Source organism: Lytechinus pictus, chromosome 7, assembly GCF_037042905.1.
Source record: "Lytechinus pictus isolate F3 Inbred chromosome 7, Lp3.0, whole genome shotgun sequence".
Lineage (NCBI taxonomy): Eukaryota > Metazoa > Echinodermata > Echinoidea > Temnopleuroida > Toxopneustidae > Lytechinus > Lytechinus pictus.
The window spans coordinates 23,796,137-23,940,315 of NC_087251.1; the positions used below are offsets into that span (position 1 = coordinate 23,796,137).

Below are 144,179 nucleotides of genomic sequence, written 5' to 3' on the forward strand. Positions count from 1 at the left end.
CTGTACGACTGACAAAATAATAGAATTTTATCAAAGACTACACCTCTTAATGTTCTGAACACAATTCATATGGATATAAAGTAATTTCTAATGTCCTTTGGCAGTTCATCAACATGGTGCTATGACTCAAGTCCTTGTGCTTGCAAGGTTGCAGGTTTGAATCCCAAAATGGGCATGGATTTTAATTTGCAAATTTTGATTTTTCTTGTTTGAAATAAAATTGAGGCAATACGTTGGTATAGAGTACCGAAGTGATGATGTCACAAAAAACTTTTTTTTTAGAATTTCAGTGTTTTTGATACCATATTTTGGTAGAGCATGATGAAGAACCCCCACTACCAATATTTGGTGGGAATCCGTCCATGGGGCCTGAAGATATGACCTCATGAATACATAATTAGCCCAACTGAAGTCAGTGTATTGTTGGCCTGGTTCTAAAAGTTAGGAACCAGGCCAATTATACATTGACTTCAATGGGGATAATCATGTATTCATGAGGTCATATCTTATGGACCGATTCCCACCAAATTTTGGTTGAGGGTTTTGTTTTATCGTGCTCTACCAAAATATGGTATAAAAAACGCTGATATGCAAAAAGTAAAATTGATGACGTCACACTTCGGAACTCTATAAAGGCCATAAGTGCAAGACTTGTAGCCTGATTCAGTCTTCAAAACAAATTGGTGATACAGACATTTCTTCCAGCATGTTGTATAATTTAAATGGTGGATACACTAAACAACTTTAAAATTTTCTTTGAATTTTTTACCATAAAATCTTTATAAAATTTTAAAATATATTTGTATATTGTTCCAATAAATCCATAGAATTCAACAAAACCTTTCAGGTATTTATTAAAAAATAACTTTACTTTAAATCGACATCATTGGAACTTTTAAATGATACTGAAATAAAAGTTCAAAGGCATTTTAAATGACCACATGAACACAGAAATACGATTATATTTGCCTAGGCATACTTTGTATATAATTGTATTACAATATGCACTATAAAAATATCAAACTCCTTTTTTAAAGCCTCAATCAATTTTTGTCCTAACATGCATCTCTAAAATACAACCCTTACTTACAAAAGCATTTTGTTCATTATTACACTTTTCATCACAACCCTCTTCTTGTAATTTACAAAAGAACTTTTCTACTGACAGAAAGACATTATTAACTATACAAGCATCGAACAATAAAATGACAGAGTATTCGGTCGATGAATCTACACAATTTTTTATAAACAATATTAACAATTCAAATTCAATTACACTTTACATCAATATGATACATCAACAGCTTAACGAGAGGACCAAATACATTCCAAACGTTTGGCAAGTGCATAATACATAGCAAAAACATGAAGAATGTCATATTTATTCTTTGGTAACAATTTGAATAAAAACTGCTGTTCATTTAAAAGATTTTCAGTGAAATGTCAACTATGAATGGACAAAAAATATATTTGAAAAAAAGAAAATACAAAATGTCAAGAAGTTATCAATTCATCCAGGCATGCAAAAAGTATTATAATTTGGTCATGACAAGAGAGAGGTTTTGGAGGAGAAAGCTCTTCTCAAGAAACAATTTATTAATACAACATTTAGATAACATTCTAAAAGGGAGGTTCACCCTGATGATAACTTGGTTAGGATAAAAGCAGAAAAATTAAATAGAAATATTGAGTTTCTGGAAAACCTATCAAAAAATAAGAAAGTTAGAAATTCTAAAATTTTTAAATATGTTACATGATATGCAAGCAGCTTTCCCATATATCATGTTCTATATATATTCCATAAATTCATTTTTTATATGTAATATGATAAATACGAATATATTTTTCTTATAGAATGGGGTATGAATTGATATTGTGCGTCTGATGATATATTCAACACACATACATGTATAAAACCATTATCAAATGTTTTGGGAAAATGGCAATGGAGAATTTATAACGCACAACAATATCGTCTGTGAGGTCACATTATTTCTCAAAATAATAAAATTTCATAACTTATTTATTTATGGATTTTCTTTAAACCTTCGATCAATATTTTTCTCTAATTTTCTGCTTTCATCAAAACTAACTTATTATCAGGGTGAATTCCCTTTAATGATACATGAAATCATTAGATAAGCATTGACCATCTTCTCAATAATCAGAAGAAAACAGACAACTTCATATCTACAAAGATAAAGCACTCCAACAAGAAGAGTTTACACTTTTAAAGCAACACTTTTTTGGTGCTATACAGTATGTACAACTGGATTAATGTCACAGGGAAGTTCTGTTCATTACTTGTAAGGAAAATGTACATATTCAAGCAAATACAATAAATTTCAAAAGACATAAATACAATTTGTATTTCCATACAATAAATATAAAAATCTGACCAACTGATCACATAAAGCATGCTTATGAAACATAAAAAGAAGGGCACAATTGCACTCCGCACCTGTGTACTGTCTTGTTTTCATTAAAATATACAAGAAAATCTATGATAAATGCACATAAAATACGTACATATTGCAGAGTCAAGAACAGAGTTCACAAAGTGCACTTTTAATATTGAAAATGCACAAGGAACAACCTAAATTTTACAGGGTTTTTTTTTTCGCCAAATCAATTTATCTGAAGATTGTCTCTGCAGTAAACACTTCTGTTATTTCATAGAATGTGGAAATGTTGGTAAGAAGCTTAAAAGTCTAAGTGATATGTTTTTAATTCGATTACATTACAAAAATAATGTTCAGAAAGTTGATTATTATTATGTAAGATAAATCTCAAAGAAAATTGTGACCTTTCAGACTGAAGACAAATTTAGATTGAGATAAGATATGCTCTCTTTATACAACTTGATAAATGACAATGTAAACATTAATTGGCAACTAAAATTTAAGTTACGATTTCATTCTTAAGACTAAATGCTTTTCTTCAATGACAAAAAACAAAATATATTTTTATGCATGGCACTATTCCACCACTTCAGGTACTCTTCAAAGAAATAAACAAAATCTGTTTGTTGACATTCATACATCAAACAATGAAATATTGACTTATTTTATTGCCAAGAAAAAGGAATCCTTGACATTACTGGCAAAGTTTATCAATGGAATTCAGTCCTTATTCCCTGCGTGGTCTTCGTCTCAAGGTGCCATAATCCTCATAATCGTTAGTGGATCGAATTCTCTTGCCGACCTGGACCTGCGATTGGGCCGTCAGCTGAAGGTGGATTGCTGCAGTGTTTAGTTTACCTGTAGAGGTGAGGATACCACGCAGGCCTTTCATCTTTGCACTCCTCAAGAGGATCTTGGGTACAGGTTGCGGTGGCAGGTTGATGCTGTCCTCAAGATCATCTTTGGTGTCATCATCCTCATCAACACACCCTGCATCATTAACTTGTTTACTTTCACTCTGTCCTTGTGCACCAGTAACATCTTGTGAAAGCTGCGACTTGAGACGCCTGTGGAATGCCATTTCTGCAGGACTCTCGGCTTTCATGAGAGATTCCAGGGTCATGCCCGGGAAGGCACTGCCATTCGAACGAGTGCTCAGAAAGTCACTGAATTCCGTCTTGGTGTCCCAAAGTGACCCTACGCCAGTGAAAGGATCAGAGAAGAGTTCTGGATGAATGTTATCCTCATTGCGTTCACCCTCATTCTCCGTCTTACCTTTCTTTCCACAACCATCTGCTTCATCAGGTGCAGAGACCACATTCTTGTTGATATCCTCTTCCTTTTCCTTCCCCGTTTTCTTCGCTTCACCAGCCTCTCCTTCTCCTTCCTCCTCTTTATCCTCTCCCTCATCCTCCTCCTCATTCTCTTCCACTTCTTCCTTTCCATCAGCATCAATTAACCTTACATCTAACCGATCCCTAATGCTGCTATCAAACTTGGTTACCGAGGCTACAAAGTGCTTCGCCCACGTGATGTGCAAGACGGGGGTGGAACTGCCTTCTTCCCACTTACAGATGTTGTCATAGAGACGTAGGTAGAAGCCATAGCATTCAGGGTCTTTTGGGATGTGCCTAGCATCTCTGGAATGGTAAACAGTAGCTTCCTTCAGGATAGTGGGGATTAGTTCATTGGCCACTTCCATGAATTCCTTGTACACCTCCTCATCTTCGCGTTGGTAGTTGTACCTTCATTTTAAAAAAACAAGGAATTTAAAGAAATGAATGAATAAATTTTAGATTATAAAAAAAAATGAAAGTGTATCTTTTGGGGATTAATAATTCTGCAGATTTTATCGATGAGTCATCTTTTGTTAAAGCTTTGCAGTGAATTTTAATACACTGGCAGGGATTAAATATACTTTTAATGGGAATTCTTCTCATGAACAATCATGACGATATGAATTCTGGATGTTTACATAGCAACAATTTAACTCTTAAAAAGAAATGGCAAATCATGGGGAAATGGATTCTTACAGAATTTGGAGAAGGCTTACTGACTTGCACATTACAATCTATCAGTCATGCGAGCCAGTTGGACGAGTGTGATAAAAATTTGGACAATACAAATTCAACTGAACTCAGATTCGTTGTTTACTTCGGGTGTTTGAATCTTCCAATAACCGTAAGTCCTAGACTTAGCCAGGTCTCATAATTTCCATACCAAAACTAACACCCTGACTCACAAAGTCATGTTTCAAAGTAAATTCTGGTTTCTCAGTCTTAAAATTGCTTTGTGAAAGAAAGTGTCTCGAAGTAATTCAATGCACCTATGATGCTTGTTGTATGATATTCGAATCACTACAGCCGAGTCACATTCACTGCACACATAAATATATGTACTGGAATACATGCAAATATGGTTGGTATTGTGTACATTTGGTAACCAATCATTAATAGCAGAGGACTGTTTTTTTTTTTATAATGATAATCTTCCCTGAAAAAGTTTGGAAGATCACAATAATTATTTACATTTTTTTCCAATAACATTTTTTCTTACAAATCTTGACATGTCTTTTATTTCCTTGATCACTTTATATTGAATTCACATTAACAAAACTGCCATACCTAATGCTTAAAAGCTTAGTAGTTCTACAATGCAAAGTCATTTCCAACTGAACATGAAATTCAAGTACCCTGTACAGTAGATGTAAATGGGTATACTCTATGTAAAGACATACATATTTCAATGCAATTTAATAAAGCTGACAGCACTTTAATGGAAGAGCTGCTGCGCAAGAACGTTTATATAAAAGTCTACTCAAGGGCGGATCCAGGATTTTGAATAAAAGGGGCATAAAGAGAAATTTGAAAATGGGAGTACCGAAGTGTGACGTCATCAATTTTCCCTTATTGCGTGTCAGCGTTTTGATACCATAATTTGGTAGAGCATGATGAAAAACCCCCACAACCCAATTTTGGTAGGAATCGGTCCATGGGGCCCTAAGATATGACCTCAGGCTCATGAATACATAATAATTAGCCCTATTGAAGTCAATGTATTATTGGCCTTGTTCTAAATGTTAGGAACCATGCTAATAATACACTGACTTCAATGGGGCTAATTATGTATTCATGAGGTCATATCTAAGGCCCCATGGACCGATTCCCACTAAATTTGGGTTGTGGGGGTTTTTCATCATGCTCTACTGAAATATGGTATCAAAAACGCTGAAATACCCCCCAAAAAGTTTTTGTGAGATCATCACTTCGGTACTCAATAGAGGGGTGCAGATGACAACTTTGTTAGATTATGCTACATTAATCATATAATCAATGAGGGGTTCTAGAAATATATAGGGGCATGCATCTCAACACCAAACTCAGAGTTCAACATCTAATTGATAACTAAAGAGTAAGACCGAGTGTCAACCCCAATCCCATCAGCAGCATTGTTATAAGGTGGGTACTACTGAGACTGGTGTTTGTTATTCCACAAACCAACAACAGAGTCACACATCTTGTGTTATTGACAATTAAATACTGAACGATGTTGACCTCACCAGCTGTGTCTCTGTTCTAGTTTTGTGCAGTGGCTGGTGTTTGTTTATCACAGCACCAGATCAGAGTCTAATACCTTATATTATTGACAAGTCAACACTGAGTGACATCAATATTATCGCAAGCCTCGCTTCAAGTTTGGTGCGAAGGCCAGTAATTTTCAACCCCCCCCCCATGAGGCTGGTGTTTATAAACACCAATTTGCCTGAAGAAAAGGGTTTCATGACATTTGTTCCGGCAACAATTGCTCCGCTGTAAATTCCACACATTAATGGAATGACCAACTTCAACCCTGGATTTAACACTATATCCTACCCTAACGAAGTAAAGCCCGCAGTAATTGTCATGTCACAAAGAAAAGAATATACTTACTGGCTGAGGACTTTTGCTCCTTCTGCCCAGTATTGCATCGCTCTCTTGTACTGCTTCTGCCGATAGAGATGACCTCCTAGATATGTGTAGGGATAGACATGATGGTCAGAATAGAACTCTTTACCAGATTGAATGGCCTCCTCAAACAGTTCAAGGGTCGTGGGTCGATCAGGACTGGGGTCAATGCTTTCAAGGTCACCAAGATTGCTCAAAGCAAGAGGATATCTATAAGATAAGAGAAAATAATATATATAGTTACATTGCTCTAGACTAAAACACTTTACTCTTTCTACATGTATCAACAAAATATGAAATATGACTGCTTTTTTACATTGACTATTCACTAAAGTTAGTTCAAACACATCATATCTACATACCAAGATATGAACATATTTGGTCTGAATCAATCAATCAGTTTGAAGAACATTCATCCAGTTTTTGTAAACAGGCAATTATTGTTAACCCGAGGGGGATTTTTTTTTTAAAACCTTCCCCAAAAATCATTGAAATTTCACATTTCAAATCTTACAGACATGAAATCCAATCTATTGTCCATATTATCTTTGAAAGTATTTTGATTTCGCTGAAAACTACCCAAAAATGAGGACTACTTCGCTTCTTACTTGACTCTGAAATATCAATGTCTGGAAATGTTGGTGTTATTAAGACACGTGTATACAGGATATGAATTCTGGCAAAGCCTACAGAAATCTGTCATTCTTATACGCATTAATCACAGTATATGTCACTGGATAATCATAATAAATTTGAGAATCATTGGTTTTTTAACTGATTTATGCTTTCTTGATTTGGAATAAAATGTATCAGCTCCAACTTGAGGTCATAGATTATTTGGATGAAGAAAATGTGGGCTGACTTGCCCTATGACTCAATCTTGGAGCTTTTGTCAAGTAACATTGAAAGTATTTTACACAAATCAAAACTTCTCATTAACTAGGATGGTCTGGGCTCCGTAACATGAAAATTAGCGATCAATCGCTATAAATGGACTGACCAATCAATATCAATGTTTCACCCGCATTTGGTTTAAAATACTGACCAGGAACCAATCAGAAGTGTTCTTTCATATTTGCTATTCATCGATAAGCTTTGTGTTACAGGTTGGTTGATATTCTCAAACAAGTTACATGAAAATAGGGTGAGTAGTTCTTGTCTAACTAGCAAGGATATGGTCTCCCACTCAACATGAATTCTCAGAAACTGTGTGGTATGGAAGGATTTCTTGGTATTGCACAATCTGGATTTTTAGTATGGCTGCTACAAGAAATTTCATTGTGTAGCAATTTTGTTAAATATAGGACTGTACATTATGTCTATTCCTTAGAGACCAAAACTGTTTTAATTTTAGAATTGTAATTGTTCTCTTCAATACATTCCAAGAAACCTTCACGGGGACTTTATACTACTCACAACCTACTGAACATGATATAATTTCACTAAATACTAGAATTCTTACTTTTTCAGATGACCCATGTCATACAATAACCATAGAAGCTCCTGAAAAGAACAGAAAGATAAAGAAACATTTATATTAAAAGAAAAGAAATGAACATGGTAACTGATTACTGCCTTCTTCCTGACGATTCCCCACAACACCTTTTCCTGAGGGGGTTTTCACTAAATAGTAATAATCAATTCTAAATGCAAAAGAGCAACAATCCTAGGATCTATATCAATCTTTGAAGCCATATTTCTAATATACTAGGATCTGGTTTTGGATAGATTATAGACCTGAGAAAGAGGTCTTGATTCAAATTTTAATGATACATATCTTTGCACTGTTAAATATCAAGGGCCTGTCAGCTTGCCAGTGGGAAACTACATGCACAATAAAATTTACCCAACAGATGGCAATAAAATGGACAAATATTTGAACTCATTTCAAGATAATTATATGACTCAAATCAATTCCCAAGAATAGGAATGATATTGATGTCTGGAAGTGAATCATCTCTAATACCGTCTTCGCACTGGTTTTCAAATTTATCCCGGTGCTGTCAAGGGATGGTGACAATGCTATAAACTCGCTATAAATGCATTCAGGATAGAAAAGTTATCCTGGCACAGTCCCGGGATAAATCTCATGTATCCATTCACACTGCAGCAGGTGATTTTTATGACCTCCGTAACAAAACATGTGTAGGCTTGTGACCCGACTCTGATACACTGGAAATACTTGAGGGCGGGGAATCAAACCCACGTCCTTCAGATTGAAAGACGAGAGTCATAACCACTAGACCACAACTATTACAATGGCTTGCCTAATGATAGTTTGTTGCAGAGTTAGAGTGAGGCGAGGTTATCCCGGGGTAGTTTATTGCGGGTACGAGAATTCACACCGAAGGCAACACCGCTACAGTCTCGGGACAGTCCCGGTACTGTAGCGGGGTTTGTGGCCAGTGTGAAGATGGTATAAGGCTCCTAAAGCCAATGCTTAGTCAAAGACTGTAAAAAGTAAGTATGCTGGGATTAGACAAATCTTCCAGCATTTGCAGTATTATCTGAGAAACCTCCCACTTCCCTGGTATGATGTACTTATTTACATTAGTTTTTATCCAGACCACATTGGTATCATAATTTTTTTTCAAACTGAACAAAACATTTTGCTGATCATTTCAGTGATGTACTTCAGGCAACACTCTACATTTATCTAGAGACAATAACACCAATTTGTACAATTTAATTCAATTTAATTGACATTTTGACTCTGCATGGATCTAAACCAAATTAGCAGGATTTAGTGACACCGAATTGATGCGAAATCCACCCTAATAAATATTCACAGATTACATAAAATTTTATGCAAAATTTTCTTAAACATGATAAAACCCTTTGGTACCGTAATTAAAATGTCGCAGAACTCATTTATCACTCGGTATATGTAGAGCTTGTCATGTAGATGAGATCAAAATGACAATCTTCCCATTACTCTTTATGTACCGAGTGACGAACCACATAGTTGTCATGGCTACAGTACCTAACAGTAACCACCCTATGGCAATATCCAAGCATACGCCCACTCAAAATATATTATTACTTAAGAGAAGCACCACAAACTAAAGTACTTTGTACAGTATCTTATTACATAGTTCTACTAATTATTTATTCCCTAGGAAAAATAGTACATGTAGACTATATCAAACTCTGAGAGTTCCTTTTTTATATAAAGACATGGCTCTGCATAGTTGCCATTGAGCTTTATTTAAAAAAAGAATGACTGTTTGCTCCAATTCCATGATCACAACACTGCTTAAGAAATGCACATATATATACAGTATTTGTCAATCTTTCTATCATCGAAATGTTTAACTATGTTTGCCACTAACACGTTTTTTTTTTTCCTTCTTCTCTCACCATCAAAAAATCAGTTTCTTCAGCGATGTCACATGTGACATTCAAGAATGAGAATAAAAACAAAAGATAGTTCTCATCTATTTTTAGGTGTTTGTTACCATTATTGAATTCTCCCAAGCCAGTCACAGGGAAGATGATGAAGGCATGGGACATCGCTTCACGCTCGGACACAAGGACAATTTGCACACAGAATAAACACATGAAAATGAGTCATTTGGTCTGATCGAAGTCTCATGTACACGTGCACTTCAGGAAGCATTATGGGCAGAGGAGAGTAAAATCAAATCAGAGATGTTAGAGGCACATTTTCATTCTCTCTTGTCTACTTTCATTATTACTTGCTCTGGGCAGATATGCATTAATACAAGTAAGTTTCCCTCTTAATAAAACAAGTCAATGGCCTAGGCAATATATTTGCACCTTCACAAATTCTTAGTGCTAGCTAGCTTCATTGCTACCCTCCACTTGTATTCTCTTTCTCTCTACCCCCCCCCCCCCCACTCTCCATAAAACATAAAACACACATATGCACACAGTCCACACTCATAACAAGAAATTCCCAACACAGAATCAAATCACAAATGTTTGTTTCAGCATTTTTGCATTATTTTTGTGTAAAAAGTAAACATGTAATTCGTGGTGTGATTATACAGTAACTCCCTACACACATGCAGAATATATTTTTTCTTGTGCAGACTTCACTATGACCTGTGAAATTTGAGATAAATCCTTCATATACGCCATCTTCTTTCTTTACCATCAGAAAATAAAATGTAAGGCTATCTTATCACAATTTGTCAATTACATGGTGTGTACACATGTATGCATCAAATTATGAGTGCAATTTTCTCTTAATGACCCATGAAAAATATCAGATTATTACAACCCATTTCCAGAATATAAAAAAATTACAAAAGGATCGGACTAAGATATGGAAATTAAAAAAAATAAACATAATTATGGCTTCTAACCTATCAAAAACGGTTCCCCCAATACATGAGAAGTCTTGACAAACAAGAGATTAGTCCAAGATGCATGAGACAAATAAGAAAATGGTTGCAACTTGTAAGGTGTTCAAATCACAACATTGCATGTACATGAAGCATGCTGTATCCCCAATATTGCATGAATTGTCCTACATACAGCCTACATATAATGTGCTTGAATTTTGAATTTAAAAAAAAAATCATTACTTCATAAAAAAAATACTTATGGGGACTTGGGGAGCACATAACGCATTTATACCATGTCTACCGGTACATGTTCACAATTTTCACAATTACCAAATGAGGAAAAAAAAAGAAATGACAAATGATATCATAAATCTGTAACAATTTGATATTAAACAGTGAGGAGACTGAAGCAAGTAATATCTCTGAAGCTGCACTTGAGTGAATGGTTTTATTGACAAGATATTGCAGTGGACAAGAAATAGCCATTAGTCAGACTTCGATGATTCAGTCAATGAGAGATTTGAGAAATGGCGGATGATTCAGGCAGGAGAGCTGCAACTATGAAGTGCATTAGTTTGTAATTCAGACTGTAGAGAAACATACGCCTGCGATATTTTGAAGGATGAGGACAGCAACACACTTCCAAACCATTATCAAAATTTTCTTCATGAGAAGGCCTAGGCTTTGTGGGGAATTTATAAAAGAAACAATTTTGAGTATGTTTTACATATAATTCAGTTGAAACGATAATCATAATCGTGAATCATTAATAAATACATGTTAATGTACTTGTAGTTATGAATCACATAATGTACACAGATTACTACCAGAGTTAAAATAATGAAAGTTCTTCAAACAAAACATGTCTTTGGAAAACCAAAAGCTTGCCAGACATGAGATTGATTCCAAATATTACAGTTCATTCATTAGATGTCTGACCCTTTTTACTGTAGTAAGGGAAAGTTATATTGGGAGGGGGATTCATGAATGTTCCACTTTGATGAACTCCCCCCCCCCCCCCTTAAAGCCCGTTATTGCCGTTTCTTCATGTAATTTTTTTTAACCCGCCTAAAATCTAATAATTTGTTGTTTTTTTTTTGTTTTTTTGTTCCCATTTTCACCATTTCCCATGCATGTGCCATTCCCTAGCTCTTGGTGCAGATGTAAAGTTCCATTCAGACTCTGAATGATTCAATCCTGCACTACCGGGGGGGGGGGGGGGGGGGGGGGGGGGGCTGGGGGCGCTCAGGGGTGTGCCTCAAGAAACCGTGAAATGCGGGTGTAAGGAACTGACCACAAAGGTAAAATACGAGGTCTTGGGAACCAAAAATATATTGTGAATAACAGAGTCTACTGTGAAAAACGGTCTACGGAACGAGATCGCGGTACAGTAAACGGTGCACGCTAGCGCTGTGCAAGTATCTGCTGGCGCTAGCGGTGCATGGAGCTGCTAGCTGAGGGAGTTGTGAAGCCGTGCGTGCAGCTCTCGCATGCGGTACTCACGCTGGACAAATTTGGCAGGGCTAGGGAACTGAGATGTTTCGTAACGGGGGTCTTGCGAGCGGGGCGGGAGGCTTCTGAACTGAACTTTTGTCGTTCGGAGTACAGATCTAGAGAACTGAAAATTAGGTCTGAAAAAGGGGGCCATCAAAGCGGCACGTCCCCACACCACCAATATATATGAGTGCCCCCCCCCCTGGGGTCCTAGACCCCATTTTTCATTTGCTTCATAGTATAAAAGATTTCTAACACCCGTTTACAGTGCAGGCCCTGGCCAAGGACAGTCTGGATTGCAGCTTCCCATATCCCTATTCTGTGTGCTTATACTCAGTGTGGGGCTTGGACCAGCCTAAACTTTTTAATCTTTCTATATTTTGTTACAGTGGCGCTTGACATGCAGGCGTAACAAACAATTATTTGGTGGCGCATCGGGGGACACAGTGCAGCGTCATGGGCCGGTCGCATTAAGTTGGTACCACATTTGGGTCTGCATGTGTTTACAAATTACAATGAACAAAGGCAAGGCCTAGACAACTTCCAGAGCTGGGCCAAATGCCTGGCTGCTTTGGTACTGTAATTGGCCTTTTGAGCATTTACAGATTTTTAGGCCCGTCTTTCTTTCCTATGTAAACAGTGTCTTAGAACCCCATTTCGGAGTTGGCTGCAGCATACCTACTTTATCTTTATAATAAAAGTTGAAAGCACCCCAGGATTTATGCATCTACATGTACTAAAAGCCTCTGCTGTATGCATATTTCCCTGTATTCATTCAAAGCCCTACCATTGTTCAATTTGATGATCCAAAATACAGACAAAGTACAGCATCAGATACAGCGCACATTGTATATTGACAGCCACTTAGAATAGGCCTATCTAATAATTACAAGGATGAAGCAGTAGAGGTGTGCACAAAATGAAGTTATGATATTGCTTGGCGAGGGGTGAGTGGCCGGGAAACACGATCATCACCTAAGTTAATTTCAATTATGCTCCTGGCATTTGTTGCTGATGATACATGGAAAGGTTAATAACCATAGCTAATAACCACACCATTCACACAATGCTATGAGTAATGCCAAGACTCTACAGACATGACAATCACCACTCATCTTTTATTGTGTGTGTGTTGTAGACATGTTTGTTTGTAATACCATAATTCTTGATAATCTGGCTTGGAGTATTTATCCATTTCAAACTCTCCCTGTGACTGTGCAATATGTAGAAAACAGGCTTGATCTGGAATGACCTTTAACCTTGACCTTTAACTTGGTAACATGTTATTCGCATCATGTGATATTTCATCCAATTGTTTTTACACTGTACATCATGCATGAAATTTTGTCAAATAAATTTTAAAGTTTATTTACCTTGTTCCAGTGACCTGATATTTTTCTCAAATAATTTATGATACTTGATGACCATCCACATTTTTTTAAAAGTTTTTAAATGATACCACAATGCAGTCAATATCTGATAACCTGCAATGACCTTAGATATTGATTTTGTAACCCGACTTTTGTCAAATGATTACCGGTAGTGATACTTCAAATTCTACTTTCAATTTTATAGCATTTCTTGAAAAAATTTTATCAGGTCAAGATGTAGAAGCCACTGCCGTTCTTGCTTCGGATGCTTCCGCTATGCAGGCAAGGCAACAATTAATGTCTGCATTGTGCAATCAATCCTTAAAGAAGATATATTGCATTATAATATGTATATCAACTGAATTTGGTAAACCTCTCATGACCCTATGGCCCGTATTCTGAAGTCAGGTTTAACTAAGACCATGGTCTAACTCTGTGCTAAAATTATGGGAAGCCAAAAGTGTCAAAATTTTTATTAAGTTGCATGTTTCTTATACCATGGACCTATGAAAAGATGGACGATTAACGCGAGCATTTCTTTGACCCAATGATAGTCACCGTCACCTGGTTATGCGCATCTTAATGAGAACATACAGGTGTTGTAACAATAGCAATTACCATGACTACCAAGGGTATCTGATCACTCAAAGACGGAACAGTTTCCCGGTCTTGACTTTTGTTGGCTGATCCCCTGTTTCAGTATGTGCCTTTCAGTCAATTTGCTTCATATATGGATCAGCAAACTTGAGAAGCAGACGATTTTTATGATATAAAATATGATATTATTCGATCCGCTAACTACCGCTCACACATAAGGACCTCAATAACATTGAAAGATACACGATCTACACATGTTATGTGCCACGTATATCTGGAATATTATGGAGAAACTTGGGAAAATTGAATTTTAAATGGTAAACAATCAATCACAATATTGCCTCTATATTAAAATATGCAGACATTTCCCCAAATAAAACACATGGAACTAAGATTAACAAAGGTAAACAAAAACTGCACATCGATTATCCATTATTTCATTGATTTTCTATCAACTGCGCATATAATTTGTGAAATATAAATGTCCAATAACGAACTAATTCAGTCCCTTCTCACGGTGACGATCATAGGACCAAAGAAGACTAGTATGAAGAGAATGTTATTCAGATGACAATTACCGTCACCTGTTTGTGAATTCATTATCTAAGCGATGAATGTCCATCTCTTCATAGGTCCATGCTTATACTAACTGTGCTCTTTCCTGATTCATCGATGGTGAAGGCAATAATCTATTTATACTTCCTAGACAATTACGAATGATTTGAGAGCCAAATGAGCTGAAATAGTATATCTCTACTGTTAGTGATTTATGTAACAATTGGCTGTCCATATTTAAACCACAACTTTAAACCTGGGTTTAAGTTAAACCCGACTTCAGAATACGGGCCTATGACATTTTAAGGGTGCACATCCACGATCATGTCTAGACAATCTTTTTGTGTTGCTTGCAGATGAGAAATTGTTATTTCATACTCTCTCCCTAGCACTATGCAGAGCAACCCTGTTCATACCGGCTAGCTACATGTACATGTACCTTATCCAAGGATGTGAGGTTTGGATCGAAACATTGCACGTACACAGACCTGCCAACCTCTGGGAATGAAAAAGTGTTTTCTGTGATAAAAAAAAGGTGTATTTTTCCCCAAAAAGGTGTATTTCATAATAAAATGCGTGGCACACTGGCTCATCGCGGCGCTCAAGCTGCATGCAAGCTAAAATGCGCACTGCTCTTGCAGATGAAAAAAAACAATTTGAACATTGTATATCTCAACCTGGTTTTAACAAAATGATTGAAAAAAAAAAAAGTTACCTGAAATAACATTAATCTAATAACCATATTTGTGTAAGTCTTATGAAATAGAGACATATAGAGATTATTTTTTTTAAATTAATTATGATTTTGTAAAAAAAAAAAAAACGTACTAAATACACCAAAAACGTACTGGTTGGCAGGTCTGCGTACATACACCACTAAATGCCTACTCCTCAAATGGACACAACCCTGTTCACACTTGATACCTTATCCGATGGTGTAAGGTTTGGATCAGAACATTGCTTAATCGATCTTCATACATACACATACACCACCTTCATAATGTACGCTTATACTCCTTCCCAAGCGGATAAAACCCTGTTCACACTTGATACCTTATCCGAGGTTGTAAGGTTTGGATCAGAACATTGCAAAATTGATCTTCATCAGGGGTGTGAGTGGTCACAAATAAAAAGATCTGAAAAAAGCTGAAGAGTGTTGAAAAAGTCTGAAGTAGAAAGAGCTCCCATACTTTTTGTACAGAGGAAGGCCAAAAATAAGCTGAAATTAAGCTGAAAATCAAAACAAAAAAAATCTTAAATCAGATAAAAATCTGAACTCTCACACCCCTGATTCATATACCACCTTCATAGTGTTTGCCTACTCCTTCTCAAGCAGCTACAACCCTGTTTAATACTTGATAACTTATCCATGGTTGTGAGGTTTGGAACTTTTGAACATTGCATAATAGATCTACATAATGCATACATGTACATCGCATTCATAATGTACTCCTTCCCTAGCAGAAACGACCCTTATCATACTTTATCAAGCCAAATATAATTAAATTATTAATAACCATTGTGACATCATAAAGTCTAAGCAAAATAAGGCACAATCAACAGCATGTAGGTCAATGACTGCACATAAGTGTATACACTGAGATTTAAGTAAAATACTAACCCCTCCCCCCCAACAAAAAAAAAAAAAAAAAATAACTAAATAAATAAATAAATAATAAACAAATAACTCAATCAATCAATAAAACAAATAAATCAATCAATCAATAAAAATAAATAAAAAGTAGATAAATAATAATTAAAATAAATAAATTATACTAATAAAATACCAAAAAAATTATGATAAATATGGTTATCATTTAATTTAAACAAAATACTGAGTAAAATATCAAACATTCAGATAATATTCCCTCTTTTGAGAAAAGTGGCCTTTCCCAAAAAACATTGAAATTCAAGGCCTGCCTCATATTTAATGGCATTTAAATGAGGGCCTTTCTGCTCTGCACATATGTTCTTTTATATAATCATGGTTTGTCTAGATAAAGTATGTAAGGATATTTCTGCATTTCAGTTGAGATGTGTACGAATCCAGGATTTGAGAAGGATGAACTGCTACTTGCAAGTGAAATTTCAAATATAGAAACCTGTACCTGATATCAAACCGAAAGAGGATGTTGCTGCTTGCAAATGGTCACCTAATTATAATATAATACTAACTATCGGTGCGATGGCACTTATCAAGCAAAGAGCTGCAATCACACAATATTTCCCAATTTCAACAGATAATAAGCAACATATTCTAATAAATGTCAAGTCTTTTTTTTCATGAATTTCTACCAGAACTATATAAAGAAAAGCATGTTTTGAGATTCTGATGAAATTGAATATAATCTGTCCCCTCATACCCAACAGTGATAAACTTTATGTCTCACTCCACTGGAGCAGTGGATAAATTTTGTATAAAAATTACACAAGAGCCTCCTTAAAACTCCTTATTCATATATGTAGTTGGTGTAAGAAATATACAAACATGTACATCTAGGCATTCCAAACTAATTGCATTGACGCCCACTGGCGACAATGCATTGTTCTTGTTCCGTATTCCTATTCCGTCGTCTTCTTCTTCTTCTTCTTCTGCTTCTTCCACAAAATCCCATTTGTTTAACACATGGTGTTTGTTAGCTCTGCCCTGGCTCCGTCCCTCATCCAAATTCATCCAAACTTGGTAGACATGTTGTCCAGCATCCCTAGTTGTGCCCCTCGTCTTCCTTTTTTCAAAATAACTCATGCATGACCATCTAGGCGCCATTTTGTAAATTTCAAGTCCATTTGCATACCATTACTAATCTCGTCCTAACTCCCGCATCCTGCATTCTACAGACTTTTAACAAATTGCTATAGATAGTCAAAGAGTTGTTCCATCATTTGCGACGTATAACCTGACCTTCAAAATGCCATCTTCATGCCCTAAATTCAAATCCGAAATAGCCTTCCTTCAAAAACGTCATATTTATTGAAATGTAAAGTCAAAAAATCGTAAAATGGCCATAACTTTCTTGTTTTTATTCATTTCGAGCTCATATTTTCAGGAATTGATACTGGTACCATATCATACATAGGAATTAGTTTTCACGCATCACTAAATTTCCGTTACTGAAATAGCGCCCTCTAAAGTTTCAAAAACGCTTATCTTTGAATGCTCCTCATTGCGTCATGCATGGCCAAACCCGTACCCTTTTTTAGATTTAGGGTGTTCAAGATATGCCCTTTCATGCCATTTAGAAAAAAATATACCTTACCACTGACGAAATATCTGAAAAATGCTCCCGAAAATCAGCAAAATTCGCAAAAATGCACTATAATGCCAGCACAACTTGAACTTGTTCTTATTTCGAAGCGAAACTTTGAAATGTCATAACTTTCTCTTTTTACATCCGAATTTGATGAAATTTTCAGCATTGTGCTTGTCTGATTTTTCCCTATTGATTCCAATCACATTTTTATGAGGTGGACTTGACCTTTCAATCAGACGCGTCAATGCATGCACATCGTTCTGAAACGATTGCAGTTCTAGTTGTTAATTTGCCATTCAAATAAAGACAGGTGCAACCCTTATAAAGGCATGCCTCTAATCCAGGATAGCCACAGAAATATCTAAACAAATATTGGGGGGAAAATATCATAGCAAAATCCAATTTTTAAGCACAGAAAATTACAATTTTTAAGCACAGAAAATTACAATTTTTCTTCCCATTTTGTTTATCAACTTGTCCCCATTATAACATCTTACCATGATATTAATAAACTACCCTTTTAAATATTTATTTTTTGTGGACAGCAATATACTCACACCCTACAATTAAAAATGTACCCACCTGTTGTAAAGATGCTAGTTCTATGCTGTCTAATGACGAGCTGATAGTTGGATTGATAGCTGATACCAAAGCTGCTACCTCCATGTGTCTTGTACACACCACAGGAAAACCATTCAAATATAACCAACTCTTCTCTGTGATACCTGTACAGAATTTGATACAAAAATTGAAGAAGAAAAAAAGCACAGACAAGTGATACATGAAATATTTCTAAAACATATTCTAGACAAAACCTGATGGTAAAAACAAAATTAAACAAAAAAGAATAAGAAAAGGCAATGGGAATAAACTCAAATTCAATGTACAAGGGACACATTTTTTTTAAAAGGGATATGAACATCCATGTCAAATATTTTGGAGCAATAGTTTTGCATTCATACAAATTTTGCTCAGTTTTAGACTTGATTTTTTCAAAATCATGCTTTGCATGATAAATACTACAATGATTGTTTTTACAATACAGGCTAAGTATAAGTCTAACTTGAGTTTAAGTGCTGGTACATGTAGGATGGTGATTGTTTGTTACACACATTACCTGGAGAGTAGATCATGAATAGAAAGAGGCCGACACAATTAGGACTATGGCAGAAAACACCCTCTAATTACATGTATACTCTTGTGAAAAACAAAAACCTATAACAGGGCATAAAATAGCAGACAACTTTTCTTCAAACATTCTTGTACGTTCAATCAGTGTTAAAGATAAATACCAGTTGTGGTAACAATCTCAAAATGAGTTCAAAACAGAATCCAATAAATTTACCACCCAAGTGTTTGTATGTATATATGTATAAATACAAAATATGTGCCAAGTGGCTCCGGAGTCTGGAAGAAAATGCGTAATTGCTGAGAAATTAGCAAAATAAGCACGGAATTCCATAAAATGTTGGGTATTTTTCCAAGCAGTATTAATACACTGTCCCACATATGCTCTTCTGTGTTATTGATCATCAGAATCATCAGTTTTGAGCTAAGATTTCATGATTTCACAACGATAAGTTTACATTAATGTACCAGATCTATATATATAATATGGTGACAACTAACCTTGATTTAAAAGACTTTCTCATGAAATAATTGTTTGCTGCAACTACTATCTTTTACCTTGAAACAAATTAACAAAATATGATTCATAATTCGTGCAAAGTAAGCTTTACATGTTGGCATATTCTGATGTGTCTCTGATGTTACTGATGTTTTCCCCGCCTGAAAAATTGTATAAAGTCACTTTATTCCTATAAATGAAAGACCATCTATTCAGGGGAACTGTGATTACAAATAATTCAAGAGCAGGATGTGGGGAAGCAGAGCTACATGTATCCTGAATACGATGACTATCTTTCCCATGAAAATGTTTTATGTAGGCGTTGCCTCCGGACTCCTCGAGCACCATTGAACTGGGCTGAGGGGGTGGAGTGCGGAGGATGTACTCTCATCACATCCATAATGATAAGATGCGTTAAGAAAAATAAGAAATAATCTTTTATCTAGGTTTGTCTGCACAAGTAAGTCAGATGAGGAATACAGGCTCTCAAAGTGTCCACATCATTTATGTAGAGGAACAAGTTGGTTTTCCATCCACTTTAAAGGTCAAGTTCACCTTAACACCAAGTTGATTTTAATTGAGATAAATCAAACAAGCATAGCACATACAGTACATTCATCCAAATTTTATGTCAAATATGAAAGTTGAATACATTTTCAAATTTGGCTGAATTTCACTAAACATATCAACTTGCATGCATGAAACAGGTGATATGCAAATCATCCCTCGCTTTTTGTATCTTATGAAAAATACACTTTTTCATTTTATCTAGGTCTTAGAAATTCTTAAGAAGTTGTTGACTGAATCACAATACATCTATAGGTAACATGACAGTGCTATATTTACACAAATTATAATAAAACAAATGCTTTTAATTAAACTAAGGAACCCTATGTCACAATTCATTTTTATTATTAACAAACAAGAAAAGAGTGAGTGCTTAATGTCATAGGTTAATTCACACATTTGGTATATTGGGAATAACTGTTTATAGAAATTGTTTGTTTTGCTTAATTGATATTTCCCTTAATGGGTTGACTTGGCCTTGAAAGTCTGTATATTCAAATCACATTTTTTTTTCTTTTAAAAATCAAACTATGCATAGGAAATCTGGTATTTAGCTAACTTACAAAACAAGCAAACGTGCATATTGTACAAGTTTTGGTCAACCTACATACTACTCGGAAACCTCGTCAATGTAAATGCAGCACTGTTTTGCTCTAAATGGTAGGAAAGTTCCAGTAAAATGTATGGTCTTAATACAAATGTAAAGCCCACAAACATTTTAATGTATAGTGTTATAGTATTGAGTTCTGTTGAAATGTTACAATTTTTGCCCAACTTCATTGAAAGACCCACATTCTTGAATGGGACAGGATCAAATTCTGATGAAGCTAACAAAATATTACAATTTATGTAGACAAATACACTTTATTCCATTCAATAATTCAAGAATATTCGATAGAATCATTGATTTTGAGATTTATTTCTTTAGGGCTCATTTTATTCACCTGGAAGATAAGTCAGATCTAAAATGTAAGATGGAGTTGTAGCCTTGTAGAGCAGGTTAATGAATTCTTCCTTTCCAACAATGCTTAAAGACTCCATCCATCCTGGATAGATTTCCCTTTTTTCCCCCAAGTCATAAAAAGGAGCCGAGAACATTAAATAAGGCAAACATCAATGATTCTAAAACTTATACTTGGGTTATAATTGACATAGAATGTATTTTTCTGCTTATAATAATGGCAATAATTTCTTTCCTTTGCCATAATGAGACTCTGTATATATGTTCTAACATTGACTGAAATTTGAAGAAATCAATCTTTCAGACTCAAGAAGAGGGTAGCATTAGTCATTTTCTTAGAGATTTCAAACTAAATCCAACCTCACACAACCTGTGAAATGATAAAGATAGATTCCTGTTAAAAATACCCTACTCTAAAACCAAAGCAACTCTTTTAGCTATGCAGCTCCGAAACTGTGGAACCAACTTTGCCTTAGAATTAGAACGGCCAAATCTATACCTGTTTTCAAAACATTATTGAAGACACATTTGTGTAGGGAAGCGTTTAAGTATTTCATCATTTTTAGTAAGTGTAGGGACAGTGATTTTCCGCGATCGCGGAAAACGGACGGAATTCACGGAAAGGGCCTTTTGAAACGGAAAGTGGCATTTCAAACGGAAAATCACGGAAAACGTATTTTCCCTCAAAATACACAGAATAGCAACAGAAATTACTCCAAAATCACAACAAAATGAGAATATTAAATGGCCACAAAACCCCAGAAAACACGATCTCACTTCGATACTATCATGACAATTCACACATCGTGACTGCACTCGACATCACCACACTCGATTGTACCCCGCACTCGTACCGTACCGGTACCCGCGCGGCCGGCCGGGTTGGGCTTCACATATGCACACATATCGTTCAACTACACGGTCGTGTGTTGCTGCCCTCTACGTTTTAAGATGTAACAGCACTATATCGTGGTCTTAAAATCCAAGATGGCGGATTTGCAAAAGCCGTTTACTGATGCTAACGATGTCCAAAAAAACCCAAAATTATCGATGAAATATCATTTCACCGTGAAATAATGCTAATAATGTGAAAGGTGAGGATGTATGCATGCTAAATAGGTTTGTAAAAATATTTTATGCACCCGCATAGATCCGATTAGAACGGATTATATTGTGTTGTTGGTACAGTAGCAGATACAAATTTTGACCAGTGCGAGTGTACCGTACGTGTTGTGATTTTGATATTCATGTGTAAACGGAATTGTCACTTTTCCGTGTGTACAAAGTCTATGGGGAAACGGAATTTCCGTTTTCTGACATGCTGAAACGGAATTTGAGATTTTCTGAAACGGAAAAGGCAATTTTTTGAAACGGAAAATCACTGTCCCTATAAGTGTATGAGCGATAGGAGTAACCAAAGCGCAGTAGAGTATAGTGGCTGCGCTATATAAATTTATCATATTATTATTATGATTATTATTATAAGTACCGGTAATTTGAAGGAAATAAATAAGGTCAATGTGCAATTCATGGATGTAAAGATATCAAATGTAAATTTTCAGCAACTTTAGTGGAAGATTTGTTTTTCTTTCCATATTTTGGAAACAGTCAAAAGGTTGACAAAATGGCAAACAGTTACCAGTCTACTTTTAATGGTCGTTTTGACTCCACCCTACTTTCATCTTACCCATGCTGATAGGCTGCCCTCTTTTGTCCTCATTCCCTTTTCCATGCCAAGTGACCTCAGCAGTCCCTTCTCCTTTCTCTCCAAACACAACCCATGCATGGTCTTCAGATAGGGCTAGATGTACATCTTTGAAGTTCAGGATCTGACACGCAGCAACCACAGCTAAAGCAACACCAAAACAGTCTAGCTGGTTTCCTAGCAAGTGAGGAGTTTAAGAAATTGAAATGACATTTAACATTTTGGTTTTAAAAGCAATCCAATTTAATTGGGGGGAAAGAATGAGGAATATAGCCTACCTAAGTTATGATTGACCAACTGTATTTGAAGAGATTAGTTGAATCTTTGATCTACCATCATACTGCAAGACTAGAAATACAAGCATCAGTATAGTTTCACATCGACATTGATTTCTCAATGAAAAATTTTGCACTTGTCGATTAAAGGGGTGTCAAACCAATTAAGAGATGAGACTTAAATCTACATAATTCAGGATTTTAGAAATTTTTAAAAATTGAATTTTGTCAGCCTTTACAGTCTAGTCCAGATTACATGATAAACTTATACTTTGGGTGAGTGGCCTTGTCTGTGTTATAAGACTCACTTATAGCAGCATTGTTGACTTTGTAAAAATTCAAATATTATCAAAAAATCTTTTATTTTCATTTAACCTTTTACATTTTACCATCAAATTTGGATGTGAATCAGTCTATTTTAAAGCTTCAATGAATTTTAATGCAATTTACATGTACATGCTTTTGTAAAAATATGAACATGGTAAGTGTCTGTGTGTACATGTATTTCACTCAGCCACACACAGAAAACAATGTGTTCGGATTATCTCCCACATACCGAGACATCCCAGGGAATCTGTGTGTGGATATGGGATTGTTCCAGTCATTCAAAAATTTTGATTTTCAACTTCCTGTAGCTTCTTTGTGATCAAGCCAATCACTAAAACATTCCTGTGAAGGACATGTGTAATAAACTGGGAAGTTCTCATTTTCATTGGTCTTTCTTTGGCCATTTCATTCATGACTTTGGATTCTGAAACCAATTAATGTGAGGGGCTATAGCCTCTCTGTGATTGAACCACAGAACCACAAATCTCTTAATTATTGACATGTGCTTAGAAAAAATCACTGAAGATAGCCTGTGTAAAAATATTGTTCATATTTGTTCATTTTAAGTGGAATTTGTGCAGAGCCCTTATAAAGTTTGATCAGTTTCTTTTGGAACCAAGTTTATTTTTCAAACTTTGTAATATATCCCTTGATTGCTTGGTTTGAATTAACAAGAAACTTTACTTAAGAATAAATGGCTTAAGAATAAATGGCTGAAAAAAACATTCAACAGCCACAACACTTTGGTAAGACTGGAATTATACTAAAGATAATTCACAAGGCTTCAGACAGGCTTTGAAATACTTTTATCACACATCAATTATTTTCAATGTTAATTGACCTGAAATCACCTTTTGCCTTGACCAAGTGTCTTAAAACTATACTCACATATTCACTGATAATTGATAACTAGGCCTGGATCTATATGATTTTTGCTGAATACATTAAAATTCAAAGTATGAAAAGAACATACTTTAACATTTGGATATTTAACACAAAGTTCATTAAATTGATGCAACATTTGACCTTGAATTTTTGACCAGAAATACAGGCTAAACACTCAGTTCTACTTTATTACCAGAAATAGTCTCAATGCACATTTAAGTCAGTTTAGACATTTCTAAAACTTTGCCGGCTGTTGAAGCTGCTGCGGCTGACAAATAAGCAGTGCCCATGCTCAGCTTCTGCAGGCGAGATTTATTTACTTTCTGACTTTTGACCCAATAGTAATCATGGTAATACTCAATTGTAATATCTGTTAAAAACTTTCTGATTTAACACTATTTTGCCAAAAGAAATTTGGAAATAGAATTGAATTGCAGAAGATGGATACTCTCTTTATGTTTGATAGTTTGAATTGTCTGATCACAAGCTTATTCAAAGACAATAGTTATCCGTGAGTGATTGCCAAGACTTTTCAAACATAACACATCTTCCAAAACTGAAATGCACTTTGAAAATGTTGATTGTGAAATGTGAATCAAACAGAAACAGTGACCAAGTTTAATCATGGACCTATAGGACCTAGGTCCATGTTTAATCAACATCTCGCTGGGACGCACTTGCCCCGCCCACTTCGCCCAATCACGTGGAATCGAATTCATATTTTGTCCAAAATTAAAGTAAATTTCGAACCGTCTCAGACTCATGATAGTGCATTTCCTTACCAGTCAAGTAACTGAAAAGAGATTGCAAGTGGGCCTTGTCTTTGTAGTATGCGCGAGAAAGGGAACTCCAGATAATGTCCGACACCTTTTTCACCATTTCTCGGTTAGCAAATTCTGATTTGTAGTCGCTCAAGTCGACAGATCCCTTCACTTGTGCCTCGAATTTCGCGCACAATGCCTCAACGTTCGGTAACTCAATGACTGGGAAGATGGGTTCAATGCACATGCGGTTCTCATCAGCAGCTTGACCCTGGGACGAAGCACGATTGCTCGTTAAAATGTTTTCCACCATCCCAATAACAACCGAAAGAATCGTCAAATTCGGTTCATGATCTCCATCCAATTCTGAACGGAATATCTCCAAGATAGCCCGAACACTATCAACGGGGAAGAGCTTCCTCGTTTCATCACGGATACCCGCCATTGCGAAAAAGTTGATTTACCTGCCTTACGCATGCGCATTACAGGATGTCGAGAGATGCGGAATGAAAATTATCATGCGCAGTGCAGTGTCACTTTACTTGAATAATATGACGACGTTCATATCCCGTGTTTACATCGTTCTCTCACCATTCGAATCGCAAAAAAGGGTGACCAAGCTCTCTAATAAATGTTTAACAAATGCAAAATATAGTGGAATAAAAGACAAATTATCATCTTAGTGGCCTTATCCTGGGTCGTAATATGGGTCCTTGGGGCCTGGGAGGCCCTTCGGGAGGCACTACTTGGAGGTAATGTGCATCCAGCAAGGGGTCCAATTCTCGACTCACAATTTTCGCACCCAAATCCGCATCACCAATATGCGAGATAGCTAGGCGCCACTACGGCACAAGTGGTAGTATGAGACACAGTATTTTAGCTTGATATTGGTGTGCGTAAATCTTGTGTAGATCAATGAAAGACTTTTAACCTTGTTACAGAAAGACAGCGAAAAATGATCCCTGAATTTGTCGCGAAGCCTAAGGAAAATGATCACACAACTATTCGCATTGCCTGATAAACTAGATAATGAGCCCGGGATAATGAGATACTGCTCGATGACACATTCGAGCGCCACAATTTAGCCATACTCAGACTAAGATGTGACTCAGGCTTCGAGAAAGTTATAATTGTGAGTCATGTAGACCTATACAGTCCTACATTGGGATAAAATAATAATCATCGGTCTTTGTAAAGGTCACATTCTGTTGAGGTAGCCGATAGCAGCTAGGCTGGCTGAATCATATCATTGTCAGCTATTTGGGTATCTGGAAAGTGAGTGGGCGGGAATGGCCTTTTATTTTCCATATATTTTAAATATTAGTCATATGAATGCAGATGCATAATAAAGCAGGTAAACAAAGCCTAATTGCTATGAGTCAATATAAGGCATGATAGTTATCTTGTCGAGCGGTTGACTATCCATGCGGAGCTCCATGGGCTTTCATTAAACAACTGGATCACAAAATAATGAACAGGGATTACATGTATATTGGCATTACATATAATTCGTAATTTTCTTCATCATGCATCATCAACATCGTTGGGTATTATTATCAGCATTTTTATTATCACTCAATATAATATCATAATTATCTTAATTATTATTATTACAGTATAATTATAATTATCATCAGGTGCGGAGAGAAGAACTTTAAAACGGGGGCGAACTTGTCTGGAAAAAAAATGACAATTTACCTCCCCCCTGAAAAAAGGTCATCCCTCATTTTACGGGATGCTTCATGCTGCATTATGTAGATTTTCAATTTATGGGATGCACCAACATACTCATATCCCCCCATGTAGGTTCTAAAATTCGATCCGTGGAGGATCTACGGGGGGTGGGGAGGTTAGGGCCGGGGGTTACCCCCCCCCCCCCCCGGGTTGCCAAATAAATAAAAGTAATGACCTACATTTTGTAGCCAACCATAAATGACCTTCATTTTATGGTGAATCTTTTTTTTTGTTGCTTATATAAAAACAATTCTCGGTACCAAAATGCCCTTTATTTTGTTTACCAAAAAACTTTCAGAACCTATTCTTTTTTTATCTACACCTTACTTCACTATTTCTCAGCGCTAAAAGTAAAGTTATTTTTATATATAATATTATCATTATTATTACAATAATAATCATTATTATATCATTATTTTTATTATTAGTAGTATAGTAGTAGTAGTACTACTACTACTACTACCAGCTACTACCAACTACTACTTCTACTACTACTACTACTCCTACTACTACTCCTACTACTACTACTACTTCTACTGTACTACTTCTACTACTACTACGATACGACTACTACTACTACTACTATTAATACTACTGCTTATAATTCTACTATATTACTACTCCTACTACTACTACTTCTATACCACTACTACTACTACTACTACACGAATACTACTATACTACTACTAATACTACTACTATACTACTACTGCTACTACTACTACTATCATGACTATACTACTACTAATACTACTCCTGCTACTATCTACCACTACTACTATACTGCTATACTTTTACTTCTACAATTACTAGTACTCATGTTGCTGGTGCTGCTTCTGCTACTACTGTTATTATTATAATGCTCTCACTTTATTAATATTATCACCATCATCATTACTATATCATCTTAACCCTATTTAGGCCAGCCCCCCCCCCCAACGATTCGCGCAATACTTTTGCTGTGCGAAATTTTTTGACCACGCCATTCCATAAGATATTTGTAGGAATCATAGACAAGTCCATTATTGACCCTATAAAGTGGCATATTTCTACATCCCATAATTATGAAGAAGAGCCATCCAATATAATAATTATTATTATCTTTATTACCATCTATTATTATCTATTACTATTCATTAAACCATCCAAAATAAAACAATACTGAACAATAAGTCTCATATATAAGCCTGTTTGGAGAATTCATCAGATTTAGGAGCTTCGTATAATGCTCTGATGTTGCACAATAAAATCTTGCAGACCAAAATATGCATGTTAATGTACGGCTGATAGACCCTAATCATATAGCATACTTTATGATTATTTGATCAACTATTTACAAAAAGATCAAGAGATGACAGTTTAAAAACTACTCAAGAACAAACGAATCAGCATTTACATTTATCTCTTTATTTGCACATTGAACTTAGTTTTTTTTTTATTCCATACATTTTGTGTCATCAATGTATTTGCAAGCATCACACATTTATTACACACATATCAACTAAGATGAGATCCTTCATATACTTTATACAAGTACTCTTAGAACTTTTGAAAGGAAATATCTGTCAATATGTTCAAAGATATGCCTGCTGTATACACATAAGTTACACTGCACAGTCACAATCTATATGATTACAAAGGAATGCAGTCTTTGTTTTGGTTAACCAGTTAGAAAAGGCTAAAAGATAACAAGTTGTAGCAGTGTTCCTGACAACGTCAGGTGTGACATAATGAGCGTCTAATGAGCATCTAATGAGCTGAACAAGGTATTAGAGAGAAAAGTTGAACCAAATGCATATCAGATGGAAAAATAGACCTGTCTAATTCTACTGTCACCACTGAAGAAGATTTAGTAAGAAAATGCTATCTCAAAAGAGACTACTGGCACGGTCTATCACAACACTATCTGACATCCCTTGAAATGTGCATTCAAGTTTTTAGAAATTTTACTGTCAGAATATTTCAAAATTTACTGTTGGAAAGCAAATGATCCCATATTGAATGAATTGTCAATAGATGAAATTACTCATTAATATTCTGTGACAACATTTCTAAGACTCTTTATTCTTACTTTTAGTAAACATATATAGGTGAACTGATATCATAACTTATTAGGTAGTTTTTTTTAACCCAATGTTTGTAATAGGAAATTATTTCTTTGCCCTTCTGCTAACAGATGAATTACTCTTTACAAATGGCACAGATAAAACTACATATATAATGTATGTACATTCTTCTTTTCTAATGTCTAAATAATTAAGCATTTTCATTCCAGGCAAGTTGGAACATCACTCTACATCGAAAGCATAATCGATATCAAGCACATTTATTTGAATTGTGACATCTATCTTTATAGCTCTTTCTTTACATTACCTCATAAATAGGTTCTCTGCACACGATAAAGATTTTCAAGGCACAAAAATAAGAGTATAACACTAGAGCAACAAAATATCTTGAAGCCTTACAAAATACAGATGGACAGTTAATGACGTATATAATACTACCTCGTGTCACAGGAACACGGTCAGATATCCATGATGACCTCGGCCACACAGAAGTTATTATTTTTTCCAAATCACAATCATCAGACTCTTTGATTTTATCAATACACAGGTATGCTTTGCTTAAATTGACTGTAGTAGCAATTTCAGAAGTAATTATACTTTTTTATTAAGTGCACAGCACTGCAATAAATGCAAATCTTAAAACGGTTGGGGGCTCATTTTGCTGAGATCATGCTTAACAAAAGCAGACAGATATACAGATCCTCATTATGACTTCATATCTCTTCATTACTCTGATGTACAACCATGTAAGACCTGAGCATATGCATATTCCCCTTGTCTTTTTATTTTTCATTATCAGCAGAGAAATGTTTGTCTACAAAAGCGATTGCAGAATGTATACCATTAGTAAGTTGTACATTTTGTCCACTCCCTGTGTCATACGGTTTTGAGCGGGAACCACCAAGATGCAAAAGGTTACAAATGAATTCTTTAATGAGACGATGAGCTGTAATCATCTATTTTGTCAGAATGCTGATATTTGATCTAAAAAAAATAGCAACAGTGTGGCCAAGGCTCTTACAAAGCAGACATCACCATGAGTGACAACTGAGCTAATATTCACAAACATGCATTATAATGCCTTTTGACCTTTTCATCTGTGAAAACACATATACCTATATTTCAATCTTGTGAGAGGCAACACAATCATATCATAACATTTTCATGTGAATTTATTGTGTATGAAATTAACATTGACATCAATTCATTTTCAAAAGAGAAAACATGGTATGGTGTATAAGCCATGCGAATTCCTAATGTTTAACAATAATTGGTAAGCCCTAACCATTTAATGGTTATCATTTGAGATAAATCGTTTTCTGGAAAAGATGAATAGGGGTTTCTACTACAAAGCACATGATATCTACATTTGTAACAAGTTCATGAATGTAATGTTACTAAATATTACATCAGAGCACATTTTGAAAAGGATTATGAATGCTGATTCAAGGAACATAAACAGTAATTTACAATTTGTTTCTTTTAAGAGGAAGATAGGGACGCATAAATTGACTATCCGGCAGCATTTAAACCACAAATAAAACTATGAAGAAACCATAATACTGGATAGATGGAGTTCTATTAAGTGAAGAACTTGCTGACAATATCAATATTCAAAGTGCAGCAAAGATCATTACCTTCATATTCTACAATTGATTCTGTTATTGGCAAAGTTCAGAAAAAAAGATTCACCAAGAATTTAATTCAGACACAATTTGAGATGTTGAAATACTAGTATCACAAGTGCAAGAGATAGAGAGTGATCAATAACAAATCTTGATTTGCTTTGTGTATCTGTTTGACAATTAAAAATCACATTCATTTAACAATTGATGATTACAGCCATGCTATGAAGAGTTGACTTACATGAATTTTTACACAATGCAATGCCTGGCTTCAGATTGGATAGCAACTCCGTGTGTGAGAATTATCATACATGCAAGCATTATACGAACGGAGTACATTTCATTTCAATATGTAAATCATACTGCACTTACAATTTAAAATAATTGTCTATTATTGGAATATCAAAGAGCTCTTGGTTTATTCTTGAAGAGGTTCATCAGATTGGCTGGACATTGGGGATGAAATGAATTCTTTAATAGGCTGCCACATCCTATATTATGAAAACATTGTATGGGACAAATACAATTTATCAGCAATTTATCCTATTTTCTTGCAGTGTTGCAACATCTCTGGCCAAAGAGAGACGTCGGCTAAACCTACATAGTAGACAAAAGCTTCACTAAGTGATTGCCAAATCATTTTGATTGTGTAAAAAAGTTATCTTATTTCTAGTTCTTGGTACAGCTTGATTATAGATCGATTCCAAATGAAGAGATACATGTATGATATATAATTATTGATAAGGACTAAGGTTAAATTCACGATCTTTCGTTTATTTTGACACTTTTTGTGCGTAAGTATGCAGTAGATTTGTGTTCAATAACATACATATAGGAATGCAACCACACCATAAGACCACACTGCCTCCTTTTATGACAGATTTTATAACATACAAACACAAGTTTTTGATTCATATAACATCATTATAGTCAGGGCAGAGTTTTCCAACATCTTATGATTGCATAACCAATTCACAATTAAATACTTATTACTTGCTTTGTAAAATATTGATTTGGATTCCTGCTAAACTGTGCACTGTAACTGCTTCAGGAGAACACCAATATAATAAAATTTTCATATGATTTTTTTATATATGACGTGTAAAAGATTATTAGACCATTCTTTATATAAAGCCATACACTGACAATGCAAAGTTTGAAAATGCCAGTACCTTTCAAAATAAATTTCATTAAAATTTTAAAATTCATCTTTTCAACAATTTTGGGAAATCATACTTTTAAAACAATAACAGACATTGATTGAAGTCACAAACGCCACAGACAGCATACCGGTACTCTTTTAGAGACTGCTTTAACTACTAACACGGAAAGATTTCTTTTCAGTTTTATTCATTTGATACATTCTGTACACTTCAAATCAGTGAATGAGAAAGAGAGTATAAATCTCACAGCTAAAGTTTAGATTCCATCTCTATTTTAAGTAAAATCACACCTAACCTTGTATATCTATCACTATTCATCAATCAAGCTATCTCTTCACCCTACAAGAAATCATTCCAGTTATCAAATTCTTGCAAGTACATGTATGTATCTATCAATTATAATATACAATAAATCAGATAAATTCAATAATGTCTAATTTTCTTCTCTTAGTTTTTCTCGAATTTGTACATGTTCTATATATAGCTACATTCAATTAAATAATGGTCACCATCTAATTGTGTGCCACTTTGGTATGGGGTTTCCACGGAGACAAAACAACAATCAGTCAGTACGTGCACTAGTCATTGCACATCACGCCATATTTTGGTAGTGCTCACTCACGCTTCTTCACAAGATAGAGATTTAAACGTCTTGTCTTTCTTTTGCAAGAGAGAAAGTAATGTTCATATACGTGTGATGTTGGTTGATAATGTGTGCACTACATATTCAGTTCAAACTTATGAGCTTTCAAAGCAGCAACCATGGGGGAAAAACCCCAAAACAAATCAAGCATGTTGTCTCAAATAAATTCATCAGACAATCGACTGGTGAAATGCCCGACACTGCATTCACTGAACAGCAACAAAATCGGTAGATTAATGAATAAAAATTTGCAATATATTTTATCAGATTGTTCATTTGAACCCAATAAAAAAAATGGGCATCTCATTTGCAAAAGAAAAACAAAACCTTTGAAGTCTCCATTCTTTTAGTACATCATGAATAAGTGAGCTAGATATCTACAGTTTGTTTCACTAAGGTCAATCTGATTTGGGAAATTCTAGAAATAGGTCAAACAAGTCAGGAAATCTGATCATCCTCGTGGCGCTACCATTTTAAAAGGGAAACTGATGAATATGATTTTGACAAATTCTGTGGTCAGTTCTGGTGCGAATATATCAAAGAAATGTTCATCAAAATGTTTATCAGCTCCACATGAAAACTGGAAATCCACATGTTGTGTAATTTTCTTCTCCAAATCCAGGGATTTCGTGGCACTTATGATGCTACAAACTTGATGTTAGTGAAAAAACTGAAGCAGCTCAAGTCATTCCATTGTGCCATTGAAAAATAAAAGAGCTATGCTGGACTAATTCTGCTGCCATCTCATCAGGCAGGGATCATCTCAACTCGCTAAAAGTTTGTGCAATGGATGGAGGTACTGATGAAGGGATCGTCTCAGAAGTTTCCAGATTGCCGACGTGAAGAAAGGTTGTCGTGGCTTCCGACGCGACCACGAAGACTGAGTTGAATGGGTGCCGGTGATGACTGTAGGTATATGATCAAGAAGAAAAATTGTGAAATTGAACATCATTTCATTCAGACAAAATTATCCAGAACTCCAGAATAAAAAAATGATTATCTAGGGAGTGTTTCGAGTGTGTTTTATTTGACAGGAAAAACAGAGCTATGCTTCTTAGTCAATCAAAACAAGGGAATTGTTAGATCCAACAACATATCAGACAAAAAATGTTGATGAAACACTTTTGAGATTCAAACAAGATTTGATTTTTTAACATTCAGGGGCTCATGAAGTTAAGAGCAATTTGAATATGGCAACTCATATTACTCACTTAGTCATATTCAATTTATTACATCAAATACATTTTACACTACTACTACAAATCGGACGCATTCCAGAATGAATCAACATTGGCATGCCAAGCTTCGCGATCTGACGTGAGAGATGGTAAATCATGTAACAAATTATTTGTAGCCCTACATACGTAATCAACAAAATTTTAAATTTGATACACTTCATTAGTACTAAGTACATCATTTACCATTTTTGGGATGAGATTTTTAGAAAAACTTCATTAAAAAAAATACAATTTTTTTTTTGCATTTCATATATCATTCATTTATTGATAAAGTCATGCATAACTTGACTTACCTCATCATTCCCTCTACTGGGTAGAACTGACATAGAACTAGCTCTTTTCATGCTGGGAGGAAAAACGAAAAAAAAAATAATATTTAAAAAAATAAAGCACAAGAACAAATTAAATCACATAAAAATGCATATATTACTCAAATCTCAAGGTAACTTTATGTTTGTGACAAGTATTATCCATTATGTACATCTGAAATTATTATAGACTATTAAATGAATACTCCTATTAAGATGATTAGGAAAAATAACCTTCCTTATTTTTACTCTAAATTTCAAATTTTGAAAACTTTTCATTGGGAATATCCCATAGAAATATCCATATGAAAAATATCCACCTAGGTGATAAAAGTAATTTCAGAAAAAAAAATCATGACCTTTGTACATACATGTATACCTATCTGAATCAGGTTTAATCTGCCTATTAATTCTTATGTCGTTTTTTGTAGCTTTAGGGTGACTTTTTTTCATAATAAGTAATATACAAAGAATGATACTAAAGACTTATGATACTGCAAAAGTGGTTATTTTTGTGGCAAAAAATATATTTTACTCTTGAAAACTTTTTTTTGCAGAAAATTTTCATTTCTTCAAATTTTTGAATCAGTTCTTATATGAATATTACAACTTCAGTGGTAGCCTATGTATATTCATGTTTGCAAATTGAAATTGTAAAAGTCTGCTTTCACAAACTATCAACCTGGTAGAAACCTGGTATGCTTTGTGTATTTCAATAAAGGGGTAATCTGAATTTAGAGGGCTACTATTCAGAGATTAATGAATATTGTAACATAGATTGGCCAGAATACAAAAGAGCAACACCTCAATTGTTTTCTATTGATATCTTACTCGCAACCCTGACACCACAAATGTTTCAATAAATTGATGTTGAAGATGAATTTTTAATTCAAATTTTTTTCTGGCAAGAAAAACTGAGCTGAAACCTTCACGGATGCCTCGGCTGAGTAATTTAGATTTGTCACTGAACTGAGGATTATGTTAATGAATGTAACGCTAAAAGGCTTGCTTTTTCTGACTGACTGGTCAGCTCCACACACTTCATCCACTTTACAGAAACATGGGATATTGGAATCTACACCTGTTGGCTTTCACATTAAGCTATTTAGTCATACACTATGTAGTGTTTGAGGTACAAGTATGATATTTATATTGAATATTAAACCAGATAAGGAGTTGCTTCTTTCATATTCTGGTAAATTCGAATTGTTCTATTCAACAATCTGTGAATGTTAGCCCCCTAAATTTGGTTGACCTTTATATGCACTGTAAATGTATATGAAATATATGATGCCCAGTATACTTTAAAGGAAATATAAAATAAACTATGAAAATGAATCAAGACTAAAATGTGTATATCATAAAATCCAGAACTAGACGCCTGATGTGATGGCACCGGAGCAACATTTTGAGATTATTTTTTTGTAAATATTATTGAAATATTCACCAAAGATGGGGATTTTATCATGAAATCTATTTGTACAATGATGTATAAATCGTAATCTTGTGCAAGTAAAAAAAAAAATGTAAAAAAAAAATTGGGAGTTTACTCTTGTGAATACATGTATACATGTATCAATGATGAACTTGCTGTACACAAAACCAGAAAAAATGTAAAGTGTATGGCGCACCAAATTGGATGGGTTAGCATAAATATGTGGGAATAAGCAATTGATCTGTTAAAATGTAAATATTATATGAGGATACAGATGTATATGGTTCCTAATTTCATTTGTAATGTGCATGATGAAATAGATGACGTATTAATGAAAATATTCAAATGATGGACCGTGTGATAAGGAGATAGAGATTATGAAAGGATAACATTAATCCTTTCCTTCTTACAAAAAAAAATACATCATACTGTAGGTATTTCTCTCACAATAATTTTAAAATAAAATGGAAAAACCCCTCTATTAAAATATACTGGACAATTTATTGATGGTTGGTTTGGAAAGAATTATAACAATATATTCATGAATCTAGATTGCAAATATTATCAACATATGCAACAGTCTAAAATTGTTTTACTTAATGAATTAACAAAAAATGAATGAATGAGGTTAAGAACATATAGATACTAAAAAATAAAGGATTCCGTCAAAAAGGAAAAACGACTTCACATGTCATTACATCGTACATTTACATGTATATAAAATACATGGTAAGCAAATAAGGCAATATAAAGGCATGAAAAGGGATATAATTTGTCGATAAGTACTATATCTCATGATAAATAATTTGTCAAGTCATGAAATCATAATGGTGCATGCTATATAACATATGCATCAATAAGCCATACAGGGTTCATATCAGATTTATTGAAATGAATGTGCTATCTCTGGAATATCAATCCCCCTCAAATTTTTAATCTAATTTTTAAGTACATGTGTATCTTTGTAGTGGTACTTCATCACCTATTAATCAAACCAACCTCATCACATCAAATATAAAAATCTTTAATCAAACTTTTTTAAAATCTCATCTGACATAATTTCCTTACGTTTATTCATATAGAACTATATATGTTCCTTTACCGTTCTTAAAGCTCTTCCTAAGAGCCATAGACACAATGCCATACAAGTTTGTTTTTTTCTAGAAAAATAACAGCCTAAGTTTTGTATTAAGCACTCACACTGCTGCATTTTTTTCTACTCTATTTCAGCTTGATATTCGTAATTGGTTTTTAACAGTTAACATGCAAATCTGTTGTAAACCATTACAGACTGCAGAAAGATTATATATCATGTTTGCAATTGTGCTAATGGCAGTGCCACAAGACACGTCAAAGCAGTGATTACACAGCTTTTTGGGGCAGTGTTAACACACCAACAATAATCTGTCACTATAGAATAAGGAATGGGAGGGATATTGGTTTCACTGGCAAAGAGTACAGTTGATCAGCTTTTTAATGGTTACCACAGTGCTTTGTTAATGTCTAATCTTTGATAATAAGGATATGGCAACAAGTTAACAATAAATCTACTAAACGCATGTTCTCTATCATCGCTGGGACCATTTCTTGTACAAACAAAATATCACAATCAAAGTAAAATCACAAAATGCATCAATTGAAATGAGAAGAAAATACAAATATCGACAAGTTCACAAAATCCTCAAGGAAATTCTTCACAACCATGCGGGAACAAGACATAAGACAAGGGTTCATGCACGGTGGAGTGGGGAAGAGATGCGTTGCACAGAGGTAGGCGAGTGTCTTACGTACATATACCTCTACGGGGACGGAGAGACTTCTACACACCTCTATTCCATTACTTCTAAGGAAACTGGCCAACCAACGTGAGGAACAAAGAAGGACAAAGATAAGACAAAGATATCAAGAAGATCAGGAGTGTCAGTGAGGATCATGGCAAACAAGATTCACATCATTAAATAGATTTATTTTCTTTTTAATATTCATCTTTTAAAATCTCCTTTATATACATTCATCCTAGTTCTCCATGTTCCAGCAAGCTTTCATGTTTATAGTGCACATTCCATAGCAATCATCATTTACACATGCAAATTTTGCTAACGTAATTTGATATCCGAAAAGACATAACTCTGAATAATCTGGTTCCAAGATTCAATGTATATTTTGGAGAAAAAAAAATCAACAATCCAATTCATTGCCATGATGCAAGCAATTATATGCAAAGGCTTTATACCTTCAATGTATCTATGAAAAATATTGGGGGAAAAACGGATAAAAAATTCTTTTGAGAGGGGCCAACTGGGAATGTTTTCCAAAATTTCAATAATTAACTCCCTTGAAATTTAATATGTGGTCATATATGCTCAAAATAAACTACAAAATTTGTAATTCAGTATATCTTGCAAGTCTTCAAACTGCCTTAGTTAGACTTATCAACAATTTGAATATTCATAAATATAAGAATGCATTAGAAATCTGGATATTCACCGTCGTCACATTTGTTAGGATAAAACATGTAGTTGAAATTAAGAGATACAATTCCACTCACTTTCATTTCAAATGTTTGAAGAAAAATTTTGCTGAAAAGAATTAAAATGAACCTCTTTTAAAATGCGTTTTCAATCACTTGAAAACAAATGTCGAAGAAGCAAATATAGTAATTGAGCTTAAATCATCAAAAATTTGACAACCTACCTGATTTGCAATTTTACCTCAATAAGGTGTTGTAAAGAAGACCTAAATAGTTATCTACAAAGAAATTCGTAATTTTTACAAAATGAATTATCTTTTCAGATATGTTTTGAAAGTTCATATAAGCCCAAATTTTCTGCTGTCATTGCATTTTAAGAAATGACCTTGTTTATCTCTGAAATTTTGAAGAAATCTCTGGGTAATAAATGAGAATATTTTTTGCATTTCGTTTATTGAAATATATAAACAGTCCAGTTTGGCCCTCTCAAGACATGCGAGATTCAAGGAAATTGAAAAGAATCGAGAAGTGCATAACTGAACATGCAAACGAGCAACACAATAGATGATGCTTTATAACATGAAAATGAAGGTCTGGGGCTCAGGAAAGACAGCAACATCCTATTTCATGCAACATTGCCTCCAACTTGTTGTGGGTAGTCGTCAGTAATTACAGGGTCACATTGGCTGACTCCAACAAAAGTCCTGTAAAACAACAACTAGGGGTGCAACACGGTGGTGAGAAATATCATTAGCTAACGGAGATGTGAATAAAATTACACTAATGATACATAATGTGTTTAGAACCATACGGACATTAAACCGTATCCATTTGGATGTAAGATTAACGCCCTTTTGGCTGTGACTGACAACACAGAAAAGTGATAGACAACAGTAAATTTACAAACATAACATTGACAAGTTATGAGAGTGCTGAAGAGGGTAGAAATTTTGAGTCTCTTGCAATTAAACATAAATTTAGAAGCAAGAATTCCAACACCCACAAAGGCAATTTTTTTGTTCATTGAACGGACGAGGTTAACAACATGATATGAAAACTAAAAAGCAAAGAGAGAACTTAGCACCAAATTGAAGCAACATAGTAAAGACATATAAAGCACTGTGGAACCATTAATGGTGTTATAGAAGCTGATCAAAACGTAATTATAAAAGAACCAATAACATCACAATGGAGTTAAATACAACTGTAATCAAATGAAAACTCTCCATATAAACAATTGTTTTGCTTTGTTTACACAGACTGGCACAACAACTTTATATCTTTAGCTAACCAAAATACATATATATGTAATCAAGCTTATTGGATTACAATGTCATCATGTTCCACTTGAAATTATGTTGGTTAATAAAATTATTGGCAATTAGTATTGTGTAAAAAATATTAGAAGAATTTGAGAAAAAGTGAAGAATCCTGAAAGCATGATGATTCACATCAATTTGTATTTCAAAGGGCCTAAAGATCTGACTGTAATTCATAGAAGTTGTGAAAAATATCTGTTTTAAAACTGTGGACATTTTTTAATCATGAAATAATTTGAATGTTCATTTAAAAGTCTACTAAACCCTGTTCTCTAATGTTAAAATATTCATAATTTTGATATCGCAATGACTTTCCTTTTTGAAAATGTGTAAAATATTGATGTAATTTCTATGTTTAGATGTATAAATATTCTGTATATATCTTAAATCTGTGAAATGTTGGGGTTTTTTAATGTAGTACTACTAGCGACGATTGTATAAAGTAGTTCAAATATCTATCAAACTGATTGCTGATGAACAGGGATATACATCAAACTACTTCAAATATAGAATCAACATCATTGTGTATGTATTTGCCGTGTACAACAAATTCCACAGAAAAATAAACAATTACAAGCTCACGAGGTTGATAATTGAACAATAAAACAAAAAACAGCTATAATCATAGGAAATCAAAGGAAAAGAGTAATGTCACATTTCTTGAAACAAAGCAAAATAATATACAGAAACAGTTTGGGAGCTTGAGTGGAGTTTTAGGAAACAATGATGATCGAAGCATTAATTATGCTAATAAACAATAGTTGATTTGAGAGAGCCAATATAATCAAGCAGAAGAGAGTAAGTATTTGGCCACAAATATCATTATGACAATATACACTGTTCCAAATAGTAGACATATTGGCTTCTTTTGATTTCCCTAGAGTTGTTTCTTTATTTACTTGAAATTATAACTACTGTTTTAAGATCTGCATCCATGAATTCCTTGATGAAATGAGTGAACTTTTTATAATTCCAAGTTTATGTGTATTTTACAATTTATTTTTATTTTAGTTTCAAATACTTTGCCACATAAAAATGGTTTACTTGGCTAAACTTAGTAAAGTTCCTATTCTTATCAAACTTCCCACAACGAGGAATAGATATAGGCCAACAGGTCACAAAATAAATAGTTTCAATAGATATATTTTCAGCACAACAATGAGAACAATGACTGTTTCGATAATAGAATACATGCAATGCTTGTGCTAACAGCAAAGCAAACAAGACCATTGAATGCTAGGTCAGAGTTATTTCAAGACGGCTGGCTAGGTTTCCTTCATATTTCCCAGTAAGTCTATTCCTAGGATACGCATGCCTTACTCAATGATAGAGGGCATCATATTGATCATGGAAAGTTACAAAGATTGTATGCGTCCCCACAGGCGGACAAGGCACTTTACGTCAAAACCAGCTGATAAGACCAGACTCACCCACTTTTCACCATATCCATTAAACCATCAAAAATGTCAGACCTTTGAGGTTTTAAGATTGTAAAAGAGGAACGTAGGGGAAAACGTAATAATGTCTGTATTCAAAGTTAACTACATATATTCCAACAATTTTCTCAGTCTTTTAGGAAAATGTTGATGTAATTACTTTCTTCTGATCTATACTCCAACTTTCTGCACATTACTCATCACAACTCTGAAATGACTCTCTTCTTGTCTTCTTTAATTCTGCATTTTGGTTGTCTATGAGTGTTTAATGATTACATCGATTCTGTTATAAGCTTCTTTCAAAAGTTGTTTTTAATTTCTCTCATTCATGAACACAATTATTGTAGTTTCAGGTGTTGCAATTATATCTATGAAGTAAAAAATATAGGACAGGCTTTTCAGTCAACCACTCTGGAGCTCTTCCCACAAAAAAATGAAATCATTCCCCAGGGACCTACTTCACATTCTCATTTCTAATTTGGAGATCAAAGTTATATTTCAATGGAACATTGAGAGAAGCCTCCATACAAATAAAAAAAATATTCTTGTGATTCAGAACCCCTATAATTCTCCTATTCCCTAATGGTTACAAAAATAAAGAAGTTCTAATTTACCCCTATAAGAAATTCTGTAGGAATAGATCCAAAGTTTAAAAGTATGTTCTACAAAGATTAGTTTTTAAGCATTAAAAAGTAGTTTATCTTTCTATCAATGTACAGTCTGCAATATATATATATATATTTAAAAAAACCACCTCTATGTACCCCCATCTACGGCCATATAGGATATATTTGAGAGTAGATACACACCCTCCATCATCGTCGGACTCTCTTCCTTTGAGCTTGTTGAGAAGTTTAGTGCTGCTACGCCGCACCGATGCCCTGAGTTTTGACAGTGAACCGCTTCTCCTTAACTTGCCATCACCATTCTGACATGATAAGAAGGACATAACATAGGTTTGGGTTCAACATGCAAGCATGCTAAAGGGCCATTTAAACTGCTCTCTTTACCCCCAAATCTCTCTTTCATACCATTAATGTTGCTGGGGAGACAAAATCTTGTATCTCAAAATGCGCAGGAAAGTGAAAAAGACGTGAATGCTGTAAAACTGTATTAAAATGAGATTTCCTTCCATTTGATCCAACATAGTGGATTATTGTTTGTAAAGACTGAGATCTGGGATTTGGATGGAAAATCATTTGATTGTTTGTGTAGTCACCAAACTGAAACAACTTCAGTTCCCTAAAATTTGAGATACAAGATCCCGTCACCCAGCAATGAACTTGCTGCTATGAGATGATCAGAAGTCACATTTAGTTTTTAAGAGGAACTGCAATACAATAACATGGATGGAGACATGAACCCTGTACCACAGAATGAATCATTTTATCAGATCAAGGTTTCCCCATGAAATTATTGCAAAAAATCTTGCTTAAGATGCATAAACTTTTTCACCACAATTATGTTATGAATATGAATATAAACTAAATCTATAGTTAAAAAATGATCTTCTTTATTTCTCCACCTCCAAAAGATATCAACTTGAATACACACACATCTTTGTGGATGAATAATAGAATGGAAATATACAGATGTGTGCGGGAGCTTGAAATTCATTTTCGGTTGTTATTTGTAATATTATTTCTCAGTAGGGAAGATTTGATTATTTCCACCGGCACCCGATAAAACAATTTATCAACTTAAAACTGTTGTGACTTAGATCATGCTTATTTCTTAGCAGCAAATCAGGATGATTAAACAAACTTCTATGCTATTCAGAGAGAAAGAGAGCATTAGACCAAAATACTTGCTGCTTATAGGGAAAATGAGGGATTAAATCATAATGAGACTAAGAAATTACATCTGTCGGGATCAAGGAGAAAATAAAATAATAAGTTTGAAAACATCATTTATGAAAGCATGGACATTTAAATGAGAAACACAAAACAAATGATAAAAATAAAAGGAAACAAAATGTTAAACAGGGTTTTAGAAAGGAATGTGTGTTTAAATAGAAATTAGAGTATAAATGGGGCAGGTAAATTTTGTGTGACTTTATCTCGGGGGGGGGGGGCATCTCAAGGGGCAAGGGGCTTAGTACATCAAGTGCAAAGTGAAAAGTCCAGGGTGGTCGCATTTGCAGAAAGTGTACAGGGAAGTGATTTTATCATAGCTGGGTTGAATTACCAACAATATAATCATGTATAAATCAACATTTTAAATAAATAATTCAAAATTCTTCTTGCCGTTGCATTTCATTTGACAGTACTGGTATTCAAATGAGGTCCAAAAGATGATGATTAGATTTGCTTTAATTTATGTAGATTGCGTACTGAATTTTGTTTACTTTATTTGGGTGTGGCTGTGCAGTGCATATTGCTGTGATGACCATACTCTTTTTTTTTGGTGGACATGCGTCAATATTAAAACTTAAACACACATGTACATGTATATATGACCACACATAATAAACCAGCCTGCAATACTTTTACATTTGTATCAAAACTAGAACACTATATTGCATGCATTATGTTGATTAATTTGAAATAATTGATTTTGAATGAATGAGGTACAGAAAAAAAAAAAACGAGTGAAACAAATGAATACTGGAATGGGTTCAACAAACTATTTCATTGTCAGAAATGGCTGAAGGAAGTTAAAGAAAATTGTATCAAAGATTTCACAAAGGATTTGAGCTTAATTTTGAAGAAGTCATATCAACATAATTAGAGTAATATTTTCTGAGACTAGACTAGAACACTCTAGTTATCTAAATCTGAAAAGAGTCTCTTTGAATTTTCATGCAAATATTTTGTAACAGGAGCTACATGTATCACCTAGCTTGTCATAAAATGGAACGTCATTATTACTACTGACCAACATGAATACACTAAAATTGCGATCTTTGATAAGAAAACTAACTAAATAACTACAATATCAATATAATGGTAATAAACATCTTTTTTTAGGGATTCTATGAATCTATAATTTTCATCAATCTATCAAACTATAAAAATATGCTTGCATTTGTTGTACAGAATTTGCTAATTTTGCTTTCAAGGATGTCAGAGTTTAGGAGGGAAAAAACTTGCAAGAAACATGACATTTTCACAAAAATACTGATTCATAAATTAATTACAGAGTACTTGTTAAGAACCATCTGTTTGATCTGAAATTACTTAAACGGACAATCTACTGAATTACCTCAGCAACAAATCATTTTAACACTGATTAATACTTATATATATGTAACCATTTCAATGCCCTGCACAACAAAAATGATACAAGCAATATTGTCATCAATAAATTATAACTCTAAATCAAATGATCTGCCATATATACATATGATTGATAACAATAATCAATTGCATCATTTTAATTAAAGGGCATGATCAAACATCATGTTTACATCAAAGAACACACTTTTTAAAAATGAATGCTACGCTTATTTATCATTATGACGTGGCATGATTATTTCTTTTATCAAAGTTTTCCAAATTTGAATTTTTCAATCTAAAATTATATCAAACAATTGATGATTTGGATTAAAAGTCTCTTCAAAACAAAATTATGTATTCCATGTCATTGCTCTGATTATTTGATTACACAACATATGACTTTTTTGGGTATGATATTTGCTCCTGCAATAATTGTTTTTGCAATAATTGTCTCGAGTCTGTATTTTTCCCAAATCATTTGGTCTGGGTAATAGCAATTGTTGTGATGAAGAACAGTCTTCAGATTGATGCAATACAGGTGAGGATTACAGTTTGGTAGAGTTCAGTTTTATGTTTGACGTATCATGCACATTTGCATGAGAGCAATTATTGTTGGAACAAATGTCAGAAGCTTTGCATGTCTTCTCGTTTACTTTCACATTCCTGAAACATCTTTAACAATAGGTTATAAATGACCATTTTGCATTTTATAATCTTAAAATCTCAAACAAAAAACAAGAAAATTACTGTTGATCCAAAAACATAGATGTTGCAAGCATTTGAATGATATAGATGAATCATTTTAAGAACATATGAAAGATACCTTGAGCCCGGTAAAACAAAGATCGCAGTTGATTTTTTTTTACCTTTGACTGCACAGAAAGATCAAAGTAATCTTGAGTGCTTTACTGGGCCCTGGTTATATCAAATTCGAAGCTTTTAATATCTTTGATGAATTCCATAATTGTATGAATGCAAAAATGGCCAGAAAGCTCCATTTTCTATTGTACATTTACACAAAATGTGTTTTAAGCCATTCAAACATGGACAAATCTAATGAAACTGAACTATTTCTATTTCTATTTTTATTTTTTTATACCATAAAACTTTTATGACTTAGACCAATACTAGGGCAAACGCCAGGACTAGTGAATGTACCCCCCCCCCCCAACTTCATTCTAGTCAATAAGTGGTGGTTCTTCAAACTCAAGATGAAAAGATTTCCAGGCTCTTGGCATCACTCTCTATAAGCTATTTAAAGGGGAATCCAGCCTTGGCCATAAAATGTTGTGTTGGGAAGGAGAAAAATAAATTAAACAGAATGGTGAAAGTTTGAAAGAAATCGGACAATAAATAAGAAAGTTATAGCTGCTTTAAAATTGAGATCACTAATACAATGTAGATTTCAAATTGGCAACTGGGTAAGTAAATTTTGACAAGGGGCAAGGACAACTTTCCCATAGGCCATGTACTTTATTATCAGGAATTTGTGGTTTTCTCCTAAGTACCCATTCCCCTGGGGAAATAATCTAAATATAACCCAGGTAGTATATTGTTTTATGTCCTCATGAAAGAAAAATATAATTTGAAATAAAACTTTTGGAGAAAATGACATTTTAGCCAAAATATGTAATGGAGTACATGGAAGAGTAGTCCTTTCCTTACATCACTATGACATCCCATATGCGGCCAATTTGAAGTCTCCATGAGTATAATGATTACCAATATTTACAACTTTTAAAAATTCATAACTTTCTTGTTGTTTGTCCAATATTGTTCAAACTTTCACCTATCAACTTGTCTGATTTTTCTTTTCCTTATAAAAACAAGTTTTTATTTGAGTTGGATTCCCCTTTAATCCCTTTCATACAATCATATGCTATTTGATAGGCTTTGGTGAAAGAACCCCTAACAGTGATCCACAATACATTATATAAAACCAGAAACCTTTGGAGCTTTTTGTACAAAAGAGACAACCATTTTCTTGGCAAAAGTATCCATATAGTAAATTTGTTGCAGTGATCAACATGTTGAAGCATGTTCCTTTCACCTGGACCCTTCCTGGAATTGTTTCAGTTTAATACGAACAAAATTTTCTGTTGTAACACTAATAGCATATCTGAATTCCCTAATGGGAGATATAGATATTCTTCATAGATAGGTTTCTTGAAGTGCGCATTAAAACATCCATGCACATGTAACATTACACATGGTCCCATACAAAAAGCATGATCAATAGATGACAAAGACACATATAGAGCAAGGATATCATTGAGAAATAAGAAATGACCTGCAAATAAAGCGACAATACAATGACAAAACATCACAACATTAAATGAATAACACACAGTGTCTATTACCCGACACAAGCCTAAAACACTTTCCAGATTCAAAATATTGCATCCCTTTTATTTTCTCCATTTAGAGAATTATGACTACATATGTCTACATTACCAAAACAAATATACTTGTTATCATTGAAACTATGTAGGTAGCCTAGCTATGTCTTTTTATGCCAACTGTGAAAACCTTTTTATATTCTTTTGACCTGTCCGACTCATTAGTATGCATTAATTTCCGAAAAGATGCTCATGCAAGTGCTTGAAGGTGTTAGGGAAAGTGCAAAAGAGGAAAATGTAGACAAGCTATTAGAAAGAACTCATTGAATACATGCAGGGCTACATGCACAATCACATATTTGTACGTAGGGACTGAGGAACCTGCTAAAAGGGGATCAAGGGAGATAAAATACAGATAAAATATATGAACATTCTGCATATATATTCATTTTAGAGACACGAATAAAGAGGAACATGTTTAATAAATAATCATGACAAGACTGCTACACAGTACCCATGGGCATGCACTCTGCAGAGAAATGAAAATAGGCCAAAGAAGCAAAGTGAAATAAAATTAATATATTGATCAAACATGGATAAGAATCAATTGGAATATATATAAATATAGATCCATATCTATTTGATACAACTCTATTGTGCCTCAGAATAAATCAATATAAGGAGAGGAGCACAAGGGATTTGAAATCATATATATAGTGCAAGACAAATCATTAATTGGTAAGCAGCATGCAAATCAAATATACAGTCCTGCAAGCTTTTGTACCAAATTTCTCAATCAAGTTCCTAAATCAGTTACCTTCCTTTTTACCATATCCTACACATGTTTGCAGTTTGACTTTGCTTGAATAATCAAACAGATTATTCAAGATCTCAGAATATTACAAGAAAAATTTGTAATACTTTCTGTTTATATCCATTCCCAAAATATGCTTGATTTCAATAATTTTCTGTTTTCTCAGTTGACCTTTAAAGCAACAGCAGTAAACAGCAGCACAATTAAAAGACACGTTCATAAAAACCACTTCAATCTCAAATTTTGCTGAAAATCACATCCAAAAGCTTGCAGTTTGTGTAGAAAATTGCACAGAAAGGAGTGCTTTCACTACTACAATCACATAAAATATATAGATAATGAGAATACACATGTTAAGTTCTTTCTCCATATCCCAAATAGACAGGAACGAAGACAGTGAATATAGCAAATAAATAACAGTGTTTGACCCAGTGAAACGTGTAGTGTATATGATCCTCATTCAAAATTACTACAAACAACAGGTTTTGTCAAGAAACTTGACAGCCAAATAAGATTAAAAGAATGAATAGATGGGACACTGGGGAGGGTAGGGTACAAGAAATACAGACAAGAGTCAATTTATCAGTCCTTACAAGCAAAGGAGATAACTTTGAAAATAGAATTATCCAAAATATTGAACAGATATTAACTGATATAAACTGATATCAACATAATCTATAGCTAAACCCAGGAAATGTCTTTGGCTCTGAAAAGTTATTTGGAATGTAATCCTGAACCTTTTCTACCACTGCAAGTGGTCCCTTTCGACAGGTTTTGAACCAAACTTTCAAAATGCTCCTCATGCACCACTACCAAAGCAAAAGCCGATAATGGAATGGGATAGTTGCATTCATTGCATCCCATACCAGGACCCCTTGACACAAAAGTTTGCTATCAATTGCAAAATGTCAATGACTAACCACCATGATCGATATTCAACATACACACCTATCAATCATTGCTTGCAATTTGCAACTGATCACAAATCTTTGCGTTATACGGCCCAAATCTATTCTACGGAAGCATCCATTGCAAGTATTGGCCCTAATCCCCAATAAAACAATTATAAATGCTTGTGAAACAGGAAACAATGTTTGTTTGTATATATGAGCACATATATCAGAGAAATAATTCAAAGACATATTAAGACCGAAGACAAAATCCATAGAATAAATTCCAATTATTCATAAAAATATTCAATAATTCACAAGGGGACAAAGTGGGCATGCAAAATTCTATCATTTTAAAGTAAATTATCAAAAGTGTTTTCTGGATTTATCAATGACAAGAAACAAAAAAAAAATGAGCATTGTTGAAAAACAAAGAAACACAAAGGAATATTGTAAATCAATATTCTTTTTAAAGAGTGGGTTAAATATATTCTCAGTGCAAACTATTTTCTTTAATTATCAAATAATTTTACAGTGCATTAAAGCTTTCTTAAAAATTAAACAAACAGAAAATCCTAGTGAAATAGTATTAAGAAATAAACAAATAAGTGTTTATTACTTTATTTACAGTTAAAGAAGAACATGCTCTAGCATTCCAGTGAAGTCTGTGTAACCAACAACTGGTATACATGTAGGTTACTTACACATGTGCATACAGGAATATTCTGTATAAAGTTTGCTGAATTTATGGGTTTATAAAACTATGAAACAGTGATATCGCTTCCCTAAATGAGTAAAGCATTTTAAAGACAAGGGTTATTTCACCCTGTTTGTGCATATCTGTATATTAATATATTTTAGAACTATCTAATGGTGATGAAAGTTATATTATATTCTTAAGCTTTGTTTTGAATTAGAGTTGTATTTCTTTTTTAATCTAACTTTTCAAAAAAACAAAAAACCTTGTTTGTTACCTTTCAAATCACAATGATCCTTCACAGATACAGTGCAAATATTGGAGTTTTTACACATGGGTGTCATAATGCAATTTAATGAATGTTAGGAAATATGTCAAACAAGTGGGAAAATAAAGTGAAGATGGCTGAATATTATTTTCACACAGATGATTCCATGAAAAATGTCTAGTCAATTATACTACGATGTCATTATATGAGAGTGATATCAGCAAATGATAAACATGCTTGAACTTCAAATGTTAATAAACCATACTAAATCACAATGTTAGGAAAATATTTCAGAGCATATGCAGTAATTTACTTTATTCTATTATGATCTTTTAGACTTTGTAATTCTGGACAAAGAGATTAATTATTAAAGAAAATAGGAATCTTTAAAGCTGCTCGCAGACTATTTGATATTTCTCAAGTATTGATGACAGGAATCTGTTTAAAGAGTTTCTCGGTTTCTTGTATTCTTTTGTCATACCAATATAACTCTATTTCTTAAAACCTTAAATTAACCATCTAGTTTGTCAAGGAAAAACAAACAAAGTTTTATGTACAGAAGTTTTTCTAATTAAGATATTTTCATAGTACTTTGGTTTTGTATATTAGAAACTTTCTGTGAAACAAATACATGTGCTTGGATCAATTATACATCCACATTATTAGTAGCCTGGTCTGTGCATTACAACACAGAATTACATGCTATCTTTCTGTTGACATTGATGACATCTAATAGCTTGAGCAATGTTAATGTCACTGCACCCATAAACAATTCTCTTTCTAATCACAGGAATGATATATGGTTCTAATAATATAAATCAGATTTTTAAAACTAGAAAACAGCGCTCTGATCTACAGAATGCTACATGGGAGATGCACCAAAGGCTATGAAATATATAAATAATGTTTACCTTTCCAAGTTGTGCATTTTCGAACCCTTTCTGCAAAAGATAATGTACCAGTACATTGTTTTGCATTTTGATAGCAAACATAAATTCTTAGATTGGGACTATTAAATGGTTCACCTTTACTACTTATCTCTCAATTACAATAATAATTTAAGTCACAACTATCTGTCAGCATCTTAAATATAGTCAAGTTAATTCTTTTAACCTCCTAATAATACTGCAAATATTGCATTAAATCGCTTGCACCTTTCTGCATTTAAGACTTACAATTTCATCTTGCCAAAATATGCAACGGATAAATTCATTATTCACAGATTTGTTTGAACATATGCTTGTATCTTTTCAAAATAATTCAATTAGTTTCATGTTTCACAATGGGCTGCACAAATGTCCTTCACCAAAGCAGATATATTCTTGGGATATGTAACAATATTTGGTGAAATTGGGAAGATGGTGATGTCGTTTTTAATCTATCGGGGGGGGGGGGAGGAATGGTATAAATACAGTGCATGATGAAATAATGTTAAAATGAAATAACTTATATAGCATGTTGTTGATTTTAAAATAAAAGAAATACTAGTGATATTGCACTCTGGATTGTTAGTAATCTTTAACAAATCATATATTTTGAATCTGATCGAGAGGAGAGCTATATGAGTGGGTTAGTGTAAATGGTGTGGACATCACTGATGGCCAGGGAGTAGATAATGTCTAACCTCGACAAGTACGTGAGGTGGGCTGCGTGGAATCTCTACATAACCTTCGGGGATCGTTCGGGAGCGATCTTTCGGTTTCCGCTTCTAAGGGAGTTTGAGGGATGAAGTAGAAAGTGGTAAGAAACTGCAAAATCTCATGATTTTTATATTGAAAAAAAAAAACATGAATCATTATCGAATATGCAGGTAAGGTAATATCATGACATGGTAAATTTTCATATTCAAAGGACTGTTTAGACTAAGAGCTTTAATTTAATCAAAATAATCATATTAATTAGAGTCTGCAGAGAGTGTTCAAAATGTAAGTTTGCCTTATCTATTTTATACAATGTTTAAATCCTTTACAATCAAGTAAAATCATGCTATTGTTAAAATGCATGAATGAGCTGATGGAATTCTAATCATCAACTTATGGCGCAGTCACATTTCGCCTATAATGGCTGAATGGTGAGTCAAAAACAGCCGTTTTAATAATTTTTGTACCAGCTTCCAGTATATGGTTTGTATAGAAATCTGTAAAACGGCAATTTTCAACTTGCCTTGCGGACATTGTAGGGGAAATGTGACTGCCGCATAAGCTTTTCACCAAGGTACCAAATACATGTATGTAATGCTAAGCATAACCATGAGTAGTATATCCCCTTGATGAGATTCCTCGGACTAAAATCAATATATTCCATTATACAGTGAATAAAAACTGATTAAAGTAAGCAGAGGCAAAACTTTAGAGAAATAAATGTAAAAACTTATTTTCTTATGAGCCGAATTACATGAAATTAATTCATTAAGATGGATCTAAATTCAAATCAACTTATTCAGAGCATCTGTGAGATCGCATTTTTCATTGACTTCATTTATTAAAAAGACTTTTGAGATTTGGGTTCTAGGCATAGAAAGTTATCAAACTAGTTTGATAATCTTTGATTTTTTTACTGTAATTTGAGAAATTGCTGTTTTAGAAAGACGATATTTTGTACTTATGTGCAATGTGCCTTTAAAAAGTTGTTGCTGTGACACACTCATCACACTCACACTTTGTATTCCTTTCTAGAATTAAATAAAACAAGAGATTTAAATCATGCAATGTTTCAGATTTAGCAGGTTGACCTATGTAATTATGTCAAAATATAGGTCACATGAAAGTGGAAAGTAAAAATAGAAATAATAAAACAAACAAAACAATAGAGAGACATTATTCAGAAACTTCAAAACTATTTTGGATAGTGGACACAATTATTACGTCAAAAACATCAAACTTAGAAAGTTACAAACTTAAAAGTGGGATAAAAAACGTAAAAATGGTTTCACTGTAAATATCACATCAAACGGTAGTAAAGGAAAGGAAATGAGTGAGGGGGTACAATTGATACCGGAATGGAATACATGTATGGCCTACCCTCCTCATGTAATTGCTAGCTAGATCTTTAAAAGAAATTGGTCAAACACTGTTGGTATTTATTTGCTATACTCACCCCTTTCCAAGCTACGCCTATACTCACTTCCTCGCCCCCGTCTGCCTTCTCATATGACACACTCTCTGTGCTGCCATGCCTGGGGGTCCCACTACTGCGTCTGTGATGTCTCTCCTTGGCCATGGCCTCGGACCGTGGTACATCGGTCGACAGGTCTTGGCCTAGAAGCTCACGCACCTTGGTCTCACGCACCATATCCAAAGCCTGAAGGGGAAGGAGGGGGGTGGGGTCAAGAGGTAGACAGGGTAGGGACGGAACACATACGGCAATGAGATGAAAGAATGCACTTGCAAGAAATGTATAGTAGAAGATAGTAGAATGCTTTGCTCTTATAAATCTACCATGGTGACATCTATGCCAGAAATGATGAGAAGGATTGGCAGAAAAATGAGTGAAAGTGCGTAGAAGGCCTTGATTTCATCTAAAATATTTATTTTGAAACCCTTCACCAGGTGGCTAAAATCTCTCAACCTTTTTGCACTATATTTTAAGTAACTAATCTCAATGTTACTCCTGCATTATTAAATATATCTTGTTATAAGGTAATTCAATTTGATTGTACTTTTCACAGACCAAACTAAAAAACACCACAAAACACTAGGCCAACATTAAGCAACATCAAAAGGCTTCATGCAAATTGCACCATTTCAAATTAAAGTTCCCCTGATTATTTTGTTTTTTATCAAAGCCATGTGCAATCGATGGAGAATGGATGTTGCAGAACGATTAATTAGCAAATGATACTTGTCAAATTGTTCTGAATTTTAACCATCACCAAACTTTAATGTAATCACAGTTCAATGCAAGTATTTTGTCACACAACTGCAAACACAACTTACCTTTGTCTGTTTAATGGAAAAGAAATTATATTTATTCTCTTTTATTCACATGTAATGAAACATATTTAGTGGAGTCTCAAAGCGTGTATGACTGGTATGGAAATGCTTTTTTACTTGTATATGTCCCTATTCAATAAACGGCATATCATGCCCATCATCATCTGGCTAAATTTGTTGGTTTGTTAAGAAACAATGATGCTGCTATAATCATCACACAACACTGAACAGACATACTACACATACCGGTAATCACTATAACACAGAATAGCTTAATAGCGTTGATGGATGAATATATGTGCATGTATATAAGTCCTGTTGAGCTAAAGTAACATGAAACTGAGCTAACACAAAGATCAGATACAAATAACCACTTTGGATTGATACATGACATGAATAAGGCTCAAGACTTGAGTGATATTGGTATTTCATGAAAAGAATGCATTAAAATGGCAAATCAGATTTGTGAAAGAATTTGTAAGGGGCATAGACATGGTCAAATTCATGATTTAATTACTCTACGGGAATGCCAGATTTACTACTTAAAATAAGTATATTACATTCCATCTTCATCTCCATAAACGAACATCAATGAATTATACACTATATTTTTATCTATTTTATATAAATCATTTACTTGGAAAGATTAGAATTGAATTCTAACAGCGAGATTAATCTTTCCAGCTAAACCACTGCTAAGTATCCTCCAATCCCATGGTGCATGTTAAAGACCAAAATCCGCTCTACCATTCAATATTTGCAAAGCTGAAATATGTAAAGAACTGAAATACTGAATCTATATTATCATGAGCAATATCAGAATATTAACACTTCAAAACTAAAAACACTTGCCTATCTATACTACCTAAAAATCATACTGTATTGTAATATACATAGAAATATACTAAAATCTCAAGCTTCTATCCAACATTCCTTTCCTTTTGGCAGAACTGTCTGGGCAGACCACTCTAAATACTTACATTTCTTCGAGACTTCACGGCACATTCTTCCAGTATCTCTGCAGCCTCATACTTTCCTTGTCTCCTGTAGAGAGCTCCAAGGTTTTTAAGAGTAGTCGTGACCGTAGGGCTACTGCGGGACCGACTGGTACAAAAACAAACATTAAATGTCCATTGGTATCCAGGTTTATAGTCCATGAACAATTAAAAATTAGAATCATAATTGTTGAATTAAATGTTTATACGACTCAATGCCCTTTTCGGTCATTTTTAAAATAAATTTCATAATTTGTATGAGTAATCTTGATGGCGAGTTCAAATTTCCTTTAAAAGGGAGCACAGATTTTTCTTTTTGCTATGATTAAATAGAATAGATATAACTTTATAGTCAATTTTCTCAAATCTGAACTATGTAATTTCTGTGAGAACCATGTTCAAACAATTGCTGATCTATTTCTTAGATGTGAATATGTAATTTCATTTTGGAACGAAGTTCACGAGTGGTTGAAAGCCAAGCATATCAGAAGTACACAATTCAGTGACATTGAAATTTGTTTTGGAGTTATAACCCTCAATAACTTTCATCTTACCAATATTATTGTGTTGTTTGCAAAATATTTCATTTATTCATGTAAATACAGGAATATCAAACCCACTTTTGCTCATTTTATGCTTGGTTTGGAAAGAATAGAAACAACCGAGATAATTATTGCTTTTAAACGTAATTTGATGAACGTGAATAAAAGAATGGAATATTTTGTATACAAAATGAACCATTTATTTGAATTTGTTTGAAATGTATACTATTTTTTCAATTATGATGTATCTATGCATGTGATACTTATGTATGGAATGAGTTAAGAAAAAAAGTTGAAAAAAAAAAAATCTGAATTATAAATGCCATAGAAGTTTATAGAAATGAAGGAAACATGTAATGTACAGGGCCTGTTTAGACATGACCAAACACTAAAGATAATATTCATATGTGAATTCAAATATATAAGAAACTCAACGAGGGGCACATAAGCATATTGCTTTACGTCTCAACATCCAAGTAAATCCAAGTAAGTAAGTAAAGAGCTTTATCCACAGTTGTACGCACAAATTCACATCCTATTTTGCTATACAATTTATTCAAAATTTGATTTGATTGCAGCTTTTTGCTATATTGGTCACAAAAGCTCATCACCTCATATCCCAATAGGTTTACACCACAAATGTTGTGTGGTGATTTGCTCTTCATGTGCCAACTCTGAATGAGCTTTGAGTCTGAAAGCCACGAATTAAAATAACCAAGCTAGCTTTTATAAAGGAAAATTATAAATAAAGACCACTTTCCATAATGTTAACCAATGATTAGTGATTGATCCTTTCATGATAATGGCCCTCATAATGAAAAAGTAAACCAGAGACAAGTTGTCTTGTTATTCCTTTAAGTCCACAAAGAGATGCCAGTCAATTCTGCTGACCGAGTATGACAAAAAGCCAGAACATATTTGCAAAGACCAGCTTGTGTTGTCCGATACGAAGCCTGAAACACCTGAAGTGAGACGTTTCCAGGGATTTGAATCAGGCAAAACCCTGAAGACTGGTTTTTCTGTCTCCACCATTCAGAAGGACCACTATCCAAAAGTCTGATATACATATGCATGACTATGGGTGATTCCATACTAGAAATATCAGCGATTTTCACATTTTCAACCTGCTGTCCTAACAAAGAACTTCAATTTGTTCTGTGGTAATAACAAAGTACTACTGGATAGACATGTGAAAAAATGACAACCAACAAAAACGTGTAGTCCATAGGTGAATTAGGTTAAAATGTTGCATGTTCATACGGGACGTCTCTGAGTCCCATCCAACACAAAACATTTTCACCTTTAATTCACCCATAACCCTATTTTTTTTGTTGGTTATCAGTTTCCACATGACTACCCACAATAGCTTTCAAAATTTTCATTGGTGATTGGTGGGGATTTTTTACCTGATTGCTAAGAAAGCATGAATGCTTGTAAGCAAGCAACCAGAGGACCGACGGCTTAAGGTCCTCTCCGAAGGACCTGGTAATGAGGATTAATGCCTTATCAAAGGGCACTAGCGCACCAAGTGGGAATCGAACCCGGGTCACCGGAATTTGAATCCCCCTCTCAACCGACTGAGCTATCGCTCCTCCCTTCATAAAACTTTCATAAATTTGATTGCTGAAGGATTCAGCAAGGAGACTAGAAATTGTTGTAGAAATGCCCTGTACAGGTCGTACGACACATATGGAATCGCCCTTCTATAAAAGCAGTCTTTTAAAAATATTATTCTTTAATCAATAGTGAGCAGATCCTAATACGTAGGAGCTTTGCTGTAGTTAGAACTCTTACCTGTCAACCTTAGCTGCTTTGTGCCATCCTCCATAGTCACCGTATGGTGCATTATCCTTAAATTTACCCTGAAGATGGAAGACAGAAATAAAGGAAAATATATCATTGCAAAGATTTACTGGAACTTATATTGTTGATACACAGATAGAAGCTGGAAGATTCAGAAAAAAAATAGAGAAATTAAGAAAATAAAGAATTTGTTAAAGGAAACCAAAATACAAAGAGAAAATCTATCTTATCAGAAAGAATAAAATGAGAGGAGCAAACTAACACTTGTTTTATTAAAATTGGCTATAGAATAAGCGAGTTATGGAAGTTTGAAAACTCTTGTACTTTCTACGGGGACCCTCAAATTGGCAAACGTGCTTCAAAATGGCTGATATTGTGGACAACTCTCCATTTGTTTTGTACACAAATTTTCAGATTTTCCCCATTATCTTTCAAAATGCATCTTGCCTCCTGGGCATAACATATGTCATGAGACAATATAATTCACAACACATATGTCAGGGTCAGGAGGAGATCATTTGAAATCAGTAAAATAAAAGGGAAAATCTGAAAATTTGTGTACAAAACAAATCGAGTATTGTCCACAAAATCGGTCATTTTGAAACATGTTTGCCAAATTGATGATCCCCATAGAAAGTACAAGACTTTTTAAACGTCCATAACTTGCTTATTTCATAACCAATTTTGATGAAACTTGTTTTAAATTGTTCTTCTCATTTACTCTTTCCAATAAGATTGCTTCTCTTCTTAAGATTTGGTTTCCTTTAATGGCAAAGAATACCAAAGTTGTCAATCAGTGCCACATGATAAACATAGATTCCAGTTTAATCTAAATCATGATCAAAGTAACTAGTATTTCTTCATACCCTGTCAAGGGTGTTATATGATTTGATTGATGCAGATGGTGATAATACTTTACAGAATTCACAAAAATCGTTTGAAACCACAGATTATCACCCAAAAAACGTGTATTAATTATTTTCGTACATTAAGAAAGGTAAAACAAATAAATGCTTTGGTCGAAAATGCTAAATCAACGTTAGTTGCTATGGTGTGATACCACATTGTCTAAAACTAAAGAAACAAGTTTTTTATCTGTCACGAAAGTACTAATTTATTATGGGACCTTCTTCACAAGATGTGTTAAAATCTACAAAATAGTTACATGAAAATTACTGACACCATGATTTAGATCATAATTTTATATCTATCAGATCTTTGTGAAATCAGGCAAATATTGCTATAGGCCAGTAAGTGTAATGGGTTAGAGTTTGATTCATAATTTGCATGAAAATTTGATTCATCCTGAAATCCGAACTCTGTTCAGATCATTCACAATATTTAATACATTTTTAAAAAGTTTATATTGGAGAAGTAATCTTCCGCATTTATTTATTCATATCGATGTTGACTTGTGATAGACAATACATATTAAAAGAATTATGATGCAACTGGGTATTTTATTGATTGTTTCAATTTGATTTAAAGATTTCCCCAAGTACAAATCCATTTCAGGTATTTTCTTGATCTCATTATTAGATTAGTTAAAATACTGCACATCCTTTGAGAAAATATGGCCAGGGTTTAGTTACAAAACTTTTTCAATCTATCACTAAATAGCAATACCCAATCAAGGTCATTGTTGCATGCATATTTCGTCCTAAACACTGACCTGGAATCAATCAAAAACTGTTCTTTCATATTAGCGATCCACCACAAGCCTGTTTTTAAGGACCATAGAGAATGTTTCATGTACCCGTAGATGTTCACAAAGATTACAGAAGAATTTACAATCAAATTTATGATTGACTTGAATATGACAAGCCAATTGGTGTAATCAGTCATGTTGTATGACTGAAAAATCCTCTATTTTTAATGCAACGCATACCATTTTACAAAACTTGACATTTAAAAAAAAAAATCATCTCAGATTTTAAATATGTACTGTATCTTTGTGATTTGTAATTAATTTTAAAGTTGCCCCCAAATAAGTTAATTTAATTCAATTTAAGTGCAATCTTAAGTTAAACTTAAGTCTTTATGAAACATCCTTCTCGATACACCATGTACTTCTAGTTTGTGGAATAGAACAGAAAATGGATCAAAACATAGTCAAAGAAATTGATTGTAGCTTGAGCTACAGCCAGGGTAATAATATCCAAGTCCTTTGGAAGCGCATAGAGACATTATTTATAATGTGTTATGCGCTATTCAAGAACTGACTATTATTATTATTATTATTATCCTTTCATAAAATAGAATCAGTGACATCGTTTGAATAGACAGAACTGATTGACCAATAAAAAGCTAGAAATGGGTCTTTTTAAGACATTTAAAGTTTGTTCTCTGTACGGTTCTGGAAAATATGACTGATTCAAGCTCTTTAAACTTCTTTCCTTTTTATTAAGCAAATGTTAATCATTTTCATGGGCTCATATATGTATAGTTGAACAAAACACGAATGTCTAGCTGTGTACATTCAACACTCAATATTGATAAGTATCATAATTCCATTGAGTAATTAAATTGATTGATGGTAATTCTTTGACCAGTGTGTATTTGGCTAAGGGAACTGGACATCCAGTCAGTGATTGCATTTTACATTCATAGCCACATTAGAATTTTATCTCTGGCATGTTTCAAGCACAGCTCCCTCTGTTGACAATCTTGTTCAGTGCTGCAGGACAGACAGCAGTGGCTGTGGGACAATTGCTTCAATCCTACATGCAAATATTACTTCTTAGAAATATATCATATGAGCTGGCTTTTTTCCTTCAAATTTTGAATACAAATCATTGTACAGGCCGTTATATTTCCATACATCATACTGGAAAAACAACCTTTCTTGTATGCCTTTGAATATGATTAGGCTAATTGTAACAGTGTGATTGACATCAACTAATATTTGTCCATAAAAACAGAAGCAGAATTTGATTCATGAAGCTAGGCTTCACTGTGTCGCCAAATACCACCATGTCATACCATACTACATATAATTATGCTAACACGTAGACTATCCTTGATTGCTGAAGATCGATCAAGAGGATCAATGGCCCTCTTATTAGCTACACAATAATTGCAGCGTCACTGCATGCCCTAGACCTAAGCACATATAAGGATGCAACATTATTTTATATGCTGGGGCCTGTGGCTTCAGAGGATGCTTCAGAAATGTCTCAAAAACTGCAATAGAGGGCTAAACATACACATCAGCCATAGGATTGGTCTATTGTCCGAATTAAAAAAAAAATTATGGGTTAGATAGCTTTTGAAATTTGTGTTTTGTTCAGCTGTATTTTCACACAGATTAAACTAAATGCACATGCAACAAATTCCACAGAGAACTACAAGAAAATTGGTTTGCAATTGGTCTGTTGAATTTATTGCACATGCACAAGACTAATAATAGTACAACATAACTTGCATGCTACAAAATCATATTACAAGAACATTGTTTCACATACATCAACATTAAAAGTTTACATGCATTTTTTTATAAAGACTAGGAGGCTAATAAACAATAAAAAAAAATGCTATTATTGTTTCTCTTGAAAACTAGTGAAACCTAGTGATTTTTTAATATTTTTCAAATGGTAAATCACTGGTATCGGTAATTTGCTGGTTATATTAATAAGATTTCTATAAGGGGAATGCTACAAATTGATGCAAGGGTTTAAGTACAAACTTAAAAACACTAACTCAAACATGATCACATGCAATGCCATGGAAGAACAGATATTCAAACAATAAGAAAGTCGTACCATCAGATAAACTTAAAGATAAGCAAAATTATACAATCATTCTAGAAGCATTCTGACCGGCATTGGCTGTTCTTTCCATCTTCTATAAATTTTCTTTCATTGTAAACAATATTAGAACATTATTAAGAGCTATGTTCAGAATTTCAAACTTGAAAATATCTGAATAAACATCAAATGGTAAGTTCCTTCTTTGGAAACAAAGAAGCAAAGTCACAAATATTATAATCAAGTATAAATGTATGTTAGCAAGTATTTTCATGCATGTTAATGAGCACAAGCATTCAACAGACCAATTATATATACAATTTAAAATAATAGCAAATGAATGTATTAAAAATCAAATAAAATCATAAATTTAATGATTTAATAATACTTAGAATAGTACTTATTATTAATTTATAGTACTTTGAATGAAAAAAAATACCTAATTGCTATTTTATCACACAACTTAACCCTTACAACATCAGATTGTATCTAAATCACAGTGGCTTCAATCTTTTTAGCACACATCATATAACATGATCTATTACTCACTATGTGATCAGGAAATACTCATTCAGATTAATTAAATCAATGCTTACACACTTCAATACAAACTAAACTTTGTAACTGACTTTAAAAAGTCTATTTCATAGACCTTTCACATGCCCTACACTGAGGACCTTTACATATGGCAGTTTAAAACTATATTATGACAATTTCCTTCATTTGATAATTTGACCTAAAATGAATCAACTGTTGACCAATCCATGCCTTTAAGTAATTCACCTAAGATGTTTCATCCAAAAACAGCAATACTTTTCACCAAAAAAGGATAAGCAAAACAACTCATAAGTATTTATGATAACAAAGTTTGGTCATGTCTCATCTGATTAAATTAATATCTAAACTTTAGATATAGCTAGTGAGTGAAGTACTAGTAGGATATGGTATACCCAATTACTTAGCACTCTACATTAAATTGATTTAAACCTTAAAAGCACTTCCAAAAGTTCCAAGATAAAGTAACAAGTAACCTCTTATGTATTTAACTAAGTGATCCATAAGAAAGATGTAATTAATAATTCATTAATTAAATTCCCCTATGTGACATGCCAATCATCTGAAATAGCATTGGATTATTGATTCCAATGTGGCATGGATTTTATTCCTTATACTTTATAAATATATGTAATCCACACATGATTCGTTCAGTAAATCTAACTGATTCAAGATCTATGAGACAATAGTAGAGATAATCTGGCTTTATGAAAAATTACTTTTTATTGAAAATCATCTTGCATGAATAATAAATCATTGCAAAATAATCTGAATAGTAAATGTTTGTATTTTGTCCCATACACTTAATCTGTTGTGAAGATTTTTACAACTTAAAGCCACAAGAGTATCGTTGAAAAAAATGTGTTCCTTTTCTTTAGGCTCATGCTTTTGTGAGACTGTCATCGTCTATTTTTTTTCTTTAATTTCAATACACCCTGTCGAAAGAACAAAGCATACAGCCCAATGTTTCTATAATAACTGCTATTTATGTTTGTCATTCTTTACTTGATTTTGCTGATGGATCATGCATATTCTTAAAAAAAAAACGGTTTACATCTGTCCTATGTGGAGTTTACACCACCAAAAAGCTATATGGACCCATTTTTAAACCTATCATACCCCACTAGTGTAATCTAGAGGACAGAATTCAAAAAATAAATGTTAAAATTCACTCTCAAGTATGTGGGGTTCATTTTGTTTGTGTGTGTGTGTGTGTGTGAACTTTTAAAAGTTACAATTTGCCTTTAATGAGTGTCCTTTAATGAGTGTCACTCATGCATGACCTGACTTATTAAACTAATTTTTAAACAGAAGGTTATCCATAGGTGTAGGAACAATTTTAACAAGTTAAATTTTGTCAAAATTCGTCACTGAAAATTATGCCATTTCAATTAAGGGGAACTTACTTTTTGTGTTATGTTCAGTAAATGAAACATAATAGTTGCAAGGGTATACTGGTGCATGAGGAGGACAAGCACAAATGTTTTCATGGCATGTCGAAAGCTTATGATCAATAATTTTTTCATAAGAATTTCCTGATATTTTAAGAGATGAATGATAATTCTGAAAGTATACGGTAAACAGCAAAATAATAGTGAAAGCTCATGGTTGAAAGCCTGATTTAGCTCAGGAATGAGTCTGATCATTTGATGCTATATAATGATGTCTCGTTGGTCACACCAAAGTTTGTTCTGTTGATGGTCTTAATATCCTGGAGAATTGCACCCATGCTTCGTCAACGTAATACTTAACTTGCCCTGGCCACAATGAAGACTAGTTAATACAATCACAGAAAAGAAAAAAGGGTCATAACACAAGGGTAAGAAGATTAACTATGTGTTAGATTATTAAATGCCCTGTCAGCTAAAAAATGTTTGTGTACTTGTTTTTGTTTTTATTCATTTTTGCTCGATCTCTCTTGCAAGATAATACTTCTGATCTTTAATAGATTTTTCAATTTTGCAATATTTTCATTTTTGCTGAAAATATATTGTTTTGAATGAAATCACCCTTTCCTTAAAAAGGTATTGAAATTATATCATACAATAATTAAAACCAGAATTATTTATAACACTACTATTTTTTATCTATTTTGCACTTTCTAAAAAAACATAAGAAATCAATTTAAGAAGTGAGAAATAATAAACCTTCAAATTTTAGGGAGGGATGAATACATGATTCTTTTTTTAAAGTGCACCAATCACCAAAAGATATTTAGATCTGTGTTAGAAAGTCCGTCCTATTATGATAGGAAAATGCCAACAGGGTGCCAGATAAAAGTTCATTTCATTCTTTTTAGCAACATGCAAATAATCTTTTGGAGTGGTTAGTTGTACATTTTTATCTGTAATATCAGGGAGCTCATTACTATGTGTTAAGGATGCAAGTTAAGTGTTGAGCATAAGTGTCATGATTATGTAGGTGATGATTAGAAGAGTGGATAGCATGCAATGAAAAGGGGCATATCTCCACTGATGTGCCACATTTTATGACAGCAAGCAGGAGAAAAGTGATACAATGTTCTTGGATCCCTTAAGTTCACTTTGACCAGAATATCTGTTTTTAATAGAGGTATAATTTTAGGTACACTTTGATGAATCTCAAGATTATAATGCAATGATGTATATATATATATGATTATCAGTGTTTATTTATGCTGTGAGTGTATATTGCGAATACAGATTGTCTTAAAAGTTTCAGGAATATTAAAGACAAGATAGGGATATTGAAGATAGGATAGCAGTTATGTGGCAGGGTAAGTTTAATCTTTAATACAATATGATAATGTATGGGTATATTTCAGATGTCAACAGTAACTGATGTTTTATGATTACATTTCATTGCTATATCACAGTTTACAATGAATACAGACAGAAATATCTAGATGGAAATTGACTTAACACATTTTCCCCTCAGGATAAATATTTACAAGTACTTTGGTAGATTAAAAAAATATGTTCTTTTGGATTTGTGTCATGGCCTTTTCCAAGTTTCACTTATTTTCTTTAATAATTCAAATGGCATGATTTCTCACAAATCGACCTTATCTATTTGCATCAAGGACCAACAATCCTCAGAAAAATATTCTGTTAAATAATTTATAAATTGTCAGATATAGAGATAAATTAATTTCATGAAAGACTGACTACAAATTATGAATTACTTGCATTTCCATTTTCGAATACAAACAGTTAGTATATCAACAATTATCCAATCACCATGCTTGTAGTACATAAAAGAATAGGAATACAATCACTGAAAAATGTACACATAATTTCATGCTGTTATACAGAGACAAGACATGATCACAAGAGATTATATAGAGCTATACATAGAAGGCGTAAGGGAGGAGGGGTAGGATCAAATATGCATGATGATTTGGCGAGCTTGTTAAAGTATGCATACAAGGGAAGGATAGTGTTATTATTATATGTATTTCATGATTTGGCTGGCTTGGGTTTTCGTTTCTTCACCTTTTCTTCCCTCTCCTCGGCCTGCATCCAGATAGGCTTGTTGTCCTTGTCGTCAGCGCTTATACCAAACTCTCTCTCGTGGGCCCTAGTTAGGACCTGCTTGTAGAGGGTCTCTGCAGCCTTGTACTTGCCCTGTTTGAGGTAGGCTGCTGCGAGGTTGTTCTTGGTCTTGGCTACGTTAGGATCGTCAGGACCCAGTTTCTTCTCATAGATTTCTAAAGCTCTCTGGTAGTACCACTCAACCTGACGAATGAAAAAAATAAGGTGTCAAGGGGATCAACGGGGGAAAAACATTAATGTCATATCAGAAATTAACTTTTTGAAATTAAATGAAACTTTTATCAATCAGTAATCTAGATAATACAGTCCATCTATGCATAAGATATCATTACAACCAAAATTTTCTTTTCAATGATTTCCAGGCCTTGCCTAAGCATCATTCAACATGGAAATTAAGCAGTTCCCCCTTTTTTTTCTTATTTATTTTTTATTCTATGTTGGTGACCTTATACTTTTCTATTCACTTTTTTTAGGAGGGGGGGCAATTGCTTCTTTGATAACCTTTGACCTCTTGTTTTTTCTTTTGATAGGCAGAATTTTTTTTTTACACCACTGCCCCCATCCCTGACCAATCCTGTTTCTGCCCTGATTCATACATGAGTCATTGTTTATTCCTCCATTATCAGTATTTGATAGATGCTCATGTCACACCAAGGTGGAATAGTAGTAAATCCAGAAAGATATTTCAAGAAAGGCTCTTAGTACAGAAAGCAACGGTGTACAGTAAATATTCAAAATTCCCAACTAACTGGAAAATGCCATTTCAGCTTGAATCAATTCATGAGTTAAAACAAATTTCATGAGTTATACTTCATAAAATTTAATCATCCCCTTTGTAGCCTATGGGCACACATTATTGGGGGGGGGAGGGGCACTCAGCTATATTGCTGTACACATGCATGACCAAAGGTTTTACAAACCCACCCTAAACCAGTTTTATCCATTGGTCAAATTTATACTCTATTCCAAGTATTGTTGTGTGCTTTTTTACAATTTTGTCTCCTGAACAAGTGTAACCCCTAAAACATAACTTTATACAAGTACAACCCCTAATACACCCAAAACAATGTTTAAAACAATTTCTCTCAATTGAACCTCTAAAAATGATAGAAATGTTATAACCACCTTAAAACAATTAACTTTGAGCAAGGTCTACCTTAGATTAGGTCTGGAAAACAAGTTTGGAGAAAAAGATACCCAATAATGCATATTTGTATTAGTCAACAATCATACCCGCTTCGCCTGTTTTTCTTCTTTTTGAGACCCCGAAAGCATGACACACCATGATCAGAAAAAAAGTTCACTTTAACAAATTTTTTCATCGCACGTGTATACAGCAATACCTAGGGTCCCATCTGACAAAGAGTTGCAATAGATTAAAATCCAACTCAAATTGAACTTGATCTAAAATTGTGCAATTAAGAAAGAGATAGCAATTTAGATCTATCTCAGTTTGAGTTAGAATGCAATCAATCACATCTCTATGAAAGACTGTAAGCCAGGATAGCTTCAAAGAAAATTCTTGATTACAGAAAGAACCTAGAACTCATACCTCTTCATATTTTCCTTGATTTTGGCAGAGCAGAGCTAGATTATTTAGTTGCTTAGCTACATCAGGATGATCTTTCCCAAGAACCTGTAAAATGAACAATGAAAAAATATTGTCAAATTATGCACACTGAATGAAAGAAATTATGACATTAAAGCAGATACGAACCAAAAGCGCCATCTTGAGTCCTCAACTACTCATACCTGGCCAGTTTCCTGACCCATAATGCTAGTGTAGTCTAGTAATATAGACCCACTTTAATGATAACATGCCGATTAACTACTCAATACATTTATACTGCAATAATTATGATACCAAGTAGCAAAACAATTACTTTTCCTCTCAAATACAATTTAGTTTCTCAATAAAAATACAATTATAGGTCAATTCATTCTTTTTAGTATTAGTAGATATCTGAAAATGTATATTTTAAGACTATGTATTTATAACACACAGTCAATAAGAGACCACAGACAGTTCACTCCCCCTTTAATATTGGGAATAAATCAATGAACTACATGTAGAAAAACAAAATCAGTTTTGATCCATCTCACAATGGAACTAGCCAATCAAGATTACTGTTACAAGCACATGTATCTACTATGAAGTTGAACCAATCAGAATCATTTTTTTAAATTTGCATTTGATCACAAATTTTGTATAACTGGGCCCAGTACATGATTTTAATATCATCGCAAAAAAATAAAAACAAAAACTAATGAGAGCATACAGCACTAAACCTATGCAGGTGAATTCTGAAAACAATGTTTCTGCGAAATGTGACACCATGTTGCTATGTTGTCATCGTATTACTGGTTGTAATTAATTCAGCACAGTCTGAGTCATCCTAATCAAAATGGCTGCCAGTTGTGAAAGTTGTGTTATATTCTGAGTCAACCACACGACCTGTCTATAGTGAGATCCGGTGACCATGACTATAATACATGTGCAAATGTGACGTCAAGACTATTCATGTTTGCGTCCACTCACATGGTACATACACTAATGGAATCGTACAATACATCAGTCAATTAATATTCCTCTCACAGGTAGTCCTAACCATGGATCCAAATATGCATACCAAAAATAGAATTGAACACCTTAACTCTCAAGTTCACTGTTTATATATATAAGAGTATTCTCCTCAAACACATTCTTTATCATTTTTTTTTGTATGAACAGAATGATAGCTATTGTAACGGGAAGCAAAATGAAGTTCAATATGTGAAGTGAAGTGAGGGTCAATTTAATGAAGACTAGACCACTAAATGCAATGACAAAGAAAAGGCATATTAAAGCATTATATCATAATATTCAAATAATTTACATCGAGCGACGAGATAAGATTGGAGAAAAAAAAACTTTATACGTGTACATTCAAACCTATTCTTTAAGCAAAATGTATAACATTTTACTTTTCTGCAACCAGAATGGCAATGGTATCAAAAACAATTCAGATATTGATTTATCCCCCACCCACAAATAAAACATTAAAAAAAAAATGAAACAAAAGAAGAAAAAAACATAGTAAAAAATAAAGAAAACGGAATTAAGAGAGAAAGAATATAAGCTGCTTTTCACCATGTACATTAAGTTGATATAAATGCTATCTTAATTGTGAATTTTTAACAGATTGCAGCAACAACACCCCCCCCCCCCTTCCCCCCACGTTGATGTACCATTTCCTACATCCATTATCATCATAATGCTACCTAGAATTAACTATAGGAAATTAGTACATTCACTCTTTCTACTTTTACAGCTATCCCTACATACACTAAGTACACTCAAGGTTACAGCGTAATAAACAGGGCATTTGTACAGCCATGCAAATTTAATTATATGATAAAAGCAACATACTGCTAACAATGACATTTCTATTGGCAACAAAATGAAAACATTATTTATAATGGAAAGGGGATGAATGAAACAATTAAGATAAGATTAGTTAACAGTGTGTACTGTACATATGCATGTAGACTAGAATGCATAAATGTATCTAAAAGGGGTGTGTTAAATCTAGATGTATTTTGAATATCAATTCAGTCACCTTTTGGTAATACACAGAAACATATTGTAGACAAGCTCACTATACCATAGATACATTTATATTCAGATGCAAATGTACGTATTCAGATAAAGAGAGCTGAACAAATACAACAATAATTATTACTATGTAATCTAATCAACTTAATTATTCTATTTTCAGATTCATAGGGAATTGTTAGAAATAAGAAATTAATAAAACAATATTTTTCCTGATATACTACAGATCAATTGAATATAAAAGTTATGAATAGTACATTCTAAAATGATAAAACATGTTATGTACATAGGTACAGTCCAGTGTGCTGAGTAATACAGAGTCTCAAACAGACTTATAGCAAGTTATTTGAATATCTATTCTCTATTTAGTATGAGGTTTGTGAGATATGGTGGTGAGACCATTAGTGGCATTATGACAATGAGACTTTAATGAATACTAGATATTATAATACCGGTGCTTCACGTGTGGCCCAGTTTTATAATTTACTTTCTGCTACATGTACAATATGTATAGGAACATTTCAAACTGATGATAGTGAAATAAGAAAGAATGAGATGAAATATTTGAAAATGTAAGAATAATCTCACCTTTTCCCTGATCTCCAGGGCTCTCTTACATAAAGGTTCTGCTTCTTTGTATTTACCTCTCTTACCATACAACACTGCTAAATTATTCAATGTGGCTGCAACCTGTGGAAACACAAAACAAACAACAAACAAATCTTGTTACAATTGGGTCTCGTACAAAATGCTCCATCTGGCTGCCATACTTGGTAACAAAACACAACTTGACAAGTAGATGTTACAATAGTAACCACAATATGATCAATACAAAAAAAAGAAATATAAAATCCAAATATCCAATGCTTGCAATGGGTGAAATGGTAGCTATTCCTACACTGTAAATTACGTTTCATATTTGATTAGAGATATCAAGCATGATAGACATCTGTACTTTGTAACATACCAAACCAAAATTCTTTAAAATATAATTTATTTTTTTTAATTCAAACACTCTCTAATATTTCAATATAATATGGTGATTGTTATTTTCTCACCATTACAAACTGCTCTAAGAGTTTGTTATTACATTTCCATTTCCATGTTTGAAACAGTTTAAACTTTTAATTGAAAAAATATATAATTTTGTTGCAGATCAACTGATCTTAACTCAAGCATAATATCAAATTGGCTTCAAATCTAAACTCATCTTCACCATCTGTTCAAAGATGGATCATATGACATGTTCCAACGTCTTAAAACTTCCACGGCCTCCTACTACTACACATAATTAATATGAGAATTGCAACTCATGAATCAGTGAAATATAACCACTCTTTTGCTATGACAAACCACCATAAAGATGTAAATAAAACATCAATCTCCCATACATAAACATTTAAATCCAAACCCCAATACCCACATACCAGCTGGAGTCATGATGCTGATATTCTCAAGTCTAAACCTGAATGCATCACTGATATATTATGTTTTCTTAGTTTTCTAAATTTCTAGCAATCACAGTGAAAGAAAGAAAACCTACAGAGTATCTTCTGCGAACAATAAATCAATAGTGATGAAAGGAATTTGATAATATTTTATATTTCTATTATAATCTTTAATAATACAGCTGATATTTGATCAACTGACACAGAATTGACAATCTCTTGATGTGTTAGTTGCAAAGCCTGTGAATATTGGAAATCTTTAAAGGGACAAATAACAGAGGATAAGAAGAAGATGAATTTCACCATTATGTTTATACATGCATAATCATTATTATGAAGGGGGGACATCTCACTTATCTGCTTACATGTATAATCCCTGTCCATAATCAAAATTAACAGGCCTTCTCTCACTCAGATATTGATAATTTAACACAATTCAATAAATAAATTGAAAAATGGCCAGCTGAGGACATTAAACAGTCATTTGAGTAGATGTTAATATGTACAGCCCATGTGCTTAGCATAATGCCACATGGAAATTCTAAAAGCTATTTGTACATTGGACATCTTCATGAGTTTAACCTTTTGAGCATATGGATGGAAAGAGGCTAAAAGGTCTTCTGTCCGTCTCCCACACATATCATGATCAGTGATGATTGTTATCACATTTGGTTACAAATCCTCAGCAAACACTTTGGTGGTTTTTTTTTTGCTTTTATTTTAAACCTGTGTTATTTATCACACAGCACCATGGCAGACATTGGCTAAAACTGTCATTATACTTCACAAATATATTCATAATGTTACACTAGCTTGGTACAACATGGGAAATTTACAAGAGATTTTATTAGGACGATTTTATAAAATCAGGGGATATTTATCAAAGTTACACCATCAAATATCCAGTGTAAACAGTACTCGTATACCAGTAACATAAGCAGCTGATGTAAAATGATTCTATCATTGCAAACATTCCTATCACTGTCTCATCATAAACCATGTAATACCACTTAATCATCATATTCATATAGGATTAATAGATGAGATTAGAGGTTGTGATGTTTACTATGTTACCAAATCTACTAAAAGTGGACACTGGTCTCCAATAAAGTTTGGAATAAATTGCATTTTAGAATTGCAAATATTTGCTAAAGTGTACTATGACATCAAAGATTAAAATTTTGATATGACAGAATGGTGATCTGATCTAGCATTCCCCATGCCCTCTCCTTAGATTTATGTACATGTATTACAACATCATGGTCGAAATATTTCTCTTTGCATATTGATCAACCACTTTTCATACATAAATCACCCTACAATATCTTATGGGGTGGGGTCTTTACAATAGAACAATCAGTTTCAAAACCCCACTTTTTCAAGACTTTCTACAAAAGAAAAAATTTAATTCATATGACTCATCAGCCAAAGATAATGTCAAGATTACATAAAAAGACATTGATTTTCTGAAGAACAATGTTGATCCGAGAGCCATGATTGGATGGCCACTTTAAGAGTAATTTGATAAAAATAAGTAATTCATTCTTTAAGATTTTCTAGAATAAACCAACATAACTCTGATTTTCTGCTTCTGGAATTTTCCCTCTTTTTTTTCGAATTCCTATGGCTTGCTCCTGTGGTAATACTTACAGCAGGATGATCTGGTCCAAGTGTTTTTTCCCTGATAGCAAGAGCATCATGCAACAGGTTACCAGCCTCCTTGTATTTGTTTTGATCCCTGAACAAGAAAACAATAATAATATGATTACTTCTTGAAAAATAATTTTCAAATGTAAAATCACAACAGGAATCAATAGGTGGGTGGGTGGATGGGTAGATGAATGGATGAATAGATAGATCAATTGATAGGTTGGTGGATAGATGAGTGGATGGATGGATAAATGGAGAATGGATAGATGGATAGGTAGATGGACGGATGGATGGATGGATAGATCGATAGGTTGGTGGATGGATGGATGGAAGATGGATGGATAGGTAGATGGACGAATGGATGGATAGATCGATAGGTGGGTGGACAGATGGATGGATGGGTGAATGGATGGATTGGATGACGGGAGGATGGATGGAGGATGAATGAATGAATTAATTAATTAATGAAAATATATGACTACATAAAATAATGGGGTAAAAAACATAGACAAAACAGTATAGACCAAAGACCTGCTATACTGACCTGTAGACGAGGGCAAGAATGTTAAGCATAGTGGCTACATCTGGATGATCATGACCTGACGTTTTCTCGAGATCTTCTAAAGCCTGTTTACAGAGTGGTACAGCTACCTCATAGCGACTCTGTGAGGCATACTGTATAACTAGGTTGTGTAATGTACGTAGGCGGGCAGGAATCTCATATCCCCCTGCTGCTGCTGATACTGAACCACTGCCTGATTGTGGCTGGGGGTAACTCTCTATAAATAGAGGAGGTATAATACGAATGTAGAATTAAAATGAGGCAACTATGCATGAAATAAGCATCTGATATAAGCAATATGTTATCCATAGGTATGTGTTCAAGATACCTTATGAATAAATAAGTTATGGTTTTTCAGTTTATCTTTTGATTACAAATCTTATCACAAGATCTACCATAGTTAACACTGTTCATCTGCATAAATTACTATTAAGAAATGATACTTTAAGCTACAATCCTGATTGCATTTCATAAACAAAGTCCAGAAGTATTTCCACCAATAATTAAAATGTATAAACCTAAACAGACTTCACAGATTTCAATGAGAAAACACAAGTAATACATCCATGAACTGCTTTCTTTATGGAAGCCATTACAACAAAATCAAGGTGGGCCCTCCCTCTTGCCCATTCAATATTCATGGTTTTCCAGATGACATCCATTTCTCTTGAAAGATGGCACACACTATATGACAAGTTGATTGATGAGTACTCCTTCTCATACACCTGATGTGTTTTCATTACCATGGTAATCTGTTCACATGACCAAGATCATTTGATTGGTGTGTCTAATTTCATCTGATTTGGTCACAGCATATGTCACAAAAATATAAATTTGAAATAATTCACAAGCTGATATATTGGGGAACCAGATACTGTAAAACTTCTTGCAGGTATTCAGAATTTAGATAGTAACATGTTCTATGGGCAGTGGGAAGTTTGCTAGAATCATCAGTGTATGAGGCTACCATGTGCTAGAATATCTTAGAGATACTGTCCCTACAGAGATCATGATTGTGTGATCATTGTTTTCTAGGAAACCAAGGTCTTAGGACATTAGGTGGTTTCAGAACGCCTCAAGTTCGTAAGTTCCAGGTATTTTCTGATCAGGAAATTTACACCAATCAGAAAATACCAGGTAATATTGGCAATGTGAAAGCAAATTACGTGTATTCTCCCCGAAAGAAAATACTCACTAAATATTATGTACTTGTCAAAATTACGAGAACTTTCGCTGAGATTTTTCCAAGGTCACAAGTATTTTGGCAATGCAAAAGCAATTTACGGGAACTTTAAGCCCAGTGTAGATGGGCGCGGGCGCCTTGGGTGGCTGATGAGCTAGTGATTTTGAATCTCATGCCTCACTTGCTTATCAGACTATACTGCGCATGCTCGTAACTTCAGGAACTTATCCCGAAGGGTATGTTTCAGGGTGGTGTGAATGCAGGAATAATGGATATTTATTAGTCTAAAAAAGTCCTCGTAATTTAACGGGGATTCTTATGATTGAGGCGGTTGTCTTTTGTACAGGCAGGAACAAACTAGTGACGGTAGAGAGGTCACCACAAGGAATATCATATGGAGCGCTAATCATCTCCAAGACTACATTCAGAGGCACTCCCACAATAATGACAGTGGAATGCGTTTGCACGACCTTCATGTTCTAGGAAACCAAGAACTAGGGACACTAACTCTAAACTAACATCAACATCAATAAGGAAAGAGGGTAAGAGACAGAGATAGAGAAAGAGCATGTGGGGAAGGCAACTCAAAGAGACAATCCTACATGAGACAGTCAGTTAGTATTGCATTAAGATCTTACCATCTGCTTGAGACCCATCATCATCTTCTGGGAAACCTAGATCTAAGGGATCTGACGATGTGTCCTCCGCCTGCATCAATTATACAACATAGAATATGATGATAATTCTAGACACCAATAATGTAGATAAACATACACAAATAATTCACAAGCTATCTGGTAACATTTACAAGCACATGGGAATGAGAATATGCATTAAATACCTGATACAATGGATATTATTCAAGTATGTCCTCGTGGTGATAGTTTCATTTCTTGAAAATTCCCTTAGATTTATTCAGTAGCATGTCCTTTTCAAGACTTATCAATTCATTTAATTACCTAAGAAGAATATATTTCAATATGATGGTAGAACATGCTCTATGCAGTGACCATTTATTGTGCCTCAATGACCCTTGAGTCTGAAGATGAACACTGTAGTGATAGGGCTGTAATATGCTCTGGCTCAGAAAAAATAGATAATCAATATGATTAAGGATTATATTTTATGTCACATTCTATGTTTGATGTAATGTGCAATTTTTTTTTCATATGTACCAGGATCAAATGGCATGGAACCTTTGAAATGAATTTTGGTAGCTGAATACAGAGTCTTTGGACTGCATTCAGAAGAATCCATTTAGTAAGTATGTAAATTCTATGATCAGTCAATTGCCAATGTTATGTATGACGGGATCATGGGGAAATGTACTTAATCAGATGAATTGTATGGAGCGATGTATGGAGCCATTAGAGTCACTTTTATTCATAAAATACTAGTCATCGTTTTTTTTGCTGCATTTGTTTCACCTTTCCATTGCCGTTACATTGTCAATAAAGAATAGATATTATCATCTCAAGTAAAGTGGATACTAATCTTATATGTCCAGTATATCATGCAGTAAGATAGCTGGAGTAATTGAGGGTACCATGAGAATGAAGTAAGTGAAAGTGTAAACGTGTGTACAAGTGTAATGCCAAACCCATGCAAACATAGATTTCGTCAGAACTTGGAGGGCAGGATAAATATCTCGCATAAGATCAACGTTTGTACGTGATCGACCGGAAAATTGGGATATTATCCTAGAGACAGAATGCTTACAGAGAAAGGTTTCAAGGTTCAGTACTTCCTCCATTCTAATTTACTTCTTAATCAAAGACTTAAAATTGTAATTTCTTACAAGTTGGCTTTTACAAGATTCATTAAATTAAATTGAAGATAATATTCTGAATTCATGAAAATTAAATCATTAATAGTGATAATCACCAATTGAAAACATTACATTTTATGAGCATAAATCTAAATTTTTTTATTTATTCAAAAAAAAATATAAAGGAAAACAAAATGGTAGGAATAAAATATGTTGTATGTTACAAAACATGTCATTGGGTATGATAGCATAATTAATCAGAGAGATCTCTGTCCAGATTCAATTTACTCCAAAGCCTTGAACACAATCAGAATTCTCTGATGAATTCATAATGATATCAGGCTTGCAACACAGCACACCCAACATCGAAGCTACAATCCAGACCAAGGCAAAACACAGAACCTTGTAAATTATGATAAATGAGGTAAGCAAGAAAACAGAGTAATTTTCTTCTCCATAAATCCACATACACTGTCAGTACTTGAAAATAATTTTCCCTTATTTTTTGTGTCTTTTGCCAGGAAAAAGAAATGGGGGGGGGGGCGGAGCTAATGGCATTTGTATGGGTTAAGTGAATCACTGCTGTCGTGTTCACTTCACTTTCCCCATCAATGTCGCAACAATAGTCTAAAGGATAAACTTCCTCCAATGTCATTTCGCAATCTTTCATGTCCTGAATGGTATTGGTCCATGACATTTCCACATACTTTTTTTTCTTGAAGCATCCATTGGTTGACATTTAAATCCCATATTCCCCTCTCCCTCCAGCTTAATCCAAATCCATATTATGCATTATTCCAATTTCTCATGCAAGGCTGATACTGATCCTTGCAATAATTACATGAATAGAGAATCCAATTATTTCCCAGAATTTCAATTTCATACCATTTGCTTTATCCCTGACATGTTATAATGGAGATAGCAACATGCTCTGCATATAAATTCATCATTTTTTTCTACATGTACATTGAAATTTGAGAGCCTCTGCTGTCGACACATTCTTGATGTAGAAGTTTTAATATACCCTGCATGATTACTACAACCTTATGTATTTGTTAACATGAGAATCTAAATTGAGAAATTCAGGATTGTTGTTGACAAATTTTACGACTGTTTTTTGCCTCACTTTAAACCCTATCCTATTATTAAATAAACATGTAATAACACTACACAAATCAAATGTGAGCATCATCAAATAAAATAATAATTAAAAAAATAATTGTTACACTTGGATTTCTACACAAATTGAAAGCAACCTGTACTTATTTTATTTAGGACATGGATTTGAAATGTTTCCCTTTCATCAGCCATATGAAGACTACCCAATGAGACAATTAATTGCACTTACCATATTTCAGCAAAGAGTACAATTTATATATGATAGTTCTAGGTTTTGTAACTCTCTTTAATGGTAAACAATAAAAACAGCCCTCTCATACATTCTGAAAACTGACAATTTTTACTTAGACTTACAGAGGTCTTCAAAACTACATGTAATTCTGCCCATTCTATTTTTTCACTCTGTTTGGTGCTTAATGCTTAAGTCTTTTTTCGGCCATGACTTGGCTGTTTCGCCACCTTCTTCAAAGATTTCATTTATCCAGCAGTTTTCTTGTGTCCTGTTTTTTGTTTTCGTTTTGTTTTGTGTTTAATTTTGTCTTTGTTCCGTTTTATTTGTTCTTGTTCATTGATATTAGTAATTTTTTGTAGGCAAATACCAGCAATGTTGTCTTTTTTAGTTGGGGGGGTCACATAATACAAGCTATGCTTTGGGGTGAACCCCCCCCCCCCCCATTTCCGCACATACTCACATATTCTTATGGTCTACAACTATATTCTCTCATAGTATTTTTTATAAAATAATTTTCATTTCTATTATTGAATGTAATTATACATGAATTCAGGTGTGTAATTTTTCAAATTGAATTTGAATTTGAAAAAATACAACCATGTAAAGATTATTTCAGGGTTTGAAGAAAATATTTGAATATGACATCACAGTCACAAATACAAACACTTACAGATACAGGTTATTGTGAATAGTACTTTTGTAATACAAGTCTGAGGTTTTTTGTTTTCTCACAATGTTAAGCTCTTGGGCAAATAGAAACCCTGAGAATTGTTCAGACTGATTTGCAATACTATCATTGAATCAGGGAATATTCATATTGACTTAAGTTTTCAGCTTTCACAAAGAACCACAGTTTGGAACAGCAATCAAGCTTTGACTTAATGTAACATTACCACTAAGTTCAAATTATTCAGTGCTCACTCCTGAGACTTAAAAACACATTTGAACTTTTTTAATACCAATCTTGTATCTTTAGAAACAATTTTTTATCAAGATTACAACTAACTTTTACTATGGTACCCTCCTTAGATTATCATCTTCACAAAGAATGTATATAATCTGTGTTAATATGTCATAATATTGTTCTTAGTTTTTAAAATTAGTTATTGTGCTATAACTAATTTTTAAAACTAAGAACAATATTTGTTTTTCTGAAAAACAAAAAATGATCATGTGTTGTTCCTTAAAACTAGTATGGTAAATGTAATGCATTAAAATTTTCATCTTTCTAGCTATTTTGTATTTAGAATGCATCATACTTTTTATTTTCAGGTAAAAAAATATCCAATGCTAAATTTCCACATGTATGTCAAAGGCATGTACATGTAAGTATGAAGAGCATTGAATATTGTAATGAAAACCAAATTCTGTTTATTTCAATTATATCTTGCCCCGAGTACCATCATGCAAACGATTGCAGACAAAACAAAACTTACATCTGGTGTTCGATCCTCGTCAAACTTCTTGATGGAGTTCATGTACTCTAGGTGTTTGTATTTGACCTCCAGGTCAGCCAGGTTCTGTTCGCTGGTCTGTAGTTTCTGTTGCGTGGCAGCAAGCTCATCTCTCAACCACGTATTCTCCTGGACTAACCTCCGAACCTGAGCTCGTAACTTCTGTTTCTCGGCCTCCACCATGTTGAGATGGTGACCTAATGCCATCATAACCTGTATAAAGGAAAGCAGAAAAACAATGTGAAGGAAACAGGCATGACTGAAGGAAACACATGCACAGAGGAAATGACAGTTTGGAATCCCATGTATGCAGAGCTGCCAAGTTTTATTTTGCATTTTCAGTATTCTTATCCCCCAAAATCAGTATTTTGACAAAAAATCAGTATTTTTACCGTGTGAGATAAATATGCAGACCTGCCAACCTCTGGGAATGAAAAACTGTATTCTGTGATTAAAAAAACTGTATTTTTCCCAAAAAATGTGTATTTCATAATAAAATGCTTGGCGCACTCGCTCATCGCGGCGCTCAAGCTGCATGCATGCTAAAATGCGCACTGCTCTTGCAGATGAAAAAAAAAACATTAAAACATGTGTATATCTTCACCCTGGTTTTAACAAAATGATTGAAAAAAAAACAAAGTTACCTGAAATTACATTGATCTAATAACCATATTTGTGTACGTTTTATGAAATAGAGACATATGGAGATTATTTTTCTCAATAAATTACGATTTAGTAAAAAAAAAAAAAAAACAACAACGTAATAAATACGGCTAAAACGTACTGGTTGGCAGGTCTGTGTATGGTATCAATGTGCATATGAGATATTCAATGGGAGAGAATAAATTGAAGATACATTAAAAATATCATTCTTTCGTGTATATCTCTTTGTATATCTCTATTTCTTCTATCCTTCTTCAATATCTTTAAAAACTTATCCGAATCGCAAATTTTATGCAGTTGGTCTGCACGTACATGCAAAGGTCGGCCGACAAATGTACATGAATATTTTACTGATGTACAATATGCTCCTTTCCATGCTCCATCTTTTTCAGTCCTTCTGGCTTTTCCTCTCCCACATGTCTCTCCCACCCTCTCCACTCCCCCCCCCCCCCATCCCCCAACTATCTCAACCCACTCCCTCTCTGCATATCTCCATTACTCCCTTCCTTCTTCAATCTTAAACACTTGTCTGAATCGCACATATTACGCAGTTTCTCTCCATTCTCCATCCCACTTCTCTTCCGTTTCTTCATAAATGCAAACAGGGAATAATAGAAAGGCAAACTCCAGGAGCATGCTGTTTATCCTCTCCAATAGCAAGGGTTACTGCAGAGTTTGTCTTGTACATGATTGCAGCGCCTCAAGATACAGAAAACCCTTCGGGCAAGAGACCATTGGAAGTATGATAGAGAAGCACTAAGACCATCATGATAATGATGTGAATAATTAACCTCATTCACGGAAAAGAAAAACTAGATCCCAAGGAGAGAGAGATTGTAGAGGTTTTTCCTATAGTAATGCCAAGGAGGTAAAGGGTACATCTTTGGGGCAACCTGGCACACCCTGGAGTGTAATTGGTAATCATTCGATCAGCCTGATTACCTCTTCAATTTTAACAGACTTTAATTTTGATTCTTGAATTAATATATTCTTTTAACCATATACTTATATATACAATTTGATTAGATTAATATTTGCTAACTCTCATCCAAAGTTTAGGTACATGGACAACATTTCAACAGGCATACAGGTACATGTAGACCACAGATCCTGTTAACGTCACATACATGTAAATCAAACTTATTTTACATTAAATTATATCAGTTAAATGTCTATTAATGAATATAATTAAAGACATGTGGATGCAGTCAAATCAAGTATTTCAGCATATATCAAAAAATGCATTCAATCCATGAATTATGCATATATCGTGTCATGGTTGCATTCAATCCATGAATTATGCATCAAATCATGTCTGGGAGATCATCAGATCATCTTCTCTGATACAATGCAGTGCATACATGTATATAAATGGGACTTCAACAAAACCAGACAATATGAATTCCTTCTAAAGCAATTACTATATATACAAAGCCCTTTCTTCGATTTCCCTAAGGGCATGAGGCTATTTTAAAGCTCATTAATGATGAGCTTATACTCGTATGACATTCACAGGTATCATTCCCATGCTGCATACTAACCATCTTCAGATATTTGCTTATATTAGATATTCACACCAAGCCAGCCAGCATCCAGCTTAGAAACAGTCTCATGGCAAAAGAGATGTGGTGACATTTAGACACTGTTCTCACTACCTTCCTAAAACTATTTTACTGGAAACTAGTTTAACGTGAAGTGAGAACGGTCGAAGCAATCTTGCAAGCGATCTTCCAAACCGGTTCAGAAAACCACCTCGCGATGTAGTTTTCAAGATCGCTTTGCCTCATTAAACTGGTTTTAGCGTAAGTGAGGACACAACCGTTCTTCGGGAAGCGATCTTCGCACATTTTGAGCGTGCTACTCCACATGACAGGTGTAGAATGCCTATGCTGCAATTTCGAATTTTGCACGAAACGTGTCACCCCACTGAGCTTTTCCATAGCAACAAGATTGCTTTTACGTGAAGTGATTTTGAAAATCACTTTCGTGCGATCAAGTGGGAATGCTAGCAAAGCGATCTTCCAAACTGGTTTCTTGAAAAAGTTTTACAAAGTGTAATGAGAACGGTGTCTTATTCCCAATTACAGTTTACTCAATACAAGAGTGAATATTGCTAAAGGATTTAAGAGAACAGACTGAGTGACGGAGGAGATAGCAGAAAATTAGGAAAGATGAAAAGGAAAAATAATAAATGGTGGTGTACTTGTTGTGACATTGATGAAAGGGGCAGTCCTGAGTTATTTAAAGAAAATTTCAGGTTGTTGGAGCTTCAAAATACTTCAACTTGTAAATTTGGGATGAATTTCATAGGTTAAAGATGCATGTCCACTGCAAAGGAGACTGAGCGATCTTGATAGCTGAAGTCTTCCAGTAATGTCTCTTGTCTCAGAGCACACATGACTCTCTGCAAATATTGCTTTTAAATTCATTTTAATTTTCGATAATTAACAAATTTACAGCAAATATAAAATTTTCAAAGATACATTATTTCATTTACAGTTTTGTATACAATTTATTCTCATGAACTGTAACTAAATGTCATATTTAAAGGTAAAAAGAAGTAGCACAGTTCTCAAAATAGTGGCCAATTCAAGAATCAATCAAATAGAGAGAGGGGAGATATCCATTCCCCAAAGCACAGTTCAATGCAACAGTCACATCAATGATTAAACCAACTTCATACTGACAGATACTACATTATTCAAACTTAAAGGTCAAGTCCATCCCAGAAAAATATTGATTTGAATCAATTGAGAAAAATCAAACAAGAATAACAATGAAAATTTCAGCAGAATCGGATGTAAAATAAGAGAGTTATGACATCTTAAAGTTTCGCTTATTTTTCACAACTCAGTGACATGCAAATGAGACAGTCGATGATGTCCCTCCCTCACTATTTCTTGTTTTGATTGTTTGAATTATACAATATTTCATTCTTTACAAAATTGACAAAACTTGACTGAACCATATAGTATTAAACAATGCTAGTTCCACATGTTCATTGGGGATCATTGTTTCACTTGCCAACGAGCAGAAAATTAGAATATTTTGTATTTCATTTAATAAAATACAAAAGAAATAGTGAGTGGATGACGTCATCAGTCTCCTCATTTGCATACCGACTACATGTAGGATGTGCATATAACTGTTTTGTGAAATTAAGCTACACTTTAAAAAGTCATATCTTTATTTTACATTTGATCATATGTTCAGTGTTATGCTTGTTGGATTTCCCCCTCTTTATTCAAATCAACTTTTTTTGGGGGTGGACTTGTCCTTTAACATACAAGGGCCATTCATTCTGGAGCAGGTTCCACTAGTCTGACTGAGGCATGAATGTACACATCCATGTGAGCTGCGCCATATTGAAAGCTTTTAGTGTAATGAATGTGTCTGGTTTTTCAGTGAGCTATGGTTGACAGTTTCGGGGGTTTTTAGTCAGGGTAACTTATCCTGAAACCAACCGCCTGTCTCCTTGCCAACAGGTTCTCTATGAATGAGTGATGAACATGCTGCACAAGGAGGTTCTAAATGAAGCCTGTTCAGACATCAATACATTTACATTGGAACTTGGCAACGAAACGTCATACAAGACTTTAGCATAGTTTAGGAACCGTTCAGACACATATCAACCGCTTAGATCAATGTCAGATGAGAAGTTTTCCAATGCACATGTTGTAACTGTTGGCTGTTGGACCTTATCAAGATGAATTAATGTTCTATAATCATGTGTTCAAACAACCATGCAAAACTATTCTCTGACAAGTTTATCGTAAGTCTGTGTTCACAGTCAAACCATCCATGTGCAAACACAGGAATCCATTATGAAGCTACCATGTATGTACCATTTGCTTTTAAATAGCGCTTAACATCAGAACGTTTTTAAGTGCTTTATATGGATATGCCTACATTACCATGGTCATTGGATATCACTCTAGAGATGTTTTGTGCACCTGAACATGGGGTTAGAATGAACTTGGTTTGGTATCTCATTACCTGGAAAGCTAACAAGGACTGAGGGGTATTGCTCAAGGTTGTCACATTAAATGAATGAGCTGTCTATAGATCTACCAACCAATCAACCTTCCCACACAGTTGATAGAAAGAACCTGAATTCTGTTTATATTCTGTGACAGAGAATTCAAAATTATATCAAATAATAGAAAATACAATAATAAATATCAACTTGAAACATTTTTAAGGACTTCAAGTCAAGCTTTTATTTCTGAATCCCTGTAAATCTTATATGCTGACTCAATAATTCATTTCAATTTCATTATAAAATATTAAGTCCAAACTTTCAACCATCTTGAACCCCCCCCCCAAAAAAAAAAATAATAATAATAATAATAATAGTAATTAATGAATAAATGAGTAAACTGAGACTTCCAGGTAAAACTCATCCTGGAATAAATATTCTGTTTTTAATTCAGAAAGCAAAATATTGAGGTACAGGACTATGATTTTTTTCAACAAATTTTGATTAAAAACAAGAGAGTTATATATTTTAAAACTTTCATCAATAGGCTTTAGGCCTACATGCTTGAAGCCAAAGAAGAGTAGAGCAAAATCAATCATTGTAAAGTTAATTGAGCGAAACAACAATAATGTTCGGATGTAGGGAGCAAGACATTTTTCTCATTTACTTGCAAATGTGAAAGAGGGCTTGTGGGTATATATAATCCATGTTTCTCAGTCCCCAGGGGCAGGGGCCTCGGTATAAAAGAGGTTCTCAAAGAATAACACACAAAATGTGCATAGACATATTCATAGCTTATGAATGAAAACACATATCTCTCTGAAAATTCACAAATAAAGTTATTTGTAAAACAACGACACACCATAAGCAATTTATTGACCTTACATGTATACATTATGAGCTTGAAATTAAAAATTATACAACAGCTTTGGATAAATTAATTAGATATACATGAATAAACAACTATTTTTTATGATTCTGTATTTGATTCCAACACTGCACTTTATATTTCAAACATGAAATGATAGCTTAGAACAGAACTTTATCAAAGTGAGCATTGCACACTGCCCATTCCATTACACTTTCACACACAGCAGTGGGAAGAGAAATTTTCACTTGCAAATTTCTACGAGTTAGCCAGAGGCATATAGGCCTGATTATGTGGGCACATCTAGAGGGCTGCATGGTAATTTGTGTGGAGCACTACTTGTCTCTTTCAATAGTACTGCCATCTTCATTGAAGAAAGAAGAGCCCTTTCTCTCGACATGTTCACGCAATTTCTCTGGGTGCTTTTTTTTCTCCTAATATTCGATTCTAGCTCACTTTTTGTGAGAGGGAATTACGGAGGGTTGAGGTTGTACTTTCGAGCAGATTTTAAAGGTTACTTGTCTTCAGGGGTAGATGTTACAATAGAGATTGACTCTGAAATAAGTCAAATGTAAGTTGACACCTGATACAAGGATAGGCATATACATGTATATATATATAAACTCATCATCATCACGAAAGATATGTAAATTGCACAATGAATCAAATATGACAACTTCTTAGGGCTTTTCTTTTAGGAAAATATAAACCTGCATGGAAATTACTTGTTATCATAAATGTGCAAGATTTGTATCTATACATAAATACTGTAATCTGTATATTGGTATATTATGTCCAGAATTCCCTTTTCAACAAATAAGCCTACTCTTCCCTTCAATTTGCATCTCTTATCAGTTGACTTAAGTGTTGTCCACATTTAATGAAAATTTGGAAAGATAACTTGTGAGGTTAAACAATGAATCATATTTATTCTTACATTAATTCAACTACTGATGATGTAGACTCATTATACAGTTGGTTTGAGCATGGACCTATTACGAATGGACATTCAACGAATCCCCTCCTTTGACACAGAGACCGTCGCCGCTAATCCTTTTATAAACAGAGCGCTGGCAGCTGACACCCATCAAGCCGGTCGTAAAACATGCTCTCACTGATTGACAGCGGAAATCAATTGTACGCTGCTCCTACCATGGACCTATTACGATGTTGTTCGTTCACTTTATCAAAAGCAACGCACAGCAGCGAACGTTAGCGCTATGAAAATGATAGCAGAAACAAGAAAACAGGCGTGCATAAACGTATTTTTTACGTACATCGCTAACAACCGGAGATGAAATGCATTGACATCACCTTGCAGATCCGTATATCTACGGCAAAAAAGCAGTTGAAATTCGACGAAAAAATCTGCGGAAAAACGTTAAAATCTCAGCTTTTTCGGACAGTATCGATGTCGATAGTAGCGCTTACCTTCGGTCAGAAGTTGATTTTCATTTGGGCATAAAATTCCACAGGATTGATGAAATTTAACGGGATTTTTTTTGATGGACAGACGACAATCGCACATTATAGAGAGCCTAAAATAATGTACTGAAAAACCGGATATGAATTGCGCATTGCATTCTAGGTAATGTAAGGACTTTCCCTATTGGCAATCGGGGCTACAACATGACCGTCTTTGGTCGAAAGAGGGCCAGTGATCGATCGGTGACGATCATCGGGCGAAAGGAGCTTGTGTAAACAATCACCCCGGGCGGTCGTTGTAAAAACCGCGTAAAGAGAAAGTTAAGGGTTAGACAGCAATTTTGACAGCTGGAAACAGGTGGTGGTCATAAAATGCTCTCGTTGAATGTCCATTCGTAATAGGTCCATGGTTTGAGTAGTAGGCAAGTATGACTCACTCACCGGTAGAAAAAAAAATACATTAAACTTTTAAAGAGTGCAAATTCGGTGTTGCTGTACATTTGAAGGTAAAGATCTCCAGTGAATATAACTTGCTCCAACAACTGAAAAAGAATGTTGCTCACTTATTGACACTGCAAAAAATTGGAATACTGAAATGCACATAATCATAGTATTTCAGTTCTTAGAATAAAAATTAATTTCAAGTGTACTGTATAAATACATAAGTTTGGTACAGATAATGTCTAAAATATTTTCCATTAAAAAAAAAGACAATCTGCTAAAAAGCTGATAATGAAAGGCAGTGGTCAGTGAAAGCTCGACAACTGTAAAATATCTCAAGTTAGTCTTGTATTTGTTAGAATGTAAGAATGGATGAAGTGTAAAAGAAGTGTACCATAATGTTATTCATGTCCTTGCTATTTTTTGTTGTAATATTCATACATCTTTGACAGAGTCAATATATGATTCACAGTGCCCACCATGCTTTGCTAGCATGTAATAAAAGATTCAATATTGGAAGCAGCTGGTGCCACGAGGTAAAGACACAGTTTCATGAGATTGTGAGGGAGATGGCAAAGGGTTGATTTGATTTATTTACCAGGTCTACTCTAGATGTGGACATGTTAGAGAGTATCAGGGTCAATATGGCACCGATAGTAATACATGTATAGCTGAAGATAACATATTATTAGAGTAGCCTTTTTTCAATGCAATATCTATTGTTGTTTTGTTTGCAATGAGTGATTATTTATCTAAATAGGGTTGTTATCAAACAGCAACATACATGTAAATGATCAGTCAAAATAAGTGGCTTAAAAGTTACAGCAATCTTCTTAGAAAGATAAATGACTTCTATCTCATTTTATGAAATCTTCCAAAGGACATATCCTTTTCAAATCCTGTTTAGGATATTCTGTAGCACTGAAATATCCTGTAAACCTAATGTAGATTGTTCTTGCCTTCCTGAATCATACAAACTTATATTGAAGAGGGGATCTTTATCACAACAGAATTACAACCCTTTAAAAAATCATAACAGTACCATACTCTTACTCTTACTATCTACACTTAAATCCAACATCCATTTTAATGCTGACATACAAAATACATGTATGATAAACAATTGATATCGCCTCAGTATTCAAATGACTTGCCTAAAAAAAAGGCTATAAACTTGGCATATCATGAACTCTTTATGTACATGTATTTTGTCTTTAAAATATATTATGTTTATTATCGCAGTAAAAATGGGAATACTTGCTACATGTATAACATTCCTAACTCTTTATATACAGATGTTTTGTCTAGTCTTTTATGTTCCTAATGCACATCTTTCTTGATGGACATGAAAAATGTTAACAACTTTACATCAGCATTTAATGGAATTAATTTCTCATTATTACTACCACACTAAATTATGATCGTGCAGTTGCCAAGTTGCCCCCCTTGCCATAAACATGTAAAAGATTGATTGCATTAGTGTTGGCATAGAAACATAGTTTGATTACTCCCACTTTGACTCTGTTGGTATGGTGACCTGGAATAACTGCAAATTTGCAAAGGAAAAAAGCAAGGGATCATTTGCACACCTCTCAGTTTCATCTAGACTGTCAACATCTCCAAGGTCCTCATGACTTTCTTGAGAACATGTAATTCAATTTACAATTAGATTTTTTTTAATGAATGTGTACACTTGTTTTGTGTACATAAGGTGATTATCAACAAAATTGTTGCACGCACTGTACTTCTACATTTACATGTATGTAACACACCTCTTTAATACTACCAAACTCTTAGTATACTTTGCTGGTCCAAGTACTTCTTAAATCATCATTAAAAAAAAGCTTGAAAATATGATCAGACATTTTTTTTCTACATGGAGTCTGAGGTCATTTCAAAACATACATGTACCTTTAAACATGCTTTGTAATTGTATGGATCATGCAAATAGATATTGCAAATTAAGATCTGATCACAACAAGTGGTTTCTTTTGCTGTCCTGAGTATTTTGATAAATTTTGTTTAATCTGCTCGGTGAAAATAGCCAAGCAAAATCAAAAACAAAAAGAAACAGGTAATCAATAACTTCTTGTTGCTTCAACCTGCTTTGACTCCATTATGTCTATCACTTCCAGCTTGCAAATCAAATACATGTAGTAGAAGCAACAGGAATATTTTCCTCATCCTCATGTTTCTAGAACCAGGAGGAGAAATTCAAGAGGATGAAAACACGGAAAGAGAAGGGCCTCATCATCAGCTCCATCTCGTTGAAGTTTTATTTCCATCTCTGGTCGGCCGCATGCCACGGGGCATGCGCATTGGCAGGTGGGCTTACGTTACTCTGACGCAACCGCCTCCCCTCTACTCCACACATCTCGACTAGGAGCATCATCACTGGTGAGATGCGTGTCCTGAGAGAAGCAAGCCGTACCATGACTCATAGAAATGAGGCACAGAGTAGGGGGAATCAAACATCACCGTCAGGGTTTCTTGTTGATTTTAGATGCGACATACATGTACATGTACATGAAAAATCATTTGCTGAATCATGTTATTCGCACATTCAATTTACTACAATCATTAAGATTTATTACTGTTCATCCATTCTTCTGTTTTAAACATGTATTCTTATTTATTACCAAGAGTGAAAAGCAGAAACTATCAATAAATATTGAATTGTAAACTCTAAATGAGTGCAAACTATACATTTACATGTACATGAACAACATGACCATACTGCCTATTAAGTTTTGCCACTATTCCAATTAAATGAAGAGTCAAAATTTAGATGGTAGCCATTAAAACTGACTTTTTAATACCCACACTTATACAACATGACAGCATGTATAAATAAACCCCCAAATACTGCAGAAAGAATGCTATGGCAAGACCAGAAACTGAAGAGAAAAAAAATCAGGCATACATAATTCATCAATCCCATGACCTGCCTATCATTAATATCTTCAGAGCCTCCACTGATGAATACATTATAATGAATCCTAATATGTCGCCATGGATACAATAATCACCCCGTGGAATAGATCTGTGTGCCGGGTAACCACCAGAACTCAGAGTAAAAAAATTCTTTATTTGGCCTTAGCACAGAAAGTTAGATTTTTGCTTCAGTTGGCTGGGGAAAAAAATCACATAACACTATCCAAGCAGCCCCCCCCCCCAAAAAAAAAAAAATAATAATAATAATAAAAAATAAATGAATGAAAACATTATACTGACATACAGTCAATTTGCCATCAATGTGTATGGTTATTTTGTAAATGAGTGATTTGATGTTTTCTTAATAAATCATTCAAAATATTATAGTAGACCTGTGTCGGTCTACATCATATTATGGGGGTATAGGCCTAATTATTCAGAATATATTAATTATTGTTGTGTTTTTAATGAAATGAAATTAAATCTAGATAAAATATTGTATCTACAGTACATGTAGTTTGTGCAGGCCCAAACAATCAATTTTTTTTGTTTATATTCCCCAAATGACTGGACTTTAACATGTGCTATGATCTACATGTAAAAGAATGGAAATATTTAAAGCTTTAATTATTCATTCACAGAGCCCCTTTATAATACTTCCTATTGATAAGGTAGTCAGGAAACTGATGTACCACTTCTCTACTCAGCCATGACATGGAATGCATAGAATGCTATGTGAATTTCACAGTGCATTCTTCAGGGTTGAAGAGGTGTGTTTACAATGTCTGTTTTACATGTACAGTACTGGAGATATTCAATAAGCTCCATGGACTTCTCTTAATCACAGATTAAACAAAATGGACAGTTAATAGGGGTTACAATCCCATCAGTTGATTCCAGTCGAGTAACAACAAGCAAACTTTTTCAAACTTTAATTTTTTTTTGTACAATACTAGAAATAGAGATTTAATTTAATAAATAGTTACTCTATAGAAACCAGCATAACTGGAGTTTCAACAAGCAGACCCATAGTAGGCCTACATTTACTGTATACAAGTAAGCTCTACTGCTCTCATGTAAGTTTCACTGTAAATCACATGCACTGTATTATCTAAAGGACAATGTACAAACAGTCTGCCAACATGCAGGTAGGCCTACATGTATTTGTCAATTATGCAATATTCATTCACGATCAACTGTGAAATATACTATGTTTCCACATTCAATTTCAGCAATGTATAGTCAATGCCTCAAAGAGAAAAATAAATCATTGAATACTGGAAGTCTTTAGCTGGGATTTCCTCCTTCTGTTTTCCTTTGACATGCATGTTTTTCCTGAACAGGGGAAAACTAGTGACACAGATTTACATGTATGTAGTTTAACTACAAACATCTGTGTCAGTACAGTAGAACGAATATTAAAGTATGCACTACAAATGGAACATGTATACTGTTGTGTTGATTTTTAATATTTTAATTAATTTTGATTAATTAATTGTATTAATTTTCTTTCAATTATTGTTATATACATGTAGGCCTTTTACATATTTGAAAATATTGTTTCAGTGGTGTTATAGCTACAGTGGACGGCAGTGGTCGGCCCAACTGGCAGAGAAGAAATAAACCTGTTTGCAAAATCACAAGATTTTTTTTTTTCACTACAATTGTTATATCAAAATGTTTGAAGACTGAAAATGTGAAAGATAAATAGTTTGAAACTCTCAAAGTACGTACAAAAATTACAAAATTTAATTTCTTTGGCAAAAAAATTAAGGTTCAAACTTTTCATATTTATTAGGCCAATCCAAAATGACACCAGTCACTCTGCTTTCATGTACAATGTACATTTGCACCTTTACAGACAAACAAAATGAAGTGGGTGGTTATTGGGCATCCACCCTGGTTAATTTTCTTATTACTCTCATATGATTTGTTCTTTCTCCACATAACACATCATTTTATGTGATTCTTAAAATATCAAATGTAAATATAAAATCCAGATCTTGATCTTCTTGGCCGAGAAGGAAATTCAGAGTTTACAAAGTTTATCTATAGAAGCAGAAGGAACATACTGTACGTGTATAAGGTCAAGAAGTACAGCAATAAATCTTGCTCAGGAGACAAAGCTAACAATCAATGCATGGACTCTGGAACCTGAAACTAATACAATAATGAAAATAAAGCTAATAAAATTAGAAACTGAGCAAATGTACTCATGCATCCCTTGGCTTTAATATTTTGTACTTCATGTGAGCACAGCAGAGCGGCATTCGGTCTACATGTAGATTCATTTCTTCTTAAAACAAAAAGATAATATTACAGTAAAGCCCCTATCAAAAGACCATTTCCACATTTATTCTGTAAGTTGCGCTGTGGCTATATCTTACCAATTCTAAAAAAAAAGAACTCTTACTACTATACATTTATTCTATCAATGAATCACCAAAGAACATTTGGCATCTTTTTTTTTTGTTTCCTTTTTTTTTTTGGGGGGGGGGGGTTATTTTTAAAAGCAAAGGTTGTATAATAGAAACTGCTTCAACTGTGTGAAAGCACACACTATTCTGACACTTGGTTCTTCAATAACCAAGTACACAACATACATGTAGGCCGGCAGCTACAAAGAGTTTTCAATCTGGAACTGGCTCTACCTCTCAAGCTGCAAGTGGAGAAGGTGGTCAGAGTAGGTGTCTGGATGTATGTATACATGTATTAGAAATTCATGGTTTACTGTCACAGCTTTTATTGAATATGGATATTGATTATTGTGTGAAAGGACTGAATACCCCTGTGGTAGGTTCAGTGCCTCTTGGCTATTATCTCAGTCGCCACAATACTGGAGCATGTTGGCACCATATGACACTGTTTATTGGGGTCGCTCCAAATCAATAGGAATATATCTTCTGATTTGATTATACGCTCTTCAAAGCATCCTCAACTTTGAGATCATCCGACACTTTATTAAATATAATTCTAAGCTCAAGAAAGTAGCACAGCAGAAGGGTATAAGATTTACTTTTTTCAGTTTCAACAATATCTAATAACTATTTCTGTTGAGGTTAAGCTAGGTCATCCACGGTTTGATAAACATCACTGGCAAGTGAACTTGCATGTTTTTTATGATTTCCTAGTTTTACAGGCACCAATCTTCATCTTGCATTTGACTTTGTTTTTCAAATCACTAGCATAATGCATGTTCTAATAATAATACCTTTTAGAAATATACCAGTATATCGATCATTCCTGGTTCCAGGAGATTGATTCCACAATGTAGGAATCGGTTCTAGAAACAACTGCCTTACCAAAGGCAACTGCGCAGACTTTATTCCAAACCTCAAAGTTACATGCTAGTACAGCACTACTGAGGTCACTGCACTTAACTCCTCATTTTCAAACTTTAAATGCAATAGAGATCTCCTTTTTAAAGTGCCAATGAAATGTTTATGAAGACTCACCTTAGCCTCACCCAAACCAAGCTCAAGACTCTCAAGGGACTTCTCGATGATATCAGTCTTTTCCTCCACCAGGTTGGAATCACCTGGTTGGTCTTTCTTGAGCATCTTGAGGCTCTGGTAGAGGCTGTTAAGGATGTCATTATGTTCATTCTTGAGCTGTTCCAGACCCTTGATCACCTCCCTGGTGCCTGTGATGATCTGCTCCTGGGACAGGTTCTGCTGACCTCCGCTGCTGTTGTTGGGAGTGGAAGGCTTCGACCCAGACATTGCGGTGATGCTGATGGCGAGACTTGATCAAGAAGGAGCCAGGGGATGGGAGGTGACGGGGGTAAAGCCCCAACTGGTCCGTTTGGTACTACTCCTCTTGTGTCAGAGATTGGTAGTTATAGCCACTTTGAAGATACAAATGAACAGTCTAATGCTAAACAAACAGGCACTAGTGATTTTCTGTAGATTGGAAAGTAAGTTTGAAAAAAAGACAAGAATAAAACATAATGTTGGCAAACATACAATAAATGTTCTATACTGAAAATTAGTCATGAAAATTACATTAAGTCTTCAACACAAAGAAGGGTAGTTAACATTATCTGACAAACATTCCAGATTAGTGTGGCTGACAAAGAGCATAATATCAATTTTGATTGATACTGGTACATTTGATGTTTTGCATTGAATGAGAGATAACAACAATATACATTTGTTTAATGCATTTGACATGTAAAACTAGAATTGCCACACTCTCTACAGTGTAGTTCAAAAATTGTTATATAGCTTGGGAAATTTTTAAGTCAAAGTGGCATCTCTTTCTCCATTTGGATATAAACTGCAAGTAAATAAAATTAGAAAGAACCCCTATCAGTCAATAGCAGACAAAGGTCAGTACTGAACCAGAGATGCAAAGTTCAAAGACCATCAATGTATGAGATTTTAGGCAGGGAGCCATGACTGGAAGTAAGATCACCAGTCGTTGAGTACAATGTGTATGGGGATATGCTGTGATGTAGATATGAGGGAAAAGATTTTGATGGATGAGCAACAACCCTTGATGAGGGAGTCTTCCTATAACAAATACACAATTCTTAATAATATGATAATAATAATAAAAACAACAATAATAATTATGATAAATTGGACTTGTATCATGCCATATCCATTCTGTACAATGCTCAAGAGGCTTAATGTAGTTGGTATAGATCTGCCAACTAAAAATATTTCTAGTTCTCTACGTATCTGGTTTGGAGAACGGCAGTATAAGAGGCAGACTTTGGGAAAGAGCAGCATCAAAACACATCCCTTTTAACAAAATGATTGCTTGATTTGAAGTAATTTGTTTACAAATGTTAAATTTTTTATTTTTTATTTATTGACTGCACTTTTGCAGCCAGCAGGTGATCAAAAAGACAGCATATACCTACACTGTACACTACTACACATGAACCCTCCATGTTGGATTTATTTAGTGTGTTAATACAGACTCCCGGGATACCTCAACAACCTGTCAAACACAGCCATCAAACAATGAACAAATACAGCATATGGCAGAGCGTGGTCAAAGATTAGTGCAATCAACATGCTCCATGATGATCCATTATCTTATTAGAGATTTAATCTATTTTAGCTTGGTACAAGGTCAGACAAGTGCATGCAGATCCCTGTAATACACAAGCCAATATAGAGCATATAGGCCTAATGGCAAACCCATGTACCAAAATCCATACGAGAAAGGATATCTCATGCAGTTAACTCGTACGGATGGGCACAAAAAGAATTTGCCATTACAGTACATGTAAATACATTGTTTAAAACTGAACTTGTAGTTGTAGTATCATCTTTTCAAATTTCTTAGACATCCTTAAAATGCATGTGTACAGGGATGCACTTAAAATTGATTTAAAAAATAAAACAGTTACGTTCAATGGAGCCTATAAAAGGCAGATATTTTTTTAAGCAGTACTGTCTGAAAAATGGCATCCCACTTTACAGCAAAAAGGCAAAAAAGAAAAGAAATGGGGGGGGGGGTCATGAAATGCAAACTTTATCACATTTCTCCAACAGTAAAACCATATCCCAAAGAAAGACACAATTTACAATTTAAATTTCAGGAACCTAGCAACATAATCTTAAAAGGTTTCCTGTCATCTTATGAGGATTCCACTTCCCAGGAGAGCAACCAATGAAATACATGTACATCGATCAAAGATTTGATACAAGAATTTCTTTTTAGTCCTACATACATGGCTAATAATGTTCCATTCCCAAAATGCCAATAGTACGTAAATCCTACTACAAGTTTATTCTTCTAGGTCTAAACTTATGGATGCAGAATACTTGGGATTTCCTGCAATCCAAGAAATATCATAATCACATCTTCATGTATAGTAAGACAATTGTACATGTACATCATGTATGCAATCCATGTATACCTCTTGTCATATTCAACACAGAAATTATTTTTTGTTTTAGCCTTAAAAATCACAAAAGGAACATTATCATCATTATTTGCAATTGTTGCTAATTCATGTTGGTATGATCTGTTTTCAAATAGCAAATAGGCTTCAGAAAATTTATTTTAATCATTAGAGAAAAAAATTGTAAAAAGCATAACATTGAAAATTTCATCAAAATCGGATAAAAAATAAAGTCATGACATTTCTAAGTTTTGTTTATTTTGCACACAAGTTTTATGCACAACTCGGTGACATGTATGAAAATAATAGTCGATTATCACAATTTCTTGTTTTTTATTGCTTGAATTAAAAAAAATATTTCAATTTTTACAGATTTATCATTAATGACCAACTTGACTGAACCATAAAATGCTAAAACAATGGTAGCCCCACCCATTCAGGGAGGAATTAACTAGGCCCGTTTCGAGTACACGCCCGGTCAAGTCAGTGCACGTGTACTAAATTCCATGGCCGTGTACACGGTAGCATCTGTATAAAACTTGCGTGGGAGTTGTAAACAAGTGAACAATTATTTAATTGAACACAATTCTATTACCATGCTCACAGCCTCACATTAATTCTAAGATCTCAGACGCTGCACAAGTTTTAATCACTAAAATTCCACTTTTATACCTGTACCCACCCTTGAAGTTCTGTAAGACTGTATTTTCGCAAGAAGCCACGGCGCTCACATTTTTTAATGAATGAAATCTGTCTTAGGCCGGCCTGGAGCGTTCACTAAGTTTACATACAATGCAGTGACGATATGATTGATAAAACTATCTATGAGCTTTTTGCCGCGCCTTAATAACTACTACTGATTTCTATTGCCCAAAAATGAAACCATGTGTAATTATGATGCCTATTCGCCATTAATTTGAACTTTATTTTGATACTTATTCGAGTCTCACTCGTCTGTTCGTGCTGAGATAATTTATGCACAATGAATTCATGAATGGAATTTATCGTCATTGATCGCGCATGTGCATTGTGCTTTAATCAAACCAGGTCGAAATTGGTCCGAAAGGAAAATCATGACGCGATCAACGTAAAATAAATCTTGCTTTCATTAACAATATTTCTTATTATGACCATAGAACATCATTTAATCGTAATATTTTAGCAATAATTTGCAAATGATAATCATTAATTTTAATTTAGAGCTTGATGTTATTCAATTCAATTCAATTAGTATTTCGTTTCCATTTTTAATGACGGACATCACGAATTCCGTAACGAGTGATGGGTGCACTTGTCTAAAAAAAATTATATCATGTCAGGATTGATTTTCAAACATCGTCGTTGCAGAAACCTTTTTCACGATCGTAATATCACCATAAAATACAATTTTACATGACAAAGCAGAGAAAATTTTGTTTGATATTTTTTTCCATCAATTTGAAGCTTGTTTGTGCCCAACTCCGTATTAGAATTCATGAATGGAAAAATTATGTCATCAATCGCGCATGCGCAATGTGCTTCTTTATCTCGGATACGTCTGGAGTACTTCCATATTCCAACATAACATAACTTTGCTGACATTACCAATATTTTTAGTATGGCCATAGAATTTTATTAAATCGTAATAATTTAACAATAATTCACATACACTAATCATTCATATAAATTTAGAGCTCAATTTGAGACATTCGTATTTATTTCGGTCGAGTCAGTGCTCTGCAATTATCCTGAATCCCACTTGATTCTACCTTCCATATTATTTTATTTCAAACGTGTTGTCATCTGCAAATATCATTGTTTTAGATATTTTGGGAAGAATTCTGCTTGGATATCTTTTTTTAGTTGTTGTTTTGTGATCATAGAAAATACAGACAATCTTTATTGCTCTGCATCCGGCCGTTTGTGCAATGCTTAACCCGGCCCTCAGCGCATTTCAGCGCAGTCATGACGGAGTAAAAAAAAAATTGACTTGATTTTCTCGCCTTCAAATTTCGATGCATCGACGTTCAATCAAATTAAAGCTGTATACAAAATAATCGATATGGCTTAGGCCTAACGCAAGTTATAATGTTATGTAACATAACTGGCTCTCGGTGTTTACTGTACACGACCGAAAAACAGGCCGTGTACACGTGCATCAAAAATGGACTTTCAAAACGGGCCTAGAATTAACCTACATGTATGTTTCACAGGACAATGAGTAAACGAGAATATTTCATATATTATAATGAAATACATATATGCATAATAGTGAGTAGGTACGTCATCAATCCGATGAGAGCCACATGGGGTTTAATTCCTAGGCTTACGACCTTACGTATACAAGATTCCTGTACCGGCTGCACAGAAACGTTGGTAGCTCTAACAGAGTATTAAAAGAAGGCCCAGCGAAATCTTTTGGACTGTGATGTTAAACATTGATCAACGATGTAAATAAGGCATTGTTGTGACATCAGGCATCGCTGCGACATTACTGATTGTAACAGGGGCTCTGTTAGAGCATTGCTATCGCTTACAATGTTTCTGTGCAGCCAGCACTGGTTACTTGATTTAACAGAATAGAAATAAAAATAGAAATGCAATATCAGTCTATGGCATAGTTGTTTTACATAGCTACCGGTACATCAGATATCAGCAATACCAAAATAAAATGACTTTTTTGCGTTTTAACAAGTTTACAGGAGTCATCTCCCAACTGTTTTTGCGAAGGATGACACCAATCTTTCATGATTCGTCTTCATCAGAAAAACGTGAGCAATGTGAGTAATGAAGAAGAAGGAACCTCATCCAAGGCTTAAGAAGACTGAAAGGGGGTAATTCAATGATTATGGAAACACTGCATTCAGTCACTGCAAACAAGTATATTAATTTCTTGCATTATTCATTCTATCAATCAAATCTTGCAGTATTTCCCTGATGGCTCTGGAAAACCCAGCCAGTAATACAACACTTAAAGGAAACCAAAATACAAGGAGAGAACCCATCTTTTCAGAAAGAATAAAATGAGAGGAGCAATCTAAAACTTGTTTCATCAAAATTGGTTGAATAGAATAAGCAAGTTATGGACGTTTAAAATGTCTTGTAATTTCTATGGGGATCCTCAAATTAGCAAACATGCTCCAAATGCCTGATTTTGTGGACAACTCTCCATTTGTTTTGTACACAAATTTTCAAATTTTCCCCTTTATTACATACATGTATCTCACATTATCTCCTGACCTGAGGTGTGAATTATATTTACCCATGACATAGGTGACGCTCAGAAGGCAAGATGCAATGTGAAAGATAATGGGGAAAATATGAAAATTTGTGTACAAAACAAATAGTGTTGTCCACAAAATCTGTGATTCTGAAGCATAGTGGCCAATTTGAGGATCCCCATAGAAAGTACAACAAGATTTTTTTAACGTTCATAATTTGCTTATTTCACACCCGATTTTAATGAAACTTGTTTTAAATTATTCCTCTCATTTTACTCTTTCCAATAAGATTGCTTCTCTTCTTGGGTTTTGGTATCCTTTAACTCATAAAAGCAGCCTGAAAGGGTTGCTGTCCCAATGATAGAAAGGGTTAAGATGAACTATGCATTGTGCTACCTGTAATTCATCAGAGTGGAATCATTTACAATTTATTGAAATTTTCAATTTCTTACATTTGGCATTTCCGCAGGTGAATGGATGTATAAAGCAGAAAGTGTTACAATCACAATGATTAATACACAACTAGTTTGTACTTGTTAATCATCAAAGCAAAGAGTAATTTTGTTACAAAGATTTAAAAAATATCCTTATTTTCATACAAATCTCATAATTTTTCTGTCATGTTGATTGTTCTTTCTTCTTTTAAATGACTTTCTTGTGAAAAAGATTACAGGATATCATCTATCATCAACTCAGCTTCTCAAATAACATTCCCGTTTCAGAAAGTGTAAATTTGTAACAAATTTATATGAATCTTTTAGCATACAAAATGAACATGCAGTTCAAAGTATTAATTCACAAAATTGAGCAACTGCTTTCATAATTATTCAGCAGAAGCTTCAGGTTTGCATAATTATAGATTTCACAAAAAAAAATATGACTGTGCTTGTATTTCTCATGGAACACTGCTTTCAGAGCATGTTACACTACTTACCATTTATTGATACTCCAGTTGTATAAGTCCATTTTACATGTATTTCCAATTACTTGAGTTCCATTTGGTTTTCTCTTTTTATGACATCATTACAAAATATTATAATACTAATAGGTTGACCAAACAAGCCATAGTGCACTCCTCACGAGATATGTGTAGCTGTCACATTCTGAAGGCTTTCTTGAATTAGAATAATTGCAACATATCCATGTTCACCCATGAGCTCAGGGATGCTAAACATCCCAACTTCTGCACGATGATGAGAATAAGTGATGCCTTCCCACCCACCATCTATGCTCCTACTATGACTCGGTGCCAGGAACGGCGCTCACCCTCTCTCTTGCTCTCACAACGTGTGTGCATTAATTGTGTGTGCATGAATTAGATGTATGTGTGGGGATATGATTCTTTGCTGCTGCGTTGGAGCGTTGGTGTTGTGTGTATTCTACCAGTGTGTCTGTGAGCGACAGTGTGTGTGTGTGGGGAGCAATCCTGTCATGAAATCAACCTCTGCGTTTCGTTTCGCATGCTGAATCAGAGTGCCTCTTTGCCGATTCTGAATTTCCAATAACCTGCCTCTCTCTGTCTCTATCTCTGCTCCGAGAGAGAGATGAGAGATGCAAGGAGTAGCTAAGCAGCAGCCAACTTCCTCATCACTTCATGAATATGTAAAGATCTCTCTGGTAATGCTTCAGTTTTACAAGGATATTCGTAAGAAACCCATCAAAATCCCCCACATCATACCCCAGATCAATACAACCTGGAGAAAGAAATTTACAAGGACCGTACAGGCATCATTTTCCTTTAATATTTCCTAAAATATCCATTAATCCTTCTCGAGATTTGGACAGCTGTCATTTTCTTACACCCACCATCCCACAAACACAGATACACACACAAATAAAAAAAAATATGGTAAAATTAATGGGGTCTCCATTTCTACTTTATGCAGAATATAGACTTTGTAACGAATCCAGTAGCAAAGTACTGTACTTGGGGTTTTTTGCACCTTACAAGAGCCATTTTGGGCATTTGGTGGGTAAATTTCCCTATAGGCTCACATACTTTTTTTTGTGGGGGGATGCTATGAAAAATACAAGCCATTGTTAAAGATTAGGGTTTATTTAGTGTTGGACGTTAGATTTTATATTTGGCTTCACGTGCAGATTTTCCATACGTAGGAGCAATTGTCGCTGGAGCAAATGTCATGGAACCGTTTACGGTAGATATTTATTCATGCAAGCCAGAAATGTCTAAAACAATTAAGATATTATAAATAAAAGGTATTTTTATGTGTCATTCAAACCTATACATAACTTCCACTTTACCAAGTACAAGATATCTTGCAAATCAGTTTTGATAAATTTTGCTCTTCTCTCTGCATCTGTTTATTTTTTTGGGGGGGACAAAACTTTTTTGTTGCATTAACCTATTTGTACTACCACCGTCTTTCATTTTACTAAATACAAAGCTTTCAGTAAAATAAAATTATATAATTTATTTCTATTTCCATCCCTTTCCAATCCTGCCCACATTAATGGAATTGATTTCAGCCCCCACCGAAAGACACGATGCATTCTAAGGCGACATGACTCAAATATCAGCCATGCCTTCAGGCTGCGTCCTAAATTAAATTCAAGCTTTCTACTACTTACCCCTACAAAACACAATAAAGCATTCAGTCAGTTCAAAAGTGCATATAATGAATAGGATCTCTGGAGAAAATTCCAGCACTTTCTCTTTCATTACCAGTAATCCATTCATGTTCCTTCTTCTTTACTCAAATCTTTGTCCCTCACTTTCATCCAATCTTCTTCTTGCTATTACAAAGAGACTACAAAAGTATTTTGACATTTTATAAGAACATTACCAAGTTACCCCCCCCCCCCCTTCAGATGTCTTCCCCAATCGATATGGATAGCGCATCATTCTCCAATGGTGATAGATCTCATGTCTGAATGACATATTACTGATCACCATTGCTGGTTATAACTAGGCAGAGTTTAGATCACACATAATGCGCCATTATACAAATAGCGAATAGGCATGAGTGCGATGGTGCGAGATTTTGCTTGAGGAGAAAGAAAGATGCTCTATTCAACGAGGCGTTAGCCGAGTTGAATAGAGCGTCTCTTTCTTTCACCGAATGTGAAATCTCGCACCATTGCACGAATAAGAATATTTGCTATTTGTGTTGTACAACGCCTCGGAATCTAGCGAAAATATGAAAAAAAGAGTTTTCCCCTGCAGCAATCTATGAAAAGGGAGCAAAAATATTGAAAGCGAAAAGCAAAATCCCACAAGCGCACATGATCTTGGGCAGCATTGCGCATTTAGCCAGCAGGCTATACGCGCATTGCACCTTCATTTTTACTGAGCACAATGAATTAAATCGTATTGTGACGTCACCTCCTAAAGCCATGCAACGGTACATTTTGGACGGTACATTTTCGATGGTACGTTGTGTGTGCAACGGTATGAATGTTTGACATTCAGTCTCCCATTTGCTCGCGTACAACAAGCTAAGTAGGCGTTGTACAATATTTGAAACGTGATTTACAATATTGTACGTCACTATAGAAAGTGTGCATTGTGCAGTGTGAAGCATCACAATGGTGCCATGGCCAAGCGGTCTAAGACGCATAACTAAACATGGAAAGTCCGGGGTTCAATCTCCGGCCACGGCACCTAATACCATGAGCAAGGTATTTAATCGGCAATGCTCTTTTATCCTGCATTAAAATATGGATATGCTATCAGCATTCTTGGTAACTAGGAGTGCACTTGTTTAAAAAAAAAAATGTTACGTCACAATGTAACATATTTGGAACATATTTACGTTTTACCCACCGAAGCGCTGATAACGTCTGAGTGACATGCTACTGATAGGCACTTGCAATCTACAGCAAGTAGTGATGTGAACGTCACATTACTGATCACTACTGATGACTTAGTACTGTAAGTAGTTTGGTAGCGAAGTGTGAGAAGTGCAAATACTATCTTGAATACTGACAGGACATGCATGTAGGCATACATGTACATGTAGTAAAGAACATGCCCAATTTTTCTTCAGATCCACCTTCAAGAGAAAAGTACATAAATTTACCCAGGACCAAAAAAGGCTGACAATCATTCATTCCTGTTATCCCTTTTCCGATTTACCAAATTGAAGACCCTCCAATATCTGATCTATTATTAGGTAAGCAAATATCACCCTGAATGATTAGCAATTTAGCAAGCTATTGTATCGGATACAATAGATGGTACATGTATAATGAAGAGACATACAAACTGTGACTATTTTAAGATAAGTATCCCAAAAAGTCAAATCCAGATCTGCAACTTTTCTCTTCTCCACTCTCCAGACTGTATGCATATATATCAACATTGTCCTGGAGGTGCGTGGTATGTGTGTTTGTGATTGAAAGGGGGGTGTAAATAACTTTTAAAAACTTCAACGCACTGTATGTGTATGATAGGTTTAGGGTGTCAAAAATGCCTGGAACAAAGAGGACACATTTTAGGCATTGAAGACCATAAATAAATCAAAATTGGTGTTTATGGAATTTATCCATCATATTGCATACACTGTACATGTATATTGGAAAGTATTTTTGCATGGGATAAGTTTAAAACCATTAGGGTAAAATTAAAAAAAGAAAGCATTTATAGAATAAAGAATGACATGTTTAAACATTTGATAGGGGTTTTAAAGAAATGCCAGTTATTTTATCAGAGTAGATCCTCTAACATTCCAGTCTTTAAAAAAAGTGTTGTACCCATTAAATCTTTTTCATCTATCGACTCCAGATATGAAAATTTGTTGGGATCCCTATCAAATAATTTTCATGTAAAATTGCAAGGTACTACTTTCACAAAAAAAATTACTTACACCAGTTCCAGATCATACAAATTCATACCGGTATTCAAAGTAACGCACTAGTAAAAAAAAAAAAAACAGATACTTTGAGGACATCGCAACTTAATAAAGGGAGGGGGGGTAATGATGGATTGATAGTTTCTGGTCATGCATGTATGTTCAAGTACAGCAATATTCTAATCATGCCCCCCCCTTACATATTGTAATTTAATTCACATTCAAGTGTATATTTGCTATAATCACTGAATAGTCTTCACTGCTATGACCTCCAACTGCATTCCATTTCTATAAAGTATTGTGTAAACTGTGAACGTTAAGTGCCCTTGGTTCAATGAACAAATGGCACACTCCCACAATACCTATTGTTCACCAAGCATGCTACTCTACCATAGGGAATATGCTTGTATTTCTAAAAATACAATTACTCACATATGTATTCATAGTGAATTTCTTTATCATTTTGAGTGGTACAAATTGACTGAAGATAATATGTACAAAGGAATTGCATTATTACATGTATATGCTTAAATTTCAATAAATCAAATAATTGCAGTGACCAGAGAGCAATAATTTTAAAAGAAAGTCTTTAAAATTCATTTCAAATTATTTTTCTCAGTATAAAAACAACAATATAAATAGTACGAACATGAAATAAATCAGACATAGACATAAATAAAGTTTTATACTGAAAGGGTAGCAGCCAAAAAGAAATTAACCTCATGTAAGTGAACTATTACCATACCAATTACCAAACAGGCCTAAAAGTAGAATTAGTAAAGGCTCTGTCAAATCTTTCCGTGCAAGCCTTGTGCGTGATTTGTGGGTTACTATTTTTGCTACCATCAAGTCGCCCCCATTGACAGTATCTCACACGCAGTAGCCCGCAGAAGCACACGCAAGTCGGATTTGCACGCAGAAAAGTTTTCAACACATGCTCAAAAATTTGTTGTGGGTTAGTTGCGGGCAATCGCCCACAATGCAAGGCTTGCACGGAACGATGTGGCAGGGCCTTAAGATTTGACATGGTTTTTATAAGCTAACACTGTAATAGCATGTAACACGAGTATATGTACACTGAAAATCAGTGACAGAGATTTATAAGCAAATGTCATTATTGCTTGGAAAACAAGAATCACTAGTAATGAATACCAGTAGGGGAGACCGGGGTTAGTTGGAACATGGGGTAAGTTGAAACATTGTAATTTTCTTTAACGTCTTAAAATAAATTTTTGCAATACTGCCCGCAATTTATTGTCATTATCAACAGCCATCCACCATATTACAGACAACACATGTGCAACAAGCCTGGTGAAGTTAGAAAGGAATTTTTGTTTTTTGACCTTCTGAGTAATTTTTTTCTCTTTCAGAAATGTTTGATTATCTCAGAGAAGTTTATAGATCAAGTTGGCCAGTTTGGGGGTATAATAGACACTTGTACCAAGCTACAAAATGAGGTTATTAATATGCCATGGTGAAGTCCCTTTTTTGTGCTGTAAGGTTATAAACGTCAAACGGGCCTTCGGGGTTAGTTGGAACAAAATTGAAGGGGCTAGTTGGAACATGTTCCAACTTACCCCAAACATAATTATGAATAAAAACATTGGATATGAGAAAAAAATATATAAAGTATTTCACACTCTTCTGAACATATATTGTAAACCATGCTTGTTTTGTTTATCAGTTAGGTCTGAGTGTGCATTTAAGGCCTATTGTAGGCCCCTAATGCAATATTAACCCTTATCAAAATGGGAGGGGGGTCAATTTGAGCCCCCTCCTCACGAAATTTTGTCACTATGCCATTGCGCAATTTTTTTTTAGTACACTGCCCGCTGACTTTTTACTTTCAAGTCTTGCGCATCATTTGAGACCAAATTTGCGATGCCTGTGTGCACGGTTTCAAAAATATGCAACATTTTGTACGTGCATGTTCGGACCCAAAATTGTTCAAAAACGTGATTCCATGTACAAGGTCAATGCAAATTGTGTTTTTCAACCAAAAGTCATAAATGTATGATTATTTTTTACTTAAGTTGGTTCAAATAGATTTATTTTATGCTATTTATGAACGCAATTCGCAAAAAAGTCCCGACAAAGTTCATCGAAAAAACAAAGGCAAAAAAATACAAAAAAAAATAATACATAAGAAATTATATATTTTTTGCAATTTTTGGTGGATATTTGTTATAAAATGGGAAAATTTATACTCTCACCAAAAATTAGCATTCTACTAGCTTAATAAATACAGTTAAAGGCAAAAACATACAAAAAAATTAGGGCAAATTTCACATGCTTATTTGCATAACTAATTAATTAAAAAATATAAACAATTAATTTTTGTCTTATAAATTTGATGCAGAAGTACATGAAATTGCTGATAGTACACTATGCATGTAAAATCAAACGCACCCAAATATGCGGAATTCTACTACTTAGTCTGCTTGTGTGAGTGGCTGTATAATAGAAAACATAAAGTTCAACGAATCCACACTTTAATATTTGAACTTGAATAAAATAAAGCAAATAGGCTAAAACCATGTAATATTACAGTTTTAAGTAGTTTTAGTATAATTCTTAATTGACCATGCAGTGTTCCAACTTACCCCATACCATGTTCCAACTTACCCCGTATATGGGGTAAGTTGGAACGTTTGCGATGGTCTTGTTCAAGGTGGAATTTTTCAGTAACCATTTAAGAGTTAAAAATTTTATGGGGTACATTTGAAGCCCTTAGATATATGCTTCAAGCTGATATATTGATTGTTTCTCGAATAAAATTTATTTGGATTTTACAGCAATTTTTTTCAAAAATGTTCCAACTAACCCCGGTCTCCCCTATACATGTAATGTGGCATACATGTATTATGAATCAATGCAAAAATATTATGTAAATTGCCCTGAATACAGATAAAATATGCAAGGCATGTTGTAGGTCTTTTACACCAAGGAACGCTACAATACAGTACATGCCCATGTCTGTTTATTCACATTGAGCATTTTCAACATTTTCAGCCTGTCAACTTTACCTGCAGTAGTGCTACATGTACAAGTCAGGTTCCATGTTCGGGTTCCAATTAAGCTGTTGTTTTCAGTTCAGCCATTTCAATATTTTTCCCTAAAAATTTGGTCCATTTTTGGTTCACGATGTACATGCATTACCAAATAAACAAAATATTAATAAATATTTTTGAAATGACACAAAGTCACTGGAATAAATCAACAAATGTAAACATGTTAACTGCCGCAAGCTCTGTAATACATATTAATTTTGTTTCTGAAAGAACATGTAACAGGTATGGTTACACAAATTTTTGAAAGAAACTTTTATTTCATTTTTTGATCAAAAATTGTTCTTTTTATGAAGCCTGAGTTAAATCACTTTCAAAATACTGTCGATGTTTGATGCCATCGAGCACGGTCTGTAGACCTACATAAATGAAATTTGCTTATAAATCGGCATTGATCTTGTGTATAAAACATCTAGGGGAAATGATAGAGGTGTTGAGGGTAGGGTAGCAGGAGGATAATTTCAACTCCTATTTCCCAGAAATGTAAAAGATACATTTGATTTTTTTTTGCATTTAAAAAAAATATATATATTGTTGAAATTGCACAAGTTGTAAACTTCATATTGTCAATAGTGGATAGCTAATGCAGTGCCCACAACTGGAATCCTCTCAACCCCTATTGGCGACCTGCATACCTTCCAGCTTCCATCATGCAGCCTTATACCCCTGCCTCTTCTCAAATACATGTACAACTGTGTAAATAAAGGTCTCCCTAGAAGGGGGGGGGGGGTACAATAAAAATGGTGCCAGTAATTTCATAAATTTAGAATTAATTCAATTTCAACAGTTTGTTTTTCAAAAAAGTTCAAACAAAATTTTAAATGAATATCTGGATTACAAGGGATCAATTCTGGGAAAGAGGATGAATTCTTCAACTGTGCTACCCTCGTGCCCCCTTCTTCACTCCCTATATCATCACCAACATCATCATCGCCATCGATGGCAGATCCAGAAAGGGGTACATCCAGCCCATGCCCCCCATCCCCTTTGACAGACACAATGAATATTTTTTTAGGGGAACATGTAATGCATATCGAAGTGAAGAATTTTTTTTTTTTGCTTGTCATTTTTTCTTTTAACAAAATGACCTCAATTTGGTAGTGAAATTTTTTTTTCTTGCTTGTCAATATTTCCTTTACAAAAATATCCCTCCTTTTGGAGAATCCTGGATCCGCCCCTGATCATCGTCATCATCATTACCAAAATATACAAGGAAGGCAGAGCTTGCGCCCTGTCAAGATTTCCGGGGCTTGTTCCTTCTGGTCAATCTTGATCCTACATGCAGGCCTACATGTACTTGCACTTAGAATTTGCCCTGGGGCAATTCCATAAAATATGTCTGACCCCCTATATGTGGGACCTTAATGAAATTTTCTGTCCCTGATTTCTGGTTCTTTCAAGATAATCTGTAATGCTCTCAAATGACCATTACTTGGTCAGTTAATGAAGTGAAGTAAGACTTGAGAAAAATGGGGGTCGGATGTACAAAAAGGTTGATCATTTTTATGGAATTGCCCCCTGTAGACTACTATAACAACCACTATGGTGACAGTGGTTGTGTTGTGGCTTGCCCCTGTAATCCAAGCTATGTGGGGAAGTTACAAATTGATGCAGAGGTTCGAGCCCTGGTCACATCTGTCGGATGGGTGACATTAAAGGTCAGTCCCAGACGTAAATAATCATATCTGATTGATACAACTCTGACAAAACTCAAATACACACACACACATATCCTTCCCAATTCTGTTGGGCACCCGTCTCCATGTACGTAAGTCAGCATTTCACAAAATCGCCAGTGTCCAATCATCCCATTGTACTGTCTTAAAGTACTTATGAATCATATTCCTAAAAATTCTTACAAACCTTTCATTTTAAGTTCTGACTCCCCATTACACTATAATTTCAAGTTCATTTTGATTCCAGATTCTCAGTTCGAGCATTTACTTGTCTGCTCATGGTAAGATAATGCATGCATGATATCTATTTTAAATTAGTCGATTTCATGAATGAAAATCAGGTTTACACTATTTCATTCTATTTCTTCTTTTGTCCCTACATTAAAATAATTATTGTCATCTTTGGTCAGAGACAAGATCGAAATGGAAGAAAACAAAAACTAAGGACAGGATCAATAACATCTTTAGTATGAACATAGAATTATAAATCATAATTTAAATCCAATTATCATTGATATAATTTGAATCAAGATGTTCATTCATTCATGGATATATTTAACGTTAATCAGCTTTTATTATTGTTACATCACGATCAAATGCACTGCACTGTGCTCTTTCAAGTCTGAACAGATTGTATCAAAAAATGAAATTAGATTTTTGTTGCGATTAATTCCAAAACAATGTCATTAATCCGTAGAAACTTTCAAAAAAAATCCTTAACATTAAAGTTATAACTTAAAGAAGTCTATCAGGGTGCTACATAAGCACTTGCCCAATTGCCCAGGGCAAGTAAAAGTTAGAGTCGGGCAATTGTTTTGAAGTAAAGACCAAAACTACTTGCCCAAATTGGGCAAGCAAAATTCTCACAGTAGAATGACCAAAATGAGGGTCGATAAAATATATTGACCCTAATTTTTGTCATGGCAGGCAAGATAAAATCACTTTGGAAAAAGAAATGCAATAACAAAGTAGATCAGTTCATGTCAAAAGAGAGAATAAGGTCAATTGGTTTATAAAACAGCAAAACTTTCTTTTGGAGAGGTAAAAAGAGGTTAAAAAAATCATTTTCAATGATTTTTGGGGCAAGTGAAATAGATTTTTGGGCAAGTATAAAAATTTCCACCTATTAAAAAATTTACTTGCCCGACTGGGCAAGTGCTTCTAAAAAGTTATGTAGCATCCTGAGTCTATCTATTTCTTCTCGGAAGTTTGCAAATGATATGGTAGTGGAGATTTACCAAACACTTTCATGAATTCAGTCATATCAAACAAATTATTATTCTCATAAAATTCATCAAACTTTCACCATAAATACGCAAATACCTACAAAACATAAATATGTAAAAACTTTGCCAAATTTGTTTTACTTTTTATGATATCAGATTCAAATCAAACCCCACTTTGTAATTACCTCTTTGCATAGTGTGCTATATTTTGGTCACTTGAAAAGGTATCATATTTTTGAATGTGTGTTTCATATTGGAAAAGTTGAGAAAACAAAATCACTCATGAGTTATTTTTACAATATTTTATTATTTTGAGAATATAAAGACTTTGAAAAAGTGTTTTTGACCATTTTTCATCATCTTTCTATTCAAGTTCCCTTTAGAAGGATGTTGCAAAGTTTTGTACGTATGAAAATATTTTCTGACGCGTATGATGTGCACGTTCGGTAATACAAGGCCGGTCGGTAATACAATCACTCACAATATAAAGGTGGGTCCCCCATGTCTGCGCACCTAACGTTATAAGTTAAGATTTAACATGAATTTCTTTTGATTTCACAAAATCTCACAATTGATAATGTTTCCTATATTCTTATGAGTAAATGTGCCAAAAATCTTTTTTTTAATTTAGAGAAATAGACTCTAGGTCTAGATGTATATGATATTCTTGGAAAAACCCTTGGCCAGTCATTTTCAGATTGAACAAACAATGGTGCCCCACATCTGCGCACACATTCACTTTGCACACGATTCTGGGATTTTGATGAGAAAGGCTGCACTTTGAGGCCGTCACATGAAATGCCCAAAATTCATTGTTTTAAGTTTGTGCTTGTTACGTATACTACGCGTGTGCGCAGACTTAGGGGACCTTACCATACATTCCAGGGTAGGAATTAATTTTTTTTTAGGGGCTACTTTTTTTTTACATTGGGGCTACCACTGAATATCTTGGGGCTATTTTCTAATTCATGGGGCTACTTTTTTTATCGCATATCAGCAATTACCTTTTGACATTCCGAGACTCACTGTGATGCCTAAAAGCTCAGAACATTTTTAACTGTAATTACTGTAGGCTACAGGCCTTACAATAAACAGTGATCCCACCAGAGCAGTGGCGTACCTAGGATTTTTCACAGGGGGGGCAAATTCGTCCGCCCAAAAATGTGACAAGCAAAAAAAAAAAAAAAAAAAAAAAAAAGTGCATGGGTTGTGACTAGTCAGGGGGGCAGACTGCCCCCCCCCCCCCCCCCCCCGTAGGTACACTAGTGCACCAGAGTCGCCTTCAGCTTCACACACTTCAGATTCTGTTTCTTTTTTGGCTTATCCTTCTCGACAGTATCTCGATTTGGAGAGGCTTCTGGCCGTTTGGCAGAGCCAGGTTGAACTCGAATTAGAAACTTATCCATCTCGCACTCCGACTCGACAATGTCGATATAAATCAGCGCTGTCACAATCACCAGCTGATCGCATACAATTCTGTGCATGTCTAGTACACATAATATACCGTATGATGCACGTGGTCTCGTTACCAGCTGTGCAGTCTAATCGTGCACGCGTACATGTACATAAGCCATGCGGCAAGTGCGTCAACAATTCTAAAAACCCCGTGCTAAAGACTTTGCGTACTCCGCATCCCATATTGCATTGCGCGTTTATTTACAATCGCGAAGCTTCTGGTGTTACAGAAGGTTCGGATATTGCATCGACCGTTCAACTTAAAGCTGGCAAGGGCAATATAAAAGATGCGCTTGCTCCGCCGCCGGAGAACGTAATTATGTGAAGTATTTTTTACATTGTCGATGGTATTTTATTGGGGCGATTCTGAAATAAATAGTCGCCCCAAAGCATTGGGTTTTGAGAATTTTTAGGGGCGATTTGTGCTGTCATGGGGGCAAAATCGCCCGTCGCCCCCGTGTAATTCCGACCCTGATACATTCCAACGCCTCCTCAGCTCAATTCAATTAACGTTAGACCTCATTCTCATTCACAATCACACAATCAGTCAAAAAATATTGCTGCAGCTCAAATTTTACACTATTTTCTGCACTAAGACTGCAGTGCAGATGTATGTTGGATGTCATATTAATTTTGAAGAGAAATTTGTATATGATTTTTATCAATTTCATGTGTTCTGTAATTAACAGATCTAACGTTAGAGATACACTTTTACAGCAGGGCAACTCCATCAAATATGTTTGATGGTGGTCCCCAAGTCTGCGCACCTAACGATTTGAGTTAAGATTTAACATGAATTATCGGTACTTTTTATTTCACAAAATCTTTCAGTTGATAATGTTCCTTATATTATTATGAGAAAGTGTAATATCTCATAAAAATTTGAAATATATGATCTCCTTGGAAAAAGCCTTGGGCAGTCATTTTTAGATTGAACCAAAAAATGGTACCCCATGTCTGCGCACCCATTCACTTTGCACGCAAAGGCTGCATTTTGAGGCCTTCATATGAAATGCCCAAATTCATTATTTTTCCACCAATTTGTGTCGGATTTTTTAATATCTTTCTATGTATAGCATGTGTAAAGTCTGTGGTCGTCGCGTATCTTCTTTTAGTCGAATCGGGCAGATATGCGTATGCGCAGACAAGGGGGACTGCGCAGACTTGGGGAACTTGCCATATACCGGTATGTCCGACCCCCTAGGCCTAGACTCTATGGCCCAAATTCACAAAGGAGGTTTTGAAAACCCACGGTTGAGTCCATGGTTTATGCAGATTTCCTGTATAAATTACGCTTAATTTAGCGCGTATCTGGCGCATGTATTAAAAACGTCCAATTCTGATGCGCACTTTTGTCACAGTGCGCCAAATTGACGCACCCTGTTACCATGGTTAGATACGCTATTTTATTCATGAGTCTACTGTTTGAAGAGCAGAGAGCAATACCTAGTTGTTGTGTGTCCGGACGATCAATTTTAGAAAGTCATTTGGAAAAATTTACAAGCGAAGTTTCATCAATTTTTAGTACAAAATATTAGGAAATATTATAGAGAACAAAATAGAAGATGATTACTTCCATTGAATTCATATTTTTAGTGTAATCCTAAGACAAAAAGAAGGCTTCAAAAATATAAAGTGTCCGGACACCCGACCCCCCATCCTACCAAGTCTCACACATTGTGCGTGAGACTTACGCATCCAGGGTCCGTCTCACGATCTCACGCATGGCACCCATTTTTCTCACGCATCGGGACCCGACAGAAAAAAAGTAGCATCATTCGCTAGATTATATGCACTGGCCGACCGCCTTCGCACGCCGTCGCGTCTACCCCGGCACGTGAGACGAATCGAGACTGGGTATACGTGATACAATGAATCGCGTGCGTGCATCACATTGTTTTGTTTTGTAGTATGGATCAATATCATGATGAAGCCCATATCTCGCGCGAAACGTACAAGTGTAAGCTTGAGTGTAAGTAGGATGGGGGGTCGGGTGTCCAGATCGACACTTTACATTTTTGAATTGAAGCCTTCTTTTTTGTCTTTGGATTACACTAAAAATATGAATTCAATAGACAATAGTTGTAATCATTTTCTATTTTGTTCTTTATAATATTTCCGAACATTTTGTATTAAAATTGATGAAACTTCGCTTGTAAATTTTTCCAAAGGACATTTTAAAATTGATCGTCCGGACCGCAACCTGTCCGGACACACAACTACTGGGTATACTGGCCACGCACGCGCAGAGACGCCGAGTCATGAAAATCTCACGCATAACATTTTTTTTAACTTGGCATCTCTGGAAGAGTGGACTCATGAATAAAAACCATGGCTTGTTCAGTTTTAGACAGCTGGCAGCCGTCTGTTTCGAGGAGTTTTTTAACATTTTTTTTTTTTTTAAATTTCTCCTCATACACAGACGGCTCGCTAGCGTGCAGCCACCATTAGGGGACTTGCAATGCAAAATCCCCCCGTCGGGGCTCTTCAATTTTTGTCTTTAATGAGTAAAAATTTTGAAAATTCACGCGACCAAAATGCAAATTAATATTCCCTCTTGGCATCAATTGCCAAAAAACGGAGAAAAATCAAGTTAAAAGGAACAAAAACAGTGACTTACCTCGGCTGTCGCGCAAATTCACTTCCCCGTTTTATCCGATCTTAAGTACATAAACATATGGCCATTGAGTCCCCTGTACAGATCGCGCTAGAACTTCGGTCTCTGTATTTGGTGAGTGAAGCCAACGGAGTTCAGCTGAACAACCAACATAACAGAGACCGAAGCTTTTGGTCTAGTTCAGTTTATGAAGTGAAGTAAGACTTGAGAAAAATGGGGGTCGGACGTATAAAAAGGTTGATTATTTTATGGAATAGCCCAGCAGATCAACTTAACTTAGATCTAACTTTGTTACATGGGCAATGTGCACGTCCACTGCTGCACAGCATACAGCCAGGCACAGTTATCATTATTACGTTCATTAAAATATCTGCCCATCCATGCCATCCGCTTTCGCAGCAGCAGTATTTGCAAATAATTTGGCGAAATTGTTTGAATATATAACACTTACTTTCTTGATTGTTGTACTTCATAGATTCGTCAGGCATGGTGGTAAAAATGATGAAATAAAGAAAGATATTTCACATTTTGTGGTCACAACAAGATCGACATCTGTCTTCAATTCCCCAATATTGCCAACGTAGTTGCGCCGGTACCGTATGTATACGTACTGTAATCTGTATCTAGCTCGTCGTCGCGTCGTGAATTACATTACGAATGGGTGTGTGCATTGCCAAATTTTCGTCAAAAGAGGTTGCTGTGAACAATTGAATGGCCATCAAGATGTGAGTTTCATTTTATTTTTGGATTATTGAAAATAGGGAAAAAACACTAAAATGAAAACTCATATCCAAAACACCAAACAATTTACTTAAACAATTGCCATTTTTAAGGAAGTAAGGTAAATTTTGCCAACACAACATCAAGCAGTAGCAACAAATCAAATACCAAGTACCCATATATTATTACCATTCATCTCTTTCCTTTTGTTTCCAATTCTAGTACCCGGCTCTCCTTTTTGATGATTTTTTTTTTAAGTAATTAGTAATTGTTCATAATTCAAATCAAGAAATCAAATACCAACCAAACTATTACCATTTATCTCTTTCCTTTTGCTTCCAATATCTCTCCGTTTAAAAAAAATAGTAATTATTGTTCATATCATTCAATCAACAAAATAACTTGCCATTTCTGTCTGGTGTCCCTTCATTCAGGGAATAATTCACTGTCTAACTTGAATCTAATTATTTTTCTCTGGTATCTGGAAAATTGTTACAACTAGGGTTATTATAACATATGGTAGTAATAAATCTGTAAGTGCTTAGATATGCACAATGTATGTCTTAAGTGTATTATAATTAACAAGATTATCATTATTATTATTATTTGACTAACAGAAAGCAAACTTCTGCATTTTGAATTAATTGATGATCAACAATTTTTTTTTAAGTTTGTAAATTCAGGGTAACATATTATGGGCGTTTTTTAGACCAATATTATTGCTACATCAGTAACTAAAATACACCATCATTGTCTTCATAATCATCCAGGGGTGGATGTCCAAAGAAGGCCTTATAGTTCCCCCCCCCCTTTTTTGGGGGGGTTGTTTTTTGTTGCTGGTCACCATTGGGAGATGGCAGTTGCTTTTATGTTGGTGACCTTGGTGTCTTTTTATCATATTACCACCACCACCACCACTACCACCATCCTGAAGATCACCATCACCAGAGACCATTACCACCACCCTGAAGATCACCATCACCGGAGACCATTACCACCACCCTGAAGATCACCATCACCGGAGATCATTACTACCATCCTGAAGATCACCATCACCAGAGACCATTACCACCATCCTGAAGATCACCATCATCAGAGACCATTACCACCATCCTGAAGATCACCATCACCAGAGACCATTACCACCATACTGAAGATCACCATCACCAGAGACCATTACCACCATCCTGAAGATCACCATCACCAGAGACCATTACCGCCACCCTGAAGATCACCATCACCGGAGACCATTACCACCATACTGAAGATCACCATCACCAGAGACCATTACCACCATCCTGACGATCACCATCACCAGAGACCATTACCAACATACTGAAGATCACCATCACCAGAGACCCATTACCACCACCCTGAAGATCACCATCACCGGAGACCATTACCACCACCCTGAAGATCACCATCACCAAAGACCATTACCACCATCCTGAAGATCACCATCACCAGAGACCATTACCACCATCCTGACGATCACCATCACCAGAGACCATTACCAACATACTGAAGATCACCATCACCAGAGACCCATTACCACCACCCTGAAGATCACCATCACCGGAGACCATTACCACCACCCTGAAGATCACCATCACCAAAGACCATTACCACCATCCTGAAGATCACCATCACCAAAGACCATTACCACCATCCTGAAGATTTTATTTTTTTATTTATTGATATATTCATATTCCACAATCATCAAAGTACATTTATAATAAATCATTTTAACACTGAAAAAAAATGCATAACACACAGGATTGAAACGTAGCAATGAAATGAAAAAAGTGGAGGGGCCTACTAAAAAGCAAAGCTTGTAAAATGTAGACCCCCTATCAAAATTTTATACAAGGGTAATATGATATAAGTAGAGTAAAATAATCAGCAAAATTCTATAAAATTATATATAAACACTGTAACACAAATGTATTTACACTAAATACAAAATTAAATATTGACTTTAAAATAATCAATACTACCGTGGGTAAGTATGAGGTTCACAAAATATTTGATTGAATCAATAAGAATTCAGAATAAATTTTTTGATGAGTAATTTAAATCGGTTTAGATTAGCTGCCTCTTTTATTACTCTGTCCAGAGAATTCCAGAGTTTTGGTCCTGTGAAAAATACAGTTTTGCTAGAAAATACTGTTCTACTTTTGGGTAAGTGATAGTCATTTGAATGTCTCGTATTATATGAATGTAAAGTATTGTTTTTCATAAATTTCTTTTGTAGGACATTAGGTACACTATTTCTATCTAGCTGATACATGAATTGGAATAGTTGCAAGCGGTACAGGTCATTGACTTTAAGGATACGTTTATGACGAAACAATTCATCTGTATGAGCTCTAAAGGACATATTGCATATTATTCTCAGTACTTTTTTCTGAAGTAGCAAGACTTTATTGAGTCTCGTTTGAGAGGCATTACCCCATGCCAGAATTCCATAATTAAGATATGGTAGAATTAATGCACAATACAACATGGATAGCGCCTGTGCTGGAAGAGCGTTTTTAAGCTTATTGATGACTCCAATATTTCTTGCCACAGTTTTGCAAATATTGTTGATATGACCATTCCACGTAAGCTTGTGATCATAGTAAGACCTAAGAATTTGTTGTTTGCACTTCTTTGATTTCAGTATTATCTAAAAGTATTTGATGCGGTAGATGTTTCAATGAATGACTAAAAAGCATATAATTAGTTTTTTGCAGATTCAATGACAGTTTGTTGGCTTTAATCCAGTTTGTTACTTTTTTAAATTCTGCATTCATAGTGCTCACAAGTACATGTGGATCATGATGTGTAAAGAAAATATTGGAATCATCAGCAAAGAGAATAAATGAGAGAACATGAGATGAATTTTTCATATCATTAACATAAAGTACAAATAGCAAAGGGCCAAGAATACTACCTTGTGGAATTCCACAGGAAACTGGCCTTGTTGGAGATTCTGATTCATTTACTGTAACAAACTGAATTCTATCAGTAAGATAACTCCTAAACCATTGTAAAGCTGTCCCTCTGATACCGTAATTTGATAGCTTACATAATAGTATTTCATGATCTATTGTATCAAACGCTTTTGAGAAGTCGAGGAATAACCCTACAGTGTGATCAGAATCGTCAAAAGAAGTAGATATTTTATTTATTAATGTCAATATAGCATGAGTTGTATTATGTTTTTCTCTAAAACCGAATTGATTATCACATATAATACTATATTTCTTAAGGAAAGCAACTGTCCTTTTATAAATTATCCTTTCAAGAATTTTTGAGAACGAAGTTAACAAAGATATTGGGCGGTAATTACTAGTAATTAATTGGTCTCCCTTCTTGAAAATGGGTATAACTTTAGCTATTTTCATCTTCTTTGGGACCTGGCCAAGCTGCAACGATAAATTAAATATATGAAGCAGAGGATCAGCAAGAGAATGTATAATGTTTTTCACAACTCTATTTGTAATGCCATCATAACCGGGAGTCTTTTCTGCTTTCAAATTAAATACAATCTCAAGTAATTCTTCTCTATGAACTGGAGTAAGAAATATTGAACTTTCATTTTGTTTATCCAAAAAGTCCTTAAACGAATTTTCTACAGGCATAATATTTCCAGCTAACTTTGGTCCAATTTGAGAGAAATATGTATTAAATTCATTTGCTATAGAATGAGTATCTTCAACCATATTTCCATCTACACATAATTTATGAACAGCACTAGATTTGTTAATTTTGTTTAGGGCCCCATTTATTGTTTTCCATGTATTTTTAAGGTCGTTTTTATATGAATTTAATTTTTCTGTATAAAACCTCTTTTTTGCTATTCGGAGAGTAGTTGTTAAGGTATTTTTATAAGACGTGTATCTATTCCTTGAAATATCATTTGGATTTGATATATAAGAAACATACATATTATTTTTCCGATTTATAGACCTTAATATCAATTTTGAAACCCATGGGAGCTTTGGAACACGTTTATAATCGTAATTTCGATATTTCTTTAAAGGAACACAAGAATCTAAGCAGTCATTGAAAGATTTCAAAAATATGTCAAATGAGTCATCGACATTCACATTCGAGTTATAAACGTCAGACCAATCAACAGAGCTTAAATCTTCTTGAAGGCGTTCAATATTTTTATCACTAAAGTTGCGACAGATCCTATATTTCTTTTCCATTTTTGCGAGTGATTGCATTGTTTGGATATGGGTAAAAATAAGAAAATGATCGGATATGTCTGTCGTTACAATGCCAGCTTTCGGAAGAGGATGAGAGTTACAGAATATATTATCTATAAGCGTAGCAGAATGATCAGTAATACGGGTTGGTCTAGAAATAATAGGCAAAAAAATAGAAGATAACATTAATTCAAGGAAATCATTTGTTAAAGAGTGATTACTGGTCAAGAGATTAATATTGAAATCACCAGTGATGATACAATTGTTATTTATCAATTCTCCGTTTTGCAAAAGTTCATTAGTAGCAAGTAAAAAATCTTCTAGACAAGAAGTTTGAGGAGGTCTGTAGATGACACCTATTAGAGTTTTCTTATCTTTTTGAATTTTTACTTCTACAAATAAGGATTCGATGATTTCATTCATATATTCAAATTCATGTCTAATTGCATAATCAAATGAAGACGGAATATATAATGCTAGTCCACCTCCAATTTTATTTTTCCTATTGTTTATAACAATATCATAATTCGGGAGGGTGCATAAGGAATTCGGGGTTTCCGTGAACCAAGTTTCAGTAAGAGCAATAATTGGGGGATTGGCAAACTGTGTATTTTCTAATAATAATCGTAATTTCTCGAAGTTTTGGTTAGCGCTTCTTATATTCAAATGCAAAATAAAAACATCATCTTCTCCAATCAATTTAGCATAGTCTTTGAATGAATTTTCTGTATAATATGGAGAAGAGGAAAGATTGTATGCTTTATCATGAATATCGAATTCAACTTGAAGTTCATCAAAATTATTTGTAAGGATATCAGTAGAAAATCTATCAAATGGAGTATGATGATTTGAGATAACATTGCTTTTATCTTGATGATTTAGTAATAAGAAATCATCATTATTCAGATGATAAAAGGGGAAATCACGCATATTATCCACCATTATGAAATATAATATATTGCCATTTTAAAACAAAATCTTTGTAAGCTAAGCATATAAAGCATTTTTTAGATTTGATACCATCATGACCCAAAATTCGAGTTCGGAAAATACTACAGTTGTAATAGTTAACAAAATAAAGATTATCTAATACAATTATTAACGGGCGATGAAGAATATTTGCGCACAAAAATAAGTAAAATTACCTCCATAAAATGTCTGGTATTGAAACATTATTGAAAGGGCAGTGAAGGAATGCAAAATATACCACGGAAAATAACACAGATATTGAACAATGCGAAAAATTTTGGGACGAGAATTTCATAATAAATGAAAAGAATACTGGAAAATCGAATAACATGGAATGGATGAAGGATAGTCCTACTACAGTTTGGAAAAGTCCTCTCTGGAATGAATGATGATGGGTTGACACTTCTCATCCTTCCTTACATAGATTCGGCCATTCTGGGTCCACAAGAACTTGTATCCGGCATCTCGGCGGGCCTTGTTGAGATCTTTCATTAGATCACCATCACCGGAGACCATTACCACCATCCTGAAGATCACCATCACCGGAGACCATTACCACCATCCTGAAATCACCATCACCAGAGACCATTACCACCATCCTGAAGATCACCATCACCAGAGTCCATTACCACCATCCTGAAGATCACCATCACCGGAGACCATTACCACCATCCTGAAATCACCCTCACCAGAGACCATTACCACCATCCTGAAGATCACCATCACCAGAGTCCATTACCACCATCCTGAAGATCACCATCACCAGAGACCATTACCACCATCCTGAAGATCACCCTCACCAGAGACCATTACCACCATCCTGAAGATCACCATCACCGGAGACCATGACCACCATCCTGAAGATCACCATCACCAGAGACCATTACCACCTCTTCATCAATCACCATTGCCATCACTATCACACTCATTGTCATCATCAACATCACTATCATCATCATCACTTTCATAAGCATCATCACTATCTTCATCACCATCACCATCAACTTCATCACCATCACTATCATCATCACTATCATCACCATCATTAGCATCACCATCGTCATCATAATCATGTATAACCGAATTAATACAAAAAAGCTGTGGTCAAGAAATTTGTTGACTTCCGACAAGATTAACGTACGTCTGAATGTCATGCTAAGGCACCAATGCGTACATTATTTTATGCACAATTTCATTGGCAGATGGCAGAATTGCACATCAGGTAAAATCAATTTCAATTTTAAAGGACAAGTCCAACCCAACAAAAAGATGATTTGAATAAAAAGAGAAAAATCCAACAAGCATAACACTGAAAATTTCATCAAAATCAGATGTATAATAAGAAAGATATGACATTTTAAAGTTTCGCTTAATTTCACAAAACAGTTATATGTACATCCTGGTTGGTATGCAAATGAGGAAACTGATGTCATCCACTCACTATTTCTTTTGTATTTTAATATATGAAATATTCTAATTTTCTCTTCATTTTCAAGTGAAAAAACAATTAATTTCTCCCTGAACATGTGGAATTAGCATTGTTTATTACTATATGGTTCCGACAAGTTGATCCTTATTGTCAAATCTGTAAAAAATGAAATATTGTGTAATTCAAACAATAAAAAACAAAAGAAATAGTGAGGGACATCATCGACTGTCTCATTTGCATGTCACTGATTTGTGCATATCACTGTTTTGTGAAAAATAAGCAAAAATTTATAATGTCATAACTTTCTTATCTTACATCCGATTTGGATGAAATTTTCAGCATTAAGCTAGTTTGATTTTTCTCTATTTATTCAAATCAACATTTTTCTGAGGTGGACTTGACCTTAAAGAGCAGAGAAAATTGCATTTATATCACATGACAAACGAGAGAGCTTATACATGTGATGTCACACAATCCTAACTTATAAAACCATTATACTATTGTCTTTTGGAAGATTCACCAAACATTCATATTTTAAAACCAACTTGATGAAAGGATGAACTTCCCCTCTTTACTTTGCGACGGGTGATGTTGAACCGGCCATACTGTGTATTCTGAAAAAATGCTATTTTAATAAAGTAAATTAATCTTACGTTAGGGCCAACACATGCCGACGATTGAATTACTTCTACGTATAGAGTGTTGATACACTTCCAATAGACCTCTCAACCCATGTAACTGGAAAAAAAAGGATGATTTTACGCAAACATATGGGAAACAGTATTTCACAAGAGGTCAGAATGGTTAAAACTGTATTCTTTCCTCCAAAATCAGAATGGTTGAGGTCTGCTTTCACCGTACCAAGACCCGTCCCAATAAGCTTTCTACCATCAGTTTTGACAAGAGTTATGATGATTTTAATCATTTCAGTTCTTTTCAAAGCCTTGTACAAAAGCTTGGTAACATTTCTTCCAGCTCTCAGACATGGCAAGGCAAATCACCGCACTTCTGTGAACAAAGATGCAAACAAGCACTTCAATGTCCAAGGTAACACCAACTAACTCATGACATGATAATCATCACCACAGCTTATTTCATGTCAAGAGATGGTCCACAAAACTGCATTTAAGACATAGGTTCCTTCAAATACTTGACAATATTTAGAATTTGCATTGTTGTACAAGGACACTTGTCATCGTTTTCAAAAATATGTATATTTTGGACTGAAACAAGAAGAACAATGTAATGCATAAATAATTAGTTTATGACACAATTCATCTGCAGTTTAATAGACATGAGTAGCATGCAATAACAATACTCATGAACAAGACATTCTTGGCTTGTATTCCACAGTAAAAGGTTTGCACAAAATACAACAACTTCAGAATGACTATTCAATTTCAACAAACATGGAAAGCAATAAGCATATAAGATGTAGTTTTCCAAGAAGTTACAATTTCAATTTGTTTCGGTAATATCTATTATATTCAATGGTTTGATTGTTTTTTTTATTTTTTATGTTGGTTTGATTGTCTTGATAAGCAATACAAGGTCCTACTGTATAAGATTTAGATCCTTGAATTAATTTCTTGATATCAAGTAAGCTTTTGACAACTGTAACAATACCCCCCCCCCCCTTAACAGTTTACTTCATTCACCCATCCACTTAAATATTTGACCCTATAAAAGATGTAACAATCATAGGCAGCATAACATAAACCACCTTTGCAGAAGAAAAGTAGTAACATTTATGTCTCTGATATGCATTACATAAACAACAAATGACAAGCTGATATATGACAAAATTTCAGTTACCTTGAAAATGGAATAATATACTGTGGGATATATATATCCAAGAGGACTATGACAGTAGCATTTCTACAATGTACATTTCCTACATAAACAATGTATGAAGTGGTGTGCTCTTTGAGGTTTTCAATAATTGGCTGTTTGTTTTTTTAATTTCAAAGCATACTTTGCATCAATATATTCAACAATTAATTAGTGCACAATAGATTATAAAAACAATTCCAAATTTGATCTTACTGCATTCAAAAACAAAAATTAAGATCCATAGTATCACAGTCTCAAATATAAACTATTTTGGACTCACAAGTCAAATAATCATTTTCTGATTTTAAAATACCATTCATTTCATCATTCATTTTCTCATTATTTCTTCCATTTTTGTCATTGAATGGTAGCAACAATATAATCACACATTGATAGGACATCCAAACTTAACTTACATCTACCCATAATGCATTTGAATATAATATGAACTGTATATTTACCATGAAAATGAGAAAAATGCCTTTAATAGCATGAGAAAGCAAATGCATCCATTCGTGTTGTGGATCATACTGATTTCACTGTGCAACCTACGACTAAAATAAAATTCCACCACAAAATACCCGGAGATAACACACTCACCATAGCACAAATCATCCCCTTTCTAGTGAAAGCCTGAAAAATAGAACATATCTAAACTTGTGAGAAGATGTTTATTGTATGCAGATGTGTACAATAAAGACAGTTTTTTGACAAATGTATACAGTAGAGACAGTATTTAGATATCATCAATGTCAAGGTCCTCTTCTTCCTTTGCAGGTGGTGGAGCAGCAGGTGTCTTGTTTGGTTCAGCACTCTCCACCTTGAGACCAGCTCCTCCACGGTTACTGAAAGCAACCTGTAAATAGATCAAACAATCAATATTTCAATGAAATGAAGAATAAAAGGAATCTCAATACTAAAAAAAAAAAAAAAAAAACAATACAAACATTATTCAAAAGGAAAGGAAGCATTGTTTCCATGACATTATTATTGTTATTTATTTGGCATTTCAAACAACAAACAGAACCATATGTGTTTACTTGTGTCATAATCAATAGTTTACTTTACTGCACATGCAGAGAGACTTGAATTTTCACAATTTTTAAGTTTACTTGTTATTTTATCACAGGCAATCTCTGGTTAAATGCCAAAACTAAGAGCCATTCGGATTGTAATCAATATTTCTTGAGGTGCCGGCACAAATACGCTAAACTCAAAGATTGCTAGCTTGTAGGTGATCTCTTTTTTTTTCAAATTATATTACCAGATATAAGGTTTAAAAAATAGAGCTGGTAAAGCAGATGTGCACCGAATACTTCTAAGGTTTTTAATAACGATTGCACAACTCATCGTATCATGAAATTGTTCCACATACTTTCTAATTTATGGGGAAATCTAAAAAATTCAACCTTTGTTAACATTTCAACATTGATGACGCTACTGCTGCCACTGTCGGAAAAGCAGTGCCTATGCAGGCAAGACAAAAATTGTGTTCTTTATGATGCAAAAGCAGGATTTCCTTTAGATCATTATTTGCGTTTTTACTGCCTGTTTGAAAGAGACGTCAAAGAACTAAGAATATCACAAGAAATACTAACCACGACTTCATCCTCACTGGACTCTTCTTCTTCTGCCTCTTTGAGCCATTTGATGAAAGGAGCTGCTTTCTCATGAATCTGTTGCATTATCTCCTTTGAAACATACTTCTTAGATGGCTAAAGAAACACACAAAATATCAATAATTCAGGATGCATAGATCCATTGAAATAGTCAAGTACCATTAATAAATCGGTAGCATGACAAGAATTCAAAAGATACTTTAAAAAAGAATGTTAATCTTTTATTGAAAGGTAGAACTATTAAATATTTTTAACACAATATTTTAATAGTGTTATGATATACTTAAATTTGATAACTATTTTTATTTGGTGATTTGTAAACATTTCTTTTTTTTTAGAGGGGGGGGGGGGCTTTAAGTAATGAATACAATTTAAATTGTAAACAAATGACTGGCAGATAAGTACACGATAGATTTTTCTAAAGAAAGACAAGAAATATAGCCTAGGTTTTCAACTGTTGTAACTAAAAATGTAAGTTACTTGACATATCTTTTAGAACCTGGTTGATTGAATCTCTAAAATACTCAGAATGGAGATTTGCACGGGAGGTTTGCCAGAGAGAGCGGTCTAGATTATGAGCAACAGAGCTTAAAACGTAAACCCTTAAATCTAAAAACCTGGGGTTCTTCTATGGTTTCTGACAGGAGTCCATTCCAAACAGTAAACTTAAGCTTACCTTTGCAGCCCAGGTTAGGATGACCTCTTCATCGACAAGGTCAAGATCATAGACAGCCTTGAATATTGAAGGTACCTTCGGAACCAGAACCTTGGCATGTAGAGCGATCAGCTGTTCAATACCACCAAGGAAATACTTCTGACCCTTAGGATTGTCATTCAAAAACTGAAAGAAAAAAAATTCATTTATTTATTTGTTGTTCACCAAGAGGTGGACTGGGGAGAGTTTAAAAAAGAGTGGAAATTGGCTGCGGCTCAGACCATCAAACAAAACTTTATTTTTAAACAATCATAAGTGTCCATTTAGGATTTGCATTTGATTAATTAAGATAACTTTAAACTAAACTCTTTATGCAAAAAAATAACAACCTATGATTTGAATTGATTGGTTGGAATAAAAACAAGTGGAACGCCTCTGGCAGTCTCGCCTGCATTACGCGATTTAATATAGCAGCAGTGCTAACTTTGAAAACTACTATAAAATAATCATTCACAAAAACACCATTCATATAATGACATAATACCACGTTCATTGACCATAAATGACATTTGAACGGTGACATAAGACTTGTCAACTACACCCATGTCCACATTTCATTCACTCTATCAATAAACTTTCAAAGTTATGATGGCAATTCAACAATTACCCCAACATGGCCTAAGTTTATTGACCTTAACTGACCTTTGACCTTGGTTTTGTGACCTGAAACTCACAGGGGATGTTCAGTGACACTTGATTACTCTTATATCCCAAGTTTTATGAACTAGATCCATAAACTTTCAGAGTTAGGTTGGTAATTCAACAAATACCCCCAACACGGCCAAAGTTCATTGACCTTTAATGACCTTTGACCATGGTCATGTGGCCTGAAACTCGTACAGGATGTTCAGTGATACTTGATTACTATTATGTCCAAGTTTTATGAACCAGATCCATAAACTTTCAGAGTTAGGATGGAAATTTAACAAATACCCCCAACACGGCCAAAGTTCATTGACCTTAAATGACCATTGACCATGGTCATGTGACCTGAAACTTGCACAGGATATTCAGTGGTACTTGATTAAACTAATGTCTAAGTTTCATGAACTAGATCCATAAATTTTCAAAGTTATGATGGTAATTCAAAAAATACCCCCAACTTGGCCAAAGTTCATTGACCCTAAATGACCTTTGACCTTGGTCATGTGACCTGAAACTCAGGCAGGATGTTCACTCATACTTGATTAACCTTATGTCCAAGTTTCATGAACTAGATCCATAAATTTTCAAAGTTATGATAGTAATTCAACAAATACCCCTAACTTGACCAAAGTTCATTGACCCTAAATGACCTTTGACCTTGGTCAGGTGACCTGAAACTCGAGCAGGATGTTCACTAATACTTGATTAACCTTATGCCCAAGTTTCATGAACTAGGTCCATATACTTTCTAAGTTATGATGTCATTTCAAAAACTTAACCTTCGGTTAAGATTTTGAAAATAATTCTCCCAACATGGTCCAAGTTCATTGACCCTAAATGACCTTTGACCTTGGTCATGTGACCTGAAACTCAGGCAGGATGTTCAGTAATACTTGATTAACCTCATGTCCAAGTTTCATGAACTAGGTCCATATACTTTTTAAGTTATGATGTCATTTCATAAACTTAACCTTAGGTTAAGATTTGATGTTGACGCCGCCGCCGTCGGAAAAGCGGCGCCTATAGTCTCGCTCTGCTATGCAGGCGAGACAAAAAAAATGCTAGTGCCAGGGTCACTTTTGCATATATACAGAGCTTTATTAGATATAACTGACTTACATCTGGTGGGTGTTTCATACAGTGGTTCATTAAGTTACGCACGACTCTACGCATGACTGGAACATGTTCACAGGTCATAAATCAATTACACAGGGAAATCACATAGCACAAGAAAGTATCACCAGTCGTGCGTCTTATGAACAGCTTTATAAAACACCCACCAGCTTTTAATAATCCAATATGAAAAAATAAAAATCCAATGTTAACATAACCACAAATCAGTAAAAGTGCAATATCATGAACAGTATTTACCCTCAAGAAATGATACTGATACTGCTTGAGCTGTTTCAACACCTGCTCATCAAGGAGAAGTTCAGCTAAAATAAGAGCTCCTTTGTCCTTTATGTCGAGACGCTCTGCTTCTACCAAAAACTCCTTGTCGCACCCCTTTAAGTCACCTCCTGCTTTCTTTGCCTAAAATTGTTATTCAATGAAACAAAATGGTTAACACAATTTTATATTCAAATCTGGTGAAAATCTAAACACATATATCGTTCACTTAGCATGTTATGATCTAACAACCTCTTTACAGCTAACTTTACATTTTGTTAACAAATTTTTGGCATTACTCCCATTTGTTTAAGATCAGTATGCTCGATCTGTAATGAAAATCATAAGATCATAAGTCAGAAAAAAATGATCTTAAGATTTTCATTACAGATCGAGCATACTGATCTTAAACAAATGGGAGTAATGCCAAAAATTTGTTAACAAATTATAATTTTCTCCTATTAAAAAGCCTCTTAATTTACTAACTTAACATTATATCAAATTAACAGACTGCATTAACACAAGTGTGCATGAGCTGAACTCTAGTCTGTATCTAAAATCAAATTCCCTGCCTAACTACCAAGTCAAATTGTTAAGCAATTTCTTTTTCAATCGGTTGAAAAATCAAAATGTTTTACATGCACATTTTTTAATGAATTGCTGAGTACATGAAGATTGCTGAAAATAACTTGATACCATCTATCATACTATCCTATTGTGTAAAGACTTGTTATATTAACAGATGAACAGTTTCTTTAACAAAATTACTGTCAGCCATTCAGATTGAAGGATTTCAGTAGCTTTTAACAGTTATTGCATATTTGTTATCATAATAAATTGTTTTTATTTTTTTTTACCTTTACAAATTTATAGAAGATGTCGAGTCTCTCCTGTCCCGTCTTCTCTAAGTCATCATTGAGGGTCAAGCCCTTAGCACCACTGCTCAAATCCCCCATTCTCTCTCGGATAGCCTCTTCACTGGTATCAACTGACCACTCCTCATCATCACCATCATCCTAGATGGACAGAACAAGAGAAATACCTTCATGACGTACCTAAACCTTGCATCTCGAAGTTCATAACAGATACACTAAATGGCTGATGGTTGTAAGGTTGTAATGGTTGTAAGGGCTAGACACAAGACAGCTGTATAAATGTCTTCTGCTTCTGACTCTATACCCTTTAAATTCTTTTAAACTCAACACGGAACTCAGAGACCATCATATTACACATAGACAATGGGTGATTTCAAGTCTCAGTGTTCATTCTATTATTGCAGCCTCGAGTACCCCCCCCCCCCCATAAAAAATGAAAATGCTTACTAAGTTAGCATCTTCCTCTTGACAGGCATCACCCTCTCCATTCTGTTGTTTACTCTGAGACTTCTTCCCCTTGCGCTCAGTCTTTGACGATCCAACGCTCTTTGGATCATGTTCAGGGGGGTTCTTGATGATGAATGTACTCAGTTTATGACGCTGGTCCACAATACCCACGTGACCGCAGGCAATACAACGCTGACCAATGTTGCCTTTCTTCACAATCTGGTGGAATTATAATGGCATGGCCAACAACAAAAAATTAACAAATGCCAAAACTCCAAATCACAATGTTATAAAAGAAATACCTGTATGACATTTTCCATTAAATCTCATTTAAAAATATGGCATAGTACATGTCCCCTTGAGCATGGCGCAGTGATGCATTACAGAACACAATCAAATGAGAACCTAAGTGTGATTTTATATCACCCATAACTCTTACCGACTAAAACTTTACAAACATTAAAACCATGTGTGAAACATACATCCCTCTCAAAATTAAGTTAAAATAAGTGCATGAGTAATTGAATTTGAAATTATCAACACCAGATATTGGCTATAAACAGTCAAGAAATAATTCTGGGGACTTACACATGCACACTAACCAAAACAACTGGGCACTCAGCGTCTCAGCCCCAATATTATACAATATGTGAATGCATTAAACTCATCATTTGAGAAAGATACAAGAGAATTTCAATAATGAATTCCTGTTTATTATATTTTCCTACTTGCATTTTTCATCCCATACTAACATTTGGCATAACACTCTTTCAAATTTCAAAGTACAGGCCTTAAAAATGCCAAGGGAATATGAAGGCAGATGGAATAACTAGATGAAAATGTCAAACGGAAAGTTTATCCTGACATCAAGTTGGTTTTAATGAAAACAGAAAACTTAGAGAACAGTATCCATGAAAGTTTAACTGAAATTCATCAAAAACTAGAGTTGTCAATTTAAAACCCTTTCTATTTTGTAATGCCGCCTGGAAGCAGCTGCCCATTACGTCATATAATATAAATATATATCTCTCATAGAATCATGTAGGAAATTACTTGTCAAATGATAAACTCAATGTAAAATCAATTTCATTTTTCTGAGAAATCACATTTTAAGTCATATATATATGAAGGATTTAAAAAACCAACTACTAAACCAACTATGGGTCAGAATGAACTTGAAGAGATGTCTTAGTCTTACCAGAAAGGTTTCGGGATTGTCACACTCGGGACACAGCACATATTTCCTGATGAAGATATCTAGCATCTCCTGAAGTTTGTTAGCATCATGCGAGCCATTTACAATGAAGCGATTATTCTTGAAATCAAACTGGGTTTGGGCACCAAGCTCACAGCCAAAAAACTTTGTAGGGTCTGTGCACACAAGATACAATAAGAGGAAATTGGTATAATAGATGCATTCTACAAATACTGAAGTGGTTGATATCAAAACAAAGCACATATTTGCAAGGATTCTATATTTTCGAATTGAAACCATTGTAGTACTTTTAAATTCTATGGCGTAACAAAAAAACATACAGGTGTATATTACATCTTTTTCAATCCACATGTGACTTCCTGTACCCAACCATTTTCCATTTAAAGGGGAATCCAACCCAACCTAAAACTTGTTTTTATAAGGAAAAGAAAAATCAGACAAGTTGATAGGTGAAAGTTTGAACAATATTGGACAAACAACAAGGAAGTTATGAATTTTTAAAAGTTGTAAATATTGGTAATCACTATACCCATGGAGACTTCAAATTGGCTGCATATGGGATGTCATAGTGATGTAAGGCAAGGACTACTCTTCCATGTACTCCAATACATATTATGGCTAAAATGTCATTTTCCCCAAAAGTTTTATTTCAAATCATATTTTTATTTCATGAGGACATAAAACAATATACCACCTGGGTTATATTTAGATTACTGCCCCTGGGGAATGGGTACTTAGGAGAAAACCACAAATTCCTGGAGAAAACCACAAATTCCTGATAATAAAGTACATAGCCTATGGGAAAGTTGTCCTTGCCCCTTGTCATAATTTACTTACTCAGTTGCCAATTTGAAATCTACATAGTATTAGTGATCTCAATTTTAAAGCAGCTATAACTTTCTTATTGCTTGTCTGATTTCTTTGAAACTTTCGCCATTCTGTTAAATTCATTTTTCTCCTTCCCAACACAACATTTTATGGCCAAGGCTGGATTCCCCTTTAAAAAGAATTTTCTTTAAGCATACTGTTTAACATACATGTATTGTTAATTATGTCCTCATAATGAAAAATACCATACGGAGTCAAGTTCACTGTTAGTATTGTAATAATACTGTATGGAATTTTGATATCACTGTACATGTATAAGGAACTCTGTATAAAATGGTAGAAACAAGATTATGCATGACTTGTTAAAATCATATTTAGAGCTGTTGTGATAATTGAACTGATATTTATAAACTGCATACCAGCAAACTGAACTGCCTTATCTAGTCCATTCCACATGCAGAATGGTACAATGTACACTCATATGCAGCCCACTTTATTGAAACAAATTTTGAAACCACATGTATCTAATAATCCCCAATATGAAAAATCCTATATCAAAAATTTTGATATCATTTGAAAATACCCAAGAAGCAAAGAAAGAATTACAAATTATCAAATCAGTCAAAAGATAAAAACTTGATGGTGCCCGGGCCCAGCGGACGGGTGCAATTAACTTGGTGATAACTCCCGATTTGTTTTGAATTTTCAACCGTCATCCGTGCACGTGGAGACAGAGTTAATTATATCATGGAAAATTTGCTTGCTTATATTTTCAATGTATGTTAACGAAGTTCCCTAAAATTTTCAGGACTTACCAAAAATAATATCATTCTATCCTGAAAAAATTATATCAAACGATCAAATAGTTATAATTTCTCGCTTACTTTCATTTTCGTCGTCTCCAAAACATGCCCTCAAACTTTTTCCAGACATATCTCTACCCTGCATTGAATATTCATGAGATTCGCTGTGCATATTCATTAGATATGTACGGATTTGCATGCCAAGTTTTCGCTGTGCCGAAGACTTATTTTTTGAGAAATCACTGTATGAAAATGGGGTTCTGACACAAAATAACAAGGAGTTATGATACCAACAAACCCAATTCCCACGCACACGGCCACAGTATGTCCGGGTCCAAGTGTTTACATGCACTCGAACTGTACTTACCAAGCTGAATGAAATACAAGGTAGGCATAGAAATTTCTCCTTTTCTCTTTCTCTGTATTTTACTGAACTGACATACGATTACCATGATCAGTGATGAAATGAAGCTTACGAAAAGCTTAATTTCACTGGTCAACTTGCTAACACATGCGCTGCAAAACCAAACTCTCGCCAAATTGTCTGATACATGAATAGGGATCTCGAACGCTACCACTCACACTAGTGCAAGGTTAGTACCACAAAGAACCGCGTTGGCAGTGGATTTCTAACTAGTGGGTTGCGCGTGCTGTGACGCCACTTCTAGCGTCCACAACACACAACTTCTATGGCTTGATATACAAGAACTGATTTTCACACAAAGTTACCTTAATAGTTACTTTCTGACATATCTCAATCTCGTTCATGCCAAAGACCTAAAAATGTGAAATTTAAGCGATTTTTTTTTTACTTCTTATTTTCATTTTTTTCATGGAAGGTTTTTGACATATTTTTCATATTTTTACTCCACAAACGACAAAACTAACTTAATAAACAGTCAAAGTAATCATTCTTCTTTCCAAAATAAAAACATCACTCAGATTCATGGTCATTTACAAAAGTTAAGGCAGTTTTGTAGCGACACTTTCTCAGCGGTTTCAGGAAACCCTCTCGTTAACTTTGAGCGTTTTCGAGGTCAACTGAAAACAAAATCAGCCGATAATTGCACCTCTCCACTTTGCCTGTGCCTTCTAGGTTTGAGCATGACATTGATATCATCTACGCATTGCTGAATGTGATACTTACATGTAGGTGGTCTACATAAGGACTTGCCAATCTCCACCATGTTTATGATGACAGTTTTAATGCCATTCCCACTTCCCTCAACCTGAAAACAAAACAGATCAATGTAAGAGAAATAATTAGGATGCTACATATCATCGCACCAAGAAACTACACTATATAAGGGAAAGCACTAAAATTAAAACAGTAAAATACAGTTTGTGTTTGAGGATAGTAGCCCCAATGGTTGTTTACATGTATTATCTAAGCAGACCTGTGATACTGGCACATGAATTGTATACTTTCTTTTAAAACACAATACACCAACTACAGAATGATTTGTCCTTTTAATTTATGTTATGTCGTTCGGTCAACAAACCTTGGCTAGGAGACGTGGCATCTTGTAGCGGTAGAACTGGTCAGTGATCGCTCTGTTGACATTGAGAGACATTGTGATCTCCCGTTTCTTCTACTACTGGTTTTGTGAATTTGGTTTTTATTGGTCCGCCTGGAACAGCGCAGATGTGAAGGATGTGTGAAATTATGCGCCTGTGAAGACATAAACCTGTCTGGGGGTTGCTTTTGTATTCTATATGGATGCCTCTGGCACTCGGCACAGGTGAATCTCACCGACAGTAGTTCTGTAAAACAAATACGTGTAAAGGGTATATAGAGTCAGACGAGATTTTACACATACAATCACGCTTGCAATTATTGCAATAAATACAAGTTTAGACCCCTTAAAACTTTATGAAACTGATTATGTAGGGTTTGGGCATATTTCCTAACATGGCATATTAATATAGTTAGCTATGCATTAACATCCTATTATAACATTGCATGTGTGAACTACTAGTATATTGTTTTTAAAAATATCTTATTGTGGAACTAATTAAGTATTCCAGGATATCAGTGAGGATCATGTACTTCCTGTCTTCCTCCCTTCTACACTCAATGTGACCACACATTTTAATGTGATGCCACACATGTCTGCTACATAACCAACATTTGGTGCTTGCTTTCCAAAAACTGCACAAAGGGTGACTGACAATATCCATGCATAACCAAAAGTTTCATTGGCTGAAATGCAGCAAACATAAAGTCTTAGTTTATAATTTTCAATATTTTTGGAAAGTTTGGTATAATGGCAGATCCGACGGGGTGGATGGGCCAGCCTACCATACCCGATGGAGGGGAAAAAATGACAATTTTGAGACAAGACAATACCACAATAAAAGTGTTTTTTTTATTAAGTTCTGATTGAAGTAATGCAATTTTTGAAGTGGTTCCCCTTGTGACCCCCCCCCCCCCCTCCCCTGAAGTCAATCCTGGATCTGGCATTGTAATAGGAAAGGCCGAGTTGGACAATTTTACTCTACTACATTATATTCAATTTCTTTCTGGTAATACTATCCAAAACATCCTGCATAAATCTGTTGAACCATTGCCATATGGTTGGTTACATCCACCATATGTCCAATATATTACAGGGAGACATTGTAAGAGATTAACAGCTTCACAAAGCATTTTATATTCAAACACATGCATTTTTTTAATTTCTCACTTTCTGACATAAATAAATATGCACTTTAAAATCAATCTGTACCCCTTCATGATTTCATAAATCTATATTTATTTTCATCTACTTTCACCAATACATCAGGCAGAAGCTGGTTCTATTTCCAATAAATCAGGCCAAGATCTGCTTAAAATTTATTGCAAACCACAGACATCTGAATCCGGGCTGGGGTAGCCTTGAGGTGTTTAGACTCTTTGGAGAGTACAAATCATGCTAGTGAGAGACAAATCTCCACAACGCCTGACAACTTATCACTGTCAATCACCACACACATACAAAGCCTGGAAAATCACTTTCTTGCTGGCCAAGAGATGCATGCAATGATGCAGGTGCAAATTACAAGACAATCCAAAAAAAAAAATTATTTCAATTATCTTGTAAATGCAATAGCCAGTCTAACCAAATGCATGTTTTAAACAGCAATTTCTTTCCTTGCCATTCTTTAAAACTAAGGACATGAGTTTCTCACAGAAAAGTTATAATTTATTATGAACATTTGAAATGGTCATATTGAATGTTCACAAGGCTGATGGTAGTATGGGTGGTTGGGTGTCAAGACAATGTAAAATTTTGAAGCCTTCATTATTGTCTTTGGATTACACTAAAATCATGAATTCCATAGTTGCAATAATCGTCTAATTTGTTCTTTATATTGCCTAACATTTTGTACTAAATATTTATGAAATTTAGCTTGCTAATTTCTTCAAATGGCTGTTAAAAATTGATTGTCTGGACACACAACCTGTGCAGACAACTGGGTATACCATTACCTGGTAGGAAATTGATTTTACAGACCTTTTACATTGTGATCTCTGGCTCTGTGTGACTAAATATATGATGCAAAGTGCACTCTGATTAGAAAATGATTTTAATAGGGGCAATATTAAAAGGCCTGGAGTAACTTCAGTTTGAGCAAGGCCACTAGCAATCTCACTTAACTTGTATTTCCTACATGTAGTAGCAATCTAACATATGAAGGTGAGCCCAATGACTGTGCACCTATTTAACTTAAGATTTAACATAAATTTCTTTTTATTTCACAAGAATTTTTAGTTGATAATGTTAATCCTAACATTAAAGTCCACCCCAACAAAAAGTTTATATGAATAAAAAGAGAAAAATCCAACAAGCATAACAATGAAAATGTCATCAAAATCAGATGTAAAATAAGAAAGTTATGACATTTCAAAGTTTTGCTTAATTTAACCAAACAGTTAAATGCATATCCTGGTGGGTATGCAAATGAGACCGATGATGTCATCCACTCACTATTTCTTTTGTATTTTATTATATGAAATAGGGAATATTCTATTTTTCTCCTTATCATCAATGAAACAACGATTAATTCTTCTCTGAACAAGTGGAATGAGCATTGTTTTATACTATATGATTTAGTCAAGTTTGTCCTTATTGTCCAATCTATAAAAAATTAAATATTGTATAATTCAAACAATAAAAACAAACGAAATAGTGAGTGACATCATTGACTGTCTCATTTGAGTTGTGCATATCACTGTTTTGTGAAAAATAAGTTAAACTTTAAAATGTCATAACTTTCTTATTTTACATCCGATTTTGATGAAATTTTCAGTGTTTTGCTAGTTTGATTTTTCTCTATTTATTCAAATTAACATTTTTCTGGGGTGGACTTGACCTTTAATAAGTGAGCCAAAAATTTCATTAAAAAATTGAAATATACAATTTTCTTGGAAAAAACCCCGGCTAGTCATTTTCAGATCAAACAAAAAAATGGTGTCCCATGGCTGCGCACTGATTCACTTTACACATAAATCAGGGATTTTGAGGAGAAAGGATGCATTTAGAGGCTGTCACATGAAATGCCTAAAATTCCTTATTTTTCCACTTTTTTTATTCAGATTTTTTAATGAATACCTTTCTATGTATTGCATCGGTAAAATTGTGGTCTGTTGCATATCTTCTTTTACTAGAATTGCACAAATATGTGTGTGCGCAGACAAGGGGGACTGCGCAGACTTGGGGGACCATACCATAACTTGTATTTTAATTCACTCTCCAAATACTCCACTCTCCAGCAATGTCTGGAACTTGATCGAGACTCCAGGCTACATGTAATCTAAAAGGTCATGTCCACCCAAGAAAAATCTTGATTTGAATCAAGAGAAAAATCAAACAAGCAAAATGCTGAAAATTAATCAAAATTTTGCAGCATTTTTGCTTGATTTTTCTGTTAAAATTTTGCTTATTTTTCACAAAAAAGTCTTTTTTATTTTATTAGGCCAGGTAAATACAATATTTCAATTTTTACAGATTTAAAAATAAGGAACAACTTCACTGTTCACCACAAAGTGTTATTAGGCCTATGTTCAGAGAGGAATAAAACTTTCAACAATCTGAATGAGGACCAAAATAGACCTAGGGCTAGGCCTATATTAGACCGATAAATAGGTCTATTTCTGTCAGGGATATGCTCCGCTGATCTTTTAGAAGGAAAGTAGAAATCTCGGGGGCGAAAGTTTCAGGTTTTTTGGTGGTACATGCAGATGAATGGGATGGAATCCCTGGCTCCGTGGAGAGTAAGCATACATGTACGTTAGTATACCCAGTTGTTGTGTGTCTGGACAGGTTGTGTGTCCGGACGATCAATTTAGAAAGTCATCATCAATTTTTATTACAAAATGTTAGGAAATATTATAGAGAACAAAATAGAAGATGATTACAACTATCGAATTCATATTTTTAGTATGGTAGTGGATCGTATTACCGAACACTTTTCATGAGTTCAATCATATCAAACACATTATTCTCATCAAATTCATCAAACTTTCACCATAAATACACAATTAGGCTACCTACAAAATATAAATGTGAAAAAATTTTGCCGAAATCGTTTTTCTGTTTTACGATATTAGCTTCCAATCGAACCCCTCTTCTCATGTGAAATATTTTAGTCACTTGAAAAAGGTATCGTATTACCGAACGTGTGTTTTCTATGGGAAAAATTGAGATTTTTTTTTACCATATCTTATTATTTTTTAAGACTTTGAAAATGTGTTTTTGACCATTTTTCATCATCTTTCTATTCAGTTTCTCTTTGAAAGAAAGTTGCAAAGTTTTAAACGTATGTAATTATTTTCTGACGTGTATGATGCGCGCGTTCGGTAATACAATCACTCACTATACTTACAATCCAAAGACAAAAAAGAAGGCCTCAAAAATATAAACTGTCTGGACACCCGACCCCCCCATCCTACATGATTTTTACTCGCCTCCTGACTAATCCGTCGCCTCATTTGCATACCGACCAGGATGTAAAATAGGCCCTAACTATTTTGTGAAATTAGGAAAAACTTTTAAAATGGCAAAATGTCTCAATTCTCAATTGTTTGATTTCTCTCTTCCAAATCCAATCCAAGTTTCAATTCTTCATGACTGTCTTTTTATTTTAATTTCAAACATGTCAAATCAACTTTTTGTTGGATTGGAACTTTCCTTTGACTAAAGTTATGATACTTACTGTTTATATTGCAAAAAGACATAAACACGACGAGGTGTGGAAGGTTTAGAAAGAAAACTTGGCAAGACCAGATGGCTTAATTTCAGCTGAAACGAAAAGGCTACACAAAAACGCAGCACCTCTGCTGCTGCCCAAGGCAATGGAACTCGTGTTGATCCGCGAAGAACAATCGACAGACGTTTGCTTGTAAAGTGGAAATCTCAACCTGTAACGAATAAAAAATTAATGAAATACAGTATTCGATTGTAGAAAATTAATGAGCATGAAATACTTCAAATCATACTGCGAATAAATGATACTCAAAATGGATTTCTTACCACTCATTCCAAGAGAGCAGTAAAAATTTACGCCAACAAACGCCGCACGAATAGAAAATACATGCGTGGAACAATCTAGGCAATATTATAGAGTGCGTGCATTTGCGCAATATCTTTGGCAAGTGCGTGTGGGAATAAGAGCTCAATCGACCACGCACTACAACAGTTGCGTCATAAGGCTTAGTCTTAAACCACAGACCTTTCATTCAACCTCGGCAAGATATTTTGTAGATAATTTAGAGAGGTGGTATATGAGACGTGGGGGGGGGGGGGGGCAGGCGCGTAGCCAGGGGCGGTGGGGGCGGTCACCCCCCAAAAAAAATACAGAACAGAGTTTAATATCGTTCATACTTTTGCATATAGCATGGCACGAATTTAATTCCTCCCCCTTTGAGAAGATACTTTGCCAAAAATTACTTGCTGAAAAGCGGAAGAAATATCATTTGGGGACCCAGGGAGTGACGGTAATGTTTACCCGCTCCGAACAGAAGAGCCAAAATTTTGTGTCAATGCAATATAATATATATATATGCAAGTAATATATATATATATCATTCACTTGATAAAGACGGTATGTACTCGTCGAAAATTTATGGACTTCAATCAATTTTGTTGGATTAAAGCGTGAAAGTTTCAACCTTGTTTCTCTTTCTCTCTCCCCCTCTCTCTCTCTCTCTCTCTCTCTCTCTCTCTCTCTCTCTCTCTCTCTCTATATATATATATATAGGGGAATCTTGGTTTTCCACGTATTGGCAATTTAATAAGACATCAGAAATGCGAAGCAAATGATATTCACGAGGTGAATGCTAGTTTGCAATGCCAACAAGTTCTTCCCCGAATCTTCCCCGAAGAAGGTAGATGACTACCGAGAATTTGGAAAGTGAATAAAGCTATATATATATAATATATATATATATATATATATTGCATTGACACAAAATTTTGGCTCTTCTGTTCGGAGCGGGTAAACATTACCGTCACTCCCTGGTTCCCCAAATGATATTTCTTCCGCTTTTCAGCAAGTAATTTTTGGCAAAGTATCTTCTCAAAAGGGGAGGAATTAAATTCGTGCCATGCTATATGCAAAAGTATGAACGATGTTAAACTCTGTTCTGTATCGCTGCACATCCATCTCCTGTCTTGTTTTGCGCCATTGATTTGAAAATTTGAATATTACTGAACTTTCTTATTCAAACAAAAGGAGGCGCTCGATATGAGCGAATTTTTTTTCCAAAATAAATCACAAAGGTTTCCGTGCTTCGCAAGCAGGATAAAGCTTACATAATCTAAGAAATATCAAAATTAGAACAGATTAAAGTTTCAGATAAATTTTTAAAAATCAGAGCTTCAACACCATTCGCGGAGAGGAATAGGGCCTATTTACTTTTGTAAGGCCGTCTGATACTCTGTTTTGACGAAATTGAATGTGGATAAACTTTTTTCACTCAAATCTGATGTGACCAAGGTAAACATAATTGTATGATTTCTGTTCTCTATTTTTATAAAATCTTTTCCCATTTTTGGGGCGCTCATTATTTCTTTCGAAAACATTTTTTTTTTTTAGCAAGTCAATATTCGAGTTGATAAGGGTACTATAGACGCAAGAGACGCCTCCTTTTGATTTGAATTTGATGATATATCAAAAACTTCGCGCTCCGCGCGGGAGGGGGAAAAATCCCCCCTCTCTGCACCCTCCCCCCTAGGTAGGGAGCGCGCTCTGTAAGTGTTGGTTGGCACCATTGGCACGCTTTGCGTGCACTTACCGCCCCCTCCAGAATTAAATCCTGGCTACGCGGTTGGGTGGGCGGTCATTCCCGGCCCCAAAACGTCCCCTTAAAGAAAAAAAAAGGAGAAAAGAGAGAAAAAGCAAAAGGGAAGGGTATTGCTTTACATTGTTTTCCTCCTTATATTTTCAAAAGAATAAACACCTAAACGAAACGTTCTTCTATATACTCTCTTCACTTTGGCAATGCGCTTTCCCACACCATTTTTCTTCTTCGTTTTTCCCCTCCCGGCTATCGGAACTCGTGTATTTCTTTCCAGAAATTATAGAATATACATTGTTGTAAAGTAAGAAAAGCAGTATTTTAATTGCATTGTCAGAAAATGTCCGGTTTTCTGGTCGAAGCTGGTAAATACTATACCGCCACTCCCTGAGTCCCCATATGTTTTTTCCCACTTTTTAGCAAGCAATTTTGGGCAAGTATCTGCTCAAAAGGGGCAATCCCTGCCCGTGCTATACAAAAGTATATATAACTTCATTCCATATCCGTCTCATGTCTTATTTTGAGCCTGAATGAATGAAAGAAAGTTATGTAAAATACTAACAGGCGCAAGCATAACCCTTGGGCATAGAGCCTGGAGTGAATGATAGAAAGTTATGTACAATACGGGTCAGCCTGTATTGTATGCCTGCACCAGGCAACAATTTTCGGTTTGGTTTTTAGGGTGTGTCCTGAACAGGACCATAAATACATGTATGTATTGAGAGAGTAGACAACATGTACTATGCTCAGCAACCTGGCAGTTTATCTTCATGCTCTTCCACCTTGTACATGTAGTTGTATGTAAACTCGGTTTTTTTTGGTGAAGTCTGAAGACTATTGGAGTTAAAAGCTGAATAAAGTGATTATAAAGTGATTTTCTGATCTCTATACCTGCGTCATTATTTTGTACCCCGTATGTTTCAGTTTTTTTTTTTACAAATCACAAAGGTTTCCATGCTTCACGTGTATTTGGGAATGGAAAGATCCCTCTCCGTGAGAGCATCATCCCTTTCCCATTTTGTGCTCTTAATACGAAAAGTGAAATTAAGAAATAAAATTAGAGCAGGATAAGGTTTCAGACAAAAACTATTGGTGGGAAGGAATATCTTCTCTTTGCATACCTATTGATCTACCCAGTTTTGCGATGATTAATAAGGCTAGATTTGTGGCTCTCACATCTTATCTGACCAAGATAAGCATTTTATACCACTCAATGAATGCCCTTTTTCTGTTCTCAAAGATTATATAAGACGTCATAGCTTCCGCGCTTCGCATGGGAAGAGAAATCATGTCAAATTCCCCAAATCTTTTCCCATTTTGGGCACTCATAATTTTTTTTCAAAAAAAAGTTTTATTTAATCACAGCAAGTCAATGAATTCGAGCTGATGAGGGTCCTGGAGACGCGATAGATGTCTTCTTTTGAATTGAATTTGATGAGACATCGAAAATTTCGCGCTTCGCATGGGCCGGGGGGAAAAGTCCCCCATCCCTGCACCCTCCCCCCCCCCCTTCTTCTGTTACTGTTTGCTACAGCAGAGAAAACAAACCACAACAAGCCCCAAATCATACAGAAGACTGGGTTTGGGGTCTGAATCCCGAAACCTAAAAAAAGTGCAGGAAAGTTAAAAAATATAAATAAAAGATATGCTTTGTTAGAAAGAAAATTTTCAGATTTTCTTTTGATATAAATCTTATAGAAGCAAATATACTACATCATTAATTTTCAACTCTATATCTTCGGCCACTAACCCCGTACAAGAGAAAAATATTTGTCGTGCATAGAATGGTCCATTCCTGCGCACGAGTCATTTTATTAAGTAAAACTTGTGTATTTAGGAATTATGAAACCAGATGGAAAAAAATCAGAGGCGCAATGAGCAAAAAATTTAAAGGGCAGAATAATGGCGTATCAGGCAAAATTTATAAAATTTTTATTACAAAAATTTGATTTGTGATAGAGGCTTTGACATAAAACTATGCAGAAAATTAATAATAATATAATATTTTACCCTTCTCTCTCTCTCCTTTTCTCTTTTTTTTTCTTGGTCGTGAACATTTTTGTGGCAAGCGCCTCCCACCCCCGTCCACCATCCGATACGGCTACTGGAAAAAAAAATAGAGAAAATATACATCTCATCTAGTCTTGTGTAAACCCCCATATTGTTGATCAGTCTCAATCAGGGTCTGTGCCTGCAGACTAAAAAAAGGAGGGGGGAAAGGATGGGGCTATTATGGTGGCGTTACGGCCATGCCCGGTTATGGCTACGGACAGGAGCGCCACGCTTTTTTTTCCTTTTTTTTTTCAATGCCTGCACACTTTTTTTTTATCACAGCCGCAGATGAACATCATCATCTTTTCAAAAATATATGTTTCATGATGACTAGAGAGTATTTTACTTGTAAAAAGGGTCTGATATAATGAATATGAATGCACAAATAAAATCACCTTCACTTTTTTTTTTTAAGAAAATGGTATTTTATGGAATATATTGCATAACATATTTATGGGAAAGCTGCCAAATCTTCACTAATGCATTTCTTTATTTTTTCTTCTTTCATGAAAAACTTAACATAGGGTTGAACTTTCCCTTTCAAATTTCGATTCTGAGAAAACGTGTTTAGACCCCGAGGAAAAGAGGAGGAAGCCATACAAGGTGGGTAGAAACGGAAGAAAGATCAGAGATCTGCATGATTTGTGAACACTGTAATATTAATATAATTCAATAACAAGTGGAGCGAGCGCCTCTGGCAGTCTCACCTGCATTACGCGATTCAATATATAGAAGCAGTGCTGACTTTGAAAACTAATATAAAATAATTATTCACAAAAACACCGTTCATAATTATGATACAAAACTACGTTCATTGACCCTAAATGACATTTGACCTTGATCATGATGTGACCTAAGATATAACTTGATTACCCCTATGTCCACATTTCATAAACTATATCCATAAACTTTGACAGTTATGACAGCAATATAATAATTACCTCCAACATGGCCAAAGTCCATTGACCTTAAATGACCTTCATGTGCCCTGAAACTCGCAAAGGATATTCAATGATACTTGATTACTCTTATGTCCAAGTTATATGAATCAGATCCATAAACTTTTAAAGTTATAATGGTAATTCAACAAATTCCCCCAACATGGTCTAAGTTCATTACACTGAATGAACTTTGACCTTGGTCATGTGACCTGAAACTCAGGCAGGATGTTTAGTAATACTTGATTAACCTTATGTCCAAGTTTCATAATCAACTAGGTCCATTATGTCATTTCAAAAGCTTAACTTTGAGTTTCGGTTATAAGATTTTACGTTGACGCCGCCTCCGCCGTCCTAAAAGCGGCGTCTATAAGTCTCACTCTGTTATGCAGGCGAGACAAAAATTGAAGAAAATAAAAAGAGAAAAATGACATCATATTTAGGTCACCTCTTCCCTCTATCAAAATTAGATTGTGGAATTTTATCATATAGATTTCCAGAATATGATAAAGAAGCTCATCTAATTTAATTGATAACAGCTGACGGTGACCCCATAATTAAGGCCGACCCCAACGATTTTGAATTAAAAAAAGAAAAATAATCAAACAAGCATATATGCTGGAAATTTTATCAAAATTTGATGAAAAATAAGAGAATAATGAAATTGTAATTTGATGCTTTGCAAATGAGAGAGTCGGTGATGTCTCACAAGTAACGAATTATTCCGGAATTTTTGCAGATTTTACAAAACACTTCTTCTCATCATAGGTTACAACAAACAAATGCAATTCCACATTGTCAGGGAGAAATCAAAATTAGTTTCACATTACCATGATCGAGTAGAAAATTGGGGTATTCAACATTTTGTTTTTTAAAAAGTGAGTACGTAGGCCACCCGTCATCGGTCCCATAATTTGTATATCGACCAGCATGTGTGTATTACAAGGAAAAAATTTACAAGTTTCTTGGGGGTTTTTTTCATCCGATTTTGATGAAATTTTCTTCCTTAGTATTAACAAAAAATTGGTTGGGATACACTTGCAATTTAAATATACTCTTGTGTGTATATTGCGGGCGTCCCGACCCTTCGAGTTAATTGTTGGCAATCATTTTTTCCCAATTTTATTTTTCCCAAAAGATTGAATAGTGCATTTACATAAAACTGAAAAGCTTTCCTTGTGTCATTGTAAACAACTGGACGAAAAGTATGTTTTAATGACGTTTCAGTTCTACCGTCTGGCCTTCATTTTAGGTACAGATTGACCGCAATTCCGCGGCGAAAAATTATTCTTCCATGAACGATGCGAGTCATCGTCAGACGGGGGCAATCATCATAGGCGGATCCAGGGGGGGGGGCGAGGGGCCTGGGTTCCCCTATTGGCGGAGCAAAAAAAAAAAGAAAAGAAAGGAAAGAAAGAAAAAAAGGGGGGAAATAGAGGAGAATAAAGAAGAGGAGGAAGACGAGTGAATAAAAAAGATTAAAATGAGGGGAAGACTTGGAAAATAAAAAGAATCTTTCAGGTCACTATAAAATTTTCGCTCGCGCTTCGCGCTCGCATTGCCTGTTAGGTGATTTACATAATTTGTTCAATATGGAGCTTAAATATCAAGTTTGGAAGTCAATATACAAAACATATTTCACCTCGACAATTGAACTTTCATTATTTTTTGTGATTTACAAATTTATTTTTATGAAGTGCTCTGTAAAAATGTCAGTTTTATGGTCTGAATAATAAAAAATTTCTGCTCGCGCTGCGCGCTCGCAAATTTTGATTTATCTGGTACTTAATATTTTCGTGTATTCCATAAAGTTTTCAAAATATCCCTTTTCAGGTCTGTAGCCAAAACGTATCACCTAGCGCTGCACGCTCGCATTTTGATTGGCGAGTAATGTAGGCCTATATTATGTGTCAATATTGATTCCCTTATTGATTACACGACAAACTACTTAAAATCTTCTTTTCATGAAGGCAGTTTATCAAATATTTCGGCTCTCGCGATTTGCACTCGCATTAATTCCGCGCCCTCATTATGCATTAATAAATAAGATATCAATTTAATAATTAAATTGTCCTTTTGTTTCATCTCGCGCTTAATTAGCAAGAGGAATAGAAAGATAGTCATCATTTTCATATGATGACATGTCCTAAAGATGTCCCTGAAAAGTCATGTCCTATGTCAAAACTCAAAGTAATAATAATGAAAAATGTCAGCTCTTTATTAAGTGCGATCCATATCCACCTCACAATTTTCCTACAAAGTGCTTGAAATATATAGCTAAAATTGACCTTTTTTTAGATCGAAATATCAAATATTTTAAGCTCGCGCTTCGCGTTCGCTTTGATTTGCATGATAAAAGATGTATTTAGAATGCCTAGATTCTAGGATTAAATCTGAAACACGCGCGCGCATCTGCTCGCGCTTTGTGCTCGCATTATTAATGTAAGAAGATCTCCTATTACTCATCCTTTTCATGATTTACAAAACACGAATAGATGAGTGTCCCGTTTTTATGTCTGAATCTCTAATTTTTCCACTCGCGCTTCGTGCTCGCATCAATTACTTAGTTATATAGCTATCTTGTTCACGATTACAAATATTGATTAAAATTTTCCATTCTTTATGTAGAAATGTCAAAAATTTCCAGCTCGCGCTTCGCGCTCGCATTATTTGATTGTTGAAATATTACGTCTTCATGGCTAAGTGCAAGCAGTCCTTAACAGGTAGCGCCTACCTTTTCGATCAGTTCAAAACGTGAATTAAAATTTTCTGCTCGTGCTTTGCGCTCGCATTATTAATGTAAGAAAGATCGCCAATCACTCATCCTTTTCATGATTTACAAAACATGAACAGACTGTCTCGTTTTTAGGTCTAAATCTCGAAATTTTTCGCTCGCGCTTTGCGCTCGAATCACATACCTATTCTGTTTAAGTTACAAAAAGTGCTTAGAATTTCCATTCTTGAGGTAAAAATTTCAGCTCGCGCCTGGCGCTCGCATTATTGATTGTTGAATAAAAATAAGAATACATAAAAATTCAACAACAAATTGCTCGCGCTTCGCATTGTATAAATATTAAGGATTATGATATTATATATTTATGTTGATTTATAAGAATAAAGCTAAGAAGTAACTATTAGGACTACCCCTTCAAAGAAACAAACAAAATATCATGTTCGAGCGGCCGATCGGAGAAAATATGGCTGAACAAAAAATCTGGGCCTCCCTATTGGCGAAGGCTGGATCCGTCCCTGTAATCGATAACAATATTAAATCTTTTTCTTTTCAAATACATGGAAAGGGATGTATAATAAAATACACAATGAAAACTGAACACATTTGAATGGTGTCATTTCAACCATTAGAGATCAGACAAGAATTATCATAGGCCCCATATACTACATGAAATCAATTTATATAAGGCTGCTTTCACGGTACACCACCCCTCCATCTTTCTCCTCCTCCTTTTTCTTACCCTTCCTCTCCTTCCTCCTTATTCTTCTCCTTTTCCTTCTTCCTCTACTTCTCCAGCCTCTTCTTCCTTCATTCGATTTTACCCTTCTCCATATTATTATTTTGTCATAATATTGTCACATGAAAAAAAAAAAGAAATCGTTACAACGAAAATGAATTTGACCTGATTTATCGCGAGTATAAATGAAATTGTAGATTCAAACATAATAACTCTTTAAAGGGGAAGTTCACCCCCAATGATTAGTTGGTTTTAATAAAAGCTGAAAAAATTAGAGAAAAATATTGGTATATCCCTACAAAAATATGATGCAAAGGACATGAAATACACATTTGTTTGAATGGGTAAATTTCGGGATGTTAAAGAAAAACACATTTTGAATGGGTACCCGATTAAATAAAATATATAGGTATCTGTTTTTTTTTAATGAACCACTTCTGAAGCATGCATGGAATGGGCAGGAATTATAAGGATATAATATTTGTCTGTAATATTTCTGATATGATCCCTAAATCTGTAAGATAAGTTTTTGTTGTTGTGTGTGTGTGTGTATTACCAAGGTAGTATCTCGTCCCCTCTGATAATTATGTAGAAGGGGTCAAGGCTGTTACTTGATTGTGAGGCCTCTAATTCCGGACAAAAAGAAAATAAAATAAATTGCATAAAACTAACAGAATACTAATGAATAATATAAAATTTAAAGAATAATAA

At 34.6% G+C, this 144,179-nt stretch overlaps 5 protein-coding genes across 14 annotated transcripts; all 5 read right to left on the minus strand.

Moving 5' to 3' along the window:
* Window positions 1-211: 211 nt before the first annotated feature.
* On the minus strand, window positions 212-8,914 carry LOC135154738 (menin-like). The gene is made up of 3 exons (XM_064102282.1): window positions 7,809-8,914; window positions 6,332-6,556; window positions 212-4,147 (listed from the first exon to the last, which is right to left on the minus strand). The coding sequence occupies exons 1-3, from the start codon at window positions 7,823-7,825 to the stop codon at window positions 3,130-3,132; spliced, it is 1,260 nt and encodes a 419-aa protein (XP_063958352.1). The 5' UTR covers window positions 7,826-8,914; the 3' UTR covers window positions 212-3,129.
* An 8,353-nt stretch (window positions 8,915-17,267) lies between these two features.
* On the minus strand, window positions 17,268-25,520 carry LOC129264721 (menin-like). The gene is made up of 3 exons (XM_064101425.1): window positions 25,056-25,520; window positions 22,769-22,963; window positions 17,268-18,651 (listed from the first exon to the last, which is right to left on the minus strand). The coding sequence occupies exons 1-3, from the start codon at window positions 25,477-25,479 to the stop codon at window positions 18,455-18,457; spliced, it is 816 nt and encodes a 271-aa protein (XP_063957495.1). The 5' UTR covers window positions 25,480-25,520; the 3' UTR covers window positions 17,268-18,454.
* A 2,633-nt stretch (window positions 25,521-28,153) lies between these two features.
* Window positions 28,154-77,023, minus strand: LOC129264720 (kinesin light chain). Of its 10 annotated transcripts, none has more exons than XM_054902650.2 (17): window positions 76,797-77,023; window positions 72,880-72,949; window positions 71,041-71,275; window positions 70,497-70,584; window positions 67,987-68,088; window positions 65,356-65,439; window positions 63,744-63,986; window positions 55,961-56,028; window positions 53,610-53,733; window positions 51,794-51,997; window positions 50,322-50,405; window positions 49,609-49,638; window positions 41,281-41,399; window positions 40,466-40,507; window positions 37,074-37,098; window positions 33,797-33,848; window positions 28,154-33,171 (listed from the first exon to the last, which is right to left on the minus strand). In XM_054902650.2, the coding sequence occupies exons 1-16, from the start codon at window positions 77,019-77,021 to the stop codon at window positions 33,834-33,836; spliced, it is 1,758 nt and encodes a 585-aa protein (XP_054758625.2). In that variant the 5' UTR covers window positions 77,022-77,023; the 3' UTR covers window positions 28,154-33,171; window positions 33,797-33,833. The 10 variants fall into 10 exon arrangements, with proteins under 10 accessions (XP_054758625.2, XP_054758622.2, XP_063958353.1 ...); XM_054902647.2 differs by having other exon boundaries at window positions 37,038-37,098; XM_064102283.1 differs by lacking the exon at window positions 37,074-37,098.
* An 11,051-nt stretch (window positions 77,024-88,074) lies between these two features.
* Window positions 88,075-97,451, minus strand: LOC129265899 (kinesin light chain-like). The gene is made up of 2 exons (XM_054903812.2): window positions 97,122-97,451; window positions 88,075-91,026 (listed from the first exon to the last, which is right to left on the minus strand). The coding sequence occupies exon 2, from the start codon at window positions 90,844-90,846 to the stop codon at window positions 90,472-90,474; it is 375 nt and encodes a 124-aa protein (XP_054759787.1). The 5' UTR covers window positions 90,847-91,026; window positions 97,122-97,451; the 3' UTR covers window positions 88,075-90,471.
* Window positions 97,452-119,614: 22,163 nt separating this feature from the next.
* LOC129264719 (eukaryotic translation initiation factor 5-like) lies at window positions 119,615-135,429 on the minus strand. Its single transcript, XM_054902641.2, has 11 exons — window positions 135,243-135,429; window positions 134,926-135,130; window positions 130,230-130,491; window positions 129,875-129,956; window positions 127,079-127,251; window positions 125,881-126,099; window positions 125,416-125,574; window positions 124,541-124,702; window positions 122,486-122,650; window positions 121,789-121,905; window positions 119,615-121,046 (listed from the first exon to the last, which is right to left on the minus strand). Exons 3-11 carry the CDS (start codon window positions 130,299-130,301, stop codon window positions 120,927-120,929), a joined length of 1,269 nt encoding a protein of 422 aa, XP_054758616.2. The 5' UTR covers window positions 130,302-130,491; window positions 134,926-135,130; window positions 135,243-135,429; the 3' UTR covers window positions 119,615-120,926.
* Between the last annotated feature and the right edge of the window lie 8,750 nt (window positions 135,430-144,179).

What these genes read in the sequence shown, in the direction of transcription:
- LOC135154738 (XM_064102282.1), bottom strand. An exon ending in GGAGCAAAAGTCCTCAGCCA is followed by an intron (nt 4,148 to 6,331) that starts GTAAGTATATTC and finishes TTTAAAATGAAG; the next exon opens with GTACAACTACCAACGCGAAG.
- LOC129264721 (XM_064101425.1), bottom strand. Translation starts at nt 25,479, where the DNA reads ATGGCGGGTATCCGTGATGAAACGAGGAAGCTCTTCCCCGTTGATAGT. An exon ending in TCTTTTCAGTTACTTGACTG is followed by an intron (nt 22,964 to 25,055) that starts GTAAGGAAATGC and finishes CTCACTTGCTAG; the next exon opens with GAAACCAGCTAGACTGTTTT. An exon ending in AGGGCAGCCTATCAGCATGG is followed by an intron (nt 18,652 to 22,768) that starts GTAAGATGAAAG and finishes AATTCTGTACAG; the next exon opens with GTATCACAGAGAAGAGTTGG.
- LOC129264720 (XM_064102283.1), bottom strand. Translation starts at nt 77,021, where the DNA reads ATGGCATTAGGTCACCATCTCAACATGGTGGAGGCCGAGAAACAGAAG. An exon ending in AAAGCAGCTAAGGTTGACAG is followed by an intron (nt 53,734 to 55,960) that starts GTAAGAGTTCTA and finishes TTTTTGTACCAG; the next exon opens with TCGGTCCCGCAGTAGCCCTA. An exon ending in CCAGTAGAGGGAATGATGAG is followed by an intron (nt 33,172 to 33,796) that starts GTAAGTCAAGTT and finishes ATATACCTACAG; the next exon opens with TCATCACCGGCACCCATTCA.
- LOC129265899 (XM_054903812.2), bottom strand. Translation starts at nt 90,846, where the DNA reads ATGTCTGGGTCGAAGCCTTCCACTCCCAACAACAGCAGCGGAGGTCAG.
- LOC129264719 (XM_054902641.2), bottom strand. Translation starts at nt 130,301, where the DNA reads ATGTCTCTCAATGTCAACAGAGCGATCACTGACCAGTTCTACCGCTAC. An exon ending in ATCAGTATCATTTCTTGAGG is followed by an intron (nt 122,651 to 124,540) that starts GTAAATACTGTT and finishes TTTTTCTTTCAG; the next exon opens with TTTTTGAATGACAATCCTAA. An exon ending in TCCTAACCTGGGCTGCAAAG is followed by an intron (nt 121,906 to 122,485) that starts GTAAGCTTAAGT and finishes GTGTTTCTTTAG; the next exon opens with CCATCTAAGAAGTATGTTTC.